Source organism: Aedes albopictus, chromosome 3 (assembly GCF_035046485.1).
Source record: "Aedes albopictus strain Foshan chromosome 3, AalbF5, whole genome shotgun sequence".
In the NCBI taxonomy this organism is placed as follows: Eukaryota; Metazoa; Arthropoda; class Insecta; order Diptera; family Culicidae; genus Aedes; species Aedes albopictus.
The window spans coordinates 275,058-419,236 of record NC_085138.1 but is presented as its reverse complement, the minus strand read 5'-3'; the positions used below and the strand labels follow the sequence as shown (position 1 = coordinate 419,236).

The window sequence follows — 144,179 nt, the reverse complement described above, 5'->3', positions numbered from 1 at the left end:
GCTGGTCCGATCCAAATCGATTCACAAAAAATCGATGTCTCAGTCAAACTTGCCCAATGCTATTGTAAACATAACCCAAAGTTGCCGAATTTTCCAAAAAAAAATAATATAAACTTACGGCAGTGTTGCTGGAAATTTGGTCGACCAAATTTTAAGATTTTTTTTTCCTGTTGGGTACATTTTCCACTGCGAACAGTTTTTTTATCTTTATTTTAATTTTAAGATAAGAGCGGTAATGTAGCCTGTTTTCTGTTAGCTACTGCTTTTTGCCAAACTTGGCTAAAAAATCTTGGAAAAAGTAATTAAGTAAATTAAATCTTGATGTCATCGACCAACAGTTTGGGGTCACTTTCGTGAAACATGGAAAAGTGATTTGATGATATTTTCGTCATCTTTAGTTAAATTTTAATTCTTTTTGGCTCAATTCAATTATAATTAAATAAATTTACGTTTGATGTCTTTAATTTAAGATATTCAACGATTTTTTATGTATAAAAATGTTATGTAAAGTTAACACATTTCAAAAAATGAGGCAATTTCACGTTAAGTTCATAGTATGTAAATTTTAACAAATATGTCTGGTTCAGTGTCTATACAGTACAGTACAGTACTATTCATTATGTTTCAAATAAGCCAAAACGAATTGAAATTGAACGAAAGATGACAAAGATATCAACAAATCATATTTCAATGTTTTACGATAGTGACCCCAAACTTTTGGTTGATGACATCAAGAGTTAATTTACTTAATAACTTTTTTTTTTGTTTTTTTAGCCAAGTTCGGCAAAAAGCAGTTGAAAGCTTATAGAAAATAGGATATATTACCGTTCATATCTTAAAATTTGGTCGACCCAATTTCAAGCGATACTGTCGTGAGTTAATATTCATTTTTTTAGAAAATTTTGCAAATTTAGCTTAAGTTTACATACAAACATTTTTGAAAAAGTTTCATTTAAATCATCTTCAAAGTTTCTTTGACTTATTATCTTTTGAATGAGATCTAAGGTTTTGAAATCGCACGCGAATTGGCGGAGATATGGGCCTAAGAAAATGACATGTTGTTGAGGGGGTGACCCCAAACTCTCGATCGGGAGTGTATCTCCTGCGATTCGTTCGGAAATTCTTTCAGATATTTCTACAACGATTCCACAGAAGTATTTTATGAAAATACATTAAAAACACTGGAAGGGTTCTTAAAGGGTTACCTAAAGATATTTCTAAAGGAAGCCTTGGGGATACATCTGGAGATTCCTTTTTAACTTTCCGAAGGAATCCGTGAAAAAGCACTGTAGAAATTTTTCAATACATCTTTCCTCAAATTTCTAAGGTGATTCCTGGAGAATGTTCTGTAGTAAACCCTAAAAGAACCTTTGGAAGAATTTCTTGAGATATTCCTGGAGAAATGCCAAAAAATAAATCTTTTTTTTTTATTATTGTATATTTTAACTTAAGCTAATTCTCCACTTAAATAAATCCTAAAGTAGTTTCTGAAAGAATTCCTATAAGGTTCCCGAAATAGTTTCTGAAAGAATCTCAATAAATTTGAAGGATCGCTTATGGTGCAATCTCAGGAGGAGTACTTGAGGATTTCCTGGGCAACTTCCTGGCAGGAAGTTATAGAAGAATCTCCTGAGAAATCCCGGATAAATTCCTGAAAGAACCCTGGAGGAATTTATGGAGACATTCCCCAAGCAATCTCTCAAGGAACTCCAGCAAAAATATCAGAAAGCCTTCTAGAAAAAAATAAAAAGAATTTATGAAGCAATCGGTAGAAGATTTTTGAGATGGATACCGTAGCTAACTTTGGAGAAATTACTGTAAGAGTATCTTGAAGAATTACTGAAAAAATAACTGGAGGAATCTTTGATGAAACTTATTAAGTAATCGCTATAGCAACTCCTTTTCTATCTGTTTAATGATTTCTCCTGAGATTCCTTCTGAAACTCTTCCAGGATTTATTTCAGATATTTCTCCAAGGATGATTTCCTGAGAAGAAATTTATGAAAATACATGAAAAACACTGGAACTATTCTTAAAGTGTTCCCTGAAGGAATTTCTAAAGGAAGCCTTGGAGATACATCTTTTTTTAATTTTCTGAAGGAATCCGTGAAAATGTGCTGTAGAAATTCATCAATAAATCTCTCCATAAAACTCTAATAGAATTCCTGGAGGATGTTCTCTAGGAAACCCTGGGAGAACTTCTAGAGATACTTCCGCAGGAATTTTTGAAAAAATATCTTGCAAAATTTGCTGAAAGGTTTCTGTGGACAAAAATCCCTGGAGAAATTTCTTGAAGTAACTCCTAAAGTTCGGAAAAAAAATTTCGAGAAAAAAAAAATAGCAACACAATTTTTTAACAAATCTGGAAGAACTCTTGAAGAAATTACCAAAACAAATTGTTTTTTTTTTTCAAGTAATGTTTGGAAAACTGAAAAAAAATCCAGAAGAAATTGCGGAAAACTGTCTGAAAAAATCCCGCATGAATTCCCGAAAAGAATCCTTCAGGAAATTCCTGAAGCAATCTCTCGTAGAACTCCATCAAAAATATCAGAAAGCCTTTTTGCAAAAAAAAAATAGGAATTTCGAGATGAATACCCGTAGCAAACTCTGGATAATTTGCTGTAAGAGTATCTTGAGGAATTACTGAAATTATAACTGGATGAATGTTTAATGAAACATCTGAAGTAATCACTGGAAGAACTCGTTTTGAATCTGTTTGGCAATTTCTTTTTTCTTTTTTCTCAATGAATACCCGAGGAATATCTGAAAAAACGCCAAGTGGAATATGTTGAAGAATTTATTGATATATTAGTAGACGAATTCTTGGAAAAATTAAAAAATTCTTGAAGTATGTTCTTGAGAAACTACTGAAGGTATCTTTGGAGAACTCTTGCTGAACTCAAAAAAGGAGTTCCCGTAATAAATTAAGAAAAAAATCGTCAAAAAATTTCACCCGGAAATTTCATTCGGTTTACTTTTTGTAAAGTGTTCTTTGAAAAATTATTTGAAAAATATCAGAATCAATTTCCAAGCAACTCCTAAGTCCAAGGTTCATAAATTTTAAGAATGTTTGATGCTGTTTCGATCATTATTCTAACGGCGGCAGCAATAAATTTTCGTTAGTGGCATTCTGAGTATCTCTTTACATAATAAACGTAACCAACAATGCCATCAGATTTAATTTCATATTCATTGCAAATCATAGATCCGGGTACCTACGGTATACCGGATCAATTGATTACATATGCCAACCAGATGCAACTGTAGTCTTACAGAATGTCAATTATTGCGTAACCAGTACTTACAAAGTGGCAAAATGTCTTTCCAGTTTTCAGTGAAGGAGAGTCCAACTGATTAATTAAGATGAGGTGGCATCTGTTGCAGAAGCTTTCCGTATGCAGGCTTCAAAGCGTCAGATGTTTTCTTCCGAACTCAGAATATAAATTCCTTTCGATGCTACAAGTGCACCAAACAGAAGCAAATGCAGTTACTTAAATTGGCTACAGGAGGTACATAAGCAATAAAATCTAACGACTTCCGGTTTTCATTTGGAACACGAGACCTGTGTGTGTACCGGTCAGGGGCACAGGATGAAAAAGCTTTGTACAACCGACCGACACAAGTGAAAATACTCGAAATGAATTGAACGAGTGGGCATACCACTACCATCTGGGTGAAATTTTAAATGCTGCTACATTTGTTTTGAAAGCTGCCTTAAATCAGTGAAACAGTTCATTTTATTGATCCCAGCTCAAATCAAATTTTGCATTCAGATATACATTTCTACTTTCCCTTCTCTTCTTTCATTTTGAAAAAGTAAACCTTAGACTAGACTAGTTCTTCACTGAATAAAAATATTTATGTTCGACGATGATAGCAATCTACACCGTTCAACACGTTCAACACTAAATTTTGTTATGGGACCCTAGAAGTGTCATAGTGAAAGATTTTTTTGAAAAATATTGAACCGGGCCTTCACAGTTCAAAACCGAAGTTTGTATGGAGAACTTGGGGTGTTCAATTGGTATGTGCATTAGAACGTGCCGTGCATATTTTTAGGTGTTAGAAAATAACGAAACTAACCAAAATACCGAAAACGCCTAAAAATATGCACGGCACGTTCTAATGCACATATTAATTGAACACCCATACAAACTTCGGTTTTAAACTGTGAAGGCCCGGTCCAATATTTTTCAAAAATTCTTTCACTATGACACTTCTAGGGTCCCAAACCCCTGTTATTTTTTTCTTATCCCATAATACCAAATTTTGTAAAATTTTGTCGAGCAGTGCTATCAATTCTATCCGATGGCAAACAGGCCTACGCTCAAAGGCATAAGTTTTCCAGTCTACTGATTTGCACCCAAAGAATGCAAATTCGTTATAGTAGCTTTTATGAAGACGCTTTAATTCTTTTTAGGAGTGTGTGCTGATGAGATAATCAGGTATGTACTATCAATATGGATTGAATCCTGCACGTAGATTTTAAACACTTCAGATAAAAAAGTAATGAATTATTCATTAAAACGGGACACATGTATGTATGTATTTAGAGATCAAGGTTTGAAAACACTGTATCAAAAGTAAAAACCGTAAACTTATACTGAATAGGTTTGTTTTTTTGTGGATTGAAAATCTAAGCTAATTCTACACTTAAATGCTGAATATGTAATACAGCGTCTTTTGTCACAGGTCAAACAAACAATCTTTAAATAATTAAACAACCTCGTAACAAATCTCGTTTATCTTACATTTGCGACACACGACGTTTTAAAAAACTTGACTAGACCTGTATAATCCATCACATCACACATAAATTTCATGGATCAGCATCTTCACTTGGAGGCATATCCGTTCCGCTTTCTGCACCCGTATAAAAACAGCATCAGCCAGATCGCAAAGCCCGCCATGAGACCGCACCGCCGCCGGCACAAAGCTAAGTAGCAGGATGATATGCAGATCAACTTCCATACAACAACACACGAAAAGCCAAATGGGAGTTCAGCAGAAAAAGAGGAGCAAAAATACCTATACAGCACCACGCACTGCAGGTTGAGAAGGTGACGCAAAACTTGGTTGGCATTCGGTTCCTCCCGCGGTGTGATCCCAAACACCAACATCACGCAAAAAAAGGAGGAGGCGAACAAGCCTGTTATTATCTCACCGTTTTTTTTCACACCCGGGACACAACCACAGAACTTTCTGCCTACGAATCACGCTTCTTTGCAAAGATGTACCACGAAATTCTGGGTCGTGCGTGTGTGTTACCGAAACGGTAATTAATCCACCTGTCGATGATTTCCATCATCTGGGTCGTTAATATCATCAATGCAAAAATTATGATGGTATGAGGGGTCTTAAATTGGGAAATTTTGCGTTACGTAATATGTGGCTTCTCTACCGATGTTGAGATAATTTCATATTCTGAATCTGCAAACTGAGCCGAAATCCAAATTTTCATCAATTTTGGAGCCTGGGAACCTATTTAAAAATACTTTGAAGTTTGTATAGGAGCGATTTGTTGAAGCAACCCTCGGTGGATTTTGCACTGGGCGGAGCTGTCAAGCAGTTGTCCAGCTGTCAAAAGGTGGTTACGAAAAATATCTTAATTTTTTTTTCGTTATCACCGAAAAATAACTTTGAAATTGAGAGACGAACCAACCAAGGGCTGAAAATCTCTTTAATAAAGATATTAATTGAAGGTCTAAAAATCTGAAAAAAAATCATGAAAAAGAGCAGCTTTTCGTGTAAAATTGAAACATCAATAAATTTTCCAAAATTTAAAAACTCAATTGATCTGTCTCAAAAGAAAACATATGTGTCTCTGACAGATTGTATTTGTTCCAGCACTTCACAGTTTTAAACTAGGAATAGCACGATTTATACACAAAAACCCCCTTTTTTGCATGTAATTTTTATGCACTTATATTTAATGCACCTTTTTATGCCCTGCATAAAAAGAGGGAAAGCTACTCAGAACCAATATTGTGCATTAGAAAATTTAATAATGACGATAACTATTGCAACGGTGGCCAAAGAGTGTTTAAAGCGAAGAGCAAAGGGACTCAAATATAAAAAAGTCTTATTTGAAGATCTATAGGATGCTTAAGTGGAGGCCATATGCGTACATGCTCCCATTTATCCGCGTGTAAAGTGTACGTACCGTGGGTACACAGTTATGGATCAATTCGATGTTTACGGTCAAATGTCGCCACACTGCACAGCAGGACATAACATAGCATAGTCTTCATAGCATAAACACTATACTATGTCACGCCATGCCATGCTATTCTGCAACATACGACCGTAAACATCGAATTGATCCGTAACCGTGTGTGATCCATAACTGTGTATCCACGGTATACCGCCTCCAGTTTGGAACATCATATACTATTGTATGTTTGCTGGAGAGGTTGCAGGAGTGTTTCAGGGGGTTCCAAGGGGTTTCAGCGCGATACCAGGAGATGCCAGGGGGGTTTTCGGGGGTTTTCGAAAGCATTGCAGAAAGTTTCAGAAGCGCAATCTCCTCATGTTATATGGGAATCCTTATCTACATAGGACAATTATGCGTATATCGGCAGTTTTGGAGGTACGTTTTCAGGAGTTTCCAAAGGTTTCACGTGCCTTGGGGTCCGGAGGGTATTGAAGGCGTTTTAGGAAGTCTCAGAGCATTGTAGGCTGGTTGCAGAGGCGTTGCGGAGGAGTTTTTGGGGGTTTCGAAGAGTTCAAGATGCGTTACATAGGGTCCGAGGGGGTTTTAGGGGGATTTCGGAGGCATTTCATTAAGATTCAGAGGATTTTCAGAGATCTTTTGAAATGCCTCTGAAATGTTCTCTGAATTAAGGTTTTTTTACTCCCTGATACGACCCTGACCTGAAATGCCTCGAAACGCCCCTGAAACCTCCGTAATCCTTTTGAAATCAATGATAATCATAGTCCTTGAAATCATCATAATCAATTTGAAATGCCTCTGAGACCCCTTTAGACGCCTTTGATAGGCTCCAGAAACCCCGCACCTGGACACTCCTTTAAACGTCCCTGAAATACTATCAAACGCCCCTAAACCTCTAGGAACGACCTTGAAATGTACCTGAAACTCCTGAAACTTCACTCAAGAGTTCACTTTCGCGCTTGATTGAGAATTATTCCGGAAAAACCTCTCCATGCATTATTTTACACGAAATGTTTATAGAACTATCGCGGAAAGGGAAATTCTTGCAGGAATTCTTTTCAAGTGTTTTGCAAGAATTCTTCTCCCACTCACCACAAAGATTCTCTCAACAATTCTTACAGAAATTACTCCCTATTATATATACACTCCCGTTGAAAAGTTTGGGGTCACCCCCTCAAAAACATGTCATTTTTTTAGGCCCATATCTCCGCCAATTTGCGTCCGATTTCAAAACCCTAGGTTTCATTCAAAAGATAATAAGTCAAAGAAACTTTGAACATGATTTAAAAGAAACTTTTTCAAAAAAATGTGTATGTAAACTTAACCCAAAGTTGCCAAATTTTTTAAAAAATGAATATAAACTTACGGCAGTGCCGCTGGAAGTTGGGTCGACCAAATTTTAAGATGAGAGCGGTAATATGACCCATTTTTTATTAGCTTTCAACTGCTTTTTACAGAACTTAGCTAAAAAATCTAAAAAAAAAAGTTATTAAGTAAATTAATCCTTGATGTCATCGACCAAAAGTTTGGGGTCACCCCTCAATATGATGTATCGGCCAAAAGTTTGGGGTCACTTTCGTAAAACATGGAAAAGTGATTTGGTTATATCTTCGTCATCTATAGTTCAATTTTAATTCTTTTTGGCTCATTTCAAAGAAAATTAACTAAATTTACGTTTGATGTCTTTAACTTAACGTATTTAACGATTTTTGTATATAAAAATGTTATGTAAAGTTAGCACATTTTACCACGCTTCAAAAAATGAAGCAACTTTACGTGAAGTTTTAGTATGTAAATTTCAACAAATATGTGTGGTTCAATGTCTATGCTGTAAGTATCATTTATTTTGTTTCAAATAAGCCAAGAAGAATTAAAATTGAATGAAAGATGACAAAGATATCAACAAATCACTTTTCCATGTTTTACGATAGTGACCCCAAACTTTTGGCCGATACATCATATTGAGGGGTGACCCCAAACTTTTGGTCGATGACATCAAGGATTAATTTACTTAATAACTTTTTTTTTAGATTTTTTAGCTAAGTTCTGTAAAAAGCAGTTGAAAGCTAATAAAAAATGGGTCATATTACCGCTCTCATCTTAAAATTTGGTCGACCCAACTTCCAGCGGCACTGCCGTAAGTTTATATTCATTTTTTAGAAAATTTGGCAACTTTGGGTTAAGTTTACATACACAATTTTTTGAAAAAGTTTCTTTTAAATCATGTTCAAAGTTTCTTTGACTTATTATCTTTTGAATGAAACCTAGGGTTTTGAAATCGGACGCAAATTGGCGGAGATATGGGCCTAAAAAAATGACATGTTTTCGAGGGGGTGACCCCAAACTTTTGAACGGGAGTGTATATATATATATATATATAGCTATATAGCTATTCTATATAGCTATATAACTATATAGCTATTCCTAAGAATCTTTAAAGAAATTATTTGAGGATTTTTTCTATGCTTATTTGCAGAAGGTTATCCAGTTCGTCACGTTATTATTTCCAAGATATCTTCAGATAAATAATTCGTAATATTTTGCAGTAGTTTGTTTTATGTCCTTCAAAAGAGGAATAATAAAGATGTGGATAAGTTTAAGGCCTGTCCTTGCTCTGTCCTATGGCCCAGTAACCATCGGTATTTATACTATCGAAAATCTAAACATTTGGTATCTAGACAAGTATTTAAAAGTAATACGTTACTACTGCTGAGTAGACATTGTAAACCTTCTATCTCTCTAGGTAAACCCTGCAGTTTTCTAAAAAAAAAATCCTCCAGTATTCTCTTCAGGTACTAATTAAGGGATTATTATCCAGGATCGTCAGGAGTTCATCCAAGCATTCATTCAGAAAATCCTCCATGGTTGCCTCAGAAATTTACCATTACCATTTGTCATCGATTCCTACAAGTGCAATGAAAAGATTCCTTCAGGAATCTCTCTACGGATTTTTTCAGGAATCCCTCCAGAAGTCATTCAGGCAATCTTGGTATTTCTTGTAGAATTCTTCCATAAATCTCTTATGATATTTTTTTCTAAGAATGAAGGGGGTATCTTAAGGGGCAAATTAAGTAAACTGCTGCATATCTATAAAAGAAAAATTCAGTTTTCTCGTTCATGTTCAACTCAAAATAACATAAAACGTACAGACAATTCCATAGGCCTTTAAAACGATGACCGTTTTTCAGACCCGAATAATATAATTTGGACGTGAAAACCAAGGTGAAAACTGCTTTTTAGTTTTCGCCAAATGCATCATATTGAGTTACACGGTGAGGTGTTTTTCCAGATATTCTCTTAGGTATTATACAAAACATTCATCCAGGAATTGCACTAGAGATAACTTCAGAAAATGCTTCAGGGATTTTTATTCAGGAATTCCTACAATAAAATCAAGAATTCCCTCTAGGAATTACTAAAGGTACCTCCAGAAGTTTTTAAGAGATTTCCTGACAAAAGTTTTGAGGGATTTATTGAGACTTTCAGCCAAGGATTTTTCAGAAATTCCTCAAGGAATTCTTAAGTATTTTTTGTGCAATTTCTGGAAGAATTTTTGAAAACTCCTAGGATCTCTAAAGACATCTGAAGATAATCTGATTAAACCGCAAAAAAAACTCGTATTCATTCAAGCAAAAATCACTCCAGCAGTTTCACAGAGAATTCTTGGAGAAACGCTTGGAAGAATTTCCGAAGCAATCCCTGTAGGATTTGTAAAGAAATTTTTATGAGAATAGGGTAAAAGCTCCCTTAGTGGAGGTAGTACCAATAGTGGTGGTTTTGGCAATTTAGTACTATTTCGACCAGAAAGCTCGTAAAAGCCATTTTTAAAAGATGTGTTTTACTTAATTATTAACATTAATTCAGTTTTGTGCTTAGGATTTGTTGAAATCCCTATTTTAAACGAATATTTTTCTTAAATTGTTTGCTCCTTTGCCTCTATAGTGGTGGTAGTGTTTCTATAGTGGTGGGTCCCATAAGAATTCAATGGAATGCGCCACTACAGGACCCAATGTTAAATTTTACCTCCATAATAGGAACCGTGTACCTATAGTTGGCGCAAGTGATTAATGTTTTCAGAATTTTTATTTAGTAGTATTATCAATTTGTTTCGATTATTTTACTACAAGGAGCAACTACTTGCACCACTTGTTGACGCCGGTGCGGGTGGTCGAGCTCAGGCCGGGGAGAAGGTACAATTTGGAGCGTTCATGTCACATATGACACACTTTAACCGTAGAACTAAAGTAATTCTTCTACTTGTTTAATCTAAAAGGCAGTCTCTTTACAATAGTTCAATCTTTATTAACTTTTACGGGCTATGTACACTAGTTTACAAATCTTGCACCACTCCCGATCTGTGGGTCTACATCGGGTTGGTGAGCGAGCGCGCGGGGGCGGCTCTGGCTGAGTCGCAGGACCGTAATAGTCGGCGGTCAACTAACGTACTGATGAAATTTCGATACGACAGCTAGATGTGCACACCATATACACATCTCTTTACTACCGTAGAGCCAGATCTATTGTATGGATCAGCATCTAGATTGTTTAGAAGCAGTGTAGAAACGGCTCGGACTGCAAAAGTATTGTCACACAGGTACGGATGTACTCAACTATCTTCCAGCATATGTGATCGCCTCAGCGACTGTAGAAACAGCAGAAAATGACAATCTGTGCACCATGGGTGCATGGTAGGTAGGTATTGGTCAAAATACAGGAAGCTGTGTTCACGTACGTTTACCCTATCTGTAAAAATTCTTGAGTGAATTTTTGAAGAAACCCCATGGTAAATTTCCTGAAGAAATCTCTAAAATTTCACTAGCAATCCTAGCAGGATTTTCTGGAAGATACTCTGATGGAATTTCTGAGGAAATTTTCAGAACAGTTCATTCAGAAATCTTAGGCAGCACTTTTAAATGATCCTCTGGAGGAATATTTAAAAAAATCCCAAAGAAATTTCTGAAGGAATGCTTTCTTAAGGAATTTCCTAAAAACTTCCTAAAAAATACGTGCAGAAGCTTCTATTTCCAAAGTGGGAATGCGTTCAATGTTGGTCAGCAGGAGTAGAATCATTTTATTTTGTATGGCGAAAGCATATAAACTCAAATTTCTCGAAAAGAAAAGCTTCTGATGGAATTTTTATTGGAATCCCTACAGCAATTCCTCAACTAATCTCTGGAAGAATTTCAATAAAAATATCGAATTTTTGAAGGATAATCTGCAAAAATCTGTAGAATCCACGGGTTATTCCTGGTGGAATTTCAGAAAGAACCCACAGAAATGTACCTAAAATATTTTTTGGAAAAATTTATGAGGCAATATCTGAAATTTTTGTAAGAATTTCTGAAAGAGTCTGCGGAAGATTATCTAAAGAATTTCTTGGAAAAAACTGGAGGAACCTTTGATTTTCTCAAAAAATTGCTGAAAGCATTTCTGATAGAATGATTTCCTGGAAGAATTCTCGCACAGATTAAGAAAATCTATGGAGGATTTTTTAAAGAAAACCATGAGATCTTTAAATTTTTGGAGAAATTTGAAAAAATCTGGGATAATCTCTAGGAAAATCTGGAGAAATTTCAAAAAGAAACTAAGAATTTTCTACAGAATTCAATGAAAAAAATTCTGAGAGATTTCTCAGAGAAATCTTTAATGGCATTTATGACAGATTTTCTTAAAAATTCCCTGAAAAACTTTTAGAAAGATTCGCTGGAGGAATTTCCGAAGAAATACTCCGGAGCTTTTTTACAAATTTCTGAAGATATCTAGGAAAAACTAAGAAAAATCTGGTACACACTAATATTCCTTCCCTCTTTCAACCTGACTGCAAGGACGTGGCCAGCGCCGTAATTGTATTGTTAAGGGTAGTCTCTGAAGCGTGCACAGTGAAAATGGTTGACCGACCACTCCCAGGCAATTATTCAGTGATTCATTGTGCAACTGTCCTTCATTCGGGGCAACCGCGGAGTAGCAACTAAGTAGATATGTGCACTCAGTCTAAGCTTAGCTAAGTCAAGCCAAGATATGTACTATTTAGACGATCTTTTTAATTTTGGTGTGAGAATTCGTAAGTGCATTTTTCTAGATCTCAAGACTTTCTTAAAATTCTTGTGCTGAGAAAGATACACAGGCATAATTGTTGGGTCCCCGTCAGGGACGTGCAATTTCGAAAGGAAAACATGACGCACGAAAGGTGTAGCAAATCGTATCCCATGCGACGGGACTGCTGTGATGCTTCATCTCTCACCCAGCAACACACTCGTTCGTTGCTGCTACAGAAACAAGTGTGTATGAAACATGGAATGATACACTTGGATTTTCGTTTCATTTATGAGTCATTGAAATACTTCAACATGCTAAAAACACTATTTAAACCACATTTTTAAATAGTGGTGCACGCCAATAGAATGATAATTATGTTTTATGAAAGAGGATAACAAATTCCACCACTTAAATCCAATTAACCGGCGCCCGTAACCATTGAGAGACTAGCGCGCACCAGTGAGACACTAATGCTCTGACGGGTGAAGCACAAGCAATGCGACTGGGTGGGAGACTACCGAGTGCTACGATGAGTGGAAAAGTTTTTTTTAACGACTGAGTCATTAGAAAAATGTATGAAACACTTGAAGTGACTCATTCAAATGTTGCATGAAAGTGTATCATTGAAACGAAATTGTACGCCCCTGGTCCCCGTATAATTATCGCAAGTTTCGTGATCTTGTGTTGGGGGCGATTTCGGGTTGTAAGCTTCCTTGCGGTTTGATCCGTACTACAGATCAGTAGGTACGTTATAATTATGTCGGTTCCGACACGACATCTTATCGGCATTTCATTAGAGGCTCATTTATGAGAGAGCATGTATATTAGACGAGTGCCGAAAGTATAGAAAAACATTTATTAAGATTTTACAAAATACTATTATACTACTTAAAATTAACATTTTGTAAACCGATTAAGTGCGCCGAGTATTATGTTACGTTAATCACGTTCTGAATTAAATATCACCTGGTGGTTAAATGGCGCAAATTTAATTCAATTAATGGTCAGGAACGGTCACCGTGGGAACAACCGCACAGGACGAGGTGAACTGTTTCGCCTGTCTTTGAATAATGTGTGCGCTAAACTTTCAATATTCCTCCAGGAGTGTAAACATGGTCAACACGGAAGGCAATAGCAGAACACACCTACATTGTGGATGCAGCATGGCAGACTATTAAGCAGTGAAGAGAGAAAAGCTTCTTGAATATTTATTCCTCTTGTAAGGTTGAAGAAGAATGCAAACTACACGAATAATTTATTTGCCATAGTTTGCTGTGTATTGGTGCTATGCCATGTAAGAGTGTAACTTTCCAAACCGAACTTTCTTGCTAAAGTGGAAAATGCTTTCTGTATTGAAACAGTCCTATGTAAGAGTACGCCACGAAGTTTCACTACATGTAGATTGCGTATCCTCTGCTCTGTCCTCTTCTTCTCGGTGGGTTTACGCACCAAATTATTACTTGATGTGTGCAACTTGCATGCCTTGCTACTGAATGGGAAAACCTGAACCAATTAATTCAGCAAATGCTCCCGGCACGTCCGGGAATCGAACCCATCACCAAACGTTCGGAAGCAGGCCTATGCTCACAAGATGAACTGGCTGCATTACTTACTGCACTCTGCCTTTCCGCAAATAGTTCGTGGTGCATGTACGCTTCGCATCGTGTATGTGTGTTTATGCGTTTGTAAAGTTTGAGGGAATAGTTTCGAAATAGTTTTACCGATCTAGTGTCAAGAGAAATTGCAAAGTTGGCGAAATACACAACTCATCGTAGTGCGGCTTTTGCTGCAGCTGCAGGGAGTTCGGTTGATTTGGCAGAGAGAGGAATTCAGCGTAGTGCAAGGGTTATTGTGGCCACCGTCTTGTGTTTGCGTTGTTTGCTACACGCTGCCATTAGTGCCACGTGTAGCGGATTGAAAGAAAATTTTAATTAGTTCTTCGTTAAAGAGCTCAGGCAAAATTAACAACTTGCAGGCGTGTTTTGTACTAATTGGCTACCTAGCCAACTTTCATTATAGGTGAGGCTACAAAATGTTTAATGATCTCTCGAACAGCAAAACGTAGAAAAAATGTTCCGTAAAACGGGGTATCATTGATCAGCGGGGTAACATTGATCGGCTTCACTGACCTCATGAAATGTTCAAACAAGTATTTTATATTGAACCAGTTTCTGCTATCGAATGGTATATCTTAATCTGCTATTATTTAGCTATTAAATGACATGCAATTCATAAAAATTGAAGTTCATAAACATTGAAATAAATCCATTTTTCCATAACTGTGTTTCGTAACGCAATGAGATACATTGTCAAACATTCATTCTTGGTGCGAATACTAGATACAATATGAGGTTCGAAATTACTGTATTTCTTCAATATGATATCCTAGAGTTGGATTTAATGAACGAAACTTTTATGAGAATGCTCTTTTTCAATGAAATATACGATTTATTAAGAGTCGACTATTAATTCCTTATGCTATTGCCTACCTTTAGGCGTTATTGGTGGTTTGGAAGATTTTCATTCTAAAATAACTCAAAAAGTACATTATTTGTAACAAACAGGACAACATATTCGAAATCAGCGACCTCGAATTTAGTAAGTAAGGGTATTTTCAACACAAAAGAACATTGATCACTGACATGATCAATGTTACCCCAAACCAACAAAATCAAAAATTAGATTTGAAAACCTATTTAAACATGTTTTCAAGTTTTACAATACTTTTTCGAGTAGCTTAACACATACTAAAAGGGCCAGCACTTGTTTTAAAAAAGTAAAACTTGTAACGTTTGCTTTAACAAAATAATTATTCAAGAAAGATCGAAAATTATGATCAATGTTACCCCGGATTACGGTAATCCAAAAAATCAAACAGAACGTCGATCTTTGAACCAATTTCGATAAATTTAGTAACAGTAGCGAGTCGTAACGACTGTTATCTATTAAAGATCGTCTGATGGAAAAAGGAACTATCGCCATCAGGTAGAATAATTGGGGGTTTTAAAGCTGCGATTGCAGAACTCTATCAAGCGAAGCAGAAAGAAAATCTTCGCCTGATTCTCTCTCGCAAACATTAGCACGAAACGAACCGAACACTCAAATGGCAATAACCTTAGCAATAACTTAATTTATTGGTGCACTACCTCTCCGCTCCCATCGTCGAACGCTCGCTATAGACTGGTTGGCGTTTCGTACTTAAGATCCTAATCGATATCATGAAAATAATATTCCGACCACGTTTCGTCGTTCATTGTCGTCTGAATGGCCGGTTCCTCGTCGGTGCCTAAGAACCTCGAAGGGCGCGGTGGAGCGCGAAGAAATGGAACCCAACTTTCACAATTACCATTCTTGTAGGATCAACCGTGTTGTCGGCTGGGAAAGGACTAAATCTTGCGTCATCATCGGCACCGTCAAAACAACTATGGAAAGGCCCGTGTCGCGTTTATTGCCCGGACTGGCTCTACCAAAACGACCCAAATTGCGGCCTATGAAGTTGGTAGTATAAAACGTTCTACTGCGGAGTACCTCTGGCTCGGACGTGCGGTGTGGTCGAGGAACGGGAGTACGATTATTGATTGTAATTCGTTTGTTGTTCTTGGCCACTTGTACCTATCCCACACCCCGTGACAAACATTCATCAGCATTTGCTGGAGCGTTGTTGAATGGATCGAGCGGCATACGTGTTTGGCGAAAGCCGATAAAGAGAAAATATTTGCAGTCATTTGTCATCCCATTAGGAGGGATTCGTGAAGGTTGGTGGCAGGGCAGCAGACACTGAGGGAAGCGACAGCGTAGGGTGTGAAAATGATGACAAAGACCACACCGAACAGCCAACCGGAGCGTCAAACGGGTGGCTTTGTGTGGGAATGCAGTGGATGACTTTATCTGGCTTTGGCGATCTTTCATTGACTGGTTCGAATTTGTAAGTTATGTTTATTATGTTTGTGTTTTGCATAAAAATCAATCGAATTATCGTTTATCATCTATCTGCATTTAACTCAATGAAATTTCAGTATTGACAAATCTTTGACAATCGAAGTTTCCGCTTCTTGACTAATACGATAAGTGGTTAACGAAAGTTGCATCCAGTTAACATGTACTAAAAGGTTATAAAATATGTGAAGTGTCGGTTACGTTCTCTATGGAAAATAATACATAAGAGACCCGATTTTGTCAGCCCCTTTTTCGGAATACTTTTTTTGCTCTCAATTTTTCCAACTTTTTATCCCTCTATGTTCTGCCCTTTAGCTGTAGTTTGGTGATAAATATGGATGAATTTGTTAAAGTTTGACCATAAGATAACGAGAGCAACAAGTTGGTTGCAAAATGGGGTTGAAAAAAATCGGGTCCTTACTGTACATCCAATATCAATGTTCCATGTCCTAGAAATTACACAATAAAAACTAATTATAAGAACATTATTCTATCAGAAGCTCAACGCATCCAGCAATGGCTTCGTGCGGCAAGCCGAAATATGCAGAGATAAGGACTGAGGCCTCTAGACGGACGGACGTGAGGTGATCGAAAGGTGGAAGCAGCACTTCGATCATCACCTGAATGGTGTGGAGAACTTCAGGGCGATCACTATTTTGAATGCTGCCTACAAAGTGCTATCCCAGATTATCTTCCGTCGTCTGTCACCTAAAACAAGTGAGTTCGTGGGAAGTTATCAAGCCGGCTACATCAACGTCCCGGCCGACAACGGACCAGATCTTCACCGTACGGCAAATCCTTCAGAAATGCCGTGAATACCAGGTCCCAACGCATCACCTGTTCATCGACTGCAAAGCGGCATACGACAGTATCGACCGCACAGAGCTATGGAGAATCATGGACGAGAACGGCTTTCCTGGGAAGCTCACTAGACTGATAAAAGCAACGATGAACGGTGTGCAAAACTGCGTCAGGGTTTCGGGTGAACTATCCAGTTCATTCGAATCACGCCGGGGACTGAGACAAGGTGATGGACTCTCATGCCTACTCTTCAACATCGCTCTGGAAGGTGTGATGCGACGAGCCGAGCACAACAGCCGGGGAACGATTTCCACAAAATCCGGTCAATTTGTATGCTTTGCGGACGACATGGACATTATCGCCAGAACATTTGGAACGGTGGCCGCCTGAAACGCGAAGCAGCAAAGTCGGACTGGTGGTGAATGCCTCAAAAACAAAGTACATGCTGGTAGGCGGAACCGAACTCGACCGGATCCGTCTGTGTAGTAATGTTACGATAGACGGGGATACCTTCGAGGTGGGGGAGGAATTCGTCTACCTCGGATCCTTACTGACGGCTGACAACAACGTGAGTCGCGAAATTCGGAGGCGTATCATCAGCGAAAGTCGAGCCTACTGCAGGCTCCAGAAGAATCTGCGGTCGAAAAAGATCCACCCACGCACCAAATGCACCATGTTCAAAACGCTAATAGGACCGGTGGTCCTCTACGGGCACGACACATGGACCATGCTCGAGGAGGACCTGCAAGCACTCGGAGTTTTCCAGCGACGCGTGCTAAGGTGCCCACTAAATCGATTATATAGCTGCTGCTGCAATACTCGGAGTGGATGCTAGAGATTCGTAACTATATAATAAAACTGTTTTATACGAAGATATTTTGATCTTCATCAGATCAGAATTCCATTCGAATCTTACAGACCGCAGAAGACAAGTTGTTCGCCATCCGCCAGGTATTGCAGAAATGCTGCGAATACAACGTGCCCACACATCACTTGCTCATCGATTTTAAATCGGCGTATGATACAATCGATCGAGAACAGCTATGGCAGATTATGCACGAACACGGATTCCCGGAAAAATGATACGATTGATCAAGGCGACGATGGATCGAGTGATGTATGTAGTTCGAGTATCAGGGACACTCTCGAGTGCCTTCGAATCTCGCAGAGGGTTACGGAAAGGTGATGGTCTTTCATGCTTGCTATTCAACATTGCTTTAATGAGTAGAGCGGGGATAAACACGAGTGGGACGATTTTCGCGAAGTCCGTTCAGTTGCTTGGTTTCGCTGATGAAATTGATATTACAGCTCGGAAATTTGAGACGATGGTGGAAACGTACATCCGACTAGAGAATGAAGTTAGGCGAATCGGTTGATATAATTTTCTAGTCAAGAAATATATAGAGGAATTCATTTAAAAATCTCTGAAACAATTTCTGGAAGAAGTCCCGGAGAAATTCCTGATGGAACACCAGCAGAAATTTATAGAGGATACGTAACACGAACTTCTGAAGGCACCCTTACAGGAACTGGTGAAGCTCCTGAAAATATATACAATGAAATTTCTGGAGGTATCACAGCAGGGATGTCTGGAAAAATTCTTAGGGAAATATCGGAAGTGATTCTGATAAAAATCCCCTGAAAAATTCCTGGAAAAAGTCCCGGAAGAATTCCTGGAGGAATATCACCAGAAATAATCCCGGCAAAAATTCCATGGAGGAATCGTAGCAACAATTGATGGAGGAATCCAATCACGAATTCCAGAAAAAAAAATCCATTAGAAATGCTTGGAGGGTTCCTTAAAGAAATTTATGGTGCAATCTGTGTGTGAAAAATCAGTACTAAGTAAAAATGCATGAATACAAAGAAATTAAAAACAATTGTGGAATCTGCAGCGAAAACCATTTTTTTAAGAAATTTGAAGAAATCCAGATCTTCAAATCCAGAGATTTGAAGAAATCGGAATCTCCTTCCAAAAATTAGTCGAAGTCCAAAATTGTTGCCGGGAACTATTTTTAAAAAGCATTTAAAGTTTGTATGGGGAAAATTTTTTGTTCGGGGCGAACTGTCACTTTATCGATGGAACTGTCATTCTATCCACGGAAATTAAAAATGTTTTGTTCATTTGACCACCAGGAATTGGTACGCAATAAAATCACCTTAAACTCAGAAAAATGAGCTCTTTCGATTAGGCTAAAGAATATGGCAATATTTAATTCGCTAAACAACCCAATTGCTGAAGCAATGCCAGCATGAAATCTACAGGTTAAATATCATCATAAAACCTTAGAAAAATCCTTGGAGCAAGGATGGAAACACTCACTTGCAAAGAGTGACACTCACTTGCTGTTTTCTCAGCTCAGAAGCGTAGGGGAGACTTGATCCCTGGGGAGACTTGTTCCCCCCATATTTGCTCGGAATCAAAAACATTTTTCTTCTAGCATAATTTTTCCAAAACTGCTCCTGGACAAACGACTATGTTTTGGCTACAAGTGATTTCGATTGTACATTGCATTATTTTTTAACGGCTGATGGTGTGAAAGTGTAGAATTAGCATAAGTTAAAATACACGTAAATACAAACAAAAAAAAAAAAAAAAAAACGGCTGATGGTTTGTTTTCAGTCCTTAAGGAGAAACTTCAGCGAATACCAATATGGCTGCCACAATGGCCGATTTGGACCCCTACTCACGATTTCAAGAGCACCAATCTTGAAAATTCGTTAACAAATGCGCTCGATTTGGAAAAGCTGCCTCTTTTTGCAAGTGAGCAAAGCCAGGATAAACAAGTGCGGCTTGGTTTGAGGCCTCGTTCGTGAGATTTGTGCCTCTAAAGTTTGTATGCAAATTGCAATGGGATTTGTTGATGTTTCACCTTAAGAAATCTTTTAGGCGATTCCGAAAAATCTCAATAACTTTGTGAAAATTAAACCAAATCATGTCAAAATTTCACAGCACATAATTTAAACAGAATACTTTCAAACTTATTTATCTAAATAAGGCTGTTGTTAACATATTTTAACGCTGAGATGAACCAGCCTCGGGCTGAAAATCTCATTAATAAAGACATAAAAAAAAACATATTTTAATTAATTCAACTTAGTATACACAACAGTGAGATGGGGAGACTTGATCCCTCTAAGATTACACACACATTCTACATGTGGAAAATAAAATTCTATTCGGAAGCCTCTATTTACTTGGAATTCTAGTCTATTCAACGATAAAATGTGTCAGATAATTATAACTTTAGTACAAACCAAGAAAAGGGGGCTCAAGTCTCCCCATTTCGAAAATACGGCATATTCTTAATAATTTAAGGAAATCTTACAATTTCAAACACTCCAAATTCATCGAAAATACAAGAAAACTCGGAAAGAAAATGAATAGGAAGACTCTGGAATTATTTTCCCTTTAAATAAACCATGTGCTCAAATCCCCCATGTGCAAATAAGTGTCACCCATTTTAAAAAAATACATCATAAGACATGCCTGCATAAAAACACAGTTTTGAAAACTTTAACAATAATTTAAAGGCCTTCTTTTTTTGTGTTTTTATTAATGTGTAGTTTAAAGGCCTCCTGTTGTGCATTGATTTGTAATAGATGTTTACCTGCCGTTTTGTACGAAAATCGGATCTAGTTTTGTGTTTTTCTTAAAGTTTCAGGTAAATTAAGAAAAAGGGATCAAGGCTCCCCAGTCTCCCCTACAATCAAATAAACAATGCACAGTGGGAAAAATCGACCCAAAAAACGGATCTTTCAACGCCGCTGGTTTCGGTGCGTGAAGTTGACCATTTCTGATGTAAAAAAGTACGAGAAATCGATTTGTACTAAATTCGTTCACCGCAGGGCACGGGAAGTGGTCCATTTTGCCCCATTTTGCCCTTTTTCCATACAAGAAGAGAATCTAAATGAACTTTCAAACAACAAGCACGACTGTAAATCGTTGAAAATAGCTGCAGGTGTAATTAGAGGTTCATAACACTCATAAAAATACATGAAAGATCCTTTCAAATGCTTATTTTGCCCAATATTCCCCAACAACTGCTGAAAATTCACACTTTTACCTAATCATGACCGGATTTTAAATGTCTTTTTAGTTACAGGTATTCCACTAACATGCCCAGGTTCATCATAATCAAAAATGATTATCAGTTCACTATTTATGCGTTGTGTCCTTGAACGTTGAATATTTTTCAAAAAAAAAATCATCAGTGTTATGATTTGTTTTATACATTTTTTTTAGGGACACCACAAGCTCCTCTTGTAACGGTGTTGTTTTGGGGTTGTGCTTTCAGTTGAGTCGTATGGTTGAGTGGTAATATGGTAACATACTTTTACAAAAATTCAAACATTTCCTTATTTTCACGCACCTCAACATATACAACCCCCTAAAGATGTTAAAGAATTACCCCATTACCTTATGTTTGAAGATGTCTTACTTATAGTCACATCAACAAGAAACATTTGACGTAAAGCCTGTACCCGCAATAATCGGGACACAGAAATACAGCTGTAACTCTGTAATAGATACATTAAAGTTGCTCAAATTCGGCCTCATAACATCTTAAGATGTGTTGATTTCACCTACAAAATTTCATGTGAATCGGTGCAGTACTTTTTGTTGTAGCAATGAAAGAGTAGACTGTGCGCCATTGAATTTTGTACAGCCCCTAGTTCGGCACCAACATTTCAAAACGGCGTAACTGCTTTTGCAACCAATGCCTTCTCACAGAGCTGTGGGTCGTATTTCATTCATCTCACGCAATTCACATCCTTTAATCGAAAGAGGAGGATTTTATCTTTCTATTTGTGCTAGTGGATTGCTCGAGAGGGATGGGATACGCTCCACAGCTTTGTGAGAAGGCATTGGTTGTAAATGCAGTTACGCCCTTTTGAAATGTTTGTGCCGAGTTTTGCTTGTCAGCGCTGTAACTTTTGAATTTGGCAAAGGAAATGGCTGAAATTTTGAACACAAACCTCTTAAGCTAAATTCGTTGCATAGGCAAAATTTCAAATAAATCGATGCACTATCAACAATTTTATAGTCGAAACATGTATTGAGACTAAACGTGATTTTAGCCCCTCAGACAGCAATTAGTCAGCACCCTTTATTGTTTTGATTGTACTATTGAAAGTACTACACCAATAATCATCAAATTTTGCAGACATAATACACACATAATTAACTACCTTCTGTGAAAATTTCATGAAAATTGGCAGAGAAATACAAAAGTTATGAAAAGGCAAACATCGCACATGAAAAACACGAAAAAAAAAATCACTAACACTCACTTCTATCAACACCAGTAGCTTTCAAACCAATTGATAAAAGTGGATGAAATTTTGCAAGAAAGTGTCTCTATAAGTATCATAACTGCTAACAAAATTTCATAATTATCATCACAGAATTTTTAACTGTAGCGTAAAAGAACCAACTACTACGCGAATGGAAACTGGCCATGATTGTACAAAATGCTTTCAACTCGTCTGTTTGTTTTTTATCCACAATTAAAAGTAATGCATTGATTTTTATGAAATTTGTCACAGATAATAAACATACACCAAAGAGTTCCCAATCAATTATTTGGCCAATTTTACCGACTCATTACAGAGCTACAGCCGTACTTCTGTGTCCCGATTATTGCGGATACAGGCTTTATTATTCTGTTCCAGAGGAAAAAGAAGAGTCTTTCAGCAATTTGAAAAAAAAAATCTTTCAAGTTGCATAGGGTTAGGCGTTAGAAGAGAAAAGTTGCATTGATTTGCAAAATTATTGAGTCATTTTCAAAAGTTACGCGAGGTTCGTTCGCAACGTTAATTATATATGGCGCCAAAAGACATCAACTGTAAGAATATTCATCATAAAAATGATAGTGCTGATTTTCATTTTAAATTTCTTTGCGCAAAAAAGGCACTGCATTCTATTTTTAAAAGAAAATTAGTTCGTCTCATTTTATTCTCTTCTACTTCTGACCCCTCCATTACAGACGCTTCATACACTAGGCGCCTCTCCGCCTTTTGCCGGCCCTGACTTGCAGTTATTTCTAATAGAGCTGTAAATTAGGTTGAGCGGCTAAAAAAAATGCTACAGATGAAAATGTTTCAACTTTTAAAATGTTTCTTACCCTTTGTTTAACATATTGTGGCGTATTTTGTAAAATCTAAAATCGGCCATTTCAGACCGCCCCCCCCTCTATAACGCTTTTTGTATGAAAACCCAAAAAAAATTTGTATGGATCGTAACGCAACACTACACCCAAAACAGAGCCATAAGCGCGTTTTAGCTCACAGCATAATGTGCACGGAATGCGCATGAGACAAGCGCAAAACGCTCATGCCCGCTGGCGCACAAACGCTCACGGACGGTAAACCCAATACATGCGCCGAGGAAACTGTGTAACGATACATGAACTGCTCGACTGTTGTACTCGAAGAAACTGCGATTGACAAGGCACGCATACAAATGATGTATGGTAAATAAACAAATTACGGAATACACGCACAAACACAGTGTACAGAAAGCAGTCGCATTCGCGCACGATTCATGTGTGCGCATATGAGGTAGCTTTTTCAGTTTTTCGGTCATCTTTCGCTAGTCCGGTCGTCCGTCGTTGTCGCGCTGGTAATAATTTTTTGTTCGTCGTGCGTGTGTTCCCCGTAAAAAAATCATCGAACCATAAAACGTGTCCGAAATTGTACGTTCCTGATCCGCCTGCGTGTGGTTTAAGTTCTTTTGGTGCAAATGAATCCAGAAGCAAAGCGCAAATCAGAACTTGTTAAAAAAGCAACTTGTTCTGCCTTTTTTGCGCTTTTTTATCCGGCCGATTACGTAAGTGTTAGCAGTCGTGGTTTTTTTTTTCATGCAGTGCAACCTTTGGAAAAATAATGAAAATGTTGGTGTCGATCGATAGTGAAAATCAATGAAATAAAATACGAAGCAAAATCCTTGGCCATAAAGGAAAAGTTCCGATGGGCTCCTCGTTTATTTTATTCGGGAAGTGATACAGTGATTCTAGTGAAAAAGCAAGTAGAAGCAATCAGTGAATATTTCCTCGGAGCATTGAAAACACAAAAATGTGACAAGCTCTCACGGAAGTAATAAATCGCCTTGATTACGAATACTTCTTTGGTGATGGCGTGATATACGTAGTCTACGGAAGTGGGTAATGGATTACCCGCTTTGGCGGAAATTGCAACAGATGGCGCTAGTGTGCAGGAGTTTTTCACTTTTAAAATGTATGAAGAAAGTTGCAAAAAATGGTATTTTGACTTAATAAACGTTTTATCAGAAAAAATATTTGGTACAGGTTGTAGCTAATAATGATAGCTAACTGCGTTACCAAATATTTTTTGCCAAAATGTCGAAATATTTGAAAAAATTGAAAAAATGTTCAAATGTCCATACATTTTTTCGATTGAAAACTTCTGCCTCGAATCTGATTGATCTTCTTTTGCCTATACATGGACATCATGAATATACATGGATTCATGGTTATCAATCTGTCAAATGGAAACAAAACAAAGTTTCTCCCAAAACAAACATGGATCGGCCGGGTCGGCAGGAAAGGTAAAAAACAAGTTTTTAAGCATTAATTAGCATACATTGAATTAATTATCTGCATTTCAGGAGTGTGAAAAGTGTTAAACGGTGCGTTCCGGAACACCATGTCTTCACCACGCCACGTAATCATCGTTGAATGCGGAAAAAAGTTCGCCCTGACGGTGGCGATGCTTGGTGGCGTGGATGATGTTGTTTTCACTAGAGCTGCAATCTCAGGTTAGTATTCACATTTACGGTGGATTCTTGGAAAATTCAGAGCGATATGGATTTCCATAGGAATTTTGGATGATGTTAAACCTACACTTGTTTGTTTTTTTTTTTTTTTTTTTTGTAGAAATGCGAAAGGACGGTCTTCTGAAGAGTTACCGAAAGGTCAGCACTATCAATGCTAACGTCTAGTCGAGCCGGAAGTGTTCCTGGGTCCGTTTATCGAAACCACCCGCCCGGTGTCCAAGAACACCCTCTCTGCAACTCATTCGATCACCCCCTGCCGATGGGTGCGCTTCCCGTGAGTGATGTTTAGGCCAAGACGGGTGAGAAGTCGATTTTTATCAGCGTCGATTGGGTTAGCTGGAGCCGGAACAGAACGGTAGAAACAACAAAACAAAGGTAGTGATAAGGTAAGAAAGAAGGGCGGGTGCATGTGCGTATCTGGCCCCCAGCTTCAATGTCGGGCTCCTAAGGAGCCGCTCCTTCCTTCTCTAAAATTGTGCTCGCTGGCGTAGTGCATGCCAGGCGCACACGACATTGGAGTAGGGAGGACCAAGGTACGCGTATGGGTGAAAAACTTTTGAGTACACTGGGGCTGTCCATCAATTACGTGAGGGAATTTTAGTGATTTTTCGATACCCCCTCCCCCCCTTGTAAGATTTTTTGTATGAGAACCCAAAAATTTTTGTATGGCGCGTAAGATTTTCCAAACCCCCCCCCCCTCCCCCCATAAACCCTTACGTAATTAATGGGTAGCCTCTGAATCAGCTATGATGAGGTTTAGTGCTAGTAATGGACCCTTTTGCCTATAGTGGACTTTCTGCAGGATAACCAAAACATAAATGCTCAATGTTCTCAACTGATTCACCGGGGGAACATCAGTTACCTTTCTACACAACAGCTGTTGACAAACGAATTTCCCAGTGGCCACAAAAATTGGCTATTTTGTCTTTGTTTATGTTAATGTAAACACTCAAAAAGGGTTTACTACTACATTTGGGAGGGTTCACTGGCAGCGTCGGCAGCAGGGGGGGGGGGGTCCACTACAGGCTCCAAGATATATGTGGACAATTCTATAATGGGGGACAACGTCGATGCATATTTTGAAATACATATTTTACTGGAATAATTTATTGATTTTGTATGTTTTACGTTCTTAACATAAAGAGGGGATATGAAACTTGTTATAAAATTTCACTTAGAGACAATCCATTAAGGTAGCATTGCTAAAAGGCCGTAGAAGTGAACTTCGGTTGCTTAGAGGGTCCATAACTAGCACCCAAACCGAAGACGCATAAAATGATTTGATACCTGTTCCTCCAGCGATTCGTCGAGGAGTTTCCTCCAGGATTCCTCCAGAGTTCATTAAGAGATTTTCAAGGTGTTCATTCAGGGATTCCTCCATGAAATACTCAAAGGATTTTTTAAAAAGTTCCTTCAAGAATTTCTCCGGGAGTTCCTTCAAGAATTCTTCTAGGAATTTTTCCCGAAACTCCTTAAACATTCCTCCAAGAATTTCTTCATAAGTTCTTCAAGGATGCATGCTGGATTTCCTGCAATGATACCTTTAGGAGTCAGGGATTTTCCTTGAGTTCCTTCTAGGAGTTACTTCAGGGATTGCTCCAGGAATTCCTCCAGGAAATACTCAAAGGATTTTCCAAGAAGTTCCTTCAGGGTTTCTTCAAGAATTCTTCCAGGAGATCCTACAAAAATTCCTCCCAGAAATTCTTTCCGAAATTCCTCCAGGAGTTCTTACAGGATTTTTTACAGGATTCCTTCCAGAATTATTCAAGAATTTTCAGGGATTCTTTCAGAAGTTTTTTTTCAGGTATTCAAGGAGTTTCTACAGGGATTTTTCCGAAAGGAGTTCCTCCTCCTGGAGGAACTTTGGATTTCTTTATAAGTTCTCTCAGGAATACCTGCACGACTTCCTTAAAGGATTTCTTTGGAAGTTCCTTCAGAGATTCTTCCAAGAGTTTCTTGAGGAATTCCTCCAGAGTTCCTTCGAAGATTTCCTAAAGTATTCATCTGGCATCCATCCAGGAAACAATGCAAGGATTTCTCAAAAAGTTCATTCAGGAATTCCTTTAAGAATTCCTACAGGAATTTTTCCAGAAGTTCCTTCACAGATTCCTTCAGATTTTTTTTTTGGTATTCCTCCAGGAGTTCTTTCAGGGATCTCCCCGGAGTTCCTACAGAGATTCCTTCAGCATTCCTCCAGGAGTTGTTTCACAAATACATGCAGGACGTCTTTCGAGGATACCAGTCCAAGTTTCTTCAGGGAAACCTCTAGGAGTTCTTTCGGGAATTCCTGTAGGAGTTCCTACAGGAAATTCTCCAGGAGTTCCTTCAGAAATTCCTTCAGCATTTTTTTAGAAGTTTCTTCAGGAGTTCTTTCAGAAATACCTGCTGGATTTCCTTCAAGGATACCCTTGGGATTTCCTTCACGAATTCTTCCAATACTTAGTTCAGGGTTTCCTCCAGAGTTCCTTAAGAAATTGTATGGTGTCCTTTCTGAGATTCCTTTAGGAAAAATATTTTCTTAGGAGTTTATTTAGGATGTTTTTCATGAGTTCCTATAGGAATTTCTTCAGAATTCCTTTATAAGTTTCTTCAGTAGTTTTTTCAGCGATACCTTCAGAACTTTCTTCAGGGCCTTGCAGGAGTTCTTTAAGATATTCCTCCAGGAGTTCCTGCAGAGACTTCCTAAAGAAAGCCTCAGTAGATTCCTTCAGTTTCTTCAGGGATTTCTCAAGAAGTTCTTGCAGGGATTCCTTCAAGAATTCATCCGGAGGTTTCTACAGGAATTGCTCCTGGAGCATTCCTCCAGGAGTTTTTTTTTTGCAGAAGTTCTCGAGGGAGTTTTTTAAGAGATTTTCTCCAGCAGTTCCGTCAGGAATAGTTTTAGGGATACCTGCTGGATTTCCATCAAGAACACATTAGGGAGTTCCTTTAGGGATTCTTCCAAGAGTTTCTCAAGGGATTCCTTCAAAGTTCTTTAAGAAATTTCCTAAGGCGTTTCTTAAGGGATTCCTCCAGGAGCTTATGTAGATTTTCTACAGGAGTTCTTTCAGGGATACCTACAGGAATTCCTTTAGGGATACTTTTAAGAGTTTCTTCGGCGATTCCTCTGGGAGTTTTTTTAGGGTTTCCTCCAAGAGTTCCTTCCGGAATATCTCCAGGTGATCCTACAGGGATTCCTCCAAGAGTTCCTTTAGAGATCCTTCAGCTTTACTTTAGAAGTTCTGTCACGGATTGCTTTGTGATTTTCCTCAGAGATTCCTTCAGCATTTCTTCAGAGTTTCTACAAAAGTTTTTTCAGGAATACTTGCTGGATTTCCTTCAAGGATACCTTTAGCAGTGCCTTTACGGATTTCTCCAAGAGTTCTTCCAGAGAACTCCTTAGAAGTATTCATGGTTTTTCTTCCAGGAAATACTTCAAGGATTTTCCATATAGTTCCTTTAGAGATTTCTTCAAAAGTCCTCTAGAAATTCCTCTAGAAATTCTTCATGCGTTCCTCCTGGAGCTCTTTCAGGGATTTCTTCAGGAGTTCATTCGGGACAGCCTTCTCAAACGAACACCGAATTCGCTGAGTGCTGCTGGTTTTTTTCCGCCTGTACTCCGACTTCGTGTTGAATCCGCAACATACGAATTAGTAGACAAATATGTACATACTTATATTTGAAGTTCATTTTAAACACAAGTTCGAACATATGTACATCACACTTGTACCGCAAAAAATGGTGTGGAAAGCGATCGTCCAATAAAAAACTTCCTCAATCAACGAGTGACAGTTCAGTACCACCAATCCAAATGCCACCTAAAATCCCAGTGCACAGGGTCAAATATTTGCCCAAAAAAAATGCTGAAACATCTTGTTTGACTCGATCGAATTTTCATTAGTGTCAAACAGATGTTTGACAAACTCTCGGTTTTCACTGGGTTAGAATTTCGTTTCGAATCGCCGAGTTTTTTTTTTCATGGATTTCTCCAGGAGTTTCTAAAGAAATTATTTCAAAAATTTCTCCCCAAGTTCCTACCGGTATTTCTCTTCAGAAGTTTTTTTAGGGAAACCTTCTGGACTTTTTTTTACAGATTTCTGAAGGAGACCGAATTATGTTTAGCTAAAGGGAAGTTGGATTTTCGTTCGCGTTTTAATATTTATTCCCTTTTATATTTCTTGCAGTTTCTTCTGGCAATCACGGCTGTTCAAAAAATATCATCCCGGTTACCACATGGCGAGCACCATTACAGACACCTCAGTTCTGCCCACCATCAGCATTACAAAGTGTTAATGATTTTTATTTTACTAATTCTCTTTGTATTTGTTTCTTAGTATTAAAAAGCATGTTAAGGGGGGTGGGGATGTTGGTTGGTTTTGCTGGGATAAAAAAAATATCCGAAAATCCAAGGGTAGATTCCGCATCTTTTCCAAAGTTCATAGTTCATATGCGAGTCGACGAATTCCAAGTAAAACTTTTCAATCACATTGTTTTTTTTTGTATAAAACTTTGAAATAATTATGCGTACTCTTCCTCCTAAATTCTTGGAATATTATATAATCGATTTAAGCATTTAAATAGAAACAACCATAACTAGTTCACCAAGTTCTCCAAACTTGCGAGGTGACGCATAACATGTCTATTTTTGAAATCATATTGGTTTTCTTAAAAGTTTGAAATACTTCCATAATGATTTTTGCATTTTAACGAAAATAACCGAAACTGGTTCACCAAGTTCTCCAAACTTGCGAGGTGACGCATTACATGTCTATTTCAATTCAATTTTTCAATTTATTATCAATAATCGCTTAAAACAAAATGAATATACAATTACAAACCCTAATGAACCTTTGTTCTTTGAAAGGGTTGCTCGGGATTACTAGCTAATAGTTAACTAATTATGGAATTTAGATATACATACACTAAATGTTTACCTGATTTTCAAAATTCAAGAAATCTACATCACTAACGTATAATGTAACTGTCAATACTACTCTTCATATGGTCTACCAGACTACGCTTGAGACTATTAATGGATTGGGCATTTTTAATGTTTTCAGGGAGTTGATTAAATCATATTGGTTTTCTTAAAAGTTTGAAATACTTCCATAATGATTTTTGCATTTTAACGAAAATAACCGAAACTGGTTCACCAAGTTCTCCAAACTTGCGAGGTGACGCATAACATGTCTATTTATTAAATCATATTGGTTTTCTTAAAAGTTTGAAATACTTCCATAATGTTTTTTGTATCTTAACGAAAATAACCGAAACTGGTTCACTAAGTTCTCCAAACTTGCGAGGTGACGCATAACATTTATTAAATCATATTGGTTTTCTTAAAAGTTTGAAATACTTCCATAATGATTTTTGCATTTTAACGAAAATAACCGAAACTGGTTCACCAAGTTCTCCAAACTTGCGAGGTGACGCATAACATGTCTATTTATTAAATCATATTGGTTTTCTTAAAAGTTTGAAATACTTCTATAATGATTTTTGCATTTTAACGAAAATAACCGAAACTGGTTCACTAAGTTCTCCAAACTTGCGAGGTGACGCATAACATTTATTAAATCATATTGGTTTTCTTAAAAGTTTGAAATACTTCCATAATGATTTTTGCATTTTAACGAAAATAACCGAAACTGGTTCACCAAGTTCTCCAAACTTGCGAGGTGACGCATAACATGTCTATTTATTAAATCATATTGGTTTTCTTAAAAGTTTGAAATACTTCCATAATGATTTTAGCATTTTAACGAAAATAACCGAAACTGGTTCACCAAGTTCTCCAAACTTGCGAGGTGACGCATAACATGTCTATTTATTAAATCATATTGGTTTTCTTAAAAGTTTGAAATACTTCTATAATGATTTTTGCATTTTAACGAAAATAACCGAAACTGGTTCACTAAGTTCTCCAAACTTGCGAGGTGACGCATAACATTTATTAAATCATATTGGTTTTCTTAAAAGTTTGAAATATGTACTTCCATAATGATTTTTGCATTTTAACGAAAATAACCGAAACTGGTTCACCAAGTTCTCCAAACTTGCGAGGTGACGCATTACATGTCTATTTATTAAATCATATTGGTTTTCTTAAAAGTTTGAAATACTTCCATAATGATTTTTGCATTTTAACGAAAATAACCGAAACTGGTTCACCAAGTTCTCCAAACTTGCGAGGTGACGCATAACATGTCTATTTATTAAATCATATTGGTTTTCTTAAAAGTTTGAAATACTTCCATAATGATTTTTGCATTTTAACGAAAATAACCGAAACTGGTTCACCAAGTTCTCCAAACTTGCGAGGTGACGCATAACATGTCTATTTATTAAATCATATTGGTTTTCTTAAAAGTTTGAAATACTTCCATAATGTTTTTTGTATCTTAACGAAAATAACCGAAACTGGTTCACCAAGTTCTCCAAACTTGCGAGGTGACGCATAACATTTATTAAATCATATTGGTTTTCTTAAAAGTTTGAAATACTTCCATAATGTTTTTTGTATCTTAACCCTTTATAAGGCAGTGGCAACTATATTGCCACCTACTGTTCTTATTTTTTTTCTGTTTTATAACAATTTATTTCGAACTTCTTTTTTGGTTTACGCAAAATTAGGATTACTAACAACGCCTGGTATTTTTTGGTACTAAACAAAGCTTAAACAATAATTTGGGAGCCATTTGTAGTCTTAAAAATGGCTAAATTTGACCGCGTGAAGAAAATTAGCTCAAACTTATTGTAAAACTATAGATTTAGTAAATATTTTAAGAAATAATCAAATTATGGGTTGATATGAGCTGAAATACACAGTTTAAATTATGGGTTAAGCCCTAATCCACTCTAAGATCTCTTTTCCGGCTTTTTGTCGAAGTCAAAAGAAGAAAAGTACCCTAAACGGGCAGTGGCAAGAATATTGCCACCATCGCTGGTGGCCTAAACGGGCAGTGGCAACTATATTGCCACCTCAAAAGCTCGTTTTTGGGGTAAACGGGCAGTGGCAACTATATTGCCACCAGCGTTTTTGGACTGAACGGGCAGTGGCAACTATATTGCCACCTAGATTTTTGAGAGTTTATTTCAAACAAAAATTGTTTTGTACATATAATCATTAGTATAATCATTGCCACAATAGTATGCGTTGATTACTCTTCTTGTTTTCTCGGCCTTATAAAGGGTTAACGAAAATAACCGAAACTGGTTCACTAAGTTCTCCAAACTTGCGAGGTGACGCATAACATTTATTAAATCATATTGGTTTTCTTAAAAGTTTGAAATACTTCCATAATGATTTTTGCATTTTAACGAAAATAACCGAAACTGGTTCACCAAGTTCTCCAAACTTGCGAGGTGACGCATAACATTTATTAAATCATATTGGTTTTCTTAAAAGTTTGAAATACTTCCATAATGATTTTTGCATTTTAACGAAAATAACCGAAACTGGTTCACCAAGTTCTCCAAACTTGCGAGGTGACGCATAACATTTATTAAATCATATTGGTTTTCTTAAAAGTTTGAAATACTTCCATAATGATTTTTGCATTTTAACGAAAATAACCGAAACTGGTTCACCAAGTTCTCCAAACTTGCGAGGTGACGCATAACATGTCTATTTATTAAATCATATTGGTTTTCTTAAAAGTTTGAAATACTTCCATAATGTTTTTTGTATCTTAACGAAAATAACCGAAACTGGTTCACCAAGTTCTCCAAACTTGCGAGGTGACGCATTACATGTCTATTTATTAAATCATATTGGTTTTCTTAAAAGTTTGAAATACTTCCATAATGATTTTTGCATTTTAACGAAAATAACCGAAACTGGTTCACCAAGTTCTCCAAACTTGCGAGGTGACGCATAACATTTATTAAATCATATTGGTTTTCTTAAAAGTTTGAAATACTTCCATAATGATTTTTGCATTTTAACGAAAATAACCGAAACTGGTTCACCAAATTCTCCAAACTTGCGAGGTGACGCATAACATGTCTATTTATTAAATCATATTGGTTTTCTTAAAAGTTTGAAATACTTCTATAATGATTTTTGCATTTTAACGAAAATAACCGAAACTGGTTCACTAAGTTCTCCAAACTTGCGAGGTGACGCATAACATTTATTAAATCATATTGGTTTTCTTAAAAGTTTGAAATACTTCCATAATGATTTTTGCATTTTAACGAAAATAACCGAAACTGGTTCACCAAGTTCTCCAAACTTGCGAGGTGACGCATTACATGTCTATTTATTAAATCATATTGGTTTTCTTAAAAGTTTGAAATACTTCCATAATGATTTTTGCATTTTAACGAAAATAACCGAAACTGGTTCACCAAGTTCTCCAAACTTGCGAGGTGACGCATAACATTTATTAAATCATATTGGTTTTCTTAAAAGTTTGAAATACTTCCATAATGATTTTTGCATTTTAACGAAAATAACCGAAACTGGTTCACCAAGTTCTCCAAACTTGCGAGGTGACGCATAACATGTCTATTTATTAAATCATATTGGTTTTCTTAAAAGTTTGAAATACTTCTATAATGATTTTTGCATTTTAACGAAAATAACCGAAACTGGTTCACTAAGTTCTCCAAACTTGCGAGGTGACGCATAACATTTATTAAATCATATTGGTTTTCTTAAAAGTTTGAAATACTTCCATAATGATTTTTGCATTTTAACGAAAATAACCGAAACTGGTTCACCAAGTTCTCCAAACTTGCGAGGTGACGCATTACATGTCTATTTATTAAATCATATTGGTTTTCTTAAAAGTTTGAAATACTTCCATAATGATTTTTGCATTTTAACGAAAATAACCGAAACTGGTTCACCAAGTTCTCCAAACTTGCGAGGTGACGCATAACATGTCTATTTATTAAATCATATTGGTTTTCTTAAAAGTTTGAAATACTTCCATAATGATTTTTGCATTTTAACGAAAATAATCGAAACTGGTTCACCAAGTTCTCCAAACTTGCGAGGTGACGCATAACATGTCTATTTATTAAATCATATTGGTTTTCTTAAAAGTTTGAAATACTTCCATAATGTTTTTTGTATCTTAACGAAAATAACCGAAACTGGTTCACCAAGTTCTCCAAACTTGCGAGGTGACGCATTACATGTCTATTTATTAAATCATATTGGTTTTCTTAAAAGTTTGAAATACTTCCATAATGATTTTTGCATTTTAACGAAAATAACCGAAACTGGTTCACCAAGTTCTCCAAACTTGCGAGGTGACGCATAACATGTCTATTTATTAAATCATATTGGTTTTCTTAAAAGTTTGAAATACTTCCATAATGATTTTTGCATTTTAACGAAAATAACCGAAACTGGTTCACCAAGTTCTCCAAACTTGCGAGGTGACGCATTACATGTCTATTTATTAAATCATATTGGTTTTCTTAAAAGTTTGAAATACTTCCATAATGATTTTTGCATTTTAACGAAAATAACCGAAACTGGTTCACCAAGTTCTCCAAACTTGCGAGGTGACGCATAACATGTCTATTTATTAAATCATATTGGTTTTCTTAAAAGTTTGAAATACTTCCATAATGATTTTTGCATTTTAACGAAAATAACCGAAACTGGTTCACCAAGTTCTCCAAACTTGCGAGGTGACGCATAACATGTCTATTTATTAAATCATATTGGTTTTCTTAAAAGTTTGAAATACTTCCATAATGTTTTTTGTATCTTAACGAAAATAACCGAAACTGGTTCACCAAGTTCTCCAAACTTGCGAGGTGACGCATAACATTTATTAAATCATATTGGTTTTCTTAAAAGTTTGAAATACTTCCATAATGATTTTTGCATTTTAACGAAAATAACCGAAACTGGTTCACCAAGTTCTCCAAACTTGCGAGGTGACGCATTACATGTCTATTTATTAAATCATATTGGTTTTCTTAAAAGTTTGAAATACTTCCATAATGATTTTTGCATTTTAACGAAAATAACCGAAACTGGTTCACCAAGTTCTCCAAACTTGCGAGGTGACGCATAACATGTCTATTTATTAAATCATATTGGTTTTCTTAAAAGTTTGAAATACTTCCATAATGATTTTTGCATTTTAACGAAAATAACCGAAACTGGTTCACCAAGTTCTCCAAACTTGCGAGGTGACGCATAACATGTCTATTTATTAAATCATATTGGTTTTCTTAAAAGTTTGAAATACTTCCATAATGTTTTTTGTATCTTAACGAAAATAACCGAAACTGGTTCACCAAGTTCTCCAAACTTGCGAGGTGACGCATAACATTTATTAAATCATATTGGTTTTCTTAAAAGTTTGAAATACTTCCATAATGTTTTTTGTATCTTAACGAAAATAACCGAAACTGGTTCACCAAGTTCTCCAAACTTGCGAGGTGACGCATAACATTTATTAAATCATATTGGTTTTCTTAAAAGTTTGAAATACTTCCATAATGATTTTTGCATTTTAACGAAAATAACCGAAACTGGTTCACCAAGTTCTCCAAACTTGCGAGGTGACGCATAACATGTCTATTTATTAAATCATATTTGTGCTCATTCTGCGAATGGAGTGACGTGAGAAAAGTCGGAGTCGTATATCGAGGTGAGGAATCCCGTCTCGAATGAAGTGACTCTCCGTGTAAATCAAATGGAGAGTCACCTCATTCGAGTCGAGATTTCTCACCTCGATATACGACTCCGACTTTTCTCACGTCACTCCATTCGCAGAATGAGCACAATTGGTTTTCTTAAAAGTTTGAAATACTTCCATAATGATTTTTGCATTTTAACGAAAATAACCGAAACTGGTTCACCAAGTTCTCCAAACTTGCGAGGTGACGCATAACATGTCTATTTATTAAATCATATTGGTTTTCTTAAAAGTTTGAAATACTTCCATAATGTTTTTTGTATCTTAACGAAAATAACCGAAACTGGTTCACCAAGTTCTCCAAACTTGCGAGGTGACGCATTACATGTCTATTTATTAAATCATATTGGTTTTCTTAAAAGTTTGAAATACTTCCATAATGATTTTTGCATTTTAACGAAAATAACCGAAACTGGTTCACCAAGTTCTCCAAACTTGCGAGGTGACGCATAACATTTATTAAATCATATTGGTTTTCTTAATAGTTTGAAATACTTCCATAATGATTTTTGCATTTTAACGAAAATAACCGAAACTGGTTCACCAAATTCTCCAAACTTGCGAGGTGACGCATAACATGTCTATTTATTAAATCATATTGGTTTTCTTAAAAGTTTGAAATACTTCCATAATGATTTTTGCATTTTAACGAAAATAACCGAAACTGGTTCACCAAGTTCTCCAAACTTGCGAGGTGACGCATAACATTTATTAAATCATATTGGTTTTCTTAAAAGTTTGAAATACTTCCATAATGATTTTTGCATTTTAACGAAAATAACCGAAACTGGTTCACCAAGTTCTCCAAACTTGCGAGGTGACGCATAACATGTCTATTTATTAAATCATATTGGTTTTCTTAAAAGTTTGAAATACTTCCATAATGATTTTTGCATTTTAACGAAAATAACCGAAACTGGTTCACCAAGTTCTCCAAACTTGCGAGGTGACGCATAACATGTCTATTTATTAAATCATATTGGTTTTCTTAAAAGTTTGAAATACTTCCATAATGATTTTTGCATTTTAACGAAAATAACCGAAACTGGTTCACCAAGTTCTCCAAACTTGCGAGGTGACGCATAACATGTCTATTTATTAAATCATATTGGTTTTCTTAAAAGTTTGAAATACTTCCATAATGATTTTTGCATTTTAACGAAAATAACCGAAACTGGTTCACCAAGTTCTCCAAACTTGCGAGGTGACGCATTACATGTCTATTTATTAAATCATATTGGTTTTCTTAAAAGTTTGAAATACTTCTATAATGATTTTTGCATTTTAACTACATTTAACGTAAATGAAATTTCCTTAAGTAGGTATCGTTGTGCCCGCCACACGGTATACACATGTATAATAAATGATCATTGGACGAGGAAGCTCTCACTTTATAACTGTGGCAGTGCTCATGGAACGGTAAGCTGAGAGGCAGGCTTTGTCCCAGTTGAGATTGTTACACCAAGAAGAAGAAAGGAGTTGATCTAATCGCCACCAGAAACTGGAACCGAAAAATGAGGAGGTCCCCGATGGAAAGCGAACATTTTGAAACGATAGCTGAATGATTGCGGAATGGATTGTGATTAGTCGGCTTGTGGTATTGTGCAATAAATTTTACTTATATTGACTGTTTTTATACAACAATGATCAAAAAGTTTAAGTCTCTGCTCGCTTGCGCTAGTTGTCGGACCAGTAGCAGCTGCCGACGCAAGCAGAACCTTGAATGTTGCATCTCATTTCGCAGAATCTTCGGCGAGGGTCCGATTGATGGCCTTTGGATTTGGCCTCTACGAAGTCACTGTCCGCTGTATCCATTTGAAAGCGGAGAAGGCTGCTCTCCATTCGCTACAGCAGATATGGCCATCGAGCAGGATAAGTGTCCCTTTTGTCCAATGGAGTGTATGGGTGTTTCAGATAGCCTGCGATTTCTGTGTCGCACTTGTGTTCCCCTGCCATAAATTCCACTGGTGAACCGGGTGCATTAAATCCGGATAATAATTCTGAATCACGTAGGCAAATGTCTTCTCCACAACCATTCGGAGCAACGTCGGCGAAAACGCACTTGAGGGAAATTTCTTCAAGACCAGTTAGCGCTTGGAACTTGAACTCTCCGGGTCAATTTTTGCAGCACTTTGAGCCGTTGCCCTACATCGACTTCGTCCAATTTGAATCTTGTTCACCAATCTAAAAAAAAACTTTGTTTAGGCATGGATAAAGACTGTACAAACCGATACACTTACCTGTTTTCATCCTGCGGAAGTTTCAGATTTTCGAGCCCGATATTTTTCCTCAAACCATTCATTGGGAATCGCGATAAAATACTCCAAACCACCCGTAGGTAAATATGTAATTCCATTATTTACATGAGCCTCTGTACGAATATGCCCTGTCCTGCTCACTCCCACAGAAAATTTGAAAACAGCGCGCAAAATGTTTTCAAATTTTCTGTGGGAGTGAGCAGTACACCAGATTCGTGCGACTCCGGTGATGGTGCTGGTGCTGATCTGCCCACACAAAAGAGCTGTCAAAATGTTACTGCAGCGGCTTTACCGTACTATACCGTTTTAGGCCCGCAATGAAAATTTATATCGTTTTAAAGAAATATTTTTTTGCATATTTTTTTGCATGTACCTTGTTTTATAAGAATAAAACATAATTTGAAAACAATGCGCTGATGGGTGTTTTAAATCGTTTCCTCATAGTTCAATTACAGGCAAAATTTTATGAAATACAATCTTCCCCTATTTGGGACATCCACTGTAAATTTGTTTACGCTCTAGAGGCACCACCTGTTGGAGTTTGATGGAACTTTCAATAGTTTCCACCAGTTTCCGTCAGGGTTAAAGCGAAGCTTGAAGCGCCTCTCGCGGTGGAATGTGACGGATACCGATGCAGGTAGTTCATTCCTGGCGGACCACCTTGGGAGGCATCAAAGCTTTAGCTACATGAAGAAAGGTAATTATCAACATTTGAAATTAAATCTGTATTCAGCAAGAGCAAGCTGAGAGCGATCCGATCAATTCTCGGTTGGTCCAAAAACATTCCGTAGTGGAAATTTTCTCGACTTTAATTCTTTCATAAATACCTAAGAAAATATCTGTGTAAATTTATTCGGTACTTGTAAAGTAACTTCTTTCGGCATTTATTTTTTTGAATGCAATTCACATTTTTTTTTGTTTGTGAACATTTCTTCAGTTTTTAAATATTTGGGTGCTTTTGGAAATTTCAGAAAATCCATAGAGAAAATCTTCGACGATTCAACTAAAAATTACTTCGGGTTTTATTTTGATCATTTTTTGGGTAATTTCTCAGGAAAATCCTTTGGAAATTTTTTCGGCAAATCTTCTTCAGTAACTTAAGAAATCGATTTGATAATTTCTTAGGCATATTTTTAAAAACAACTAATGAAATTCATGAAACAATGTGTTCAATAACTTCTTTGGATTTTTTTCCGGTTTCTTCCGCTTTTATTTCATTTTCTTGAAAACTCCTCAGGTTTTTTTTTATAATTTCTATTGAAATTCTTTTGGCAATGCCTGGATGAATACCTTTCCAAATTTAGTTGAAATTTATTTAGTCTAAATTTATTTCGTCAGAAACTTTTAGATTCTTTTAGATTCTTTGGAATATTCCTTAGCAAATTATTTGAAAATTATATCGAAAATCTTTTTCGGAATATCCACCACAATTTATAAGAAAACTGCTTGTGCAATAAATTTATAAATTGCTTGAAAAACTTATTTGATGTTGCTTTGGATTATTCCATCTGAATTTCATTTTTTTAAAATGAATTACAGGAATTAAAGGAATTACAGGATCCTTTTGGGATTCCAATGAATTTTCTCTCCAGAAAATTAATATGGGAGTTCCCCTGCGACTTCCTTCGGTAGAATAATTTGATATTTTGTCGGGACTTGGGTGCATTATTTTTGGTAGTTCTGATGATAATTTATTCGGAAATACAGTTAAAATTAACTACGGCAATTCCTAAGGAAACATCTTTAATAATTTCTTCTGGATGCTTAATTGGAAATTCAACTTTAGTTTGGTTTAAATTAATTAATTTAATTTGGTTATTCATGGTTTTGTTATGCAAATTATTTAGGGATTCCATCGGTAAATTTCTTAGTTTTTTTCCAAAATTCTTTGAATAATTGCTTCATCCATCTCGTTGGTAATTCAATTGACCTTGATTCCGGCAAATTATTTGGTAGCTTCATCTTTATTGCTATGCAAATTATTTGAGTGCGTTCTTCTGATAATTTATTTGTCATTTTCGTTTGGAATTAAGTTTAAATTTACTTCGCAAATTTATTCGGCAATTCCTTCGAAGTTTCCAATAAAAATTGATCAGATTTTTTTCCTTTGCGATTTATTTAGGTTTCCGTGCAGCAATTTATTTAAGCTTCCTTTGATTTATCACTAGGAAAATAAATCTTGAATTTCGTGGAAAACTTAAGAGATTTTTTTTCGGTAATTCTTTTGTTACTTTCTTTGGAAATTTTGTTGTAAATTTAGTTGAAATTGACTTCGACAATTAATTCGGAGGATTCATTAACCGTAGTGTGGCCAGCAAAAAAAAAACACCCGTAGAATGCCGGCAGGGTACCCGGGTACCCTACCCACGAAACTAAAATGATCATATCTCCGTCAATTTTCCACTGATTTTATTTTTTTTTGGCTCATTCAACTCACAAACTCATCTTTCGATATAATATTTGGTTAGACCGGTCCGATGACCGTGGGTGCTGGGAAATCCGGATTTCCGTGCTTATGTTTTTATACAAAACAATGCTCGGAATTTTCGGTAGGTTAGTGGCAATATTGGTATCAATCATCCTAAAATTGCTTCAGCATAAGTATCTGACCAGCCTGGGATCATCAAACGTGACTTTGCAGCTGCGATTTCGGATCAGGCTTCCCGTAAACTACAGTCATCAGATCGGCGCAACCACATATTTTCTAGATAGATAATGAGTTTCTGAGTTAAATAAGCCAACCATTTTTAAAGACGAGCTTGGTGGTCTAGTGGCTACCGCTTCTGATTGATATGCAGAAGGTCCTGGGTTCAATCCCTGGCTCGTTCCCTTTCCTCCTACTTTGTATCTTTCTATCTACTTTCTCTCTCACTCTCTCTCTCCTACATATACATCTCATGTATATTCGTATGTTCGTAGCGATCGCTAGAACCAGAAACGGATTGAAAAAAAAAGCCGTTTCCCTTCCTTCCAACTTTCATCACAGCACAGTGTCAATCTATCATATAACGCCTGCAAGTTATGCAACCAAGCGGACTGTGCCGCTTCACAGTAATCTTCACACAATCTAACGCTTTACTCTTCTGGCACCCTTGCACCAATGCATGATCCATGTGCCAAAAATAAACATTTCCCACCAACACACCAACATCCGCATGACCTTGTGCAGGCGCAGAGGATTCAACGGCCTGATGTGGGCAAGCGATTGCAATCATTACTTCCCTCCCCTTCCCCATTGACCTGCATCCTGACGCAGCAGGCGCCATTGTCGCCTATAAATACAAGATCACCAACGCTCACACACTGAAGATGCCTGTTAGTCCCAAGCAGCTATCTCATTGGTTCCTTGTGTGAGTGTAGTTGATCTGGCGATACTGGAGTTGCAACTGCGGGCGGTCAATCAAGCTCAAGCTCAAGCTCAAGCTAAATAAGCCAACCATTTTTAAAATCGATGAAAAATTGACGGAAATATGATCATTTCAGTTTCCGGCATTCCACGTAAAAAAAAATCAGCGGCCCCTCCCCCTGACCCGCCTTACTTGGAAATTCTGTCAATCCCGTTAATAGATATATGTTCACGAGTTCTAAGATCTGGCAGAGTTTCAACTTCATACTCTCAATAATCATATAAAAATCGAAATTTGAAATCGAAAAAGGTATCTAAACAGCGTAAATCGCTGCGTTAAATATTTTCTTGCGTGAACGTCATGATCACCAAGGCAATTATTGAATATTTCATTCGCAACTGCGTGAAACTTTTCAAAGAGCAGAAAATCGTGACTGCGGCAATTTAGTAGAGAATTCAATTGAAATTGACTTCGGCAATTGATTCGGAAAACAAATTGAGATTTCCGTATGAAAATACGTACGAATACCTATGACATTTTTTATCCGGTATTTCTTTTGATAATTTCTTCAGCAATGCCTTTGGAAATTATGATCAAATCGAATTCGATAATTAATTCCTTCGAGATTTCCTTCGGAAAACTGTTTAGGAATTTCTTTGGATTTTTTTTCAGAAATGCTTTGTCCTTATTTTGTTTTTTATTTCTTGTTAAGAGATTTCGTTGGCAATTCAATTCAAATTCATTTGAGTTTTACTTCGGCCATTTTTAGCAAACTTGCAAGCATTATTTTTTTTAATGATTTTTGTGATAATCCCTCTCACAATGTCTACGGAAATTCAGTTAAAATTGATATTGACAATTATGTCAAGATTTGTTTCAGCAATTTTTTTTTTTAATTTTCGGCAAATTAAGTTGGCTTTTCTTTGGAAACGAATGAGATTCTTTTCAAGGTAGTTGTTTTGGAAATTTTTTCGGCGATTTCGCCGAAAACTAATCTCAAATTGACTTTGGCAATTTATTTGAAAATTTCTTTGAGATTTTCATTAGCAAATAATTTGGGAATTCCTTTGGAAGTTTGTGAGCATTTTTTTTATTTCGGTTATATTTTGGTAACTTCGGTAATTTTTCGAGAGTTCTATTAAAATTAACTTCGGAAATGAATTCCTTGGAAACTTGTTTAAATTTGTTTCGCAATTCTTCCGATAATTCCGTTGGTGATTTCGTTGGAATTTCAGGTGAAGTTCACTTTGGCCATTAATCCGGAAATTTTATGCAGATTTCCTTCAGCAACTTTTCGAGAAGTTTCTTCGAAATTTCCTTCGGAAATTTGATTTAGATTTTATTTTTAACTTGTGAGCAATTATGATTTCGTAATTCTATTGATAATTTCTTGGCAATTTAGTTGAAAAAAAGTTGAATTCCACTTCGGTAATTTATAAGGATATTCCTTAGAGAATTCCTTCCTATTTTTTAGAAGTAACTAAGACTTTGGCAAATTATTACGAAGTTCCTTTCGTTGGAAACTCAGTTAAAATTTCCTTCCATTGAATATCTTGAATAATATGTGTGGTCAGAAATTGTGCTCGAATTTTTGTGCACGCGGGCGCACCATCAAATAAGCGCGGAAAAGTGCTTCTACCGCCGATAAAGCACTTTTGCGCTTGCAGCGTGCGCGTTTTCTCACAGAATATGCGCGCTTTGTTTTGGGTATACCTATTACCCATTACACATAACCCATAGAGAAATTACCATGAAAGTTCACAGAGAGTTTTAAATATTTTCCAAACTAAATACTATATAAATTGCCGAAAAATTTCCCGTTAGTAAACGCCTAAGGGATTCTCGAAGAAATTGTTGAAAGCTTTAGAATTTAAAGTACATCACTGAAAAATTTCACAAATAATTTTCCCAAGCAATTGCCAACAGGATCTATAAAAAACTAACCGAAGGAATTTCCAAAGAAATTGACGAACAAATTGATAAAATAAGTAATACCATCGAAATTCTAAAAAAAACTTAAAAAATAAATTTATTGCTGAATAAATTTACCATGTAATTGCTTATAGAAATTACCAAAAAAACGCCAAATTTTCTAATGAATGAAAAAAAAAAAATTACTCCCAAATGAATTATTGAACAAATTTTCTAACAAATTACCAGGAATAAAAAATATATTGCTGAAGCAATTCACAACAACGTTGCTGAAATAATAATCAAATGATCTGCAAAAAAAATTTGCAAAAAAATGTCGAACGAATTTAAGAAACAATTTTCGCAGAAATTGTTAGAAAAGAGTTTTCTAATATGCAAAAAAGATCCCCAAATTGAATTGCCGAAGATATTCTTAAATGGAATAGACGCATGTTTTACAAATAAACTGTACAAAAACATCCAAAGAAATTACTTCTGAATTTCCAGAATGTATCCACGGAATCGATGAGACTTTCATATAGGAGGTATTTTTTAGGAATACCTGAAGGAATCCTTGGAGGATTTCTTGAAGGAAGCCCTGGAGGAGTTTCTGGAATAATCCCTGGAGATATTTCTGGAGGATTTCCTGGAGAAATTCTTGGAATAATACCTGGAGGAATTCTTAGGGGAAACCCTGAAGAAATCTCTGGAGAAATTCCTAGAGAAATTCCTGGAGAGATTTGTAGAGAAATTCCTGGAGGAATCCCGTGAGAAATTTCTGGAGGAACCCTTGAGAAGTTCCTGGCGGAATTCCTGGAGGAATCCGCAGAGGAATTTCTAGAGCAATCCCTGGAAAAATTGCTGTAGAAATTCCTGGAGGAATTCCTAGGGAAATCCATGGAGGAATTTTTGAAGGAATTCCTGTAGGAATCCTTGGAGGAATTACTGGAGGTAGCCCTGGAAGAATTCCAGGAGGGATCTCTGGAGTTATATCTGCAGGAATATCTAAACCCAGCTAACACAAAGTCTTATACGATGTTGAATAGGATGCTAAAGTGGAGGCCATATGCGTACATGCTTCCATTTCACCGTGTGTAAAGTGTACGCATATCGCCTCCACTTTTGCATCCTATTCAACATCATATGCGATCGTGTGTTGACTGGGAAGATATTCCTGGAAGAATCCCTGAAAGAATCTTTGGAAAAAATATTGGTTGAACCCTGGAAAAATTTCTAAAGGAATGCGTGGAGAAATTTCTGGAGGAATCTCTGGACAAATTCTTGATGGAGTCCCTTGGGAAATACCTGGAGGAATTCCTAGAAGAATTCTTGGAGGAATCCCTGGAGAAATCCCAGAAGAAATTACCGGATGAATTCCTGGAGGAATCCCTAAAGTAGTTACTTGAGGTAGCCTTGGATGAATTCAGGGGATATTCATTGAAGATTCTCTGGATAATTTCCTGGAGAAATCCCAAGAGGAATTCCTGGAGGTATCCATGGAGAAATTTCTGGAGCAATCTCTGGAGGAATTTTTGAAGGAATCCCTGGAGAAATTCCTGAAGGAGTCTCTTGGGCAATACCTGGAGGAATCTAGATGAATTTCTGGTGGAATCCCTGGAGGAATACTTAGATAAATTTCTGAAGAATTCCTTGGAGGAATCCCTGGAGGAATCCCTGGGAATTCTTGGGGAAATCCCTGGGGGATACCTTGGGGAATTCTTGTGAGAATCCTTCGAGGAATCCCTAGAGGAATTCCTGGAGGAATCCCTGGAGAAATTTCTGGAGGAATCTCTGCAAAAATAACTGGAGGAACCCCTGGAGAAATTCCTGTCGGAATCCCTGGAAGTAGCCCTTAAGGAACCCATGGAGAAATTTCTGGAGCAATCTCTGGAAGCATTTTTGGAGGAATTCCTGAAGAAGTCCCTTGGGCAATACCTGGAGGAATCTAGATAAATTCTTGGTAGAATCCAAGGAGGAATTCTCAGAGGAATTTCTGGAGAAATCCCTGGAGGAATGCCTGGAGCAATCCTTGGAGAAATTCCTGGAGGAATGCCTTAAAAAAATCTGAAGAATTCCCGTGAGAAATTCCAAGAGAAATTCTTGGAGGAATCCCTGGGAGGATACCTGGAGGAATTCTTGGAGCAATTCCTCGGGTAATTCCTAAAGGAATTCCTGGTAGAATTCCTGAAGGAATCCCTGGAGGAATTTCTGGAGAAATTCTTGCAGGAATCCCTGAAGAAATTACTTGAGGAATCCGTGAAAAAATTCCTGGAGGATCCCCTGAAGAAATTTCCGGAAAAATCCCTAAAAAAATTCCTGGAGGAATCCCGAGAGACAATCCTGGAGGAATTCCTTGAGGCAGCCTTGAGAAATTTCTGGAGGAATCCTTGGAGGATTTCTTGAGGAATCCCTGGAAAAATTGCTGTAGAAATTCCTGGAGGAATTTCTGGAGGAATCCTTGGAGGAATTATTCCTGGAGGAATTTCTGGAGGAATTCCTTGGAAAATCAGTGCACTGGAGGTATTTCTGGAGAAATTCCTGTAGGAATCCTGGAGGAAGCTCGGGAGGAATTCAAGGAGGGATCCCTGGAGTTATCCCTGCAGGAATATCTGGAAGTATTTCTGGAAGAATCGCTGCACGCAGAAAAATATTGCTTAGTAGAACTTAAAAATCCGATGTTTTGAATCAACCTTTTTAGTACACTTTGAATTAACCCACCCATATGTTTGCTTCAATGCAGCTTTATTGTTGAAATAACAAAATTTCGAATACCGTCAAAGCACCATTCACCGTGTGCCTTCGAATATTTTTTCCATTATTTCCATATTATGATTGAATGATATGATAATTTCCCTTCAATTTCACCAATACAACACTAATGTATTGTTACCATGTCAAAACGCTCATTAGAAACATTTAAAAGTATCATTTTGACACTAAAGTAAGTTTACATGAAGCGAGTTTCTGCTCGTTCACTGCATTCATAGTGAAAAAACGAAAACTGCGCTAAGGTGATTTAAGCGATAAACTAAATGTAGTAACGTTTTTAATCCACCAAGAAGCAATTAAATTCACATATCAGGTATGTATTTTTCATTACCGAAGTAAGTTTAACAAGAAAGTACGATTACTCGTACTTTTTAATTGAAACAAAAAGGCACGGTAAATGGGTACCCTAAAAATCAATGGTCTCCATTCACCGTGCCCCATATTGTCCCATTTATCTAGAAAAAAATCGAAAATTTAAACATTTGTTTTTCTAATAAAATCTTGCAAGTTATTACTTGAAATGAATTTAAACGAAGAAAATTCCCTTGGCTGGGTTGTTTTGATCATTTTTAAACAAAGTAGAATAAAATTTCTCATACACGGTGAATGGGTCCCTACTACCACGGTGAATGGTGACTTACCACGGAATTAGGCGACCCTACTACCCTTTACTGATTGTACTATATCACCAAATTTTGTGAAAAATTTTCTACTTCTGTGGATATTGCTATAATTTTAACCTATAATGAAGGCAATTAAAAGCGGCACCAACAATGTTTATAAGGCTGGTGTCAAATGACAGCCCTTATTTGCCCAGAATCCTCTTAGATCCACGGTGAATGGTGCCTTGACGGTAGAATAAAACATTGCATCTCCGACCGAGTTTCAACTGATTAAATTTGTTGTTTCAATAATGCAGTTCTAATAGATTCAACAATGTTGAATAGTTTAACTACAACTGTCATCAATTTGTTTACAAGACAAGTCAATATTAATAATGTGAAGTCCGGAGCTTTTGGGAGCATATTCTTTTAGATCTTGTGATTCTTATCAAAATATCAGAACTTTTTAGGGTAAGTTTATCATGCTTTTCTAATGAAGTACAATTTACATTAATGAATATTTTTGCAAAACATTTAGGCATCAATAAAAGCTGGTGAAACTACATATCTGCTATCCTGGGTGGAACGAACCAATTTTACCATCATGACTGAAGCAGCAGGTAATTCATGAACATCTAATGCGAATGTACAAAATCTTAACTTTATTTTTTTTCTAGGTTGCTTCCAATCCAGAATAAATCGAAATGGTAAAGATCAAATAAACTGGTTCCTCGTCAAGTTTATTGGAACGGATCTCATCGCCTTCAAAATTACGTTTTACATATTAGCGAATATAAAATAAATCGTAAACATGAAAGTTTTTATGCGTTGATTCAATAAATAAAGTAATAATAAATCTCAAGTTCAACAACAAAAATTTTTTGTTTCAAATTCCTACACTATTCACATCAATATATGATTTTTGTTGATTCGAAAAAAGTCATTTTTAGTTTCAACAATATTTCCTATTTGTCTTTGACAGATGTCCTTCCCATGCATTTTTAGAAACAACAAAATTAGTTTTTGGAATGAATGAACGCATTTGTTGAAATAAAAAATATTGCTGGTAAGCCCTGAGTCTACAATAATATTTGTTGATTCTATGCGGAACTCTTTAGACTTTACAATATTTTTTTCTGCGTGTGGAGAAATTCCTGGATGATCACTGGAGAAATTTCTAAAGGAATGCGTGGAAATATTTCTGGAAGAATCCGTAGGGGATACTTGGAGAAATTCTTGGAGGAATCCCCCGGGAAATCCCTAGAGAAATTCCTGGAGGTATTCCTGGAGGAATTCCTGATGGAATTCCCTAAGCAATTTCTGATGGAATTCCAGGAGGAATTCCTGATGGAATGCCAGGAGGAATTCATAGAGGAATTTCTGGAAAAAATCCTGGAGGAATCCCTGGAGAAAAACCTAGAGAATCCTAGAAATCCCTGAAGAAATTTCTGTAGAAATCCCTAATGAAATTCTCGATGAATGAACGAATCCCGTGAGATAATCCTGGAGGATTTCCTGAAGAAATTCCTGGAGGAACCCTAAAGAAATTCCTGAAGGAATCCTCAGAGGAATTTCTTGAGGAATCCCTGGAAAAATTGCTGTAGAAATGCGTGGAGGAATCTCTGGAGGAATTCCTAGGGAAATCGCTTGAGGTATTTTTAGAGAAATTCCTGTAGGAATCCTTGGAGGAATTTCTGCAGAAAGACCTGGAAAAATTTCTAAAGGAATGCGTGCAGATATTTCTGGAGGATTCCCGGGAGGAATTCATGGAGTAGTGCTTTGGGAAGTACCTGAAGGGATTTCTAGGGAAATTCCTGGAGAAATCTCTGGAGAAATCCCTGGAGATATTACTGGAGGAATCCCTGGGTAAATTCCTGGAGGAATCCCTTGAGAAATTTTTGGAGGAATCCCTGAAGGAATCCCTGGAGGAATTCCTGGAGGAATCTCAGAGGATTCCCTGGAGAAATGCCGCCCAGGACGAATCCAGGACAAATTCCTTTAGGAATCCCTGGATAAATTCCTGGAGGTATCCCTGGAAATATTTTTGGAGGAATCTCTGGAGGAATTTTTGGCGGAATCCCTGGAGAAAATGCTAAAGGAGTCCCCCATGGGGACTACCTGGATGAATCCCTGAAGAAATTCCTGGAAGCATCCCTGTAGAAATTTCGGGAGTAATCCTTAGAAAAATTACTGGAGGAACCCCTGGAGAAATTCCTGGCGGAATCCCTGAGGAAATTCCTGGAGGAATTCCTGGAGAAATTACTGCAGGAATCCCTGGAGAAATTCCTGGACGAATCCCTGGAGAAATTCCTGGAGGAATCACTGGAGACATTCCTGGAGGGATTCCTGAAGAAATACTGGAGGAATCCCTGGAGAAATTACAAGAGGAACCCCTGGAGAAATTCCTGGCGGAATCGCTGAGGAAATTCCTGGAGGAATTCCTGGAGAAATACTTAAGTAATCCCTGGAGAAATTCCTGGAGGATTATTATTATTATTTATTTAAAAATTCCATGAGGATCCCTGGAGAAATTCCTGGAGGAATCCCTGAAGAAATTCCTGGAAGAATCCCTGTAGAAATTTCGGGAGGAATCCTTGGAGAAATTACTGGAGGAACCCCTGGAGAAATTCCCGGCGGAATCCCTGAGGAAATTCCTGGAGGAATTCCTGGAGAAATTACTGCAGGAATCCCTGGAGAAATTCCTGGACGAATCCCTGGAGAAGATCCTGGAGGAATCCCTGGAGAAATTCCTGGAGGAATCCCAGTCAAAATTTCTGGAGGAATCCCTGGAGAAATTCCTGGAGGAACCTCTGGAGAAATTCCTCGAGGAACCTCTGGAGAAATTCCTGGCGAAATCCCTGAGGAAATTCCTGGAGGAATTCCTGGAGAAATACTGGAGGAACCCCTGGAGAAATTACTGGAGGAACCACTGGAGAAATTCCTTTTGGAATCCCTGACGAAATTCCTGGAGGAATTCTTGGAGAAAAACTGGAGGAATCCCTGGAGAAATTCATGGAGAAATCCCTGGAGAAATTACTGGAGGAACCCCTGGAGAAATTACTAGAGGAACCCCTGGAGAAATTCCTGGCGGAATCCCTGATGAAATTCCTGGAGGAATTCCTGGAGAAATACTGGAGCAATCCCTGGATAAATTCCTAGAGGAATCCCTGGAGAAATTTCTGGAGGAATCCCTGGAGAAATTTCTGGAGGAATCCCTGGAGAAATTTCTGGAGGAACCCCTGGAGAAATTCCTGGCGGAATCCCTGAGGAAATTCCTGGAGGAATTCCTGGAGAAATACTGGAGGAATCCCTGGAGAAATTCCTTGAGGAATCCCTGGAGAAATTCCTGGAGGAATCCCTGTAGAAATTTCTGGAGCAATCCCTGGAGAAATACTGAAGGAACCCCTGGAGAAATTCCTGGCGGAATTCCTGAGGAAATTCCTGGAGGAATTCCTGGAGAAAGACTGGCGGAATCCCTGAAGAAATTGCTGGAGGAATTCCTGGAGAAATACTGGAGGAATCCCTGGAGAAATTCCTTAAGGAATTCCTGGAGAATTTCCTGGAGGAATCCCTGGAGAAATTCCTGAAGGAATCCCTAGAGAAATTCCTGGAGGATTCCCTGGAAAAATTACTGGAGGAACCCCTGGAGAAATTACTAGAGGAACCCCTGGAGAAATTCCTGGCGGAATCCTTGAGGAAATTCCTGGAGGAATTCCTGGAGAAATACTGGAGGAATCCCTGGAGAAATTCCTGGAGGAATCCCTTGAGAAGTTCAAATTTCTGGAGGAATCCCTGGAGAAATTCCTGGAGGAATCCCTGGAGAAATTCCTGGAGGAATCCCTGTAGAAATTTCTGGAGCAATCCCTGGAGAAATTACTGGAGGAACCCCTGGAGAAATTCCTAGCGGAATCCCTGAGGAAATTCCCGGAGGAATTCCTGGAGAAATACTGGAGGAATCCCTGAAGAAATTCCTGGAGGAATCCCTGTTGAAATTTCTGGAGGAATCCCTGGAGAAATTACTGGAGGAACCCCTGGAGAAATTCCTGGCGGAATCCCTGAAAAAAATTCCTGGAGGAATTCCTGGAGAAATACTGTAGGAATCCCTGGGGAAATTACTGGAAGAACTACTGCAGAAATTCCTGGCGGAATCCCTGAAGAAATTCCTGGAGGAATTCCTGGAGAAATACTGGAGGAATCCCTGGAGAAATTTCTGCAGGAATCCCTGGAGAAATTCCTGGAGGAATCCCTGGAGAAATTCCTGGAGGACTCCCTGGAGTAATACTGGAGGAACCCCTCGAGGAATTCCTGGAGAAATTCCTGGAGGAATCCCTGGAGAAATTACTGGAGGAATCCCTGGAGAAATTCCTGGAGGATTCCCTGCAGAAATTCCTGGAGGTATCCCTGAAGAAATTTCTGGAGGAATCCCTGAAGAAATTCCTGGAGGAATCCCTGAAGCAATTCCTGGAGGAATCCCTGAAGAAATTCCTGGAGGAATCCCTGAAGAAATTCCTGAAGGAATCCCTGAAGAAATTCCTGGAGGAATCCCTGGAGAAATTCCTAGAGGAAACCCTGGAGAAATTCCTGGAGGAATCCCTGAAGAAATTCCTGAAGGAAACCCTGGAGAAATTCCTGGAGGAATCTCTGGAAGTAGCCCTGGAGAAAGCCCAGGAGAAATCCCTGGAAGGAATCCCTGAAGAAATTCCTGGAGGAATCCCTGAAGAAATTCCTGGAGGAATCCCTGAAGAAATTCCTGGAGGAATCCCTGAAGAATTTCCTGGAGGAATCCCTGAAGAAATTCCTGGAGGAATCCCTGAAGAAATTCCTGGAGGAATCCCTAAAGAAATTCCTGGAGGAACCCCTGGAGAAATTTTTGGAGGAACCCCTGGAGAAATTCCTGGCGGAATCCCTGAGGATATTCCTGGAGAAATTCCTGGAGGAATCCCTGGAGAAATACTGGAGAAATTCCTGGCTACATCCCTGAAAAAATTCTCGGAGGAATTCCCGGCGAAATACTGGAGGAATCTCTGGAGAAATTCCTGGAGGAATCCCTGGATAAATTTCTGAAGGAATCCCTGGATAAATTCCTGAAGGAATCCCTTGATAAATTTCTGGAGAAATCCCTGGAGAAATTACTGGAGGAACCCCTGAAGAAATTCCTGGCGGAATCCCTGAGAAAATTCCTATAGGAATTCCTGGAGAAAGTTTGGCGGAATCCCTGAAGAAATTGCTGGAGGAATTCCTGGAGAAATACTGGAGGAATCCCTGGAGAAATTCCTGGAGGAATTCCTGGAGAAATTCCTGGAGGAATCCCTGGAGAAATTCCTGGAGGAATCCCTGGAGAAATTCCTGGAGGAATCCCTGCAGAAATTCCTGGAGGAACCCCTGAAGAAATTCCTGGAGGAATCCCTGAAGAAATTCCTGGAGGAATCCCCGAAGAAATTCCTGGAGGAATCCCTGAAGAAATTCCTAGAGGAAACCCTGGAGAAATTCCTAAAGGAATCCCTGAAGAAATTCCTGGAGGAATCCCTGAAGAAATTCCTGAAGGAAACCCTGGAGAAATTCCTGGAGGAATCTCTGGAAGTAGCCCTGGAGAAAGCCCAGGAGAAATCCCTGGAAGGAATCCCTGAAGAAATTCCTGGAGGAATCCCTGAAGAAATTCCTGGAGGAATCCCTGAAGAATTTCCTGGAGGAATCCCTGAAGAAATTCCTGGAGGAATCCCTGAAGAAATTCCTGGAGGAATCCCTGAAGAAATTCCTGGAGGAATCCCTGAAGAAATTCCTGAAGGAATCCCTGAAGAAATTCCTGGAGATATCCCTGAAGATATTTCTGGAGGAATCCTTGGAGTGATTCCAGGAGGAATCCCGTGAGAAATTTCTAGAGGAATCCCTGGAGAAATTCCTGGAGGAAACCCTGGAGAATTTCCTGGAGAAATCCCTGAAGAAATTCCTGGAGGAATTCCTGAAGAAACTCCTAGAGGAAAAGTTGGATAAATTCCTGGAGGAATCCCTGACGAAATTCCTGGAGGTATCCCTGAAGAAATTGCTGGTGGAATCCCTGATGAAATTCCTGGTGGAATCCCTGGAAGTAGCCCTGGTGAAAGCCCACAAGAAATTCCTGGAGAAATTCCAGGAGGAATCTCTGGAGAAATTCCTAGAGAAAACCCTGGGAAATTCCTGGAGGAATTCCTGAAGAAACCCCTGGAGGAAAAGCTGGAGAAATTCCTGGAGGAATCCCTGAAAAAATTCCTGGAGGAATCCCTGAAGAAATTCCTAAAGGAATCCCTGGAGAAATTCCTGGAGCAATCCCTGGAAGTAGCCCTGGAGAAAGCCCAGGAGAAATCCCTGGAGGAATCCCTGGAAGTAGCCCTGGGGAAAGCCTTGAAGAAATTCCTGGAGAAATTCCAGGAGGAATCTCTGGAGAAATTTCTAAAGGAAACCCTGGGGAAATTCCTGGAGGAATTCCTGAAGAAATTCCTGGAGGAATCCCTGAAGAAATTCCTGGAGGAATCCCTGAAGAAATTCCTAAAGGAATCCCTGGAGAAATTCCTGGCTGAATCCCTGGAAGTAGCCCTGGAGAAAGCCCAGGAGAAATTCCAGGATGAATCCCTGGAGAAATTCCTAGAGGAATCCCTGCAGAAATTCCTGGAGGAATCCCTGAAGAAATTCCTGGAGGAATCCCTGAAGAAATTCCTGGAGGAATCCCTGAAGAAATTCCTGGAGGAATCCCTGAAGAAATTCCTGGAGGAATCCCTGAAGAAATTCCTGGAGGAATCCCTGAAGAAATTCCTGGAGGAATCCCTGAAGAAATTCCTAAAGGAATCCCTGCAGAAATTCCTGGAGGAATCCCTGGAAGTAGCCCTGGAGAAAGCCCAGGAGAAATTCCAGGATTAATCCCTGGAGAAATTCCTAGAGGAATCCCTGAAGAAATTCCTGGTGGAATCCCTGAAGAAATTCCTGGAGGAATCCCTGAAGAAATTCCTGGAGGAATCCCTGAAGAAATTCCTGGAGGAATCCCTGAAGAAATTCCTGGAGGAATCCCTGAAGAAATTCCTGGAGGAATCCCTGAAGAAATTCCTGGAGGAATCCCTGAAGAAATTCCTGGAGGAATCCCTGAAGAAATTCCTGGAGGAATCCCTGAAGAAATTCCTGGAGGAATCCCTGAAGAAATTCCTGGAGGAATCCCTGAAGAAATTCCTGGAGGAATCCCTGAAGAAATTCCTGGAGGAATCTTTGAAGAAATTCCTGGAGGAATCCCTGGAGAAATTCCTGGAGGAATCCCTGAAGAAATTCCTAAAGGAATCCCTGGAGAAATTCCTGGCTGAATCCCTGGAAGTAGCCCTGGAGAAAGCCCAGGAGAAATTCCAGGATGAATCCCTGGAGAAATTCCTAGAGGAATCCCTGAAGAAATTCCTGGAGGAATCCCTGAAGAAATTCCTGGAGGAATCCCTGAAGAAATTCCTGGAGAAATTCCTGGAGGAATCCCTGAAGAAATTCCTGGAGGAATCCCTGAAGAAGTTTCTGGAGGAATCCCTGGAGAAATTCCTGGAGGAATCCCTGGAAGTAGCCCCGGAGAAAGCCCAGGAGGAACCCCTGGAGAAATTCCTAGAGGAAGCCCTGGAGAAATTTCTGGAGGAATACCTGAAGAAATTCCTGGAGGAAACCGTGGATGAATTCCTGGAGGAATTCCTGGAGAAATTCCAGGAGGAATCGCTAGAGGAATTTTTGGAGGAATCCTTGGAGAAATTCCTGAAGGAGTCCTTTGAGGAGTACCTGGAGGAATTTAGATGAATTCCTGGCGGAATCCCTGGAGAAATTTCTGGAGAAATCCCTGGAGGAATTATTGGAGGAATCCCTGGGCGGATACCTGGAGGAATTCTTGTAGGAATCCCTCGGCGAATCCCTAAAGGATTTGCTGGAGGAATTCCTGAAGGAACCCTTGAGAAACGCTTACGAAATTGCTGGAAAATTGCTGCAGAAATAATCAAATGATTTGCCAAAGAAACTTATAAAAGAAACTAAGAATAATTCCTCAAAACACTACTGTATACGGAAATTTCCGATGCTATTTCTTACTCAAATACATTAGATTTGTTCTTCATCATGCTTATTTTTTCCTCCGCTCTGCATAATTGGGTTCTTTAGGGGTATCCGGATTATTTCATAATCGGATTCTCCACCCAAAAATTAGTCGAAATCCAAAATTTCATAATTTTTGGAGTCCAGGAACTATTTTTAAAATGCATTTAAAGTTTGTATGGGGAAAATTTTTCGTTCGGGTCGAACTGTCATTTTATCGATTGAACTGTCATTCTATCCACGAAAATTAAAACTGTTTTGTTAATTTAACCATCAAAACAAAGGTATTGGAATCCAATAAAATCACGTTCAACTCAGAAAAATGAGCTCTTTCGATTAGGATATAGAAAATAGCAATATTTTATTCACTAAACAACCCAATTGCCGATGAAGGATCGGCGCTAGAGGTTTGCTGCTGCAGATTAGTCAAAACTGCGGCCTTTCCCAACCAATCGCACACTCGCGTACTGCATACGGGCATTCATACTCGACGCGCACGACGGGCCGTGTTCCGGTACGGGTCACAAATGGATTTGCACAGCGGAAAATCACAAGCAATAAAAAACCCAAAACGCCCTTGCCGGACGACGGCGGTCGTCCAATTTGCAATCACAACAAATCGCTGTCATTCCGCTCGATCTCGGACCGGGAGACACTCACACATTTTCAATTTTATACTGTGCATGTTTTGTATGTATTGGTGACCCAAAAGCTATTGCACACTAATACATTCACAACAGCATAGCAACTGATGGCACCCACACATTGCAGTTTGTCAATGTGTGGTTAAAAATTGTGCTCGAATTTTTGTGCGCGCGGGCGCACCATCAAATAAGCGCGGAAAAGTGCTTCTACCGCCGACAAGCCACTTTTGCGCTTGCAGCGTGAGCGCTTTCCTCCTAAAATATGCGCGCTTTGTTTTGGGTGTAGACTCACCCCCTCCCCCTATAGCGTTACGTAATTTGTGTACGATGCCACACAGCTGAAGCTCAGAAAGGCAAGTAAAATTTATAAGTAATAACATGTTTTAAGGGAAGAGCAGATTATAAAAGTAATGTGTAAATCTAATGCAGCTGAATTGCACAATCGTGCTGGTACGTCCCGAAAGGGATAAGGGACAGACAGACAGAAATTCATTTCTACAAACATAGATTTAAAGATTTTCAATGGTCGAGGGTGTTCGATAAGAAATGAGTATAAACAGATTGTGACATTGGCTATATAGGTCCCTCTTAGAAATAGTATGCATCATGGGGTACCTACTTAATTGGCATTTTACCGTAACATTTGCTCAAATATTTAAATACAGTTATTTCCTTGGTGTTAATTGGTGTCTACTCAAGTGTGGATCAGCAACAATTAAAATACCCATTAATAAAAAAACGGACTAAAAATGGCACCTACACTGTCAAGCCACCAACTACTGAAACAGTTCAGCAACGATTTCACAGTGAACAGTACAATGAAATTTAATCTCGATAATTTTTATTGAAAGTTTAATAATTCGATAGTGAAATGCATTTTAAAGTATTTTCGAACCCATTACCTTTTCAAATAAAATTTACAATTAATGCAGCCAAATTTATCACGTTCCTAGGGAATTTAACTGCTGAAATTGGCTTTTCAGAGATAAAGAGAATCCTCCAAACGATGCAGTATTGTCAGTAAAATAGCTTATTTGGGTTCAATTACACCGTGCGATATGTAGCAGCTACAACCAGCCAGTCAACCCCCGACAAAACAGGGAACTTTCCTTGTTACAGGCAATAAGGGCGACGTTGAAAGGCAGCAGCATGTCTAAAATCCCTGGGTTGGTATCCTGTTTCGGCCGATGTTTATATTTGTTTCATGAAACATGGAGCCTAAAATAATACTTTAGCCTAAAGTTGAGACACTGGCTATGTTCCACTAGATAAGCGGTAGAAGGAGAAAGAAAACACTTTACAGAATCCGCCACTCCCGCAGGAAGCCGGGCCAATTTGTGAACGAATTCACCCCAGCAAAAGATCAACCAGTCAACCCAGGGGCCATTATCTGCGTAATGAATGCGTTATGGCGGAATTGATTGCAATATCGACAGTCGACCCGCTCCTATAGAGTAGGGACTCCCTAGGGAGGCACTTAATGCGGACGCCCGTCGTTCGTTCGTGGTTTGGCGTTCGGTTTCGTTCCGTTCCGACGCGACAATAAACAACTATGAACGTGCCGTACTTCCAGGTGAATTATGTATGGCTTGCGAGCTTATCAGCGGAGATTCCAGGAAAAAGGGATGCGATAATCGTCTCTGGCTTTTGATTAATTCCCATGGCTACGGATAACGATTTACCTTTCCATCGTCGGACTTTGAACCACAACTTATATTTATGATAGTTGAAGAAGACAATAGAAGCAATCTACCACTGGAAACTGGATGAAGAATAAAGGTTTTTAAACACGTTGCATTGTAAAGTGGGAGGGACCACCGAGAGCGAGCTTACACCATAAATTCTACAAGTTGGCTCAATTTAAATTGGAATTATTTTGCTTCCATTTTCTGCTGTCTGGCGAGAGGCTGTAGAATGTAGATGGTAACCCCCTGGTGGGGGCTACCGATGCGAGCCCTTGATGGAAACTGCATGACGTACTTTTCTTATTCCACAGTAGACTAAATAGGTCCAACGTCCGCCAAAGAGAATAAGTGACTAATAATGAGCGAATAATTAATGATGTCGCCACGTGATACTTTGTGCGGGCGATGAATACGGTTCTGAGAAATGGTGTTACAAAAATTTATTAGCGTGATGTAATGATATATGGTCATAAAATTTATACAGTATCATTACTTTGAGATTTGGGAAAACCAAATATGACCAATTTACACAAAAAAAACGAAAACTGGACGAATGAGTGTAATCAGTTTCGTACCTTTTAATTCCGCCCTATTTTGCTTATTCTTTGACAGATACACGTATTTCGACTACCACTTGTAATCTTCCTCAGTGTCAGTTATCCACTGGATCTGGTCATACGATATTTAAAATAGGGCGGAATTGCAAGGTGCGAAACTGATTACACTCATTTGAAGAGGGTATTCTGCTTAGGGTTCGAAAAGACTGTACAAAGATCAAAAACTGGAGTTAAAAGAACTTTTAGGAAGACTTAAATTTTGAACACTAAAGAAATAAAAAAATAAAAGCTCTTTAATATTTTTCATTGGCTTGTTTTGATAATCAAAGAATGACAAAATTTAATACAAGCTTAATTTAGTTGTGAATGGTTCCAAAGCAAATTCCCAAAAAACGGATCCCATGCTTCAAATTTTTTAATGTCAGATAACCCGTTTAGATCATTTTTTGTAATCTCAAGTTTTAAAAACATAAAGAGCTGAGGAATAATAAAAAAAACATGGTATTTTTTATCATACCAACAAACTTTTACGAAAAGTTACAAACTGAATCAAATTATAGGTGTTTGGCAAGGAAAATTGCTTTTCAACCAAAAAGATGTAATTAAATCTAAATTTGATTTGTTACACAATCCATTCAACTCAAATATCTGAACACTCCAAACCAAAGGATACTTTCAATCATTCAACTCGTAAGATTCAATCAGTTGCCTTCCTCCTTGAACCCGGATTTAATTAACAACCAACGCGTCCTGTCAGGCATCAACACCATATTCCTCAAAAACTGGGTGTGATGAATGCTCCAAAATTAGCTTCTAATTACAGCCCCTTTTTCGAGCATTTAATTTTCCCCATTCTGCGCCCTTTCCAGCTCAGTTGAGTCACCCAAAGCAGAAAAAAAGAAGCCTTTCGTGCGCTAACAAGATTCGATTTTTCTTCACCCAACCAACGGCCCCGGGAGGAATCAATCCTTCGTCAAACAATTTGTTTAAATCTCACTCGCTCATCCGCACGCCCATTCATCCTCACCCTCGAAATCATCGAAGGCAGTCAGTGGCTGGCAAGCGAGTGAGACACCATAAGGCGAGTAAATTGCCTCGATAATCAGCTCTCATTATAAAATTCCTTGTAAACAAATTACAGACCATCGAATCGAAAAATATATATATACCTATTCTCTGTCCGTTGCGGGTTCCTTACCATTCGAGCCTTCAACCGGTTTTCAAGAGGCTCCCGAACGACGAGAATTGTAACACTTGTTTTTTCATCCGATCGAAGAACGGGCGCGCGGCACATTTCTCCTTTGTCGGCTATCATCACATGATTTGGATAGTTATAATTTTATTTTGACGTTTTTGGGATTCTCCTTATGCTTTCGGTTTTTTTTTCATTCGTCGTTCGAAATCACCCGATCAATCGTTCGTCGGCTCGTTATAGGGCGGTGCTGTAACCCTTACGGAGCTGGATATCAGTCATCATGCAACATAGCAATCGTTGAATGTCGGCTAGGCCGACATTCCATTTCCAGTAGGGTCTACTCCGTTTGCGTTGTGGCTGGGCTGTTACAGCACCATCATAGCAAGCCGGGAGCATGACCTACCTGGAATCGCCTTCTGGTTTCACAACAACAGAAATCACAGATGAAAAAAGTCGTTTATTTATCAAATAAATGATCGTCATTCAGATGGGCCCTTTCAGCGAGTCAGTGTAACGTACAACAAACGATATAATTTTGAATCATCGTTGAACGTCGCCGCACCACCGGTGTGCTTTTTCGGGCCGTAGTTGATATGTATCGAAGAATGGTGTGGACCACTCGCACCGGCAGAACGTCACTTACAATCAAGAACATCATCATCATCGCTCAATTTCAACATTCTTGCGGAATGGGCCATTGTTATTCGATACGAGAGAGTTCGATGGAACTGGTTGAAGAATAGCGACTACCATCAATAGGGAGTCATTCATACATTACGTCGTTACTATTTTCGGGAAAATAAATTTTAATTCAGTTCACGTAATAGTCCCATTTAAATAATTTTAACATATACACATATTATATTTTGTACTCACACTTTGTATTAACACTCGACACAAACTAATAATATTTAAGGAAGTTAAAGAAAAACCTATGTGAAGTAGGTAACTGAAGAACTTTTTCAGATATAAGGGCTGTTTGCAGATCAGAAGGAATTTCTCAGCCTATCTTGATGCATGGGAAATTCCTTGCCTGAATTGCCCAAGAAACCGTTTTTTCTTCGATCGCAGTACGCAGTTGCGAAGAAATGACAGTTCAAATGGCAGTCACCGTAGAAAGTTTCCGCCAGAAATCGGTCAAGAAGTTTCTTGAGCGATTCCTGTTGAACTCGAAACTGTGCTATATAAAAAAAAGTATTCACTAAACAGATTAAGCAACGGAGTAAGCCATGACACTCTCGATAGTACGTACCCTCGATAGTATGCACCTTTAGCCTAGATTGTTCGTACATCAAAATTAGGTTATTTTTGAATTTTCAAAAATATGTGTGAATCATCAGTAGAAGTATAGCAGAGTCTCTGATTCTTCCTTTGATTTCCTTCAGGAGTTATTTCTGGGATACATCTAGGAATTCTTTTCAGGATTGCTCTTGAGATTGCTTCCGGGATTTCTGCAGGAGCTCCGAGATTCTTCCAGGAATTCTTTCTGGGATTCCTTGGGGAGATATATCTGAGATTCTTCCAAGAAACTCTTCTGCGATTCATAATAAGGTTCCGGGATCTCCTTCCGAGATTTCTTTCGAAATTTCTCCAAAAAATCCTTATAAAATACTTCCGGGAGTTCCAGGATTAAAAAAAAGCCCTCCCTGCATTCCTTTCGATATTAATCCATAGAACTCTTCAAAAAATCCTCCAGGAATTCCTTTCAGAAAGTCTTTCACGGATATCTTTTGAAAATTCTTAAAAAATTTCATTGCTACCATGAATCGCTTTAGAACTTGCAATAGAATTTCCACCAGAATTTACGTTAGAGGATCCTCTAGAAATTTCTCCAAAAATGCATTTTCTTTATAAATTATTATTTACGTGTATATTAACTTAGGCTTATTCTGCACTTCCAAAAATGCATATGAATACATCTTACATAAGTTTTCTTAAAAAATCATCAAATATCCGTACGAGATTTTTTTCTGAGAATTGTCCTCGAATTCCTGCAGAAATACATTCAGCGATATTTTTAAGAAAATCAAAGGATCCTCCATAAATTTCTCCAAGAATTTCTTAAGAAAATCTTTCACGAGCTCACCCAGAAGTTCATACAAAGATAAATAACTTCAGATAACTAATCATTTTATGGCTATATCGGTCTTTTTCTACTCAGAGTATAAGGGAGTAGAGATCAAAGTGGATAATGAAATGATAGATATGATAGTTATTCGCTAGGTTGCGAATAAGTATGGACATTTTTATAGAAGGTGAAATTAGGCAAGTAGGCCATGTATTGAACGAATACATCGAATGCGTGAAACTTCTGCCGTACGACCTATGCTTTTAAACAGACCGGCTTGGTTGGCGAAATTAGGAAGGTGAAATTAGGCAAGTAGGCCATGTATTGAACGATCGATAGAACTTGTGATGAAAACAGAACAATACATAGGCAGTCGGGTTCCTGAAACTTTTGCCAGTCTTGGTAAGGTGGTATGAACTACCAACCAAGCCGATCTGTTTAAAGCACAGGTCGTGCGGCAGAAGTTTCACGCATTCAATGTATTCGTTCAAAACATGGCCTACTTGCCTAATTTCACCTTCTATAAAAAAAATTCGTAGGGTATGTGTTCCATCATTAATCTCACGCTCCCATATTCATCCTATTCGAAAACAAGCGATTACGGCACCGATTGATTCCGTTCTTTTTGTTTTCATAGGTACTCACTTCTAACAAAAAAAAATACAAAAATAAGAAACAAAACAAACAGCGCTTCAATCCTTTGTTTTTCGTAGGATGAAAATGGGGGCCACATGCTTAAGAAGGGAACCAATACCCTACTTGTTCGCAACCTAGCGAATACTATCATATCTATCATTTCATTATCCACTTTGATCTCTACTCCCTTATACTCTGAGTAGAAAAAGACCGATATAGCCATAAAATGATTAGTTATAAATAGAATGCGGTCGATAAATCAGAATATGAAATAACTTCAGATATTCTTCCAGTGATTCGTAAAAATTTTTCTCGAAAATTGCTAATGAGATTCCTGCATAAATTTGCCCAAGGATTCCAAGTCTATGGAAAACTTCTATGGGTTTCTTCCAATCACCCCCGGCTATTTTTTTGAGAAATATTTTCAGAAATTCTTCAAGAAATTTCTCCAAAGCTTCCTTTAATAATTGTTTTAGGTAGATTTATATTTGTTCCTTCTAAAATGTCACAGGGAAGAGAAAGATTCGCTTAAAAATATCGGAAATTACACCAACGATTTCTTTAGAGTTTTCTACAGGGATTAGAAATTATTCCAATGGTTTTGTAGTAAATTTTCCATTGGTTTCTTCGAAAATTTTCCAGATGATCCTTCAGAAACTTCAACAGGTTTGTTCAGGAATTGTTCTGGAGATTCCATTGAAATTCCCCACAAAAATGTGTCCAGAAACTTCTGAAGAGATTCCTACAAAAACCCTGCAAAAATTCCTCCAGAAACATTTTGGTTTTATTTCCTTTAGTGATTCAGGCAAGAGTTCCTATAGGTCTAATAGGTGGAGGACGATCTGCGGACCCTACGCAGAGTGCGGAACTGGAGACAAACAGCCATGGACCGAGTGGAATGGAGGCGGCTACTATGTACAGCAGAGGCCACCCCGGCCTTAGCCTGACCGGTAAGGTAAGTAAGTCCTATAGGTCTAGAGATTCCTGCAGAAGTTTAAATAAAGATTCCTTCAAAATTTTTGTCAAATATTTCTCGATGTATTACCCCAGAAATTTATTCAGCATTTCCTGTAAGAGTAACTCCAATAATTTCTCCACGGATTTTTAAAGAAAGGTTTCTGCAAGAATTTTGTTAAATGATTTCTTTATGAATTTTCCTATAAATTCTTATTTTTTCTAGGAATTCAGCCAAGGGTAGTGTACGCAGAATATGGCACCGCAAGCGAAATATAGGCAACAAAGAAGGCACGGCAACAACGCTTTGTTTTTTCGTTAGCAGATAATGACAAAATCGCTCCCGAGTTTGTTCACAACAAAAACGGTAGGAATATTTGTCTGCTTCCATTCGTTTCTTGTTTTTCGCATTGTTTTACAACTGAAACTCGATTTCGAGGTTTGCAAGAGTCTTAATTCGTCCGAATGCTTGTGAATTCGATGAAGTGGGTTGAAAATTTCAGCAGAAAACTGGAATATCGGCACACGCACGGCAAGTGATGTTTGTTTTATTGCTTTCATCGTCTGCCCGAGCAGAAGGGAATAGCAGCAGCATAATAAAATGTGTTATTTTGGAAAAATAACTGAGTAACGGAAAGTGTTATTTTCATGTTATTTACATAACATATCCTGTTATAAACTTGTCTGTCATAAGCGGCAAAATAACAAAAATTATAACAAAAAAATGTTCCTGGAAGACCTGTTCAATAACATGTTTTGTTAGTTTCAAAAACAACTTAATAACAGCGAATTTTCAGAATATTTCAATAACAAATTTTGATATGATTAAGTTATTGATAACAATCTGAAAACAAAATTTGCTTTTTTTTCTGTTGCGAATAGGAACTCCTCCAAAGTCCCATATGAATTCAATGGGATACGCAACAATATGATCTATTGTTAAATGTTTCATTCATAATTGGGACGCTATTGTTGTCGCAAGCGATTTATTTATCGAAAACAGAGAGAAACAATAGTTTTCGTTTATTTTCCAAACAACTTAAGATGAAAAACTACCGACGTTTTGAAGCCCTTTATTAGGTGGTTCATTGTTCATAAGATTAATTTACATTATTACCTCATTGATTGACACATTTAATCAAATGAATCTAAGTGGGCTCGATGCAATGAAATCAATAAAAATAAAATGTCTTAAAATAATCAATGGAGTTCTTCTTCTTGATGACTTATTTTTTTACAGTTTTGTAAAAAATGTGTTGTTCGTCCTTGAATTCCACCAGTTGATCCAAAATGTTTCATAAAATGGCTAAATGCTTATAAAACAAAAGGCTGATAAGTTGGCTCTGTCACAGTTAAAACGTAATGCCAGAGGAACTGATGACAAAATAATATTTTCTGTTACAGTTCCTCACGGAATGCTGTGAACAACGGAAATCTCGAATGGTGTAGTTTTGATTGCAAAGCTAGTTATGTTGTAATATTAATGATCAAATATTTGTACAGTCTCAATGACACAATTATAACTGAACTTTTGCTACAACAAAACATGTTATTGAAATGTAATTTAAAGAAAATATACCAAGAGCACGATCATAACAAAATAAGACTGCCCAACAGAATATGTTATGGAACGGTGATGATTTAATAAGTTAATAATAACAAACCGAGATATAAAAACAGGTTTTGTGATTCCGTTGTTATTATTTTGATATTTTCCTCTGCTCGGGTGACATACGTTTGTTGCGGAGCGCCTTTGTTACCAACATACACCGCTCAGGACAAAGCGTTTGTTTTTTTTTTGGCGTGATCCGTTTTTCGTACCCTGGCCAAGGGTTAACCGAGAAATTTCTTCAGGAAGTTTTAAGGACATTCCTTCTTGGATTCCTTCAAGAGTTTCCCAGGGATTTTTTTCGGATATTTCTCCAGAGATTCAAAAGTACTTCCTATGATTTATACAGGTATTTTATTACCTACCAAAAATACAAGCATTTTACTTCACTACCAAAAAAAACAAGCCCCATTGGTAGAGTTTTGCTGAAGTGTACTCATCCGTTCATGGAATAATAGGTTCAAGCTGACACTTCAGGGGAGAGTCCGCCTTCCTGATCACAGAACTCCACAGGGTTTCTTTCAGATATTCCTGCTGGGATTCCTTCTGAACTTCCTTTGTGGAGATATTTTTATCTCAAGAAAATTCTTCAGAATTTCAGAGATTTCTTTAGAAATTTCAGCAAGCGATTTCTTCTTAACTTCTCTGAAGGAGCTTCCCAAAGTTTACACAAGTATTGTCTGAAAAAATCGTTCGGTGTTTTTTAGAAATTATTCTAGCGGTTCCATCAGAAATATCTCCTGGGAAGTCTTGAGAAAACCCTGCACAATTTGTTCGGATATTTCTCCAGGGTTTTTCAGAAGCTCTTCTAAAAATTCCACCAAATTACACCAAACAATTCTTGAAGTAATCCATGAAAGAATTTATAAGAAATCCCTGGATGATTGACTCAAGAAATCTATAAAAAAAAACTACTGGAGATACCTTTGAAAAATTTCTTGAAGGAATCTTTGGAAAAACTCCAGGAGATAACTCTGATTGAATTTCTTATACAATTTCTGAAGGGATTTGTACACAAAAATCTCTAAACTACTTTCTGGAGAAATTTCTGTCGAAAATCCTGCAGAAATTTAACAAAAAATGGAGGACTCCTTAAGAGATACACATAAAAAATAATGATTGAGATTAAAGGAATCTTTGAAAAATACCTGGAAGAACTGAAGAACCCTCTGCAAGTATACATAGAGAAATTTCTTTGGAATATCATGAAAAATTCCAAGGAATAGATTTTGGAGTAATTTCTGCAGGAATTGTTGGGAGTATCTTTGGAAAAAATCTGAGAGAATTCCAGAAGGAAGGTCTGAATAAATCCAATGCAATGCCTGGGGAATACTTAATATTGGAGTAGCCCTTAGAGGACCTTTCAAAGAATCTATTGAGAATTTGTTACACGCTCAGAAAACCGTTCTGATAAACGTGAACAAACAAACGCAAATATGAGAACAAGCAAATATACACCGTGAACTGGAACTAATTCCAGCTTTCAATATGTGCGCTCTAGAAAACGTGAAATCTAGTTCACGGTGTATATTTCTTATTGTTGCTATCGTTGCTATGCATAGTTCCCGTTTTTTCCCGTTGCCGTGATTGGGAATGCACGTATATCGGAACGGATTTTTTTTTGCGTTTAGATAAACTCTCAAATAGGTACATGCCCAAGAAAAACTCTGAACAAATGTATTAACACTGGTAGGGACCTGGGGTGCAATTCAAGCAATAATGTCTAAAAAAGTTTCTGGAATAAAAATTTGAATTTCTAAAAACCCTAGAGAAATTTTGAAAGAATATCAGAATCTATGCATTTTTTTCCTAGAACTGCATCTTTTTAAGAAACGTGTGGAGGAGTTCCTGCAGAACTTGTTGAAAAATATCGGAGAAATCTCAAAGAAAATCTCGTAGTAAAATCCTGGAAATATTTCTGGAAGAATTCCTTTAGAAATGTTTGAATAAATACAAGAAAGAAGACAAGCATGTACTAATGCAGCAATCATTTAACAACTTTCCTATAGAATCATCGAGTCCCAAGCGGAATTTCGGAATAAAATTCTATAGAAACCCGTCTCAAAAAAAAAAAAAAATAATAATAATAATAATTTGGGAACTAGTCGAAACTTAACTTTTAAGATTTTTTCAAACTCATGAAGGAGTGCAAAACAAAATTTCTGTGGGAATTTCAAAAAGAATAGCCTTGAGGATTTATCAAGGAATCCCCAATGGAATTTTTGGTGGTTTCTCTGGAAGTAATCCTCGAGAGTTTTCTTGTAGTTTTAAGAAGAATTCTTGCGAAACTCATAAAAGGAATTCCAGCGAGAATGTCCCTTTTGCGATAATTACAGGAAAATTTTGTGAAATAGGAATGCACAGTTGTCCCGCAATAATTCTTAATAAGGCGCAATAGTAAAGTCATTTTCTTGTAGGCATACCAGTATAGGGGGCTTAAATTTGAAAACCAGCTCTGATTTTACCATGACAGCACTGATCTCATCACTTTCGTACTTCATGGTTGAACCCTGGCCAAATTTCGCAGCATGCTGAACTCGAATTGGCAGACCACTGACTGGAACTCGGGGCTATATGTGGCACAAAATCTGGCCTGGCTGCTGCTGTTTCGGTATACATTTTGGTCGTTCGGAAGAAGAGGCGGTGAAATACTACCTGCTGGTCATAATTTTGAGTTAACTTGAAGGATTTGCGAGCGCCGTTGGTGTTGATATGGAGCGGCGCGTCCGTCGACTAACAGCGCAGCTAGCGGCCTGGGCCTGACACTTTGTGGTCGTTTCTGCGTGCCGATATTGCGAGCTTGTAAAATATTATCCCAGTTCTGTATTCTCCGACAGATAGTGTGAGCAATGGTCATGATGCGGGTGCACTTAGAAAAAATCTTTTTCTGTATAAAATTATAAAAGTTGGATTTCACAAATGGATTGTGGTGGGAAAACGGTACCACTTCAAATAAAAAAATCTTTGAAAAACTAGGTTTACTATACTTAAATTAATATTCACAAAGTGTTGACAAATATTTTCGAACTGCGAAACAAGAATGCAAGAAAAGAAACTCTAGTCTAAAATAAAATTGCCTGTTATTACAAAATTAATATTGTTAAAAATAAACAGAAAATGAAACATGTTTCACAAAACAGTTAGTGCATGGATTGTGAATAGTTTAAATACTGTTAGGAAGGCTAGAAATTTCAAAACCACCTGTTGTGAAAGATTACCGAAAACAAACGTCCATCCCAAATTCCTCCAGGCATTCCGTCAAAACGGACACAGCTTTGCGGCTGGCTGGAACCCTTTTCACTGTAGGTGTACCTTTTCATCCGTCAGTCGTTTGTTCTTTCGGTAAAACGAAAATTTCAGAGCTCTTGTTACTCACTATTCCGCTGCGAAACAACGCAACAAGGTGCCACCGTGGTCGCTGAGGCGATGACGACGAAGACGACGGTGATGATGATGATAGGTTATCGAATGATTTTCACGTATCCAATCAAATCCAGCGCGATAAAGTTCAATTAATTGTGTGTGCTTCTGTAGATTATACTGTTTTGGTTCGAACACGGGAAAGTTTTATTTGAACAATGAAGAATGAAAAAAAAAACGTTTCCAATGACTGATAAAGTTTAATAGTTGTTGTACGAAATCATGCAATCAGGATAAAAATTCATAGAGTTTCCTTTTTTTTACATGTTTATTGGGTGTATGGAAAGACGCCATTACTGGTCGACATCTCGCTAAACTTTAAAGAAGGACCTATTTAACTAAGAAAGTTTTTCTTTGTTTACTTTTCTCTTTCGTTGATAACCTAGCCGCATTTACGTATTTCGTTATGCTTTTTGCATGAATATAACTTGTTCCTAAAAAGTTGACTTTTGATCCCCATTTTTCAAATGTGAAGGTAGAATTAACAATAAAATCTATCAACAGAAATGGATTGAACTCATTGAAACTATAATTTCATTTGCACCTGGATCAGATAATAAATTAAAACGATCACAACGACAATAGCCTTAGGTATATCGGAGAAATCTAAATTCAATACTTCAATTTCCAATGTCATCTTCCGTCGCCACATAAATCATATCTCCACTGAGCGTACAATTTTTGAAAAGAAAAGAATTTCATCTTTTTCTATCACTCTTCCCACTGTCTCAAGTGACGAATAAATATGCCATCCGTTTACGAAAAAAAGAAACGACCAATCGAGATGATATACAACTGTTGACAGAAATACCGAAAAAAAGCTGTAGTCCGATACGAGCGATCTTCTCCATTCATTCACTATTATATAAGGACGATGCCAGTCCCGGTAAGCCAACTGTGCCATAGATTGATGCACATTCATCATCATCGGTGACAGCCTCTACCCATGCCCGCACTCTAAAGATAAATCACGCAAATTCTGGCTCTCTTATATTCGTCCGGTTCAGTGAAAATCCTCATGGTGCATACTTGTACGCAACACATGTATGTGGTCAACATCTTCAATAATGATTGGTACTTTCTCAACATAACAAGCCGGTTTAGAATGATTATATGATGTTCAGCGTGCATGACAGCCTAAGCCTCGCTTGAAATGCTGATCCACAGTTGGTATACGTATGTGAATAACGTGTCGCTCAAATGGATTAAGAAAAGTTTTGAATTTTTCTTCCCTTTTCGATATTCTCCATTCTTTGTTTAGCAACATCATTCTCAGCTGGTCAAACTGGACCGTTGTCGGTATGCATCAGGCAGGAATGAAAGATTCGGTTCCGCCCTAATTATTATTCAATTGAACCTGTCCAAATATTACTCCAATAGTTCTTAAGAGGCGTGACGTATCAAAGGAGAATCGATTTTTAACTATGACGATGGTGACTCAGCAAAGTTTTGTGATCATGAATATTCATTTTTTTTTCTCTTCTCTAGTTCTCTGCTCTTGCACGTTCAATCACTTGATCCACTGAGATCTAAATTGCGTTCTCCTCAGCTTGAAAGAGAATGGCATGAATTTCCATGTTTGTTGGCAATATAGTTTTCGTAAAGGAAATTGTCTTAACATACTTGTACATAGAATGTCTTCATGCCTGCCACACGATATGTCTATGCAAAATGATCATTGGCAGAGGAAGCTCTCTGTTAATAACTGTGGAAATGCTCATAGAATACTAGTCTGAGAAGCAGCTTTTGTCCCAGTTGGGACGTAAGGTCCCAAAGAAGAATAAGATAACCGTGCTAATGGAGCAAGAGGAGGGCTTCTAGTTCTGTCAGATATTCCCGTTAAGCCGACGATTTAGATAAGATGCTGAAAATTCCATGTGGACGCGGTCATTACACCGTTCAACACTAAATTGTGTTATGGGATGAGAAAAAAAAGAACAGGAGTTTGTGACCCTAGAAGTGTCATAGTGAAAGAATTTTTGAAAAATATTGGACCGGGCCTTCACAGTTAAAACCCGAAGTTTGTATGGAGAACTTGAAGTGTTCAATTGATATGTGCATTAGACACATTCCAGCGTAACGGGACACCGCGAGGAACTAACTTTCGTGAACAAATGATGTCTGCAATCAATTATAATGTTCATGATCATATGGTTTAACAGGTTTTATAACAAGCTTATTAGATGTACTTTCTGATGCAATACTTGTTCTATGGGGTTTTGGTTCCAATTTACTTTATATAACATGTTACATTTCGTAACGGGACACCATCGCAGAAATCTTCTTTTTAAAATTTTCATTCTGAAATGCGTATATTAGCTCTGTTATGAAGTTTTGAATAATAGAGTCTTCTAGACATTTCTTCTTTGGATTGATGTGAACAAGATTGCCGAAGTGAGTTTTACTGAGAAATGTATAGATTTGGAAATATTCTTGATTTAGTTTTGGGAGCGCAGCGTTACGCTCGCGTGAAAACAGTGTTTTGCAAATGGTGTCCCGTTACGGCTAAAGTCATCTAGTTGAAGATTGAACGCTTTGCTAGATAGAATATTGGTGTCTTCGGCAATATTTTTCAGACAGATAGTAGCTGTCCGGCAGGACACCAATAGTCCTTCAAACCCACTCTGGCCCTATGGTGGCCATCGGAATGGGCCCTGGGGAACCTGCTTAGAGTTTTATTTAACCTTCACGTATCCGACCCTCTACAACTCATTTTCAAAATGCTGGCATTTCGCCAATTTTCATCCGATTTTTTTGAAGTCGCCCTCAATTAATCATAAATTGGAGCTAGTTCATTATACACAAGTGGCCATGCAATATCCGGAACCATTCCGGAGATATTCCGGATTGTGCTAGGGTCAGGGAGTTGTCAAAATGGCTCAAAGTGATTATTTCGTATGTTGTTGTGTTTGAACCATCGATTTTCAACGAAATTTTTGTTGCGAATAGTGAAACACAACTGCTATAACAAGATTTGAATCAGTTGGCCCATCCGGAATCCCGTAACAGGTTCCGCGGGGCCTCATTGGGGACACTTCTGGCTTTCAACCTAAACATGCCGTGCGACATATCAATCTTCATGATTTCAAATAACTGAGTCAGAAACGATAGACCACAGACAAACAGACGTAACACTGGCGAAATTTCTATCGACCATGCTTTTAACGATCATTTTATATCTTCATAGTTGTCGCTTTCACAACCAAAGGCGGGCACATTGTTTTTATTTGCTTTTGACGTTCAACACTAGCGCCTTCTGTTGACGATATTGCACAACGCAGTGTTTCGTGAAACATTTCCACCAGGTGATTTTAGTGTGAACTGGGCGATGATTTTCACGAAAATTGTTCTAGGTGTTACGTCTGTTTGTCTGTGGATAGACTTAAGTATGTATCAACTAAATGGCCACTATTCGGATCAGTTGAAAACTATTTTTGTAGCAGGGTGCGGTTCACAACAGCTCAAAACTAAAATATGTATATTTTTTGTAGTTCAGCATAATAAAGTAAATTATTTTATCTTACATGGATAGTTTCCCTCGCAACTAAAGTTCAGTGTCTGCTAGGGTCCACTGCAATCTATTTTTGGCCTACAACATTTAGCAGTTAGTATTCAATTTAAGTTAATTGCAATCCATATTACCTGGTACAAATTATCCCCTTCTTCAATTTGCCCGATTTTATTTTAAGCTTCAAACAAGATTTAATCACTTATTTTCAATAATCTTCTCTTTAACTCCAACGCTATAGCTTGCTATTGTTACGGTTCTGTTTACAATTTTCTATCATACCCACACGTGATTTCATTGCCATTGCTCAATGATATCTAATATAGGTGAGGCCAGTCTCGCGCGCATGTGTCGGTGACCGTTAGGCACGGTCCGACGTCATCGGTGCCTCTACAGCCCCTCCCCGTAACACTGGAGTAGGTTCTCCACCGTAGCCAGATTTACGCCATCGTATCTCAGGCATCGCAAGCTTTGCCACAGGGCGTCTGTAGGTTCCCTTGGTCGTTCGGACTAGTGCTTGTCTGATCCTTCCGTCGGTTCCTGGTTTCACTTCTTCAACGATTGCTCGTACCCAGCACTTCCTGTTGTCATCATCGGCAACATACACAATCTCGCCAACTTCCAACGTCGGTTGTTCTTCGTGCCACTTTGTACGTCGGTTGATATGCGGTAGATATTCGACCAGCCATCGCTTCCATAACCGATCTGCAAGCATCTGTGCTCTTTTGTGGCTGTCTCGTAAGGCCTCAGCTTCACTGGTTGGTGGTATTCCGCATTCAGTCTCTCCTATTGGAAGCCCTTTCAGGAAATTATTTGGCGTAATGGATCCGCTGTTACCTGGCTCTTGAGGGACGTACGTTAGTGGTCGAGAATTAACTAAATCCTCTGCCTCAGCCAATGTAGTTAACAATACTTCGTCAGTCAGCTTACGTCCATCGTCCAAAACCTCCATAGCCTTCTTTACCGACCGAACTAGCCGTTCCCATACGCCGCCGAAGTGCGGTGCCGAGGGAGGATTAAAGTTCCACCGCGTCCGCGAGCTCGTCAACGCCTCCGAACAATCGGCTTCTATCTTCTTTACCACTATCTTGCTTGCTCCGACGAAATTAGTTCCATTGTCGGAAAAGAACTCTACTGGAACTCCTCGCCGACAGACAAATCTTCGTATAGCCATCAGACACGCTGGTGTGGATAAGCTGTGAACTATTTCCAGATGTATGGCTCTTGTTCCGAAGCACGTAAACAACGCGCACCAACGCTTTTCCTTATGCCGCCCAACGACGACATTGATCGGACCAAAAAAGTCCACTCCGGTGTAGCTGAATGGGCGCATAAACGGCGTTGTTCTTTGCACTGGGAGTGGCGCCATGCGAGGAACCACTGGCTTACACTTGTGCACCCTGCACCAAACACATTCTCGAGCAATTCTTTCTACCTCTCTGCGAACGGCAGGGATATAGAAACGCTGTCTTAGCTGATTGACTACCGTCTCCCTATTGGCATGCCCAAACATCTGGTGGTAATATTCGATCAATTTGGTCGTTATAGGGTGCTTTCTCGGCAAAATCACTGGAAACTGCAGCTCAAATGGAACAAATTCACCTTCTTGCACCCTACCGTCCATCCGCAGCACGTTATCTTCATCTAATACCGGAGACAACTTCAACAGCATGCTAGACCTCTCAATCTTGCCCTGCTTTCCTTCTCTGCATCTTCGTAGAATCTTCACCTCGTCAGGATATGATTCCTCTTGTGCCATTCTCCACAGATGGCGCTCCGCATGTTGGTATTCTTCTCGTGAAAACGACCGCTCGACCACGGCCGACCTTCGCACCTTCCGAACTGCTAAGTCCACTGGTAGCAGCTCGATCGACAATCCTTGCTGTTTCCGGCGGATGTTGGAGATGAACCGTAGGACACAAGCCATCGTTCGGACTAATACATTCCACTTGGAGATTCTAGTGCAATCGATCAACGCTTCTGCGCTCTCCGTGTTGTGGAATAGACAGCTTGCTCGAAGCTCTTCACCAACGTTTGGTCGGGGGGGCTCTGGTCTAGGCCACTTATCTTCACTCTCGTACAGGTATTTAGGCCCGGTGAACCATTGCCCATCGGATTCGATTTTCGTTCCATCCTTCCACTTCGTCAGGTCATCTGCTATGTTTAGTTTTGTGCGCACCCATCGCCAATCCGATGGACTTGTCTTGCTCAGGATTTCGCCGATTCTGTATGCTACGAACACCTTGTATCGGCGGTGATCTGACACGATCCAGGAATACACTGTACTCGAATCGGTCCAAAATTGCACACGTTTCACTCGAAGACTATGGTTCTCTCGTATTGTTTCTGCCATCTTTGCACCCAATACCGCTGCCATCAGCTCCAACCGAGGTGTTGAATACTGTCTAAGCGGTGCCACCTTCGACCTAGCTTGTACCAGAGAACACCGAGGAAGTCCATCCACCAGCATACGGAAATATGCTACACAGCCATACGCTCCTTCACTGGCATCTACAAAGACGTGTAGCTCCAACGAATCGTAGTCCAGCGTTATGCCTCCACTGAAATAGTGACGAGGAATTCTTATCTTCTCAACATCTGACAACAGTGCAGTCCATTTTTGCCACTTAGCGAAACAGCCGTCGTCTATTGCCTCATCCCAATCGCACCCCGTACGCCACAAGTCCTGGATTATGATTTTCCCTTGTATAGTGAAAAGCGTCAGCAGTCCCAGAGGGTCGAAAAAACTCATTACTATGCTGAGGACAATTCGCTTGGTTGGCCGTTGATTGCTCGACAAATACGGCTGAAGATTTTCCGGCAGCTTCATCGCAAATGTGAATACATCAGCCTGAGAGTCCCAGACGATGCCCAGAACCCGCTCATTCCCGGTGGATTTGTCAGTATTGAAGTGGACAATTTGGTTCGTTTTCGACTCACCTAGCTGTTGAAGGACTTCGGTGGAGTTCGAAACCCAATTCCGGATTTCGAAGCCTCCCTTCGAATGGATGAATCGAACTTCGCTGGCCTTTTGCACCGCTTCTTCGACGGTTTCTGTACTGTCGAAGTAATCGTCCACATAATGTCTTTTTACGATCGCATCGACTGCAGCCGGGTAACGATTCACAAATTCACTGGCATTTCGGTCCTTCACGTACAATGCCTGGCTTGGTGAACAGGTCGCTCCAAAAATCGCGCAGTCCATCACGTAGATTTTTCCGCCATACATGAACCGTAGAGCTTGCTTGTCTTCCTGGCGGATTTGCAACTGGTGGAACATCTCTCGGATATCTCCACCGAATCCGATACGATGTTCCCGGAACTTACACACCACCGATGGCAACGATGTTAGGAAGTCTGGACCTTTCAAGAGCTTCGAATTCAGCGAGACGCCTCCTACAGCAGCCGCGGCGTCCCAAACCAGACGAACTTTGTTCGGCTTCTTCGGGTTGATGACAACATTTAGAGGCAAGTACCAGATCTTCTTCTGGCTAGTATTCCTCAACTCGTCGACCGTTGCTTCGTGGCAGTATCCTTTTGTTTGGTACTCGATCAGCTGATTCTGGACGTTTTGCTTTAGTACTGGCATTTGGGACAAGCGTTTCTCCAAAGTCCTCATGCGGCGTGCCGCCATCGGGTAGCTATCCGGTAGCGACGGATCTTCCTCTTTCCATAACAATCCCGTGATGAATCTGTCTCCTACTCTCTTTGTTGTTCTCTCTAGTATTTCACGGGCTCGTCGATTTTCCGCTGACTCCGGAAGCACTTCTACCGAAACTCCAGCCTCTTCTAATACGTAGTGCGACTTTAGAAGATCATGCAATCCCTGGTTCGATATACCAGTGCATGAATGATGGCCAACGTATGCTGTACGCAGACTACCTCCTTCTTGTGGACCGTACACCGTCCATCCAAGCTTAGACCTGATTGCAATCGGCTCTCCGCTTTGTCCAACACGCGATTCAATAGGAGCGAACAGATCTAGGTGCTTCAAACCTATCAAGATCTTCGGTGAATCACTCGGGTATTCAATCAACGGAAGATGTCGAAGATGGCCATATCGTTCGGCTAGTTCACGGTAGTTTAACGACTGCTTGGGCAACTTGAGTTGTTCGACGGTGTGGACATTGTTCATCGGAAACGTTTCCTGTGATCCGACGGCGGAAATGTCCAGATTCAGCAGCACCGAATCTCGTTCCAGTCTACTCATTCCTGCTGTCCAAGTTACTCGTAGCGGTTGCGGCTTTCCAACCGCTTTCAATTGATTTGCAACGGAATGTTCAATCAACGAGTAAGAGCTACCTTCGTCGAGAAATGCCATAGTAGTGACTGATCTTTTCCCGAAGCTCAGCGTTACCGGAATCATTCTAAAGATGATTGGCAACTGCACAGTCGCACTGTGGGCGTTGCAATCCGAACGCATTTCCGACACCGTACGATGCAGCATTGTGTTGTGTTGGCCTTGGCACCTCTCAAATTTGCACCGGATATTCGCCTTGCATCGGCTTTTCCCGTGAGCATTCAAGCAGGACGGGCACAGCTCGAATCGATCCACGACTTGCAGACGTTGATGAACGTTCATCTTACGAAACTCATCACAGTTCCTCAGTCTATGATCAGTGCGACGACACACCGGACAGGGCGTTCTTGGCTGTTCTGGTCTCTTCGAAGAATCATCGATGTGCGTGTTGGTATGACTCTCGTACTCTCTTTGCTTCCCTCCTTTGGACTTCCCGGGACGATTTACTGGATTCTGCGGTACATCAACTATCCCAGTCGCCTCACTTGCCGTAGACACCAGATCCGACAGGAAATCAGACAGCGTACGCAGGGTGATCTTGGTGTGCTGCCGCTTCACTCGGACCCAATCCATTTTCGTCGACGGTGGTAGCTTCTCGACCAGTTCTTGTATCAACAGTGGGTTCACTAGGTGATCATTCAGTTGCGTCGCTTCGAGGTGATCACACAACTGTTGAACCACCATCCCAAAGCTGATGAACGATTCTAACCGGTCTGCCTTCGGAGGTTCCGCTTTCCGTACCTTCGCTAGTAGTGTGTTGAGCAGTTGTTCCGGCCGCCCGTATAACATCCGCAGCGTGTCAATGATTTGAGGGACCGCTTCTGGCAACAACATCCTACTGCACACCGCCTCTCTCGCAGGGCCTTTCAAGCTCTCCTGCAATCGTGCCAGGTTTTCAAGGTTTGAAAACCCGCAAGCTCTGGTCGTCGTATTAAAGCTGCTAATAAATATAGGCCATTCGTCTGGCCGGCCGGTGAATATTGGCAGCTTTCGCGATAGAAACTGCCTCGCTGATATTTGTGCTTTCGTTGGGACCATTTTTTCCTTCCGATGTCGCTTCTTCTTGTCCTTCTGTTCTTCCTCTTCGTCGGTCGTTGTTTCGCTAGACGATCCGCTCTGATTCGCGCTCAGCGAATCCGCTTGTGAGCTCTCTTCACAACTCTCACTTTCTTCTTTGGACACATTTTCTTCTTTTTTCGCATTTCCACAGAACTTCTTCTTCTCAACTGGTACTACCAAGTCCTGTCGATCGACGATCTTCTTCTTCGCCCCAGCTGTGGACGTACTTGCTTCTGGATGCACTATCGGAGTGGAACTCACCGGCCTTGTCGGTATTTCTTCCGGTTTAGTTCTCGTTCCCTTCTTATCCGCTACCGATCGTTTCGCTTCTTCCTTTTGCTTCTCCAGCTTCCGGATCTCAGATTCCATCCGCACTTCGCCGTTACACAATTCCTGAAGCTGATTCTGCAACTTCTTCTTTTCCATCTCCCTCTTCTTCTGGAAAGCCGCCTTCGATGCAATCTTCATCTCCATGATTTGCTTCTCCAAGGCCCACTCCATCTCAAGCTTCTCGTTCTCGAGTTCCATTTGGGCCTTAGCCAGCGCCAGCTTCTGCTCCATCCGTCTCTTCATACGCTCCTTCTCCATCTTCATCCTCTTTATTGCCGCGGCAACCTCTTCGTCTTCCGAGACAGTTTGGGGGTTTGGGGCACTGCTTTTTCTAGCTCCATCAATCGTATCATCCACTGAGATAGCACCTTCAGCATCGCTTTCCTCGTCACTCGACTTAGTCGGGTCAAATTCACGGCACGAAGAGCATCGCCAGTTTTCGTCGTACTCGACCTCTGATCCTACACCGGCACAGCTGAAATGTAGCCATACCTTGCAACCCTCGCAGAACACCATATGATCCTCGTCGTGATCCGGACGACTACATATCGCACAGTTGTACGCCGTCTTGTCATCGGTGAGGTTAGATCCGTCCCCTGGCAATTGTTTATCCATTTTTGAGGATATTCGGATCAGTTGAAAACTATTTTTGTAGCAGGGTGCGGTTCACAACAGCTCAAAACTAAAATATGTATATTTTTTGTAGTTCAGCATAATAAAGTAAATTATTTTATCTTACATGGATAGTTTCCCTCGCAACTAAAGTTCAGTGTCTGCTAGGGTCCACTGCAATCTATTTTTGGCCTACAACATTTAGCAGTTAGTATTCAATTTAAGTTAATTGCAATCCATATTACCTGGTACAAATTATCCCCTTCTTCAATTTGCCCGATTTTATTTTAAGCTTCAAACAAGATTTAATCACTTATTTTCAATAATCTTCTCTTTAACTCCAACGCTATAGCTTGCTATTGTTACGGTTCTGTTTACAATTTTCTATCATACCCACACGTGATTTCATTGCCATTGCTCAATGATATCTAATATAGGTGAGGCCAGTCTCGCGCGCATGTGTCGGTGACCGTTAGGCACGGTCCGACGTCATCGGTGCCTCTACAGCCACCTCGGAACATTTAGCACAGGTTCCACGGGGGTGTCATCGGAAACATTTCTGGTTTGTAACCAAAACATGCCGAGCGACGTATCAATCTTCATTTCGAAAGAATGGGATAGAAAAAATTGACTTAAGTATGTATCAACTGATATGGCCAATGATATCTATAGTACATTCTTCCAACACAGTCTTTTCAAGCATATGTCGCATGTTGCTTTAATCCTTTATTGGAAAGCTCATGCGCCTTGGGAATGAAGGAACCAATTTTCGTTGAAATAAATTTTACATTTTAAAGGGGATTTTTCTTTTATTCTATGTTAGTTTTGGGGAACTGTTGAACTTGTCGTTTGGTCGAGGTTAGAGAGAACAAAGTTTTTTTTGGAGGGGATGAGATTATGGGGGCTTTCCGTTGATATTTAGCTAAGGACAACCAGTAACGATACAAACAAACGGATTTCGAGAAGAAAAAAAAAGTTGTCAACCAAAACGACAAGAGGGAGGTCGCTAGACTTTCAATCAACGGTTACTAAATTATGTTATCACAAAAAGTAATGCTACGCTATTTTCGTGATGCATTTTACACTTTTTTTAATAAGAACATAAGCTTCAAAATATGTTTGTCGTCATAAAAGTAAATTATTCGGTGATGAATGGGGTAAAGAAGGAATGCCAACCATCACTTCGGGATCTTCAAGTTTTGAACGCTTTGTGATTCTATAAACCATTTTATACATCATGGTGGTAATTCATAGGACACGTTAAAAAGTTTATAGCTTTTAAAGAGTATGCTATCATCACAAAACTTAATAAAACATCACTTTTCCACTGATCCACCAGAATACCTGCCCTTTGTTTACGTAGTTTCCGTGGAGAGCTGAGAAGTGGACTTTGTTTCAGTAGGGGCGTTACACCAAGAAGGATAATGAAAATATATACACCCTATAATATCATTTCATCACGGTTACAGATTTTTGGTTAAATATTTGATCAAACCACACTTATTTATCCACTTATGAATGTCTTTAAAATTTTCGTAACGGGACACCAAATCTACGCACCCATAGTAACGCCTAAGATAACGCGTCGATCAAGGTAACCCAATATGTTGGAAGAAAGGTCTCCACGAGTACTAAGAGAATCCTGAAAATCATTTTTCTAAAGCTAGTGATAAATTCGCTATTACAACAAATATACTATTTTCGTAACGGGACACCATTAAATTGCGGCTATTGCAAAAAGTGCTTAAAACATATCAAAACCTATTTTTATGAAAAGTGTCCTTTGGGTGTATAAAATATACGTTATTATACTACATTAATAAAAAAATAGTTTAAATGTTTTCGAACATTACCGTGCCAGCAGGCATATTTGAAAATTATCAATGAAAAATTTCATTTTTCTTACATAAAATGCTATTACTTCACCTAGCTATTTAAATACGTAACCAGTCAAATTTTAAGTGAAACAAATGGTTTTCCTAAGATTGAATCTACCCTTTTTCATATGCTGGAAAGCTTGGGGCGAAACAATCACTTTGATATTTCACACCCTTGGCGTAGAGGTGCGTGGAATGTGTCTTAATATTTTTACTTAATTAATCCAGGATATTTCAGTATAGTTTTCTAAAGTATATAAATTGAAAAAAAAATTGGATTAGTTTTGAATTATAAACATCCAAAATTCCACCACCAGGCAGGGGTGGGGGACCCCCTGGGGGTGGAAATAAAAACTCAAAAACTTGGGAAGTTTTATTTTCTCTTATGAATAAACACCCTGAATCACATCTAACCCAGGTAAATCGAATCTCAATCACTTTCAGATATGAGCACGAGCCTTGGCAGGAGCTCCTTATTTCCAGGGCAAGTTTTAAGAATTGATATAAGCCAAAATCAGCGGCATCTCCGATTTTTTCGTAGGTATTTGTAAAATAATAGGGTAAGTTTTCCAATTATGGTTATAGTATCAATCATTCACCATAGTTGATTTTTACCCTTTAACGGTGTAAACCAACAAAAAAAATTGTGAACAACAGATCACGTTCACAAAAGATGGGTGCACTCATTTAAACTCCACATTTTGCTCAAATTATGGTAGAAATAAATAATTTTCCTTAAAACTTCGGCTCCCTTGCACCCTTTTTTGCCATAGTGTACCAGTTATGGCTAATCTCATAAGGAATGCATGCAAATAGTGCGAAAAGGAACCGAAGTGAAAAAATGTAACCATAATTGGTACAGGGTTCCGATCATTGGCACACGCTGTAATAAATACTAAAAGTAGTTTTGGCTCCATTTCTATATTTTTCCTGTAAAGTGTAGAAACTTAGCTATCTTTTAATATATTGATGACATTCGTTGGTCTTCTCGTTATTTTTGTACAAGTAGTTTTCCTTAGTAGTGCCATAATTGGTACATCCACCCTATTCCTTTTTTTATGTTTATTATGCTAGTTGGAAACCAAAGCGGGAAAAGCGGATGTATTGTATAGGATCGTTCATCATTGACAGTAAATATGATCAACGTTTGTTTATCTGTGATGTCATATTACTGATTTAACACCTAAAGCATTAGTATCCACATGGTGAACATTATGGATTGATGAGCCATTGTTTCTAATATTGAACTATTTTGTATGAATTTCAATGTTTGGATCCTTCTAGGGCGTGAAAGTTAGGCCAATTTAAATATGTAATATCATCTCAAAAATATATTTTAGAAAATTCATATCCATAGTAGTCTTAAATTATGTACATTAGAGTGGGTCATCGTTTATATGGAAAAATGGAAAATTCAATGGTATCCCATCAGATCAAAGCTTTTTTGATCCCATTTCAGGACCCAAATAAGTATGCAAAATTTGGGCACGATCGGTTGCGTCTACGTTTTGCGCATCGCGTTTAAAGTTTGTATGAGATTTTACATGGGAAAACACACTTTTTTGCATTTTTTTCATAACAAGCTCGAATTTTTCAAAAACCGTGTAACCGAAAAAGTGAAAACATAGCCTAGGGTGTCCTGAAAAACTTTGTCGAAGACCTCGAAGTGATCTGATGCTTATGGACAAAGTTATAGCGTTGGCATTGCTTGGCGAAACAGCATGATTTTGTTGCTATTGTTATTCCTTTACATGTTAAAACATAAACACATGCATGCGGTTCATTGGTTATAACTATTTTCACAAGCATCGGATCACTTTGCAGTCTTTAACAAAGTTTTTCAGAACATCCTAGGCTATCATTTTACAGTATCGGTTAAAAAGTTTTAGACAAACTTTTTCAACTTATGGCTAAAATGCAAAAAAGTATGCTTTCCCATACAAAATCCCATACAAATTTAAATTGCAATGCGCAAAGTGTAGACGTAACCGATCGTGCTCAAATTTTGCACAGATACTCAGGACCCGAAACGGAACCAAAAAAGCTTTGATCTGAGAAAACGGTTCCGATGACCCATACTAATGTACATGAAAATGAACAAGTATGCCAATTTTTTCAATTCATTTAGAACTAAAAATTGGTGTCATGACTTACAAAGGGCAGCGCTACGTAATTTTGGCCCAATGAATCCCTACTGACGGTACACAATGAGATGCCTACAGTGTCTAGCCGTCTATGTCTATTTGTGTAAAATTTACTGAGTAATAACGGAAAGTGCCCGAAATAGTACCTCCTACCCAAATGGTTCCACGTCTTACTACGATCATTTATCATACTAACACCCCATAATGCAATCAAATCCCATTATGTAATTACTGTCCTTTAGTTGCACTTTATCGAGTGGATCAATTCTATCGTCCTACAACAATATTTTTTACAATAACAAATAGTACACCGACCTCACACACTATCATTAATCACCGTCGCGTCGCATATTGTTGAATCGCCATGAAATTTCTTCTTTTCTTCACTATCAATCACAGTTTTCCACAGAGCAAAACGAGTGGCGAACGCCCTTTAAAAAAGGTAACCCACTTCGAGCGTGACAAACGGTATATTCTCCGTTCCATTCTCGCGAGTAAATCAATATTTTACTTAATTACCCGATGTACGGTGCTATATGGAAAAGCTTTCTCTCGTCGCTCGTCTTCTGAGTGGCTTTTTTGTATACAATCATCGAATTCAACCCAACCATCCGTTAATCGATAAGGTTGTTGCTGTACATTTCACCTGTTGCCAAAGGCATTATGTACACCCAAAGGAACTCAATTAAAATACTTGAAATTCAACACGATTTTTGCTCCTCGCTTTTCGTTCCTTTCGCGCTCGATTGAACAGTCAGTGACAAAAGGTATCATCATCGTTCATCTTTCGCTTCGTCTCCTCGCTTCGTCGTCCTTGGCCTGATGAGTAGGACCCAACCCAATCAACCTCTCATTATCACCTCCTCCTTGCGACAGAACCTGTCCCGGGTTTCCAAACAACCTTGTTCTTAGGATGCATTTCGTTGTTCGCAAGTGCAACACTTTCTCACGTTTTTGTTTTTTTTTTCTGATTCTGCCTTCCTTGCCACCCGTACCATCCCTGTTTTCTTTTGTGGTGCAGTGCAGTGTCAATGCATTCTTGTTGACCCTTGGAGGACCATCCCGTGAAGCGGAACAACTTTATGCTCTTGATTTAGGTTAAGAGAATGTATCAAGCAATACTAAGGACCTGTCCATAAACTACGTAGGCGGGGAGGGGTGTTTATGGCCAAAGTCTACGCTCCATACATTTTATAAAAGTTTTGTATGGACAAAAGCCTACAAGTCTACGTAGTTTATGGACAGCGCCTAATGAAGTAATCTAAACTCAAATAATATTAAATCAGCTGCAATGCACCTTAGTTGAGCTACATCAGCTGGCTCAAAAGCAGAAACAATTACTACACAGGACAAGCATTGTTCAGGAAAGCTCAAATGGATGCCAATAAAAATCAGTTATGTGGAGCGGATCTGGTGCGATGGTTAGAACACTTGACTTTCACGCCGAGGACCTGGGATCGAATCCAACTCCCGACAAACTCGCAAAATGTGAGTTCTTCCTTCGGAAGGGAAGTAAAGTGTGGGTCCCGAGATGAACTAGCCTAGGGCTAAAAATCTCGTTAATACAGATAAAAAAAAAAAAAATCAGTTAGGGTAATTCGCCAATTGTTGAACGGTTAGTACTGGCATTTTTGTTTTCGTTTATTTTTCCGCGCATAATTCCACTTTACTTGAAAAATAACCAGTGAAAGTCTAGCTCCACTCATTCCTTATACTCCCCATTGAATTTAAATTCCCTTAATTTCCATTTTCTAAGAGAAAATAGAACATTTGTATGGGAAGCCTGTAACCCAAATGTTGAACGCTTCCTTAAGCTAGCTCATCCTAATGTTGGACGATTCTCGCTAATTGTTGAACGGTTCAAGCTTTGTTCGTAGTATAACCCGACATCAACCTATCATTGACCTGTTTTTATTTTGGCTACCAAACCCAACATAGACCCTACAGTTATCCGATGTGGGTCCAACAGTGGTCCAACATTTGATAAAATTTGATCCGACTTTGACCCGACATCCGATAATTTTTCACTCTGGCGGAATTTTCCGGATTTTTCGTGTTTTGTGGCCAGTAAGTCATTTGAGTGGCAATTTATTCAAATGACAGGGAATCGCTTCTCTTTTGAAAAGAGCTCTAGTGAACTGAAATCGTTTTAAACATGCCTAGATGTAAAAAATGACTGAAAAGATTTGACTAGAAACGAAAACGATTGAAGAAAAGAACGCCTTAGAAAGCCCCTGAAACACTCCTGGATACCCATGGGACCCACTCAACCCCCTAGAACACCCCTGCAATGACTCTGAAATCCATTGCAAACTCGTGGATCGTTCCTAAACCCCTCTGGAACGCCCTGAAATATTTCTGGGTCCACCTTAACACTCTGAATCCCTATGGAACACATCTGGAACGCCCTTGAAACCCATTGAAAACCCCTAGAACCATCCTGAAGCCCTCTGCAACACCCCTGGAACATCCACAGAACGTCCTTGGAACCCCATGACATGCAAGATTAAGTAAAATGCAATAAAAAAATCTGGCAGTCATGCTAACATCGTAAGGGCCCATATAGCCGAGGCGGTAAACGCACGGGTATTCAGCATGACCATGCTGAGGGTGACGGGTTCGATTCCCGGTCGGTCCAGGATCTTTTCGTAAAGGAAATTTCCTTGACTTCCTTGGGCATAGAGTATCTTCGTGCCTGCCACACGATATACACATGCAAAATGGTCATTGGCAGAGGAAGCTCTCAGTTAATAACTGTGGAAGTGCTCATAGAACACTAAGCTGAGAAGCAGGCTTTGTCCCAGGAGGACGTTACGCCAAGAAGAGAGAGAGAGAGAGAGCTAACATCGTAGCTTATGTCAGTGTTCAACAATTGGATCCCAGATACATAATGATGGTGTGATAAGAAAAATATTTTTTACAAATGAAATTACAATGAAAATGTGATTTTAAACAATGTTAAACAGTTAAGGACATCCTTCAAGGTCTTGTAACTATGGTGTGGCTTTGATATTTGTGGCCGATTTGCCAGCAAAGCTTATTTCGTAAGAGCAATTTCTTAAAATTAATCTTAAGAATTGTGCAGTTTTCGTGTCATCAGCGGTACAAAATGTGCAATCAATGTTTCTGACGTAAAATAAGTATAATTTTGTAACTTAATTGGATCAATATCGTGACACACATGTATACGCATCTACATCATCCGTTTACGATGAGAGAAAATAACTTAAGTTAGATTTATAATAAAATTTTCAGAAACTGTTCAACATTTGGGTGGTGTTCAACAATTAGCGAATTACCCTATAAGTTATAACTTATAACAAGTGCCTGTGCATTATTGAGTCCTACACCAGCATATGGATTTTCTTCAAATTCCATTAATGGATTTCAAAAGAAATCAACATCATACCTACTTCCGTAAAACAAACCCAGAGTGTACACTGAAAAAGAAAAATTAACTTGGTTTGTACCTTACCCTACGATGGTGTCTTTGTTTGTTCTACCCATTATCCAAGCAACCACTTGTTTCCTTTCCCTACTCCGTCAGTGACGATTCACCATCTTGCATCATAGCAACCACCGCCGCACACACTTCCACCTCCACGCTGCCAAGCCTGCTTTGTCACAGACGGAAAGTTGAAATAAAATGATGTTGTTATGGTTGGGAAAATTAGGTTTTTCATCTTCTTCGTTGTCGTTGTTGCTTCTTTGTTGTACGTACCTACCTATGAAGCAGACTGTTGAAACGAAATACAACGGTGCTGATGGTAGCCCATTCCGCCGACATCGGTTCGGGTGTTCTTGCACAAGCTTTATTTTTATTTTGTTTAGACTCCAAATTGATGTGATTACTTTCGCCGCTCGGATGACATGCAATTTAAAGTTTAAAACAACTCTTGCTACTTTGTAACCACAGATGCCACCTTGGTCGCAGCCCTGCCCCCTGCATTGCTCTGATCCAAATGGGTGGAATCAAATCATAATTCAATTCTCTTTGCATTTACTTGTGACCAAAGCTTTTTTTTGAATGAGAGAAAGAAAACTGTCTGGATCTAGTAGGTCTGGATAGACTTCAGCACATATGACTTCTTAGTTTTACTTATTTCAGTTCAGTTTTGCTAAACATAATCACTAATAAGAAAAGAAAGGATGGTTCCACTTTCAATCCTAAAACTACATGACAAATGGGAGCGTGTATGCTGAGTGTATGCTGAGATACCCTATTTATTTTTTTTGGAAATCCGAGTCATCATGCCATCGGAGATCGCAGCAAGCCGTGCGCGCGGACGGTTGTGTTTTCAAAACAATGTCTGTAATATTTTTTCCTCAGTTAAGGTAAATGTTCCGTTCATGGCGGTGTTAAGCACTGGGTTTATGTTTAATCCACAATTTTATCGCCCCAAGCAAACTTTTTACATGGATGGTATTTTAAATAATAAAATCGATCTTTTATCTACGGGAAACTAACGAAATATTGCCAATTTAAGGTTGTTATGAGTATTTTATTCGTTTTTATCTGAAAGAACATTCTGTTCCCAATGTTGCGGTATTTGTTCCAATTTTTGCGGTATCCCATTGAAATCATATGGGATACCGCAACATTAGGAACACTACCGCAACAATAGGAACACAGCAGCAAACATATTAAGGAAAATATTTTTTAATATGTTTTTGGGCCAATCTTAAGCACACAATCTCACAAGCAGTACAATCTCATAATTTAAGCATAATACATCTATTAAAAATATCTGTCGGTAACATTTCAGTTGAAAAAGTGCTCAATTGGCATTACCGCAACATTAGGTACTACCACAACGAAGGGAACAATTACCCTAAAGGTACGTTCGGTGGAGTTCTTCATTGCACGACGAAAATTTTTGGCAGATCTCAGGTCATTTTGACAGATGATGAACGTAAAAAGGACAAAACCAAGGCCGTTTTTGTCTTACTTATACAGAACTGTCAGAATGACCTGAGAATTGAGAATTGAAAATGCGTGTAGCTAATGAAGAATTGTGAATCTGCTATGGCAGCATCCATTTATTACGTAACGCTAAAATCTACATTTTTCGGATGGCTTGAGTAACGGCGGGACTTGCCGGAACTTTCCAAGGAGGGTAGGGAATCGTTCAAGAATCGAAGCGAAGGTATTGTTCATGCAGTTGAAAATCGGAATTTTTGACACGCGAAAATCGATTTTTCTCCTAAACCGTGTGTCGGACGTACGTCGGGCACAGTGCGCTGGATAGAGGGCCAGGTCCGCTGTCCAGCGCACTACGTCCGACGTTAGGTTTTACGTATGGATTTTGAGAAAATTCGATTGTCGGGTGTGGGGAAACTTCGGGTTTCAACCGCGATGACAATATGCTGTGCTTCACTCACTTAATTTTTCCTTCTTCATCTGTAACACTTTATATGCGGGCACAACCTTCCGCACGATAACTTACTACAAGCTTGCAGGTTGGCAGTTCTTCTGCCATTCTCAAGGAAGTCCAAATGATTTCTAGTTAGAAATTATCTCACTAGATGATGCTCATTTATATTGATTTCATTTGAAAATCTCTCAGGGCGAGATTCTTACCCCAACCAAAAGATACAGTGTTGGTGTCTCAAACGCCACTGTCTCAGAATTTCTCCTGATAATTCTACGGGAATTCCACTCACCATTCTTCATGGCATAACTTCAAATATTATATTAAAGATTCCTCCAGTTCGCCTAGTGGTTAAGGCTATGGATCGCCAATCCGGAGACGGCGGGTTCGATTCCCGTTCCGGTCGGGAAAATTTTCTCGACTCCCTGGACATAGTGTATCATTGTACTTGCCTCACAATATACAAATTCATGCAATGGCAGGCAAAGGAAGCCCTTCAATTAATAACTGTGGAAGTGCTCAAAGAACACTAAGTTGAAGCGAGGCAGGCCAAGTCCCAGTGAGTACGTAGAGCCAAAAAGAAGAAGAAGAAGAAGAAGAAGAAGAAGCAGATTAAAGATTCCTCATGGAATTCCTCCTGATTTTTTTTTTCAGAAGTTTGTCCAGATATCCCCTAAGGGATTTCTCTTCATATTCTTTCAGGGGTTCCTCCAGAATTCTTTCAAAGGATTTAACCCGGAATTCTTTCGGTTATTTTCTCAAGGGATTTCTTAACAAATGCTTCCTCGGTTTTCATCAAACAATCCTCCAGGGATTCCATCAGGGATTTCTTCCGCAATTTTTCCTGGGATTTTTTCCGCGATTTTACCCGGGTACCTTTCCGAATTCGTTACAGGATCCTCCCTTGGTCCTCCCTGAGTTTTCTTTGGGAATTTTTCTTGAAATTCCTTCAGACATTCCATTCATTCAGATATTCTTTCAAGGATTCTTGTCGGGACCCAAACAGCGCATATACCGAAAAAGAGTCATGAAATGCGAGTCTGAAAAGTCACCTGAAGCAAGAATTGACCCTCCTTCATTTGTGTCAAGTATGTAAAGTATCTCTCAAGAAACCTTGTTGGTCACCTTGGGTGAAACGAAAGGTGCCACCAGCGTGATTGTCAACTAATTGTACTAATTCATTAGTACGATGTGCTTTCTGAAGATGTCGCATGCAGCACAATAAGAGCATCCTCGAGAATATGATGCATAAAATTTTCATCTTTTTCAACGACAAGTTCATACGAACATGTTTTATGCAATTTCTCTTGTTGGACTCTAACACGACACCTCGTTAATCTTGAATCTCGGACGAAGAAAGAACGAAAGCGTAGCACCTATCGTGTGTTCACCAGGGCACCAACTGCAGTACTTCCACGCTATGCTTCTCCCAGCTTGTGACATGCTTTACAACACATCCGCTAATTAACATAATTGCAGACTGAGTGAGTGAGTGAGCCTTCTTGGTCGGTGATGTGACAGATAGTTTCTTCTCCGTGGTGGTGGTGCCATTTGTAACCCGGAGGGCAAGTTTGTAAAAATCCTCACTCAAGCTGAGGTGCGTGACCTATATTTCCCGGCGCACACAAATTTCATTCCTGGCCTTTTTTTTACTCTCTGCGTTGTACAGCAGCCGCCGTAGGCTCTCCTTCAGAGCATGTCTACTTATCAACGTAATCAAATTTCTCGGATGCCTCCAACATGTGCTACATCATCACACTGCACTGAATCGCTATGCTGTGATACTGAATGTGCATAGGGTGATACAGTTTTTTCGATAGGGTACCCAACGTAAAATCATTATACTATCCCACTTAATCACATGTAATTTTGTTTACGATTTTTTAATATTAGTTTTGTAATGTTTTATGATGTTGATTAAAGATCCATGCAAACGGGATACGAAAGTTTCGTATTATTTTATCTTAAGTTTTATCCCGGTGTAACACGTGTGCAATGTTTTGGCAAAATCAAAAGTTTGTTTAGTGTTTTTTTTTATAGAAAGCTATCTTGACAGTGAACGTCACCCTAGTCACCCAACTCTGCAGTTGAACATACGTGTTGAAAAGCGCAAAAGTAATACTAATTTGCATATTTCATCACCCAAGTAAAGGAACGACCGTTAAAGGGCTATTCCCATTACACCGGGCCGGGACCGTGCCGGGCCCCGGCCGTGCCCCGGTCATCGATTTCTTACATGCGATTACTATGGCGTGTTTCAAATCACACCGTGCCGGGGCTCGGTCGGGCCCCGGCCGGGCTAGTGAGAAGCACGCCATAGATATCGTTAGAAAGAAATTGGTGACCGGGGCACGGCCGGGGCCCGGCACGGTCCCGGCCCGGTAAAGTGAGAAGACCGCTTAAAGCGCATCTCTTTGCGACTCCAAAGCGTATCATATGTTGCATATAGAATTAACATGCATGGCTAGGGTAGGAATCTTTTATATGCAGCTAGAATAAAAATTATAGAATAAATCAAAAGTAAGACTGAGTCAACACTTAACAGTTGGTACGCTACAGTAATATTGTCAAGTTAAGCGAAACCTGGTATTCTACGTTTAATTTGTGATTGATTTGCCATATTGCATCGTACAGCCTTCAATCACGTTATTCTGAAAGTGTGGAAATATTCTGTTTCTACCGCCAAAGCATTTAACAGTTTCAAGTAACCACTCAGCAAATGGCAATCTTGTTTGGAAAAACCTCGTGACCCTTCACACTCGTGGCCTGTCGTTACTTTTTGTAAATTTGGTTGAACATCGAAAACACTTGAGATAAATCTTGCGCATATAACCGAAAGAACCACTCCAATGCACGACTGCGGCATTGCCGACGATTGCCGCAAAATTTCGATAACTCAGAAGCCAACCACTTCAACGCGTCTGGCTGCCACCTTTTTTTCGCACGCCTTCCAGCTCGCTCGCTCATTAACCTAAACTCACTTATTCATGTTCGGCGAGTGCAAGAATTGCCACTTATGAACACCATCCAGACCGCCAATTTTTGGGTTGGTTTAAATACTCTGCGATCTCGAAAGAAAACAGAAGTAGCAGCGTTTAAGTGCTGCCAATCGCACTTTTCAAGAGGATGTGTATTTGTTTGCTCAACGTTTAGGAGGGGTATGGCGAGCATACTTTTTATACTTACCCCTCAACAGAATATTTTATTTCAATTTGGAGGTGATGGACGTCAAAAAAACATTTGAGTTTCATTATAGAAATCCTGTTAGAAGAACAACAATGTGTTTGACAATCAACATAAGAAATATCAAGCTAAGAACTGGACTATTTTGGGTATGGAGTGGCACGGCAATGAGTGAAGAGAGTGTCGCAAAGGGAAGAAATGGCCACCTTATAACTTTCATACTCTCTCATATTTCTCTTACTGCTTAAAATTTACTCTTTATCAAACTTACTGCCGTTGTTTAAGTCACGTTGTTAAACCTTGTTTAACTTTGTGCTTAAACGCGAAAGCTTGTTACTTGGTCACAGGAGATGTAATCGCGGCATTTTCAAATTTGAACTGGTTGGGTTTTTTGTTCAATACCAGGTGCGCCTAACTGTAGACTATACCCTAACATATAGGTCGTAAAATGACTCGGCAGCAAACGATTACATGAAAATTATCTACAAATTGATATCATACTTCATTTTGCGGCATTAAATTTCATAAAAAAAAATATATTTATTTTTTTAATTTATTAATTTATTTATTGATTATCTTAAATTGAAATATTATGATTCATCATAATAAACTATATTGACTATAATATAAACATTATGGGGTTGGGCGGGTGCATCAGGGCATCATTGAAGTTGTAACAGTACGACGGAGTAATTGCCAACCGGAGTGAGGTGAGAAATGACTGTAACATCCTTGTAGATGTTCTTCTATCCCAACAGTTGCAATGGATTTGGCGCGCCCGTATAAAACTTGACAAGTAATTTGAAGTTCATTATTTACCTTGTTGGATCGTACTGTTGGAAGGAGATTCTCTTAAACCCTCGGATTTCACGTAAGTGTCTCTACTTACGGGTCCGCCACACCCCGTTTTGGCCCTTCATATAACGGTATGTTGGATTCAGAGTTGTAATGAAATTTAATCTTTACTATTAAGTGAAACTGCATGCAGAGCAAGACTGAATCTAGGATGGTGGCTACCTACATACATACAAACATACATACATACATACCAGGCGCGCCTTACTGTAGACTGTTCAGAGGCGTTCCAAAGCGTTTTAGGGCGTTCCAGGAGGTTTCAGAAAAATTTTAGCGGGCTTCAAAGGCTTTCAGATGTGTTTCACATGGATTTCATTTGTGTTTCAGAGGTATTTCAAGGCGTTTAGGAGGTTTTGTGGGGCTTCAGAAACTCTCAGGTGAGTTTCATGCAGTGGTTCAGAGACGTTTCAAAGCGTTTCATGGAGGTTTCAGGAGGTTGAGGGGGCCTTCAAAGGGCAGTTGAATTTGACGGAGGTTAAATAGGAGTTTTAAAGGCGTTTCAAAGTATTTCAAAGGGCATTTCAGTAGGTTTCCGATGAATTTGAGAGACTCGCAGGTGAATTTCATGGAGGATTCATGAGGGTTTCAAAGCCGTTTTAAAGCGTTTCAAGGTGTTTCAATGCGTTTGAGGATGTTTCACAGGGGTTCTAGCGTTTATATGCGTTTCAGGACATAGGGAGTTTTAGGGGGCCTTAAGGGGACTTCAGAGGCTCAGAGGCTGGTGATTTTCACGGAGGCTTCAAAGGCGTTTCAAAGCGTTTCTAGGCATTTCAATGCGTTTAAGGGCGTTCTGGGCATTTCAGGAGGTTTCAGAGGCGTTTCAGGGCGTTTTATTGCGTTTCAGGGCTTCCCAGGAGGTTCCAGGAGGGTTTTAGGGGCTTCAGAGGCTCGCAGGTGAATTTCTCGTAGATTTCATAAGGGTTTCAAAAGCGCTTCAAAGCGTTTCAAAGCGTTTTGGGAGATTTCACAGGAGTTTTAGGGGGCTTCAGAGGCTATCAGGTAAATTTTCCGGAGGTTTTATAGCAACTTTATAGACGTTTCAAGGCGTTTCAAAGCGTTTTGGGAGATTTCACAGGAGTTTCAGGGGGCTTCAGAGGCTATCAGGTAAATTTTACGGAGGTTTTATAGCGATTTTATAGACGTTTCAGAGCGTTTCAAAGCGTTCCAATGCGTTTCAGTGCGTTTCAGGATATTTCACAGGGGTTTTATGGGCTGCAGAGGCTCTCAGGTGAATTTCATGGAGGTTTTGTATGGGATTTTAGAGGCATTTTAACCCGTTTCAAAGCATTTCAAGACGTTTCAAGGGTTTTCAATGCGTTGCAGGGTGTCCCAGCAGGTTTTAAGAGGGTTTAGGGGGCTTCAGAGGCTCGCAAGTGAATTTCTCGCAGGTTTTATAGGGGTTTCAGAAGTGTTTCCAAGTGTTTCAAGGCGTTTCAAAGCGTTTCAAGGCGTTTCAAAGCGTTTCAGGGCGTTTCAGGAGATTTCAGAGTGGTTTCAGAGGGGTTCAGAGGTTCTCAGGTAAATTTTCTGACGATTTGATGAGGGATCTAGAAGCGTTTCAAAGCGTTTCAAGGCATCTCAATGGTCTTCAGAGCGGTTTTAGGGGAATTTAGAAGCCCATTTAACTTTTCATCTATTGCGTAAATCTCTTAGAAACCACCAAATACGTTAGAATATCTGATGACCTAGGAACTCCAGAAAGTTCTTGGAGATCCTCAAACTAACAATGAACTCATAACTCAATAGCACATAGCTACATGAGGCCTTGTAAGCATAAATTTCATTCATAATGCTCCAATAGATCACAGTTGTAGATCAGATGGCCTTAACTCCAGGGAGCTCTCGGATACTCTTATACAATCATAGAACCCACCACTTGATGCCTGGGGCTGTGTGAGTATGGGCCTCAATCTTAATGTTCTTAGATACAACTAGTAAACTTCGTAGATTCGATGACCTATACTCAATGGAGCTCTTGGAGCACTTTACAGAATCATCGGTAGATCCGAAGACCTATTTTTTTTTTTTGTAAAAGAAGTTTTATTTGTCGTGAATGTACAAAAATATTGTCTACATAATTGTTTTAACTTTCACTGTCTAAATGGAATTGAAGCTCTGATACATCAATTCTATTATTACTCGTGTTAATAAAGGAGATGTATACTGAAAATAGTTTTAGAATTCTATGCCTTGTTACAATATTCATATTTTGCAAAACTGGAATTGAGAAGTCATCAAAGTTCAATCGTCTCCATCCGTTGAGAATCACTGTTGCTCTTCGCTGTAGTGTTGGCCACGCAGGTAGAACTCTAGTACATTCACTGAATTTGTGCTTCAGTGTTTCAATCGCTGCGTTGCAGTGATTGCATACTGCTGTGTCCACTCGTCTTATCCGCTGGTACAATTGTCCGTGTTCATATTTCTATTCGCAAAGAATGACAACGAACTCGCCACTTGACAACACATAGCAGCATGAGGCTTCGTAAGCATAAATTTCATTAATAAAGCTTTAATAGATTACTGATTACGCTTGTAGAACAGATGGCCTAAACTCCAGGGAGTACTCGGATACTCTTAAACTTTTAACCCTTTAACACTCTGTAAACGTCCCTTAACACTTAATTCTGCTTTTTTCCCGCAAACCAACTTTATCTGTAATCTTGAGTACTCCGACTGAACACAATCAAATTTCATTTGGGTAACGTTACCTAAATGGAGGAACCTAAATAGATTTTATCTAAATGGATCCTACCTAAATGGAGGGTTCTGTGTATTCCAAAATATTTGAGAATAACAACTACCAATATCAAACGAATATTCTGGAATGCTTAACCACTTGCTGTGTATAGGGAAAAAGTTCTTGGATATTCTATATCCTGAAATTGGAATGTTCTCGAGCGACCCTTATTCCTGTTGGGAGCACATGTTCGCGAATAGTAATCCAATTTATAAGCAGCGTTAAAATAAGCAAATTATTCTAGTCTATTCATTCCATTACATATTGAGCGCTTATTGAAAGTTCATTGTATCATTTACTGATGAACATACATAGATCTGTAAATTTCCCTGTGGTGCGTCGAGAATAAAAGATAAACAAAACAATGTATGGAAAACATCGTAATTTGTTGCCATCAAAGTACAGCTTATTGAATTACGGTAAGTTTGCTCTTATTCGTTTGTCTGAGTGCCTCTGACCACTTGGGTCCGAGTTTTCCAAGTGCCTACGTGACAAGTTCTGATCCATATGAATCAATCGATTTTGCTTGCACTATGTAGTAAAAGTCACTTCACTCGGCAAGTTTTTTTTTGTGTCGGCTGAAGATGGATGGTATATGTCCCAGTCCCATGGTGGACTAGCATGGTTATGACAAGTTGTTTGGTGCAACAGGAAAGTTTGCACGTCAATCGAGATGTTGTGTAGAAGGTACCTTGTATCAATGCTCTATTCATGTTGTTGATTATGCGAAATATGTAAAAAAATGGATAAGGAAGGAAATGAATATGGCAGATGAAATTGCATTAGTAATAATCTCAGTAGCTAAGCACCAGCACATCTGGAAGTAAAACTATCAAAGCTCGAAAATAGAGTGACGAGAGATGGGGAAATACTGAACTCAGTCAAATCAAATAATCATCTGGAACATTAGAATCTAATTGTGTACGGATAAAAACTCCGAAAATTCGGACAGTTATAAACTTAAATGATTATATTGACATAGACTAATCCTGAGAAATGTTAGCTTTCGTTTCACAAATTTGATAGCTGAGAAACCCAAGCTCCGCAATTCAAAATTCGTAACATGCTCGAAAGGTGTGTGGAGTGATCACACCAGGGCACTCCGGTTTGGTATCCGAATATGGAACTGAAACTCTCTAATGAGACACACCGGCGACGAATAAACATTCGCAAATAAATGTAGCCACATTTCCAGGATTCAATTAGGCACCGCATTTGTAACCGTGTGCGCAAGGGTGGGTCGAATTAGAGTTGATGATGTTTTCGTTTTCTACGAACGGAAGTTACAGTATACTCTGTAATCGTTGATATCGAGTACCTATACAGTTTCGCAGGTTTTTGAATGCCAAATTTACTGAGAAGTAATGGCTTGATAAATTTAAACCCACCCTAGTGTTAGCGGTTGCGGCTGTTTATTTCAGGTAGGTTGTTTATACCGAATTCAACACCAGAACCCACAACAATGGAGCTTGCCCACAGCAGCGCACACTTCCATTCCGACCACTCGGGACATGTCGTTGACACAAGAGACACGATGTGCGTTTCCGATTCCGGCTTTGCTCTACTAGTTGCGGTGCTACATCAGAAACCAATTCGAATGGGAATCCAACCAAATGTGTAACCCTTGTCCGATATGCGGCGGCGACGTTCACGCTTGGCGAGGAAAGAGAACGGCGTGCTGCAGGATTCAGCGCTTTCCAGGTAATCCCGGGAGCGCACAGCTAACCGGCGACCGTTCGTGGTCACAAATGATGGTATTAAATGCGCGCTTTATCTATACAAAGGATTTTCACGGCCGATGTCATACAATTGTTGCGGGTAATGCCTACAACGTTCGATTTTCGGGATTGCACATAAGTATCCACCTCTTGTAGCGAACCAGAGCAATCGGATGGTGGGTTGTTTGCGATAATGTCCCATCGATGTTAATATTAAAAATTAAACATCGTAAATTGTGGTGTGGTTGGTATTTGATAGTGGTATTTAATCGTTGGAGGAGCCCGATCAGAAGAAAATACCACAATAATACCAAAACCATGTTATAAATAACTAAAATTTACATACAACTTGAGAGTAAAATATGAGCATGAGCATGAGCATAAATGACCAGTTTAGACTTGAGAGTAAAACAAGAGGTAAAATAACTCAAACGGATATCAAAATCAGTTAAAAAAAGTGTCAAATCAGTAACAAACTTCATAACGAACTTGTTTCTGTGGTAACTATAGTTTTTTTGCGCTAATAATTCAAAATACAATGTTTTGGTATTTTACCTTATATAACTACCAAGTTTGTGACAGTTCTTGTATGCAAGTATTAACTTCTAATCGGGAATCAAGAGGACATGGAAAGTTGTATTTCACCACAATTTAGTGAACAGTTGGCGATGCGGAGTTAGGCTCGATTTACGCAGAATGTCCATTCATATACACATTCAATCCGACTCCGGGATTACAGAGATTTGAAGAGTGGTTAAATTGATTTGAACAACATAAAGCATTCGACAATGTGGATCTTAAGGGATAAAATTGGGTAAAAAATCCTTTTCATTTGACAAAGAATTAATTATAACATCATGGATGTTTAGAAATAAAAACACACTATGGTGGAAAATTTATTATTACTAGGCTGAGCCAAACCTAATCGAAAAACATGTTCGATGCAGTAATTGAGGTGTAGATTGTGAAAAGAAGTTTACGTGCTCCGGTGGAATTTGAACCCACAACTATGCTTCTTTACTTCCAAACTACGATGCCATTTTAAGACTCATGCATTCGTCATCATTTTTCGGAAAATAAAAAGCAGTTTTCTCACTGTAAACCAAAATATCGACCATGAAAATATATTCACTGCATTCTATTCCTCATGTGGAGTACAATGAATATATTTTCATAGCAAAGACTTTTGTTTTGAACGAAAAAACTGCTTTCAAATATTTGATGATGACAATTCGTTAATGACGAATTGTTCAACGTTAATACCTTCTTTGTCTTTTCTTTGCACGTCTTATATGCCCTTACAAATTCCATAAAAATCTTTAAATTGAAAATCAGACTGAAACGCCTAGAATACTTTTGGCCGTTTTTCTTGGAAAGAGAGGCGCCGAGGCGTTGTTGACAGTCGAACTTAAAAATGTTTCCCACATCAGCACTGGCTTACCAATAAAGACCCAACTGCCCTTTATCTTTCACACTCAGTCTCGATAAACATAAATTATGGCATCCCCCGTCCCCCTTGAAACCATGCCCACCGACGCAGATCAGTTAAACCGAAACCTCCTTCGATTCCATTTGTATCTTTTTTTTTTTCGCGACGCCGACCACTTCCTAATTTATTGGATTCTGTGGGTTCATTCGGCAAACGGCAGAGTTGAAATTTGCTTAGCCACTCTTCACTGAAAGGTTCGCTGACTGGGGCACCCAAGCGCGGCAGTGGTCAAGTTTGTCAATGTTTTAATGGAAAACCGAGAATTCCAATAAATCAGACCCTTTTTTTGTTGCTATTCAGGGTCTTCCCGTGTTCGCTGGCACGCAGACTGTTTGCAGAGAGGGAACCGATAGACATCGCAAAAGATTTAATTGACAGCGATAGAGCTGTAGTGATTCGCAAATAAAATTAACTTCCTCGTGAGATTTCAATTTTAGAGAACGTTCATTGCGAAATTCCAGTCCTTGCCGCTACACAGTTCGAAGAGTGAACATGAATATAATTTGAACGGGACTTGGTTTAAAGAGCGTAGTAGGCGTTGTCGCGTACAGTTGTGTTTTGAACTGCTTTTCACATTTCTTTAGAGTTTGATAACCTTTTTTGCGATTCCGCTGATAATTCGGCCGGTGCTACGCCATCCACATGACACTGACCAGAGTGTCTGGTCAGCATTCTATCGAAGGTGAGAAAGTGAACTATGGGAGCTTGCACAGTGACGTCACTTTTTATCTCCTTCTCTTTCTCTCCTACGACGTCGACCCATATCCGAGTAAACATTGCCCTCAAAATTTTGAGGGCAATGTTTACTTTTTGTATGAGAATTTGCGAGCTTATGTTTTAGTGCAAGCCTCTATCGAAGGCCTACGCCATTTGATTTAAAAAAAAAAAAAAGACACGGACACGTTCAATGCTTCCAGTGAGCTTTTCGCTCTTTGAAGGAAGCACGACACTAGACAACGGACTAGCATGCAACGCCCAGTGGCACGATGCGACTAAGAGCTTGGTGACCCTAGCCGCACGACCACGGAGCCGCAGATTCCCGGAATGTGTGATAAAAATGTTTTGAATCTGTAATTAGCTTGACGTTAAAGTAGTTTTCCGACCAGAAGTGCGTGGATGTTCTAGCATGTAATATACGCTGCATGAAAGTGGGGTTCGGTTCCCTCGCGTGACACCTTGTGGAATATTGATCAAATATAGGGCACTGCATTGTTTTGATTTTGTATTGGATTTTGAAGTCTCTTAGCCTTGTTTACAAAATTTCTGCAAGAGTGAAAGAGAACGAGAGAATTTCATGCAGTGCCCTATTGACGAGTTCTGCTAGGGTAAAAATGTTTGAGAATGACTTAATAAAATTTTCAAAACGGAAGTTAAACATGATGTTGATGATATGGAGAATATGAATGTGAATATGAAGAGTAAATACCGGAGAAGTGGAAGACAGAGATGATTTGTCCCATTTCAAAGAAAGGTGACAATTTGGAACGTGACCTATTCAAAGTGATAACCATTTTAAATAGGGCATTGGTTCCTATGTGACCCCTATTTTCATCCTACGAAAAATATAAGGATTGAAGCGCTGCTTATTTTGTACGCTAAAAAAAACAAAAAGAACGGAATCAATCAGTGCCGTAATCGCTTGTTTTCGAATAGAATGAATTTTGGGAGCGTGAGATTACTTATGGCACTCAGACCCTATGACAGTATCGGGCGATCAGAGCTATGGAAAATGCTGGAGCGAAGAACGGCTTTCCTTGGAAGCTGACCGGACCAGGGATGGCAAAAATACTTTTTTCTCTTTTCCGTTCATCGATACTGGCAGTAAAATAAAAACAAAACAACGGCAGCACCAATACCATCAGACGCTGCGCCGACGGCAGTCAAGCAGACGCTTGATGGTTTTCGCTTCCCCACGAAAATATTTATGAGCAGTCATGCTGAGGCGGGTGATTGCGAAAAATGTCAAATATTTTCAACTGCTAATAACTCACTTGTTTTAACAAATAATTTAACTCGATTTGCACAAATAGCTAGAGCACACTCCTAGCTTTGTAATGCATGTAAAGAAGTTTGTCTAGAAGCGGTTTGAAACGCAGAAAAATGCGAAAACGGGAGAGACAGAAATTTTTGTCGTCGTTGTGCTCGAGTACTGGCGCTCTCGCGCTTGAAAACCGTTTCGAGGAGGAAGGCTGCAGGAAAAAAAATGTTATGACATTTATTTTTCGAACAGTTTTAGTTTGGCTGGGCCTATGATGTTCGTGTGGAAAAATGTCAAATGTACAGCCGGTAACCGTTTTTTCCAGTACATTTCTCATCCCTGGACCGGACTGATCAAAGCAACGATGGAAGATGTAGGGGAGCTGGGGGTAAGACGCCCACGTTAAGGAAAAGGCCAAAAAAAAAGAAAAGGCCAACTTTAACCACAAAACACCTCAGAATACACACTTTTTTACACAAATATGAAGCACCAACATGTTTCCTTCCAAGTGGGAGAAACCACCAACCAGTTTTATGTTTTACTACTCAAATCTTCAAATTTGAAAAAAAGTTTGATTTTTTGTATTTTAGATTTATTGCGGGGTAAAACGCGCTACCTATGGATCACCTGTAATTATGGGTCAATTCCATTGTGAGTTGTTTTATTAATAGTCACGACAAATGACCCGCGGATGTGTGATAAGGGAACTTATTTATAGTAAAAATGCGGTATAGCATAGTTGTAATTTGTGTTCTACATAATTTCTGCTAAAATTTGGATCTAAATGGGGATCAGGAATTCCTGATGTCGTACCTCCAGTAATGCCTAATGGGATTTATGTAAGAAATTTCCTGGGATTAGCTCTAGACATTAATATTGGCTTTTTCTTCTTTATGGCTTGACGTCCCCATTGGGACTTGGTCTGCCTCGTTTCAACTTAGTGTTGTTTGAGCACTAGAGTGGGTCATCGTTTATATGGAAAAATGGAAAATTCAATGGTATCCCATCAGATCAAAGCTTTTTGATCCCATTTCAGGACCCAAAGAAGTGTGCAAAATTTGGGCACGATCGGTTATGTCTACGTTTTGCGCATCGCGTTTGAAGTTTGCATGGGGTTTTACATGGGAAAACACACTTTTTTGCATTTCTCTCATAACAAGCTCAAATTTTTCTAAAACCATGTAACCGATAAAGTGAAAACATAGCCTAGGGTGTCCTGAAACACTTTGTCGAAGACCACAAAGTGATCTGATGCTTATGAAAAAAGTTATAGCGTTGGCAATGCCTGGCGAAACAGCATGATTTTGTTGCTATTGTTATTCCTTTACATGTTAAAACATAAACACATGCATGCGGTTCGTTGGTTGTTATAACTATTTTCACAAGCATCGGATTGCTTTGCGGTCTTCAACAAAGTTTTTCAGAACATCCTAGGCTATCATTTAATATAATGTTTCCAGTTCAAAACCGAATTAGCGACATTTTTTCTTTTACTTCCGATGCTTTTGCCTTGCGTTAAACACTATGTCGGAAGTGGGGCGCTGTATAGAGTACCAGGTGTACAATACAGCGCCCCACTTCCGACATTGTGTTTAACGTAAGGCAAAAGCAGCGGAAGTAAAAGAAAAAATGTCGCTAATTCGGTTTTGAACTGGAAACATAATAGTATCGGTTAAAAAGTTTCAGACAAACTTTTTCAACTTATGACAAAAATGCAAAAAGTATGTTTTCTCATACAAAATCCCATACAAATTTCAATTGCAATGCGCAAAGTGTAGACGCAACCGATCGTGCTCAAATTTTCCACAGATACTCAGGACCAGAAACGGAACCAAAAAAGCTTTGATCTGAGAAAACGGTTCCGATGACCCACACTATTGAGCACTTCCACAGTTTTTAATTGAAGGGCTTTCTTTGTCTGCCATTGCATGAATTTGTACATTATGTGGCAAGTACAATAATACACTATGCCCAGGGAGTCGAGAAAATTTTCCCGACTGGAACGGGAATCGAACCCGCCGTTTCCGAATTGGCGATCCATAGCCTTAACCATTAGTCTAACTGGAGACTTGGCATTCCTCGAATTATTCTTGGTAGGATTCATCCTGTAACTGCTGTAACTTCCTATAGGTTCCTCCGGAAACTAGATTAGATATTTTTTACAGAAATTTCTTCAGAATTTCACTAGAGATTCTTCCAAGAATGCCTGAAGGGATTCTTCCAGGAATTCATTTTTTCCCTACTGGAAATCTTCTTCAGAATCCTTTGAGAATTTATGTTGAAATTGCTCTCCTGAAATGCTGATGGGATTACTCGAGGAATTCGGGGTGGGAAGTTTTGCTGGGATTCCTCAAGCAATTCATGACGGAAATTATACCGCAATTCTTGGAGAATTCCTGAGGATTCCAATAACTGCATCACAATAGATCTATCAACAGGTCGCAGTGAGTTAGTAGTTATCCAACAAGGAATAAAAAAAAACTGCAAAAATACCATTTGGAAATGCTTGTGAAATTCCAGCAAGAATGATTAAAGAAATTCTGGTGGAAGTTCCTGAAAGAATCCCTGCAATAGTTCTTGGAGGTTTTCCGAGAAGAATTTCTAGAGAAATCAATGAAGAAATCCCTAAAGAATTCATCGGAGCAATTGCTGGAGGAATCATTGAATTAATGAATAGAAGAATCCCAGCATAAATTTCTACCAGAATTTCATGACGTATTTCTAAGGAATGCGATGATTCTAAGAGGATTTCTCAAAATATTTCTCCAGAAATTCCATTAGTGTTGATTGCTGGGGTTCCTCGGATAAATCTTCTTAGAATGCCTCCAGGATTTCTTCCTGGGATTCTTCTTCAAAGATTTTTATCGGAATTTCTCTTGCATTACATCCAGTGAACAGCAGTGATTTCTTCAAAAATTCCTTCCAGAATTTTTTCGGGAATTTTCGCTGAGATTTTCGAGCATTTTCAGCAGGAATTTCTCTAAATATTGCTCTTTAGAGTCCTCCAGGCCTGTTGGATTCTCTGCAGATATTGCATGGGAAACCCAGAAAAAATCTCATAGATCTCTATTCAAAATGTCCCAAACTGTGGGTCGCGACTTGCCAGAGGGGTCGTCGGCCTTTACCAGGAGGTCGCGAGGGACAGTCGAATATTTTACTGTAACAGCCAACAAATGTGGAAATTTCTATGGTGGATCGCAAAACGTAAGTCTGCTGGCAAAAAGGGGTCGCTCACCTGAAGGTTTGGGAACTTATGGTCTAGAGAAACCCCAGTAGCAGTCCTGCGGCAATTCCAGGGATAGTTTTTAAACCTAAGTAGGAGAAACCCATGAATATTTGAATTACGTCAGAATTACTGGAGGAATACAAGCAAGAAATTCCTAGTAATAATAGTCATAATACCAGAAAAATTGTGGAGGAAATCCAAGAGGAATTTCTACAGCAATCCTTGTTAAAAAAAGAACCACAGGATGGATTTCTGGGAGTCTGGGGAGATGAGAATTTCTGGAGGAATCCCAGCAGGCATTCTTGGAGGATTTTTGACAGCAAAATCTGAATGTATCCTTGGAGAAATTGCTGGAGGAATTATATTGTAGATTTTTTTTTGGAAACAGCCCTAAAGTAATTCATGAAGAAACTATTGCTAAATAAATTTACTCAATATGTTTCAATACGCAATTTTGGTGGCACAACTGGTGTTGTTGTTCGTTGACATTTTTCGGCATTACAGTCAAAGAAACCTTGTGTTGATTCTTTTAAATCTTCGCCAACGTTTCGGCCTTTGTTGGGACCTTCTTCAGCGCCTAAAGTTTTATTCGTTATTAATTTGGGAACATTTTAAAAGATACTTTTACAGGTACACCAACAAACGGATGGTGAACCAAGTTCAACTCTCAGATAAATAGCAGAGAAGGTCAACCGACACCTGTAGCTATCATCGAGCATCATTCTGAGATTTCCTGGTGCCTCGCTGAAGCACCTTTTTGATCCCCTTTGAACGTTCCCATAAACGTCCCCTGGCCGCCGTTGCCATATAGTTACCATCATTATAACATTTTTATGTACAATATTATAGGACATACAAAAGGTGCTTAAATGGAAAGTGCATGAAAAATAATCTGCATAAAAAACGTAAGTATTCAGAACAGCATTTCAACTAATTCAAAGTGGATCATATATTTTATATGATGAACCATTTTTTGTGATGAATGATTAAAGATTGATTAAATTTGTTTTCTTATGATTATGATTACTCATTAATGATTAAATTGCGTCAGCTGTGTGATTAAGATTAATGATTAATGATTAAGCGATATTTTTTAGTGATTATGATTAATGATTTTTGATTAATCTTAAGCATTAATCATGATTAAATTTATGATTAATCATTAACGCTCTAAGTTGGCATGACCAAGCAGTATGAACTGTGCTTCTAAAGCATGGTAACTATACAAATTGAGGCAATAATGATGAATAAAAGGATGCCCATCAATTTTGTTTGCTCCAACTCCATGCATGTTCTCAAATGTGGTAAAAAGGGAGGAAGTATCAACTACTCTCGTTAGTAGATACGGTGTATATTAAAAACGACGCACAGAATAATGAAAAATGTGGAGTGCAGCAAGAAGGTCATTTAAAAGTAGAATGTCATTCGATACTATTTAATTTGCAAAACTAGGCTACCCGCCAATTCAAACTAACTGTTGCGTGCTGTGCTACTGAAGCTGCTAGCCATTAACAGACACTAGAACGATAAACTCTTAAGTGAAGAGAGAATGATGTGTCAGCATTCTAGAATTAAACGAAATGATGTGTCAGCCTTGAGGTCGGCATTAAATTTATATTCAAATTAGTTTTAGGTGCTATGTACTAGTTACGAGTCATAACACATTAGTCCAGAAGTAAATACCACAGACAAACAGACGTAACACTTGCGAAATTTCCATCAACCACGCTTTAAACGATCATTTTAAATTTTCATAGTTGTGACTTTCACAACCAGAGGCGCGCGCATCGTTTTTCTATGCGTTTGACGTTTCACACTAGCGCCTTCTGTTGACGATATTGCACAACACAGTAATTCGTGCAACTTTTCCACCAGGTGATGGTAGTGTGAACTGGGTGATGGATTTCCATGAAAATCGTTCAAGGTGTTACGTCTGTTTGTCTGTGTAAATACTGTCTTCAGATGTCTAAGTTTCAATTAACAGTATCTTTCAAATACCGGTCCTGTTAAAATTCTCAGAGAAATTCGCTCAGCTTTAGCCAACCGCAAAATTTGTAATTTCCATTTGCTTTCGTTCTAATTTAAATTCGCTTTAATGTGCGGCGCCTTTAGGGTGCAGCGAAGCAGAGCAAATAATATGCTGCTCGACTAATAAGCTCTGAATATGTCCCGGAGAAAGTGAGTGAAAAAACCTCGAATATGACCGTACGGTGTTGCCCATTGCAACGATTCGAGATAAGGTCAGTGTTTCCGGTTCACTATTCGTTCCGTTTAATAACGGAGATCATGTTTGTTTGAGATCCGATACTGTTGCCTGTGGCTCGATAGATTTATTTTTTTAAACTAACTAGAACGGAATGGATAGTACTCATCTAGCGGTATATTAACGTATTTGTGATAAACTGAATGTTTGGAGTTTTTTTTCGTAGTCTTCCATTCGTAATACGTTTCAGTGAAACTAAGACCGTTTCATCAGTACACCAAGTCCCAAACCATGCAAACACATCAATCCATAAAACAAAGTAATAAATTTAGAAATGGAAATTAGCCTCGAACAATAATTGCTCTTCTACACCGGTAGCTGTGGTTATGATGGCGCCAAGAACAAACACAACCTGCTTGTCATTCGACTTCTTACTATAGGCGAACCGAAATCATTTGCCTTTGATGGATTACTTGAGAACTGAGCGGGCGCCATCGTAAATCAAATGTCACACATTTTTACGACTCTTTTGCGTCAGCCTTGAGTCAAATTTTAGGCACAGACAAACAGACGTACCAGACTAGAACAATTTTTGTGAAAATCCATCGCCCACTTCATACTGCCATTGCTTGGTGGAAATATTTCACGAAACACTGCGTTGTGCAATATCGTCAACAGAAGGCGCTAGTGTGAAACGTCAAACGCAAAGAATAACGATGCGCGCGCCTCTGGTTGTGAAAGCCAAAACTATGAAGGTTCAAAATAATCGTTAAAAGCGTGGTCGATGGAAATTTCGCAAGTGTTGCGTCTGTTTGTCTGTGTTTTTGGTATCGTGTACATCGCGAACGAATCTTGAATGATGAGTTTATTTAGGAGCAATTTTATGGATGATTAGTATGAATACCGACGAATCACCAACAGGTTAAAGACCTGCAAACAAGCACAGTTGGATTATTCGGGCAAACTATCGTATCATATTATTCTGTGCAATTTCCGCGATTTGAAGATAGGGTACGTGTGCCATCCGTAATCTCACGCTCCTATATTCATCCTATTCGAAAACAAGCGACTATGGCACCGATTGATTCCGTTCTTTTTGTTTTCAAGGGTGCTCACTTCTAACAAAAAATACAAAAATAAGAAACAAAGCAAACACCGCCTCAATCCTTTGTTTTTCGTAGGATGAAAATGGGAGCCACATGCTTAATAAGGGAACCAATACCCTATCTTCACTTGTACGAGAAAAAATGTTCCAATCATAGCCCTTCCATTTGCACAACGAAAACTTTTCTGAAACTTAGTTTTCTCTAGTAGTCGTCATAATGACAGGATTGCTTTCAATGTGACTGCTTCGCACCATCACGAGGATTCAAACAATGAATGCCAAACGCGGAGAAACCGGAGGAGTGTCCCTGGTGAAAAATTTAACAAACTTGTTGCAGTGAAGGGCTTTGTGGTTCTGTGAATGAAATCTCGTCTCTCGTCGTAGGTATCATTGTCAGAAAAAGTGGGAAATTTTTCAGCAGCACCAAACCAGAGACCACCCGAGTAGGATAGCGAGAGAGGAAATAAGAATACAAGCTCTTAAAAATTTATAGAGAAACTTGAGCAGTTTCTGGCCAAGTGCTTTCAGCTGGAGAAGGGAGAACGAAAAGTTTTAATTAAAAATCAACTGCTGCTGCCATAATATGCCATCATAATTGGTTCATTATTCGCCCGAAGTTTTCCAAGAGGTTCGATGATCTCAATTGTTCGTCACATGTGTGGAGGGTTTCTATCGCCAAGTAGTCGTTGAATGGATTATAATGTCTAACTCGAATTCTAGACGATACTGCAACTGAAGCAAAAGCGTAAATAATAAACATGAATTTTCAGTTGTTTTTAATGTTTATGAATGGATCAAGTATATTATTATAAATAATAATGATCCACCCTATGAAGGCATATAAGACATTTTTCTGTAAGGAAATACGGTAATAGGGCCAAATGTGGTTATTTCCCCCCAAGGAGTGCTCTTTCTATACATTTTGATAATGTGCATCATGAAAAAATTGCCTTGCATATAAAAAAAACATGCTCTCATTTCCTTTGAAGTGTAGTAGAAGTTAATTAATTTGCGGAAAAGTCGAGGTTTTAGGAATCATAGCCTCGCTGAGGTAGACGGATTCGATTCCCGTTTGATCCAGAAACTTTTCGTAATGGGGGTTTCTTTTACTTCCTTGGACAGATGGGCCTGTCACACTATGTACACATGCAAAATATGTAGTTCCTTCAAGTTACTTAGCTGCAGGTAACTAACTCTACGGCATTAGTTGTAGTTGTAGTTCGGCAACACACAGTATTCGACCGCATAGTCACAGACAAGCTAACAGACGTAACCTAGAACAATTTTCTTGAAAGTTCATCGCCCGGTTTACACTGTCACCACCTGCCTGGTGAAAATGTTTCACGACACATTGCGTTGTGCAACATCTCCAGCATAAGACACTAGTGTGAAACGTCAAACGTGAAGAAAAAAGATGCGTGCGCCTCTACTTGTGAATATTACAACTTACACGATTCAAAATGATCGTTGAAAGCGTGGTCGGTGGAAATACTGCCAGTCTGTTTGTCTGTGAAATTGCGTTCGACCAAATAAGTCGAAAGTTTGCTATAATCCTTGGAAAATCACGAAATTTATTGGAAGCTTTTCTATTGCCTATGTTACCAAAAAAAAAACCCGGAATAATCCACCTAGTGGTGATAGTGCCTTTCTCGTGAATAACTACTCATGATCTTTCCGTCGATGTAAGCATCCTGAATCATGTGAATACTTTATTCATAAAAGCAAGAATTTGATCCAAGCCACCGTCGAGTTGGGAAGCTTACTGATGGCACATATTTCCGGTGTTATGTTAAATTTATAGGCAGAGCTGAAAAATATCAGACCTCTTAGTTCACTGCGTGACCACCTTTACTATTACTGGAGACCCATCAATACCAAGACGATAATAACAAGCTTAAAAATATAATTTATTTCACAGCCAAAAATCACTTTACACATATTTATCGCTTGCATCGATTATTTTAACTGTTATTACCACTTCCTGTGAGATACCCGGAACTGGTTTCAAGACTGTACCTATTGTCTCAAATATGGTCTGAGACTAGTTTCTTGCTTACTGTTCAACAGGTTTTCTGAAAAGCCGAAAATTGATGTGCATGCATGTATTTGTTTCATTTTACATTTTGGTCATTCTGGTGGGACATACAAAATGGGTTCTACCGGTAGTCTCTAATGTGATCTGAGTCTATTTTTTTGTAAACTATCCTGTTAATCGAAAAAGCCGTGGTTTGATATGTCGCATGCATGGGTTTGGCTCCTATATGCATTTGACCACTTCCAGCAAGACACCTAGAACCGGTTCCGGAATACTACTGGTTGTCTCAAATATAGTCTGAAACCATTTTCTTGCTAACCGTTCATTAGGTTATCTAAAGAGCCGCGATTTGATGTGATGCATGCATGGATTTGGTTCACTTTTACATTTGACCACTTCCGTCTGGACATCCGGAACTGTTTCTAGAGCACTACCGGTAGTCTCTGCTGTAATCTTAGCCTATTTTTCTGCTTACTGTTCACCAGGTTATTGAAAAAGCCGCTATTTGATGTGTCGCATGCATGGATTTTGTCAAGGGTTTGGTCACTTTCATATTTGGCCACTTCTGGCGGGGCATCCGGAGCCGGTTCCGGAACACTACCGGTAGTTTCTGCTGTGGTTTAAGGCTATTTTCCTGCTTACCGTTCTTCATGTTTTCGAAAAAGCTGCTATTTAATGTGTCGTATGCATGGGTTTGTTTCCTATCTACATTTGACCACTTCCGGTGGGACACACGGAACCGGTTTCGGAATACTACTGGTTTTCCTAAATACAGTCTGATTCCATTTTATTGCTAACCGTTCACCAGGTTATCGAAAAAGCCGCTATTTGATGTGTCGCATGCATGGGTTTGGGTCACTTTTATATTTGGCCACTTCCGGCAGGACATCCGGAGCCGGTTCCGGAACACTACCGGTAGTCTCTGCTGTGATCTAAAGCTATTTTCCTGCTTACCGTTCTTCAGGTTATCGTAAAAGCTGCTATTTAATGTGTCGCATGCATGGGTTTGGTTCCCATCTACATTTGACCACTTCCGGCAGGACACACGGAACCGGTTCTGGAATACTACTGGTTTTCCTAAATATAGTCTGATTCCATTTTATTGCTAACCGTTCATCAGGTTATCTATAGAGACGCGATTTGATGTGTCGCATGCATGGGTTTGGTTCAATTTTATATTTGGCCACCTCCGGCGGGGCACCCGGAACCGGTTCCGGAACACTACCGGTAGTCTCTTCTGGGTCAAAGGCTATTTTCCTGCTCACTGTTCATCAGGTTATCGAAATAGCCGCTATTTGATGTGTCGCATGCATGGATTCGGCTCACTTTTATATTTTGCCACTTCCGGCGGGACATCCGGAACCGATTCCGGAATACTACTGGTTCAGATATGGACTGAGAGTATTTTCCTGCTAACCGTTCGTCAGGTTATCGAAATAGCCGTGGTCTGATATGTCGCATGCATGGTTTTGTAGCATTTTCATATCTAGCCTCTCCCTGGGGTACCGATCCGGAACACCTAAATGGCCATAACTCCGGAACGGCTGGACCAATCCAAACCATTTTCAATAGGAAACAATGGGGCCAGATTCCGCGTCGAATGAACCGTCGGTCATTAAAATCGGTTGAGGTTTACTGCCAAAAAGTGATGTGAGTTTATTTTGTACACACACATACACACACACACACATACATACACACAGACATCACCTCAATTCGTCGAGCTGAGTTGATTGGTATATGTGACTCGACCCTCCGGGCCTTCTATCAAAAAGTCATTTTTGGAGTGAACATATAGCCTTTCCAGTACACTTAGTGTACGAGAAACGCAAAAAGAAAAAAAATCTTATAAAAATTAAAATTGAATGTACAAACGACAAGAGAACTGATTTGGGCTTCGGAATCAGAAGGCCAGCTTCAGAAGTATATTATTCTTCAATTGCCAAATTTATGCAAGCAGCAACTCGCAAGTTAATGCTGACAAACAATCGAAAGGAGCTTTTTTCCTCCGGATAATTTATTCGTCAGAATTCATCAGCAGAAGAACGGCTGAATGATTGCTGCTGCTGCTGCTGCTGCTGGTGCTGATGGCAACGAACGACGTATGTAAATAAATGTGGTTTCTTGGGAATTTAATGCTGCTCAGTGCTCATGATGTGTCGGTAATGGTTGTGTGAGCCGTGAGATTTTAAAACCAGAGGCGCTTCCGCTGTTGCTGATACAGGAGAAAATTACAGGTTATGGGGTCGCGGTGTATCGGTGATGAAGCATACTCTGATTGGCACGTTGTTGAAATAAATCATTTTGCATCATGCCAACGACGTTGAAAAGGATTGCCTTTGAGCCATTTGGCGGATCAATGTTTGGTGGTTATAAGTAAAGGAACGACAATATTGTATCTGATGTGTAATCAATAATCCCTTTTTCACGATACGTAAATTCTTGATTGACTTCCAGCAACTGAACGCAACTGGATTATGTATTACTCAAACGATGCATAAATCACAAAACGTAGGACGTGTTAAAAATAAAGTGCTTCGTAGTTTCTATTCGTACCGTTACTGATATGTATCTTTCAAGGTAATAAAATGTTATCGTTTCAGAAAACATCCTTAAATCTTTCTTGAAAAGCATGTGACCGAAATGAAATTTCGTCTCTGTAAACTTAACCTAAACTTGTTGAATAGGATAAAAATTTACTTCGTCATATGCGCTAATTCCCATCATAATATCATATGGAAAATAGCGAATAACTACAGATAATCCAACGTACTTTTGCTAATGGTTCATCAGATCAAAGTAAAAAGATGAAGCAATCATCCACTGAAAATCGATTAATAACGCAAAATTTCACGTTTCAATTTTACTCCACTTACGAGTTGGCAATTTTTCTTGCTTTGCGTACGACGAAGACAACCGTAACAAAGCAGCCGCTTGCCAAAAGGATCACCCGCATGGGGCACGTTTACAATTGTCAGCAGGAGTAAAATCATTTTATTTTGTACTAGCTGACCCGGCAAACCTTGTATTGCCTCTTTGTTGTGTGGTGGTGTGGGCTTTTTTGACAATAATTGTCCAGTTATTACACTAACGCACTTGAGGGTCTACTGGCTACCGCATCTGACTCGTATACATATGGTCCTAGGTTCAATCTCTGATGGACCGTACCTTTCCTCCTACTTTGTGTCCACCACGATTTTTCGGCTACCTTACATCCGATGATCTCATTTGTTGTGTGTAGTTGCAGCATACCGTAAGCTAGTTACCTTCCAAAAATGAACTGAATTGGTTGAAAGACAACAGAGAATTTACGGTGGGCGTAAAGTGGGTGGCTTTGTGTTTAACAAATCCTGACTCTATTTACTTTCTCTCTTTATTTTCTCTACATATACAACTCATGTATATCCAAAAGTTTATAGCCATCGCTAGAACAGAAGTTCAGAGTAATCAGAACGCAATCTATCATCTAAATATATCCCCGATCCATGGTTAGCATCACCGACCAAAGGAGACTCCCAGATCTTACATCCTACTTTACTAACGAATATCCCATCTGTACTAGTTATGGGGACACAGAGTGCTCTCGGTCTCTAGTAGCATCAATCATCACACTCTAATATTCCTTTCTGTTGTCAACTAACTGTAAGGACTTGGCCGGCGCCGGTATTCCATAATCCAAAATGTATGAACTGCTTAAATTGCTCTTTGATAATTATTGAATTGAGGCTCTTATTCAATCATTCAATTCTAAAGATCAATCACGGAGGAGCACTCATTTACATGTAACAGTCAGTCTAAACTCCTGGTCTCCAGTTAGCCTAGTGGTTAAGGCTATGGATCGCCAATCTGGAGACGGCGGGTTCGATTCCCATTCCAGTCGGGAAACTTTTTTCGACTCCCTGGGCATAGTGTATCATTGTCCTTGCCTCACAATATACAAATTCATGCGATGGCATGCAAAGAAAGCCCTTCAATTAATAACTGTGGAAGTGCTCAAAGAACACTAAGCTGAAGCGAGGCAGGCCATGTCCCAGTGGGGACGTAGAGTCATAAAGAAGAAGTAAAAGAAGAAGTAGAAGTAAAAGAAGAAGAAGAAGAAGAAGAAGAAGAAGAAGAAGAAGAAGAAGAAGAAGCTTTCAGGAATTCCTTCAGCAATTTCCACAGAAATACCTCTAGGAATTCCTGCAGGCATTCCTCCAGTAATTTCTGTAGGAACTCCTCCAGAAATTACCCCAGGAATTTCTTCAAGAATTCCTCCACGAATTTTGCAGGAATCGTTCCTGAACATCTTCCAGAAATTATGTCAACAATTTCTTCAAGAATTTCTCCAGGAAATCCTCTACGAATTTCTTCAGAGTATTTTTTTTTAGGGATTCCTCCTTGCATTCTTCCATGAATTCCTCCAAGGATTCTTCCAGAGATTTCTCCAAGAATTTCTCCAGGGATTTTCCCAGAGATTCCTCCAGGAAATTCTTCGAAAATTCCTCCAAGAAATCCTCCAAAAATTCCTCCAAGGATTTTTTCCAGAAAATCCACCTGGAACTACTCAAGGTATTTTTCAGAAATCTAATTTCTACCAGAATTCCTTTGGAGATATCTCCAGGAAATTCTCCTGGAATTTCTGCTGGTGCTCATCCAGGAATTCCTCCCGGGATTACACCAGCAATTTGTTCAGAAATTCATCCAGGAATTCCTTCAGGATTCTCTCTAGATACTTTTCCAGGAATTGCTTCAGGAATTTCTCTAAAAATTCCTTCAAGGATTTCGTCAGAAATTTTTCTAGGGATTCCTTCCTGATTTTTTACAGAAATTTCTCCAGGAGTTTCTCTTAGAATTCCTCTGGAGAATTCTCCAGGAATTCTTCCAGGGATTGCTCCAAGAATTTCTCCAGGAATTTTCCAGGAATTCCTGCTGATTCTCATACAAGAAATAATCCAAGAATTCCAACAGGTATATTTTCAGAAATTCCTCCATGGATTGCTCCGGGAATTCTTCCAGGGATTGCTCCAAGAATACCTAAAGTGGTTTCTTCAGAAATTCCTCTCAGTTTCTCTTCAAAAATTCATTGTGAAGTTCCTTCAGAAATTTCAAAAAACCTTTAATCATCTTTTTCAGGGATGTACCCAAGAATGTTTCCAGGTTTACCTGATGATTTTTATTTTAATTACTTCAAGAATTTCTGGAGGAATTCCTCCAGTGACTAGTATTGGAAGATAATTAAAAAAAAAAAAGATGCATACAGGATCCACGAAATTAGCCAGGGATTCTTTCAGGAACCCCTCCAGCAGTTTCTTCAGAAGCATACGCGCCAACTTGTGACGTAGGTGGGGGGGGGGGGGGGGGGGGCGGGGTGTTGGCAAAGCTCTTCAAAATTGAACAAATGGCAACTTTTTTCGACTAAATGCGCTAATTTTCACGTGAGTATGCCTAATTTGGATAAACTGCATCGATTTTGATAGTATTTCTTTGATTTTGAGAGGCCTTGCCCTCCCAACTACATCACAAGTTGGCGCGGATGTTCAGAAGTTTACTCAGGGATTCCTATAGAAATTATTTAAAAAAAACAGACAATAAGTCCTCCAGTGATTATTCCAAGCCACATACATGCCACAAAAGAGTCACTTATGTACGGCACCACAGGTTCTGGTTGCGTAGAAGTCATTGTGACTTACTTTAAACACATAAGAACTTACATGCCAAAAGTGATTTCAGATATTTCTCCAGGGAACCCTTCAGGAATTTTTCCAGGAATTTCTCCCGGAATTTCTCTAGGAAATGCACCAAGTATTTTTCTAGGAATCCTTTCTTAAATTTCTCCAGACTTTTTTTTTTTTGAATGAATTCCAGGATCTTTATAAAATTCCATTATTTGATAGTTCTCCGAAAATACATGCAACAAAATTCTTCAAGAATTTCTCTAGGCATTTCTTTCAGGAATTCTCACAGGAATAACTCGAGGGTTTCCTCCAGTGATAATTTCAAGGCTTTTATTAGAATTCTTTATAAATTCATTTCTATAGGATTATGCTCTAAGATAAGTATATGCAGTATTGCTGCAGTACATGAGTATATAAAGCAATCTTTAGGGAGATTTCGACAAGCATGTACTTGGAACAATTCAACTGAAAGTTTCTTCTTAGAGGAACAGAGGTCCAGGACATTCCAAGATTGATAATAAGCAGAAAGAACTCCAATTAGTCACGGAAGCCATTATGTAGACATTTTGAAAAAAAAAAGTCATCGGACGGGTTTTCATTATGTTCTCTTGGAATACATTGTTTAAGGAAATCATAAAGAAAACTCTGGGTTAGTCCTCAAAAGAGTTGGTAATTCCCAAAAGAGTTTGCCTATAATTTCTTATGATTGTTTTGAAGATATCATAAAAAAATCTGAACTCCAGAAGAAACAATGCCCGAGTAATCCTAAAATCCTTAATCTTCCAGAAATTGGTCACCGCTAACAGCACCACGTTGATTTGTGTAGAACAGGCGAGCTTTATTCAAAGTATTGTACAAAGTGACTGATGAAGGGTTAAATACTGCCTTTAGAATGTAATGTTATTATATTCAATTTCATCGTGTTGCGTTTAGTTAGAAAAGCCAGTAGGTTCAAATTTGCAAAGGATGCTTGCCCCCCTGACCGAAAAGCTGGCTACGCCCTTGAAAAATGGAATTTGTGTGAAGGGGGCGAAGTCTAGTGCTTTTACCCTACTAAATTGGCCATGAGGCGTTAGGTGAGGTGCAATAAGAAATTCGATCATTATTGCTCGGTACTTCGATAGACGGGAATTAGATAAAAACCCTCAAAAAACGACCTATTTTTGACTTTAGACCACCATCACAGTCGAAATCAAAAACTAATGCACCATCACATAGACTACTATTTACACATCATTGCGTTGCAAAAGCATCATTACTATAGTATGTACAACACAGTACACGCAGGAACATCTACGGCCGCAAAACCATTGAATCGATTACCTCGTAGATGAACAATAAAAATCTTACTCTTCAAGCCATAAAATTAAATTAACTTCGGATCGACCGCTAAATTTCTTCCTTTTTCCTTTCTTTTTTTCCGCTCTAACAGACTCCCTTTCAATCTCTTGCGCATCGGTAGACTCCAAATTTTCCATTGTTACCGGCACGTTTTTCTCTGCTAATCAAATGTTAAATAGCGTATCGACATCAACGTACAATAATGGCGAGACTGCGTGGGTGGAAGAAAAAAGCAAAAATTAACATAAAATTTAATTTTCATCTGTGCCACCAGCCACACCATCTGGAGGCGGAAGCAGAACTCCAGGATGCTGGAATATAAAGCGACGCTTTTTTTTACTTTTTATAATAGCAGCTCTAAGTTCTAAATTTATTTCAAAAAAATGTATTATTGATAACGCAGTGGACTTTTTGAGCATTAGATGTAATGCTGCTTTTTTTTTTGGTGAAATTTGGGGTTGTAATTGTACAACTATCACTTCTGAACTTGGTTTTCAGAATATTTATGACTTCAATCCAGAAGGCAAAGTAATTCCGGATAATATGAGGGAAGCACCCTTCCCATCGGTACAGTGATTTAACTGAATTTAACTAAGACAAGCTGCAATCGTGGAACGGTTCCGATAACTTCTCCACTTTCCAGAAAGATCATAAAATTTTGATGTGTTTTCGTTTGCGATAGAAGGTTTGTCGGACACCCTTCTTTTGCTTGTGCTGTTTTCATCTTTTCGGCTCTACTTCTTCACAAGAGCTTAGCCAGCCTTTCATATATTCTTGCGAGATATCCCCCCCCACCCCAGTTATTATTTACTTAAATTTGATTGATTGATTGATTTGTCTTTATTAGAGAGACTTTCAGCCCTTGGCTGGTTCGTCTCTTACTTAAATTTGAATTTTTTTCGCGAAAAGCTCAATTCGACCAAAGATTAAACTCATTGATTGAACCCGCCGTCTGCAGAGCGCTTTGTCCACAAGGCTAATATACTACACCCAATTGCCACACGTAAATCCAAAGTGCTTTTCCCAAGTCAGAAAGGTATGAATGAATATGTTTGGGATGCAGGGTGTTAACACATACTGAAAATATCCCAAACGAATAACACAGCAAATAATTTTGTAATATCCAGGCGCGTAACTTCTGGCGATGTATCCATTTTTGGATGTAATTTCTGCCGATTACATCGTTTTCCAACAATTATCACACTTACCATGTACACCCTGGTTGGCAACGGAAAGCGTCGATAAACCCGTTTCAGCAGATACCTAGAAGCAGTATCATATTTATCACCTTCCTTCTAACTCGGTGAAATTGCTGAGAGGTAAGGGATATGCCTCACAATCAACGGATCAGTGCACGAATCCATGTCAATATTTTACTTATATATGATTCATCTATAGATCCGGTTCTAGCGATTGCTAGACCCTCTCTCAAGCTGCGGCGGCTAATTTGTTGCGTGAAAATGATGTAATTGTTTACATCACTTTTACGACGCGACTGATGTGCAGCGAAAATGATGTGATATCACAAGATTTTTTTTTTGCTGTGAACTAATTTTATCGCGACAGGCTTTAGTGTTGTGGGGGATTTTCAAGTAGGATGCTTGTTGAGAATTTTTTGCTTGAATCGAACTTTCTTGAACAAATAAAACATTCAAGTAAAGCTTATATACAATTTAAGGTAAGTTTTATTTAGCAACTTTATATAGAAATTAATATGTAACTCAAACACGTAAATTATACCTACCAAGTCAAAGCAAATATACCCCTACCAAAACAAACTGCTTTTAAATCGCTCTTCGTTGGATGGGAAGTTAGAGTCAAGTGGTGCATCAATTGATCAAATGGTTCATTCCCATCTTTCGAGAAGGAAATTTGTGACCAAAATCAGAGGAAAATATGCTGAGACCATAAAGCGTGAACCATTCCCAACCGAAATTGTTGTCGGAAATCACTGAATTTAATATCAATTTCAGTGGTTAACTGACGGCAGAAGCACATTTCTCCCAATGTGAGTGACGCGTGTGGCATAAAAAAAGCGATTCGTCACCGTAGAAGTATTTTCGAACAACGGTATTTATGATCCCACAAAAGAAGCATCGTTCTCGTCATAACCATTGGCCGAGCTTTGTAATGTTGAAAAGGTTGAAATGCAGTCGACTTTTTTTTCTGAAATGGGCGATAAAGTTTATTCTAGAGCGTACCAAGCACGTTCTGTGATTTACATGTTACCGATCATCATCATCGACTTCGTCGTCGTGTTCATCATTGTAGGAAATTTCACACTGGTCATAAATTCCACCATCGCCAGACTATAAACCGAACCGAAACCCAACGCTGATGACTCTCCGGCGCTGTGAATGATGTTTCCAACTGTGACGATAGGTCCCAACATAAACCTGGTTTCCGGAACGCCACCGGCCATGCCGCCGATGATGATGGTGCTTATGAAGAGCCATCCAGGCCGCAACATTCAATTAAGGACCCATCCAACATTACGACCGCCATCAACATCATCGGCATCAACCAACATCCATCGAGTAGTGTGTGAAACAAGGTTGCTCGTGTTGTGTCAGCAAAACACCTCAAGCCATCATTAATTGATTCGCAGTTACTCGAATGCACACGGTGAACCTGGATTTGAGTGCTTTACATACCAATCGGATAACAATCTACGTACTTGTGCTAGAATTTGTCATGAAACAAGCAGAAACATATGCCTTATATTCAATTAATGACTGGACTCTTGTGAACTACTAAGTATAGTACACCAAAACCTCCATTTAGGTAACGAGTCGGGACCAAGGATGGGAGCACTCACTTGCAGAGAGTTACACTCACTTGATGTTTTCTCAGCTCAGAAGCGTGCAATCAAGAAATGGTGTATGGACGACTTTTGCCTTGTGATTTTGTCTCAAAGTTTGCCGAGTAGAGTAGGGGTCGCATACGCATACCGAAGTCGTGAAGGAGCTGCGAAGGCAACTCTCCACGAGGTGAATGTAAATTACACTCACCTCGTGGAGAGTCGCTTTCGCAACTCTGTCACGACTTTGATATGCATGTGCGACACCTACTCTATTCGGCAAACTTTAAGACAAAACCACAAGGCAAAAGTCGACCATACACCATTTCTTGATTGCACACTTCTGAGCTGAGAAAACATCAAGTGAGTGTAACTCTCTGCAAGTGAGTGTTCCCATCCCTGGTCGGGACTGTCTAAATCAGTGTTTCCCAAACTTTTACGAAGTATCGCCTCCTTGGAGCTGAAGAAAAATATTTTTCGTTCCCCTACGTACGATTTTTATAAGTAAAATGCTGAAAATATGCTTAGCTGTAGCCCTTAAAAGCCCAGGATTTTACAATACCCTGACATGCCATGCTGCTGTATAGGTGTCGCTCACATTTTGAAACGCGTTGATTTCCCACAAATTATATTAATTTTAGCTTTATTAATGAGGCCTACAATTATCAAATTATTGTTTGCGTGAGAATTAAAAATACATCGATGTATTTTCAAATGTTGCCTACTCTGACAGCTTTTTCTAATGATTGAGAATTCAGAGATAGTCGCTATTTCTGGAAAGTTTTCAAATAAACACCTAGTAATAAGCAAAATATAGAATTCTTTCGGAAAGCTTCTTTAAAATATTTTCAATCATTCGAATAACCTTAAAACAGAGTACAAAGCAAACTTGTGATTGTGAAAACACGCGACTTTCAGTCCAAGGATCGCATCTCGCACCCGGCAAACTAAAAAATATGAGTTCTTCCTTCAAAAGTTAAGTAAGAAGAATTAGCTTAAGTTAAAATTCACGAATCAAAAAACGTGAAGTAAAGCTGTGGGTCTCAGGATAAACTAGGGCCGTTTCTTCAACTACAGCATCGAGGCCTGATGACGAGAAAGAAGCGTTCTACGCGCAGTTAGAGCAAACATACGCTGGTTGCTCGCCGCGTGACGTGAAAATCGTTGTCGGCGACATGAACGCGCAGGTAGCAAGGGAGGAAATGTACAGACCGGTAATCGGGCGAAACAGCCCGCACGCCGTATCAAATAATAACGGCCAGCGATGCGTAAACTTTGCAGCCTCCCGTGGTATGGTAGTCCGAAGGACCTTCTGCCCCCGCAAATATATCCACAAAGCCACCTGGAGATCACCCGACCATCAAACAAAAAACCAAATCGACCATGTTCTAATCGACGGTAAATTCTTCTCGGATATAACCAATGTCCGCACATACCGCAGTGCGAATATAGATTCGAAGTCTAAGTCGAACGCCGCGGCTCAACATCGAGCAGCTGCGTAACGTAGAAGTGCCTCAAGACTACGCGCAGCAGTTGTAACCGTTCGTAAACTGTTCACGAGGAATTTTAAAAGCGCGGTAGCTTAAACGCCACTCTCAAAGAGAGACCACCGGACGTGTTTAATTTTGCCCGACTTTGATAGAGACTTTCTCACTCAGGGACGGTTTTGAACGGTTCATGGAAATATCGGCAGAATTTCTTCGAAAGCGCAAACTAAACTTTAACTCTTTCACAGGCTAGAAGAACTTATGGAAAACCGGAAGGGATGCTTACTCATACGAGCGAAACGGAATCAAAACGTAACGGACTGTAGTGAGTATGCTTATTAAAAAGCAATGTGAAACGTAACGGAACTGAACTATTTTTCAAAACTTTAACTATTTATTTTAGCAACTGCATTCGTATTGGACGGGATAATTACGTACGGAATGGAAAAAGAGCAAACATGGCCATGTAACTAAAAGCTCTTCACATACCTGCGCAGGTTTTGGTGTTGCGATGCTCGATGATGGAGTGGCGTAGCTCGACGACTCGACGATGGTGACCACCTCGATGTTCGACAATGGCGACAGCAGAATGGCGGCTGCCGAAGAGTCCGTGCTGCGATTTGGCGCGCAGCGCCAACAATGGGACCCGTGTGCGGTATGGCCGAACTACCAGCGTGTCAAAATTCCGCTGCCGCAGATGAAAAACAAGCAACAAAATAGGCTCCGCAACAAAGCTTTGTTACGACGGTGGCGAGATATAATAAAGATCACGTTCGTTTTGTCAGCAACAAAATCCATAGCAATATTATTTACGCATTTTTTATTTCGTGATTTTTCAGCTGTTTTCAACTGAAATTTCGATTTGAGCGATTGTACGTTCTTATTTTGTTGGAAAGTAACTGAATCCATAAGAGCAGTCGAAAAATCTAACGAGAAGACCGAAATGTTACTACACGCTTGGATGTTGATATTTGTTTTGTTGCGCGCATCGAGTAATCACCGTTTGTTGCAGGAAGGGTTTGTTGGTAACAAAGAGCGAGAGCAACAAAGCGTTTATTATTTCGTGCTGCTGGAGATTGACACACTGCGAACTACCGGTGCGGAGGGAGTGGCGACTAGACGGAAGCTTCCGATTGTTGGACGAACGAGAGGGCTTCGGCGGATGCCGAGCGATTCCCGGGATGGTCTTTCTCCGGTCAATAAAGGAGCAAACAGAGCCCAGCGACCCGGCTTCGCGTACTATGCTTCCAACTATGACCGAGCGGGGAATGCCGCGACCTCTATCTTCCTGGATACGGACCGGGTTCGTGACGTGCGATTGGCGACACGCTGCTACGAACCGACTCTCGTTAATTCCGGCCCACGGGGTATGACGTAAAAGGGCCTTACCGTCGGTGATTGGCGGCCGACGGAAATACTTCGCTACGGAGATGGTTGAGCGACTTCACTCGCGCCTCCGTTTGACAGCCTTCTGAAAGGCGGGCCTTTGCTGGGCACACGGGTCGGAAATGATGATTCACGGACGAAACTGGCGGCTCAATCCGCCAACGAAACCCCGATTCGGCGAGGGATACCGCCGAACGACGACAAAAAAAAAACCAGCCGTACGAAAAAAGCGCTAGGCGCTACACGTCCAAAAGCAATTTATGTTACTTTTAAGCACTTTAGATTTAATTAGAACTAATTACCTTTTTTCGTAGTTCAATTCCAATAAATATACTGCAGAAATCGCGAATTTGCGGACCACGGTCCGTCCTCTAAATAGAAAAGAAATCACCTAGAAATACGTTTAACATCACTTATAACTTTTTTAAACTCACTCACTACTTTAACCTCCGAAACTCGAGAATAAATTTCACCAAAAACTCAACTAGACTTCAATTCACTTTAAACTGACTTAAACTCAACTCAAACTCAAATCAAACTTGGTAGATACTTCGAATTAAGTTCGCGCACTTCTGTCTTCCAGCCGATCTTGTAGTGAAATGATCGATTTGAAGCAATCGTTGCGCTAAGAAACTGTGTCGCTTTTCAAGAGTCCCACTATTGAATTAGATGACTATTATTCCAAATCGCGCCAACATTTTCTGCATGGCGATTTTCATGCATAGCGACAAATTTGCAGTATGACTGTAATTCGCCAGAAAGAAGATACGCGCAATTCGCATTAGGGGGCGTCCATAAATGACGTAGCTTTTTTTAAGCGATTTTTGATACCCCCCTCCCCCCTCGTAGCATTTCGTCACAAATTCAAATACCCCCCTCTATAAATGACGACGTAGCTTGTTAAACACCCCCCCCCCCCCCCCTCAACAAAATTTTCATATAAAAAAACTCGAACTAAGTTCTGATTTCAATTTTAACTTGAATGTTAATAGAATATTATGAAAATAGCAAGAAAACATTACCGTCTGCCAGGTTCAGATCGCCGACGTTAAGACCATAGGTGCAACCAGTGGAGATTATCAACAAAGCTAATGACACAATAAACCGACCATCGCTCTGCTTGATGCTGAAGAACCAGAAATTGATGCTCTCAATATACCATAGAAGCTCTTCCGGAGATATTAGTTTGCTCACTAATAAATCTATTAAGAATATCAAATTGGTTTCATTTGAATAAAATGCACCACGACATTCGATGGACCCTGCCGGAGTTTCTTCTAAAATTCTTACAGCAGTTTATTTTGGAATTCCTCGAGAAGTTTCTTTTGAAATTCCCATTTTTGAGAATGTCTCCCTTTTTAATTCCTCCAGCATTTCCTTCTGGGATTTATCTATGAATTTTCTTTGGGATTCCATTAGAGAATTCCTCCTTATTGTATTCCTTCAGGGGTTTCTTCAAAGATCCCTTCAATAGTTCATCCCGGAGTTCCTTCTTAGATTCTCCCAAAAGCTCCTTCTAAGATTTCTTCAGGAGTTTTTCTAAAAGTTTATTCATGGTTTCCTTCAGGAGTTTTTTCAAGGTTTTCTTCTCCTCTCTTCCACCAGCAGTTTATTTGGACATCTTTACAGGGATTTTAACCGGGATTTCTTTTGAGATTCCATCAGAACTTCTTTCTGTCTTTCCTAAAGAAGTTCCTTTCGGGATTCCTCCAGGAGTTCCTTCTTGGTTTCCTTCAGGAATTCACTCAGATATTCATTCCAAGACCTCGGCAGGTAACCCCTCCGGCATTCTTTCAAAACCCTTTCAGGAGTTGCTTCTGGGTTTCCTCCAGGTGTTCTTTTTTGGATTCCGTCAGGAATTTTTCCCTGGATTCTTCTGGGATTCCTCGAGGACTTCCTTCTATGATTTGTCCAGGATGGTTTTTTTTTGGGACTCCTCCAGTTTTTATTTCGGCATCCCTCATTTCACTTCATTCAGGATTCCTCCAGGATATCTTAGAATTCTACGAGGAATCCCTTTACGGATTCCTCCCATAGTTGCTTCTGGAATTGCTCCAGGATTTTCTTTCTTAGATTTCATCAGGAGTTAAGATAATCTTCCGTGATTCCCCAAAAGTTATTTCTGGGATTTTTTCAGGAATTCTTCACGGGATTCTTTCAATTTTTTTCTTTTGTGCTTTCTTCAGAAATTTCAGGAGTTTCTTTTGACAATCAACAAATATCTCCTTCTAAGATTCTTCCAGAAGTTTATTCAAGATTTCTCCGAAAGCTTCATCTAGAATTGCTCCAGATACTTCTCACTCCTCATCTTTTGAAATTTATCTATTTCCTTTCAAGATTGTTCCAGGAATTCCTTCTGAAATTCTTCTGGAAGTTCCTTCAGGGATTCCTTCTGAAATTCCTCCAGATTCTTTTGGAATGTTTTCAGAAGTTTTTTTTCTGGGATTCCCAGTAGGAATTCCTGTGGAAATGTTATCCTTCCCCTGTTGGGGAAACCTATGAAGAACACAATGAGAAATTCCTTACAAAGTTGCTAGAGGAGCTCCTTAAGAAATTATTGGATGAATTCTTCGAGGAAGTCCTGTAGTAACTATATAAGGAATTCCTGGAATAATGCCGTAATGCCAAAAACTTAGAAAAAAAATCCTTTGCAACCTTAGCGGCGTGCAGTGCCCTATAGCAAGCAGCAAACTATTGGTCTTGAGAAGTATTTAAGCGTAATTGATTTTTGTCTGCAAACACAATACATTATTCTTTACGCAGGATTTCAAAACCACTTTCATAGATACAGTGGTTGCCTCCGATAGCTGCCTGCCTTATGAAATGAAGCCGGCATTTATTTTTTGTTTATCCATTATTTGTTATTTACATTACTGTGAATGGAAAAAAAATCATGCAATATTTTTTTTAGTTGGATAATGATACTTAATGCAAGTAAAAGTTATATTAATTATGAAATATTTTTTTCAATAGGCCTAGTAGAAAGCTACGTAGCATATCATAAACCCCTACCCCCCCTATCGTCACACTTCGTCACAAAATCACGAACACCCCCTCCCCCCCAAAAAGCTACGTCATTTATGGACGACCCCTTATGCTATGAAAGTTCAAATCACGTAAGCTTTTACAAACGCTACGACATACATGAGCATAAACAACAGGCATGGACCAATTTTACGAACAAATAAAGTTTTTCTTCATCGTCAACATTAATACAACACAAACTGAAATTAATTTTATTCCATTTATTTGTTTTATTCCATTAAATTTAACTAAAAAACGCAAAACGTTACACAGTAAGCAGTGGCCCTACCAACAACGGAAGAGCAGCTTGGCGCAGCTACACTTGAAGATGGCTGGAGGGACATCCGATCCGTCATAGGTAGTATCTCGGTTATAGCACTAGGCTTCGCGACTCCGAATCACAGAAACGACTGGTACGACGGCGAATGTGAACAGTTGAAAAACGAGAAGAATGCAGCATGGGCGAGAATGCTGCAACACCGCACGAGAGCGAATGAGGCACGTTACAGACAGGCACGGAACAGGCAGAACTCAGTCTTCCGGATGGAGAAGCGCCAGCAGGAAGAACGAGATCGCGAAGCGATGGAAGAGTTGTACCGTGCTAAGGACACACGAAAGCTATAACGAGTTGTGTTTGTAAGATATTCTGAAAGAACAAAACGGCAGGAAACGCCAGGCTTCACGCTGGTTTCAACATGAGCAGGCTTTATGATGATGAACTTAATAGAAAATAAAACAGCTTAGGCATTATATCGATTAAATTTCGTAATTGAAAAAGCCATCTTTTTCAATCTTCAAGCTTGACTTCCCTCTGCGTCCACTATAGTGTTTGCTCGATCGCACAGCAGCATTTTATTTGAATGTCACAATAAATTCAGGTCAAATGTCCATCGTCGTCGGTTTACATTAGCAAGCCTCACAGTGATCACCATAAAAGTCAAACTGGACACCATGAGATGATATATGGCATATCGTCCGCTCGCTCGACGACGTTGGCAGAAGTTGGAAGTTTGGATTTGCTTTATTGTGAACATCAAGAGTCACACGCTGGGGTTAATCGAATTCGCCGACTTCGCGGCCGGAGATCGTTGGGTGATGCTCATCGCTGCCATGCCAGACGGAGAGAACAAACGAGAGAAACTAAACACTATTAACCATTTAATTACCGGTATATTGTATGGCGAGGATATGGCGGCCATTAATTGTAACGGCGTGGCTTTTGATTAGCATCGTAAAATTTCTTCTGGCTTTTACGGGTATCGGGTGTCATTTCGGAATCGGAAAGATTGCACGGGGAAGCTAATACGGGTATGTAAGCTGTTGACGCCGGATATCACTGGCCGTACTCGTGGTCCGGGATGCAGATAGCAGAAGAGTAATACTTGGACCATAGTGTAGTTTAGGCACTAAGTCTTCCACTAGCAACGAAAACACGTACAAATTGATTGAACAGTGAACTAACTATATTTTGGTGGAATTATTAGTCCATTTATTATATACACTATATACAATTCATGTTTAATGCTAACTGCACCCTTCCCGTTCCGTGGGACAAGGTTATATCTTGCGTTGACGTAATGAAGATGTTACAGGTCGGCGGTCAACTATAGTACTGCCTTCAAATGCTGATGCAGATCGATTGGATCGGCAGAGAAAAGAGGAGGGGGGGTGCGATGTGAAGTGTACAATGTGTATCCTCACACGACCGATCGGCGCTTCTGCGTTATCATCTCTTTGCTGATTTATTTGTTTTCCAAACGATGTGCAACTGCTCGGAATCCAAAACGTTTTCTATTGTGTCGGTGATACGTTTAGACCAGTGGTTTTCAACCTTTTTCAGTCCGTGCACCCCTTTTGGATTTCCCAAAATCTCATTCCCCCCTGCATCTAACAGTATCAAAACAATCAATTATGCAGCAAGATCATAAAACTTTGTTGAGAAATGATCTCATTTTTAGTCACCAACAAGAAGAAAAAAACAGTTTTCTTATTTGAAAATCAATGCAAAACTTGCACCTGTACAATCTCAGTTAGTAATTTAATCCTTGGAGCTGCATTTACAAAGCAAACTTCATTTTATCTTCGATGCCCAGTCTATTCCAATGATTTTTTTTTATCAGCAGCATATATGACAATCCTAATTCGCGAAGATAAATGGTCACGTATGTTAATAAAACTCGCAAAACCATAGCCAAATGTTGGGGTGTGTGCCGCTTTTGTGAACCCAGAACTCACATTGGAACTTTTTTTTCGGGCCTTTATTCAACATTCTTAGGAATGTTTCTTTGTGTTTTTGTCAATGAGTGATAACAGCCTTACAAGCATTGTTAATTATAAGATTGAGATTTTCGTGTGCAGTTTACTTGGAAACGCATTGAGAGAGTCTATAAATGATGTTAATTGCTCGAAAATGTCAGCACTGCTGAATCCAATGAGGATTGTCCAAAAGTCCGCGTTCGCCTTGGAGTTCAAGAAAAACCTTGACTTCATATTTGAGTTCAAAGAAACGATCCGTCACATTTCTTTTTGACAAGCAACGCACATTGGTGAGTTAAAAAACTTTTGAAGATCGGAACCAATATTGGCAAAGTCTTGAATTCACAGCATTGTCTTTATCCAAGTTAACAATTCTAAGCATTTGATCTAAAGCTCAAATTTGATTTAATGCTCAAAGATGTCAGTTACGTCTTGGAAGCGAGTTCTTGACGATGAATCATGATATACTGAACAATTTCAGGGTGAAAATTGATAAAAGTAAAATAGTTTTCTTGGGTGGACAATTCCCCCCTTAGGAGGACGAAATTCCCCCCTAGGGGGGAATTCCCCCCCGGTTGAAAACCACTGGTTTAGACTCTGTGCTACGATCAGCCGTATAGATATAAGCACAGTTGAATGGGGAACAGAAGACATCGTTTGGGATGATTGTTGCTATCTGTAGTGCAGATTTCAGCCAAATTTACTACGGCATGGAATGTGTGTACGTTGAAAGGAAAATCGGTCAAAATAATGAATGACCGTTCACGTTTGGCGTGAACATACTCCCCGCCTTGAATCATTGGGGATTCAACTTAAACGTTCCATATGAGAAGCACGCCCGTACCGGTGATCCTTGTATTTGTTGTTGGTTTGATGGCCATCGCATGACACGACCGTCTGTCACGCAAGTGTGCCAGTCGAAAGACCGTTCGTCAGGTGGATTTATGTGGTAGAATGTGCACTAGAAGCGACTCTTCGATACGGTTCAGCGAAAATGATCACGCCTAAACGCATCGGTCCGGATCGCATTCCGGAGTGGTGATCATTTCGAAGAAAAGGCACACAGCTTTAGAAGGATGCTGAAGAATCCGGAAGCTGAACGAGGCTGAAAGGTTGAAACGGATAAAGACTGTCTGCAAAAGGAACTTAAGGGTACTTGCCTGCGGTCAAGTCCCATCCGTTGGGTCCGTAGCCCAACGGAGAGCCTTGTTCCTCTTTACAGTTGCTCCTCGAACACGCTCGATTCCCCCGAGCTTGGGCCAGGAATCCTTTCGACTGGCGGTATGGTTGTAGGCTTGGATGTTGGTGATGATGACGTGTTGTAGTGTTGCATTTTCGGTGAAAGTTGCCAATCTTGTGGTGCATTCCTAGATGGTTTGCACGCAATGGTGAATCCCTCCGGTCCGAGCACGAATGTGTCGAGGAACAGGATTCCGAGCGGAAGATTGGCAAGCGTGCCGTGGTGTGATGACGTAGCTGATCCTATGGTACAGTTTGACTGCACGCAAACATATCTCCCAGCCCAATCACGTTGAGTGCATTGCGGGAGAAAACGAACGGAGGATAGCTGCAGCGGTGTGTTCGCGATTCGTCAACCCTATGGTACAACTTTGAAAGCAGCACGCAATAACGAACGGAGGGTTGGCGAACCAGATGTGTTCTATGGGTATGGTACTTGGGATGTAATTACTTTCGGGAACTTGTATGTCACATGTCGGGATACACTTGAACCTTCCGGAGGCTGTCACTGCTCAGGTGCGTAATCCCGCGTAGACGATGGTAAAATTGGCGTTTTCAATGATGGCTTCAGGACAATTGGAGTCCCACAGACTAACTTGCAATGGCGTCCGCTGAATTGTCGCAATGGTGATTACGTTCGATGCATATAAGCTTCTGTCCTCAGAAGCGATGGGACGTCCAGGGCCCGAGCGTCTATCTGGCTCGAAGGACCAATGGATTCATGGCGGGGAGTATGTTCACGCCTAACGTGAACAAAGTTTCGCATTTTGTCCACTCGTCCGCACAGTTCGCACCCATAGTGAAAAACATATTAATCTAGCCACGGGTACATACGTTTGAGTGATAGCCAGTATCGCACACAGCTGATCATACTTCAGTTAATATTCCACATAGGTTGTGTGTAGAGCCACACATCTACTATTTTGTAGTCCGGGTCAATTCCACAGTGATTCGTAACTAGCAATAAGTTAAAATTCACAAATACAAAGAAATTAAAAAAAAAAGTGATTCGTAACAATCATCTGCTTCTCTCTACGAATAGCAGATGTTGTTTAGTCTGCAACCAATAGAATGGACAAAGGAATCTATCGCGCATCTAACCGATCGTATATATTGGATACGAGGCAGAGCTACAAAATGCCTTGTAAGCAAACCCCCCCCCCCCTCTTTGTACTCCTGTCTTTCCACTGTTTCCTTCTCTATGACCAACAACAGAAAATTCCTTCAGTACAGTAGTTGACTGCCACCCAATACAGTCCTGCGGGTTCAATCAGAGCACCCTCCGCGCGCGCTCGTAAATATCATATGTGTATATATGTAAATAGAACAATAAAGATGAACTAAGTGTACCAGTTAATTAGAGTGTTTAGTGGAAGATCACTAGTTACTGTTTCGAATATGACCATTATGACCTTTCTTAAACACTTCAATTTGCTTCTAGACTGTGAATTTGGATAAACATGATAATTGTAGCATCTAATTAATGTAGCAGTTTCATGTAGTTTGAAAACTGTGTTGGGTGCGTCCTTCAAACAACCTTAATACTTTAAGGCATTTTTGGAAAAAATGACCTTAATATTTAACTTTGTTAATGTACATATTTTTCTTCTCCAGTGTCGCCTGCAACACATCCACGAAGAGGTCTGAGTTTGAATCCAAAACAGCATGTTTAGTGTTAAAGTTTCATCTCGAGAATGGTGAATGAGGTTAAGGGGAAACATTGATGAGGCAATCACACGCCCATTACTATTTGTATATACTACTATATACAATTATTTTCGGAGCATTTTTGTTTCTTGTAATTTTTACACTCGAAACCTTCAGGGAAAATCAATGTGTTTTTGTTTCTAATTTAAAATATGTCACTCAGCCTCTGTTTAAGTGAACGGGGGAACTTTACTCTGAAAATATATATAAATTACAATACTCAAATATGTGCGCCTTTCCATAATAAGCATGTTTAAAACATTATTAGGGGGATTCACTTAACAGCGTAAACTGATTAAATTGATTAAACGTCGCGATCACCAAGGCAATCTTTGATTATTTCATTTGCAAAAAATCATGGCTTACGCAGCAATTTAATCTGTTTAGTGCGTACCCCTATTATATATCGGAAAAAAAACACAGAAGCGGAAAAACTACAGAAATAAGCCACATTTCAGCTCCATTTTTCATCGATTATGCTTTCAGAAACCTTTTTAGTAAAAAAACGTTTATGAGGAATGGTGATGCGGTGGCTATAGCCAAAACACTGCCTTTCAGTTAAAAGATGAAAAATTACGACTTTAATTAAGCGGTTTGGTGGAAAGAAGGCCGTAAATGAGACCAACAACATTTAACCTTGGAACAACCCTTAAGACTAAAATAAATCTCAATTTCACCTCCTGTGATACTCGCAGAGGAATGAGTTGGCGGTTAGGCGGAATAATAACTCGGCAACTCGATGATTGATGCTTGCGAATCATCTTGGGTGGCCAGCCATCAACAACAATGAGCGCGTCCTAGCCGGAGGAAGATTTGAACCAGCCAGCGTCCATCAGTATGCAGCCGGCTTGAGTTATTGCCATGTACACAACTCAATCGTCATTACTCATTTGGTGGGTCGTGTGATGAGTCCAACTGCGTAAGATTTAATTCTTTCATGCATTTCGAAACAATTTATTGTTGACTTAGTTTCTTCATTTGTGGAGCGGACCTGGTGTGATGGTTAGAACAGTTGACTATCACGCCGAGGACCTGGGATCGAATCTCACTCCCGACAAAACTCGCAAAATGTGAGTTCTTCCTTCGGAAGGGAAGTAAAGCGTGGGTCCCGAGATGAACTAGCCTAGGGCTAAAAATCTCGTTAATACAGATAAAAAAAAAAGTTTCTTCATTTCATTAATCCAAAATCGAACCAATTTTATTGTATTTGCCAATTGTTAATAGAAAGCACCACTGTTGTCTTATAAGACGACCATAGTCTGCATTTTTAACAATGAAAAATCCTAAAAATTACAAGGAATGATATTTTAACACATAATACATAAAGCAAGTCCTGAAATACCAAAAACATCAACCTTAAGCATCCTTTGAATTAAAAGAAAATAGCTCAACCGGAAGGCATCACAGCATCGTTTTCCGTATTTGCATTCCACAACTACCTCGTGTACTGCGCAAACACCACAACCCACTCTGATCCCATCTGGATTTTTTTTTCCTAAAGCTCTATCAGAAAATTGTCGAAAGTGGCAACGTGCCTCGAATTTATTGTTGCTACGTGGTCTGATTTTTTTGTCAATCCCAATCAAAATACCACAGCCAGCGCCTCGTTGCTTGCTGCATGATTCTTTAGATATAGATGTTTTAGAATCTTTTCGAAATGTGAAAAACATTTATGTTGGCATCGGAGCAAGTGAACGGGGTTGCGAAGGATGACTTGATACGAAGCAACAATCCAATGCATTGTCGAAAATGAAGAAAAGTATCTTTCAATTTTTTTTGTCGCAGCTGTTGTTGAATTAAAGTGGAGTAGTGCCATTTGTCGCTTTCGACATTACCCCCACTTCGTTTTGTGATGATGTTCTTATCAACTCCTTTTAACGTTGTCAGTGTGTTCAAAGTGGAAATATTCCTCGGATTATGACAATGTCAAAACACTTACACTGAACCTTTATGGTTTATCGATTACCGTACACCCTGTATCGACCTTTGATAAGAGCAAGATATTTAATCTTGTACCGTCTTTTCGAACCCTCTAAGGTCTAAGCAGAATACCCTCTTCGAATTAGTGTAATCAGTTTCGTACCTTACGAAACGAAACGAACACCTTTCGTAGGTACGAAACTGATTACACTCATTCGAAGATATTTAAGTCACTTAATAAACGAACCCTCCCTATCGAATAGTACCAACTCTGAACTTTCGGAAGTAGACGCTGCAAGAGGAGCTGCTGCAAATGCGAGTATGAATACAATATTGAATAGTTTCTCATTAACACCAACATATTCCTTCAATGCTTGATTGAAAAACTGTTCTAAAAGCAAAAAATAAAATCGAGTAAAATACTGTTAATTTAAATTCTAATGTATTTGCATCCTATGACAGTGTTGTGGGATGCGGTTCGTGGGTTGAGTTTACCTTCACAATCCAGTGTCCTACGCTGTGTTCCAAATTAAAGCAATCACTTTTCCTTCCAAGTCCTTTTCAATTCAGTCCCTTTCCCAACTCCTTGTTCAAGCACTCCTTATCCACTTTTACTATTAGTTTCTAAACACCAAACTCGAACTTCCAAAACTCCCGTGTGGTTTGAACTTTCTTCCGTTCCCCAAATAACTTCAACTATTGTTGCGAGTTAAACCACTTTATTTTATGCTAGAGTAAAAAACTACACTTTATTTCAAGATGATGCGCGCGCGTTTAGTTTCGCCGTATTTATTGATGGGCTATCATTTGGCTACTAACTACTGTCCAGTCCATGTACATTCTGACCGTTTTCGTCTCACTTCGTGTGTTTTGTATGTATTGCTCGTGTAATGGTTACAATAGTATATGGAGTTCATGCTATTTAGTGTACTTGTGGTTATGTGTATAACAGTAACGTTAGGGTAGTACAATTTCTAAACTTTTGCATGCTTAGTTTAAGTAGGATTTCATATTAGAATATTAACAAATTACTAACAACTAACATAACCGGCCCCCTTGAAACTTGTTTCAACTTACTAACACCATCTCTACTAACACTTGAATTCAATCTTAATAATTAATTCCCATCCGTGCTGTCTTCTAGGGGTAATGGACAAATACGGTTAACTGGGCGCCTGTAAGTTCCTCTGGAAGTTCGTATGGTGACAACTCGTATGACTCCATCAGCTCCAGGGTGAACCTCAGTTATTCTGGCTAATGGCCAGTCCAGCGGAGGTATATTGTCTTCTCGAACTACCACGATGCTACCAGTGCGGATGGGGCTTGGTTGAATGTGCTTGGTCGCTTGCTGAAGTCCGGTGAGATATTCTTGGCTCCAGCGCTGCCAGTAGCGTTGAAACATCTGCTGTCGTTGCTGATAGTGGGTCAGGCGGTTCGAGGGTATGACTGTGAAATCGGGGTCGGGGAGGGCTTTCATTGACGTCCCGATTAAGAAATGGGCTGGTGTGAGGGCATTCAGGTCAGTGGGGTCATCTGACAAAGGGCAAAGAGGTCTTGAGTTGAGGGCAGCTGCAATTTGTACCAGAAGGGTGCAGAAGTTTTCATGAGTCAGCTGGTGTGACCCAATCTCCTTTTTCAGAGCGGTTTTGGAGGAGCGGACTGCTGCCTCCCAAAGTCCTCCAAAATTGGGAGCACGGGGAGGAATAAAATGCCACAAGATTCCTTGCTGGGACATTTCGCTTCCAATAACAGTCTGTCCTAACTTGCTGTTCAAAAGTTTGTACAGATCATGTAGCTCATGCTTCGCACCTTGAAAATTTGTCGCATTGTCGGAATGGATTTCTTTCGGGATTCCATGGTGGCCGATGAATCTACGAAGCGCAGAGATGAATCCGGCTGACGAGAGGTCCATGACAAGCTCAAGGTGAATGGCCTTTGTCGTGAAGCATATAAAAACAGAGATGTAAACTTTCGGTGGAGCGGCTCGCCGGTGGGGGGCTTCAAATAGAAGGGTCCGCAGTAGTCGACACCAGTTATGAGGAACGGTCGAGCTGGGCGTACTCGGACGGATGGGAGCTGCCCCATTGGCTGTTGGATAGGCGTTGGGTTGAAGCGAACACAACGGTGACACTTTCGAAGAACAGAAGTGACGGCTCTTTTCCCATGAATCGGCCAAAACTTCTGTCTCATGACTGCAAGAGTTGCTTGATGTCCTCCGTGAAGGGTCTGAAGATGGTAATATTCAACGAGCATTCGGGTAAATCTATGCGACTGCGGAAGTACTGCTGGATGTCTGGTAGCGTAGTCCTCAAGGGAATGACGAAGGCGACCACCAACTCTGACGATTCCTTCCCGATCAACGAAGGGACGAAGAAGTTTCAATGGTGATTTGTGGGGAACTTGGTAACGTTTCTTCAAGGTCTTGATTTCCTCCGAAAACGACTCTTCCTGTACTATACGTACTAGACACATTTTGGCGGTAGCTATTTCTGATACAGAAAGAAATGCTGTAGAAGTCCGCTGCTCAGGTCGTCGACAATTGTTCAAAAATCGTAAGCAACGTGCCACTATTCTGAGGAGAGGTAGCAGGGATGATCGAAGAGAGAATAAGCAGTTCGGCTCCACTGAGGTAGTGTTTGATTGAACGATGATACGAGGTTCCAAATCAACTTCATTCGGGAGAGGTTCGGAAGCTTCGATCATCCAGGTAGCCGGTGTTTCCTTCAACCAAATGGGTCCATTTCTCCAAAGGTCGCTCTTCAAAAAATCTTCTACAGGAACTCCTCGAGAAACTAAATCGGCCGGGTTCTCTTTCCCGGCTACATGCTGCCAAGAATGTCCAAATGTTGTAGTTTGAATACTGGAAACACGATTGGCGATGAATGTTTTCCACGTATTTGGTGGAGCTTTCAACCAGTGCAAAACAACGGTTGAGTCCGACCAGAAAAAGGATTGAACGTCGTCCAGTGCCAGAGCCTTGACAACGGTCTGATGCAGACGTGCAGCTTCTCTGGCTGCACAAAGCTCTAATCTCGGTATTGTCAGCCGCTTAAGTGGTGCAACACGAGACTTGGCTGAAAGAAGTTCTAAGTTCTATACGTACGTTCCCGTAGCTATCGGCAGAGCGAACGTATAGGCAAGCTCCGTACGCAAATTCCGAGGCGTCGGCGAAGCAGTGGAACTGTACGTCGACGTAATCCGTAATAAAGGCAAATCTTGGGATGCTGTATTTGGCCAGCTTGTCTAAACAGCGATAGAAAATTATCCATTTCTGCTCCAAATGTGATGGCACCGGAGCATCCCATCCGGTTTGCAGTAAAGCCAGCTCCTGCATGATTATCTTGGCAGTTACCACTACAGGAGCAATCAATCCAAGCGGATCAAACAGCTTGGCAATTGAAGATAAAATCTTCCTCCTAGTCCATGTTCCTTCATGATCGTCCGTGCTGAACAGGAACCGAAGTTGATCAGCTTTCGGCTCCCAAATAATCCCAAGGGTTTTGATCCTTTCGTGGGGGTGCAATTCAAAGGTTATGGAAAGATTTGTTCCCAACTGGTCTTCCGGTACTCCAGCCAAGACTTCTGGGCGATTCGAGCACCATTTCCGTATTGGGAATCCTCCTTTCGCCATCAACGACGTTAATTCTTCGCGCAGACCGATGGCTTCCTCCACGCATGTGGCACCTCCGATGTAGTCGTCCACGTAAAAATCCTTTTCCAACGCAGCGCTTGCTGGGGAGTCCTCCGAGCCGTCATCGACAGCTAACTGTTTTAGAGCACGGGTTGCCAAAAATGATGATGGTTTCAGCCCGTACGTCACGGTAAGCAGCTCGTAGCTGTCAATTGATTCGTCTATGGAGAAGCGAAAAAATATTCGAAGACGAAGAGTGTCGTTGTCGTCCTGCCGCACCTGCCTGTACATTTTCTCCACATCTCCCACAAGTGCCACTTCGTGCTTGCGAAAGCGAATAAGCAGATTCAAAAGATCGTCCTGAATTACGGGCCCCTTCAGTAGTACGTCGTTGAGAGAGTAGCCGTTGTCCGTTTGCGCCGACGCATCGAAGACGACGCGCACCTTGGTCGTTGTGCTTGCTTCTTTAAGTACCGCGTGGTGCGGCAAGTAGAAAACCTTCCGTTGACCCGTTCCCGTAGCTTCTGCTTGTAATTCCGCTTCCGATATCCTCCTCATGTGTCCCATTTCCAGGTATTCTCTCATGAATGCGTGATACTGATCCTTCATGGTAGAGTTCCTTTCCAAACGGTTTTCCAGTTTCCGGTATCTTTCCAGCGCTGAAACTTCCGAATTGCCCAACATCCGTTCGAAGCCGAAATGCTTTGGCAACTGTACGATGTATCGTCCATCCTGCGCCCTCGAATGAGTACGCTTAAAGTCCTCTTCGCAATCCTGCTCTTCCTTTGACCATGCCGGTTGATCGTCACAGCTTTCCACCTTCCAGAACCGTTCCAGCAATTCTTCCAGATTCCCGACCGTAGTTGTCGTGCAGCAACGAACTGATACTTTCTGCTGCAGACTTGCATCCCTGCCAGCCACGATCCATCCAAATACCGAATCTACGAGCACGGGTAACTCGGGACCCAGAGAAATCCGTTTCATCTCCCTCTCGTACAAAAAGTTGAAGAAGTGTTCAACGCCAAGTAATAGATCGATGCGGCCACTGACGTTGAACTGAGGATCTGCCAGTTGGAGATTATTTGGGATTTTCCAATGACAAATCGGAACTGTTGTCGAAGGTAATTCTGCAGTCACTCGTTGCAACACCAAGAAATCCAATCCAACAGTGTAGTCCGTGGTTCTGGAACTCACCGTTGCGCTGACGGCATGTTTCGCTGTAGATTCCGATTGTCCAACTCCTGTTATTGGAACACATATTGTTCGCCGCTTGAGTTTGAGCATTTGGCATAGTCTCTCACTCATCACGTTCACCTGCGATCCGCTGTCCAGCAACGCACGAGCCAGCTGGCTTCCCCCGTACTGATCGCGTACCTTTACCAGCACCGTAGACAGAAACACGCTTGAACCTACGCTTCCCTGCTTCGTTCCAATGCTATACGATCCAGTCGACCCATTTTCCTCTGCTTCCCTTTGATTATCCTCCACTGATTCCGTTACAACATGCGACCTAGTTGCATTATTCTTCCTTGTTGAGTTGCCAGCCGGAGTATTGCCCTCGGAGTCGTTGCTTCCGCTGTTGGATTGAAACCCAGGATGAATGAGGGAGTTATGCTTCTTTCCGCACGTCCTGCAGCTGAACTTCGAACTGCAATCCCGAACCCAGTGACCGGACTTGAAACAATTGCTGCACAACCGCTTGCTGTTGACAAAGTCCAATTTCTCCTTCAGCCCGAAACTCTGGAACTTCGAACACTTCACCAAATAATGCTGCTCACCGCAGCATTGACACAAAGGATCACTTCTCCCACTTTCCATTGACGCATGTACTGCTAACCGTTCACGTTTCACGAACACCTTCGGCTGCACGCTGATGGCCTTACTACAGTTTGATTGTACAGCATCCAAAACCCTCGTCCGCTTCTCCAAAAAGTCCGTCAACGCTGTGAAAGTTGGATCTCGTAGTGATGCCGCGTGGTCCTCCCATAGTTGCAAAGTGTGATTATCCAGCTTCGAGCACATCCAATGCACAATCATCGCTCCCCAGTGTTCGGTTTTTTCGCCCAGCTGCTTTAATATCTTTAGTCGTTGATCGAATTCGTCCACCAAACCGTGAATCCGCACCGCCGATTCCTTATCAATTTTTGGGAATTCCATGAGTGCCTGAAGATGCCGTTTCTTCAACAGATACTCATTTGAATACCGCTTCGTGATAGTATCCCATGCTATGGCGTAGTTGTCGTTAGTGATTGTTAACGACTCGATCAACTTGGCCGCCTCCCCTTTCAAGGCAGATTTCAAATAATGAAATTTCTGCACATCGCTGAGCTCCAGTGAGTCATGAATGAGCGAGACGAAGGTGGACTTGAATGACAGCCACCCTTTGTAATCCCCATCAAACTCAGGTAACGATATTTGTGGCAAGCGAACCCCCGTGTGCATTCCCAATGCACTTGTGTTCCGAATGGAGTTATCCAAATTTGGTACTGGTTGGGCAGGTACCAATTTCCCCAACACAGCAGCACGAATCTCGTAATACTGATTTTCGAATACTGCAAACGCATTATTCGTATCCTGCTCAAGCTCACCCTCTGTATCCAACTCGCAAATCTCTTCTTGCAACTCGTTGAATTCTTCCCAAGATTCCTCTAACTTGTCCAGCCTTGACTGAACGTGCCCATACTGTGTGTCCGGATTATAACCCTCCAGAAACTGCATATGCCGACGCAGAGCCGCCCGTGACCAAATATCGTCCACGCTGCTGATCTTGTCGTATGTGCTCAGCCAAAATTATCGAGCGAAATAGCTCCGTTGCCGACAATCAATGAAAGAAAAGAAATCTTACGCAGCACCACCAAACCCAGAATATATATGTTGGACAGCTACTAACCTGTAGCCTGTCTACAACAGGCCTTGATCAAATAAAATGTTTCGCCTCACACCGCCCAAAATAGCAAATTCTTAAAAGTGCAGCGCTAAACGCACTCCAACTCCGAATCGTCAATCCAAAATTTCGCTTACCGCCTCTCGTCTTTGCCAAACCTTCCGTGTTGCAATCGATGCCGGTCCGTATTGGTATTACTCGTATTACTATCCACCGATCCGCGCAGCGAAGCCACCTCCGATAACGAGTCAGATGTAAACAGTCCAATACACCGACGCGACGATTCAATCGATGACCACCGCCAGTAGGTACATGAAAGGGTGAAAAAGACCCAAGAAGCACCACAACGAGAGGGATAAATATTTGGACAGGCACTCACCCGAGGCCTGTCGACAATAGGCCTTGTATAATATATATCACAGGATGTAAACACCGGCGTCGATGTATACCCCTCTGCAGTAGTGGTAATCCGAACAGTCACGTGGTCCAACCGAATCCAACCGATGATATCGTACACAGATCACTGCCGATCGTCTATCACTTCGCCGTCGTCTGTATAGCGAGGAATACTACCAAGCCGTCCTCTATCTCCATACACGAGTATCCGTCCAGTGCACAACAGAAGTGTCGATCCAATTCACCGCGATAGCTGATCACAGTCGTCTATTATGCACTGTACCGTCGCGTCGTCGCAGTAAAACGTTGATTGAAGATTTCGGACCTCACAGGAAAGGAGAAAGGGAATCCCAGTAGCACCACTCAACGGTTTAAAGAAGCAGGAACGCCACTCACCTGTGGTCTAATGCAATTAGGCCTTGTATTATATTCCGCTGCAAAATGCCTGCAGTCTCCCACAGTGAGTTGTCCGCGCCAATCCGTTTGAGTGATGAGATGGTGGAAGACGTTGAAATGTTTCACCACAAAGAACAGCCAGCCAATATGGATCCGTTGCCGTCCAAAGTCCAAATTCCAAGCCACAATGACCCAATTGTCCTCAGGGCCAACGACCTTCCCAACTCAACTGCCGATCCTGGTCACGGCACCAAAAATGTTGTGGGATGCGGTTCGTGGGTTGAGTTTACCTTCACAATCCAGTGTCCTACGCTGTGTTCCAAATTAAAGCAATCACTTTTCCTTCCAAGTCCTTTTCAATTCAGTCCCTTTCCCAACTCCTTGTTCAAGCACTCCTTATCCACTTTTACTATTAGTTTCTAAACACCAAACTCGAACTTCCAAAACTCCCGTGTGGTTTGAACTTTCTTCCGTTCCCCAAATAACTTCAACTATTGTTGCGAGTTAAACCACTTTATTTTATGCTAGAGTAAAAAACTACACTTTATTTCAAGATGATGCGCGCGCGTTTAGTTTCGCCGTATTTAATGATGGGCTATCATTTGGCTACTAACTACTGTCCAGTCCATGTACATTCTGACCGTTTTCGTCTCACTTCGTGTGTTTTGTATGTATTGTTCGTGTAATGGTTACAATAGTATATGGAGTTCATGTTATTTAGTGTACTTGTGGTTATGTGTATAACAGTAACGTTAGGGTAGTACAATTTCTAAACTTTTGCATGCTTAGTTTAAGTAGGATTTCATATTAGAATATTAACAAATTACTAACAACTAACAGACAGATATGTAATTCGACCGCAACTGTAAGGTCGTCTTCAGTGCGTCGTACTTGAGTCGACGCACTAAAAGTTTTGCAGAAATTATAGTCGAAATTATTATTAATACTATATTTTATTAAACACACTTTACCAAATAAGTTGGCATTCGTTTCCAAGTCAAAATTATGAAAATTATTCTATTTTTAAGATAAGATTTGTTTGCACTTTTATTCATCAATGTTTTACGTTTACAGTTTTACAGGTTTGCTTTGCCACCCGGACTAAACATGAAAAGAGAAGTAGGGTATGAGTGCCATCAGTAATCTTACCCTTGTTTTCATGTTATTCGAAAACAAGCGATTACGGCACTGATCGATTCCGTTCTTTTTGCTCACTTCTAACAAAAAATACAAAAGTAAGAAACGAAACCAACAGCGATTGAATCCTTTGTTTTTCGTAGGAAAAAAATGGGAATCACATGCTTAATACATGCCTATACAACGCCCAACACTCAAAACCAAGATCAATCAATCAGTTTATGTAGCTTAAAATCTTTTATCCTACAACTACAATTTACTTAAAATTAGTTTCTTACTTTTGGTTTACTGAAACGATTACCGTTCGATCATCTGTATCTATCTGTACTAATTTTGTCGAAAAACTACTGACTTCGATAAAAATCAGTAAGTGTGAGAAAAGGAGTTTCTTATTATACTAATGGATATCTACTGTGCCAATATTCCATAAAGACCGCAACACTTTCTTTCTCCCAACCCTCGCTTCTTAACCAGTGAATGGTGATGGACTGTTGCTTATCTACTAGCTGTAGCTCATAATCCTTCTACTTTCATTGGGATTCGAGAGGAAATTTAGTCAGTTGGCTGGTCGTTCTTTCAAAACTGAACCATGGCAAACAATCTTCAACCGCAACCATTGGAGGAAGGCGAAAGCCACTTCAAGACCTAATAAATGCTAACAGCAGCACGTAATCATTCTTCGAGATAACAATCTCATATTTCTTTAACTTCACTCGTAATGTACTGTTGCCAGTTCTGTCTGCTCTGAGCTAAACCCTGGCTGATGCTGCGCTTTCCACTGCTGGATGACGGCGATGAGTATAACTTTCCCTAGTGTATGTGAGCAATGACTTGGAACCGCCCTGCTCCAGTAGTGTCAACGTCAACTGGGATCATTTCAGAGCGCCCCCATCCGGCAACCGCTCGTCGTAGGAAATATAAGGAGCATAAAGTCCATATGACCCCTTGCTTTGATAGATAGTTGGGTTGATTGCCAGCTTGTTTTCTCGCTGTTCTGTGGTCGCTTTTATGCATGAATCATGCAAATTTAAACAGTGAGTATACCCCTTATTCCAAAGTATCGTTGCATCTTAAAGTAGAAACAGAATTTTATCGTGAAAAGTGAAATATTGAATCGAAACGCTGGGTCAACAAAGTCGATTTTTTGGAACAAAGCTTTTTCGATTCCTTTTAGCTTTCGAAACAACTGTGCAAACTGTGCGATTGGTTGCTTCCCCGTATTCCGCATTGCGATTGAAATTTGTATGGAAATTAGTATGGGAAAACGTGCTTTTTTGAATTTTCCTCATAAATTGATTTTTTTTTTTGTCTGAAACGATCTAACTAATGACGTTGAAGTTTAGCCTAGGATTTGCCGAAAAACTTTGCCGAAGACCGCAAAGTGATCCGACATTTGTGAAAAATGTTATAATGCACAGATTGCACGGTGGTACTTAACGCTTAACATGTAAAGGAATAACACCAATAATGAAATCTAAATTTTTGGCCTAAGTTGCCAAGCAAATAACTTTTTTCACAAGCGTCGGATCACTTTGCGGTCTTCGGCAAAGCTTTTTGGCATATCCTAGGCTATACTTAAACGTCATTTGTTACATGGTATTAGACAAAATAATTCAACTGATGAGTAAAATGCAAAAAAAGTACGTTTCCTACTAACTCCCATACAAATATCAATCGCAATGCGTAATACGGGAAAGCAACCAATCGCTTCCAAATTTGGCACAGTTGTTTTGGACGCTAATATAGATTGAAGAAGCTTTGTTCCGGATTAATGCGATCAAATTGCAATTTTCTCCATACAACGTTGACCACTTGGTATGGATCATATGACCTGTCTTGTGATATTTGGCAGTTACTTGAAAAAAAATGATGATAGATCTTATCAACAGCTGCCAAGCAATACATACCAAACATACATAAGAGTGTTTGATTCTTATCATAAAATGTGCATATCATTCTGGCGGCCATTAGTGCTCGTAAATGCGGGATATAAATGTTAGCTGGAAATATGAATTCTATGGATTTTCTAAAGCGAAAACTGCTTACAATTAACAACAAAAATTACTATATTCTTATTGTAGCAACGATTTATTCGACGCAATTCAATTAATTGTATATGTATTGTAACATTAGGATATATCATTTTCTTTTGAAAAATGTTCCAAAAATGTCTCATAAAAACACAATACATTCTATTGTTTTTCGCGGAAAAGTGTATGAAAATTTTCTCAAAATTTTATGGTTAAGATGCATGACGACCACCAATTTTTATTTTTAAAAGTGCCATTTACTATTCGCCGAATGGTATTGAACAATGGGGGTGATGTTGAGTGTGCTGTGTAAATTACAATACGTTTAATGGCGAATAATTTTCGAAAAAATGGTTTAGTAACAATAAAATTTATCGTATTTTTTTGATATTTTTTATCAGGGGACCCCGGTTTAAGTCATTGCGCATACGGTCCACAGATAATTACGGTTATAAAGTGAAATACTATATTGCGCATTTAGTTCACCACTGGACTGCGCACTCAGTCTTCATAAGTGCGAAAACGTTAATAAAAGTGCGCGATTACATCCAATCCAGTGATGTCTTCGGCGCACTATTTCTTCGATTTATGCTAAATAAGTGCTCTGAACACACCGAGTTGATTTGTTGCAATCGCGCACTTTCATTTACGTTTTTGCACTTTTGCAAACTTGTGCGATAGTCCAGTGGTGAACTAAATGCACTATAAATGCATAAAAATAGAACATCTTAAAGTGAAACACTACAAATGCGCAATAAACTAAAATGTCACATATATTACACACAACACAAATGTGCCCTTTGCCCTAGTGGATAGCAATTCTAATAACAGGATGACGAGATTTCATAGATGTTGTTGGTACATCAGTCTAAGAATTTCTAATCCAACTGATACGGATTTAATAAGAGACGACTACGCTTTGATGTCCCTGTTAACGCATGCAATTTAATTAATCATTGTCCGAAATTGCCTGAAAGCTGGCAATTGTACCTACTGAGGCTATCTTGCTTGAGCCTGTATCACGCCAGAGCGCTACAAATGCATTTTTTGCTTTTTTTACCCTCCACTCACCAAACTCTTTACACAAGGTGTTACTAGAGTCCCCTGGTAGTGGACGCATCTATTCTCAGCCAGTTGGCAACACTAATAATAAATCTACATTTAATAGCTGAGAAAAAACAAGTTAATGAAATATAATAAATGAGCGAGTAACTATATACTAGTTTTTACACAAAATCCCAGTTGAGTAAAGCCTCCTTTTAAGGGATTTTTTGAAAACATAAGTTTTGACAACAGCCACAAAGCCTAATAATATTTAAGTTCTGGATTACTAAGATTTTTATCTTTTTAGATCTTATTTGAAAAATTATTTATATGTATTGCCTCAAATTTCCAAAGGTTAGATAGAATAACGAAGAAACGATTGCAGGTCGTACTATTTATTAAGAAAACAGCATATAGTATTCAAACATGGCCAGTCTTCCTGACACCCGCAAGCTGCCGGTCGAACTATCGGTATTGTATGAATCTACAAGTGTTTTTCTATCAAAGAAGCTTCAAAACCTACTTTTCGATTCTAATGAAATTCTAAACAGTACATTTGGTAATTTAATTGATACACTTATATTAAAGAAAATAATAACATTATGGAGGTTTGATAACAGCAAGACTTCAATCATTTTTTTTTTTCAAACTTTACAGCTGATTCAAAAACAAATGCTAAGCAAAGACAAATGACCAGCAAATTGATCAAGATAACAACAATGAAATAAAAAAAAAATAAAAAATAAAAAAAAAAAACAATTTAAAAGTGGTTTTGTAATGGTTTTGATATTATAGCACAAATTCATTTACTCTTGATTTTAAATACTTTTTAACGCGGTTTTTGAACAGATTTCGATTGGAAATTTGTTTAGGTTCGAGTGGTAAACTATTATATTTAAATGGGCCAATACATGAAAAACGTTTCAGCCCTAAGTTGGTCGAAGCCCCTATACGCGCTAAATGTCCAAGCTGTCTAGTGTTGTGCAAACGGTTTCCAACATTCATCACTTGATTACAATGTGCACGTTATGGAGAATATCATGAACTAGAAGAAGTGTTTGCAGATCACACAATCCTAATAAAGGAAGTATATTATAAGTTTCGTTTGAGTACAACAACTCCACAGTAGGATGTAAAAATGGTAACTTAAATATTAATTTGATGCACCTATTTTGTAGGACTTGTAGCTTCATTAATTTAGACTTACAGGCCCAACCCCATGAGGAAACTAAGTATTGTAAACAAGAATGAGGATGTCGTCAGCGTAGATGAAGAGGTATACGTTTTTAGGCAGTCGCGTGTGTAGGCCGGACATGGCGATCAGAAAAAGGGTCACAGCGAGGACGGACCCTTGGGGTACACCGGTTTGCTCAGGTTTTTCTTCCGATGGTGAGTTTCCTACCCATACTCGGAAGTAACGTTGGTCGAGGAAGTTCCTGATAAAGCCGAGGATATTCCCGGTGAAACCCCATTCCACCAGTTGCTGGAGGACTAGTGGGGTCCATGTCTGTTAAAGGCTTTCGAGATGTCGAGGGAGACTATGTCGGCGTGCCGTCCTTCCGTGTGGGCTTCTTTTAACAGGTGATCGAGCTGCGCAAAGTACGTATCCGTACCGTATCCAGGACGAAAAGCATGCTGGTGGTGCTCGAAGCGGTTTTCAGCTTCTAGCTTCTCACGAAACCGTCGGTTTACCATTCTTTCAACGACCTTCCCAACACAGCTAGTGAGGGAGATCGGTCGGTATTTAGTCGGGTCTCGAGTGTTGATCTTGGCTTTCGGAATCGGGATGACTATGCTCTTCCTCCAGTCTTGGAGGAAGGAGTTCTCCCTCCACATTTGGTTGACGAGTTCGAGGAAAGAGGTTTTGGCCGACGCGGGGAGGTGTTTCAGCATTGGGTACCCGATGTTATCGGGCCCAGACGATTTTCCGTTGCTCATCCCTGGATGAAAGCCCTGTTCCCTGAACGGAAAAGGCTGGTTTAGCGGGTCGTTATTCAGGTCAACCGGTATCGGGAAGTTGCTGATTCCCGGGAGATCACGGATTCGGTGCTGGAAACTATCGGTGTACCGGTCGAAGGCGACGAGCTCGGCGAAATATTCGGCTAGCCCTTCAGCAACCGCTGGGGGGTCTGAGAGGGTGGTCCCGTTGACATCGATGCTGATAGGGGTGGTTTTCCTCTTTCCGCTGAGGGAGTTGATTTTCCCCAGAGTTCCGCGGCAGATTGTGCAGGGTTAAGGGACTCCAAGAAGGCTTTCCATGAGTCGGCCTTGGCCTTTGCTATGGCTCGCTTACATTGAAGGTGGAGGGCTCGATAGGCTTCGAGAGCCTCCTGCTTTCCAGGGTGGTCCGCCGGTAACCGCTTAACAGCCCGAAGGGCTCTTCTTCTTCTCTTGACAGTCGCTTTGATTTCCTCACTCCACCAAGGGAGCGCTTTGCGCCCTGGCTGTTCGCTGGTTCTTGGGATCGCCACTTCGGCAGCGTCCTTAACGACTGCGGTGAAGTTTTCGATAGAGGTGTTCATTCGCTGTCGGATCTGATCCTCAAATTACTCCCAGTCGGCATTCTCGTGAATCCATCTCGGTCGTCGTGTTACTAGCTGTGCTGCGGCGTTTGCGGTTATCCGGATGGGGTAATGATCACTACCCGAAAGGTCCGTGGAAATGGTCCAGCGGAACCGTCCAGCCTGTTCTCTGCTGATGGCAGTGACGTCAATAGCCGAGGAGACATAGCCATTGAAGAAAGTACCCGAACCATCGTTCATGATCATCAGGTCAAGATTTTCACAAACCCTCATTAGGGCCGCACCACGAGCATCGGTTCTCTCGCCACCCCAGGCATTAATAACAAGCAGAGAATTTACCCCTATTGGTTTGCACAGTTCAAGACTCGATCAGGCCGGAATAAATCAATTTCGAATATGACTGTTTTCCGACTTGGTCATACTCATGCAGTGCTTTAACTGCTGGCACACCATACTAATAAGTAA

General features: G+C 39.6%; 3 protein-coding genes across 3 annotated transcripts; all 3 read right to left on the bottom strand.

Moving 5' to 3' along the window:
• Nucleotides 1–69,222: 69,222 nt before the first annotated feature.
• LOC134290088 (uncharacterized) lies at nucleotides 69,223–79,018 on the bottom strand. The gene has a single exon (XM_062857105.1). The coding sequence runs from the start codon at nucleotides 76,936–76,938 to the stop codon at nucleotides 70,996–70,998; it is 5,943 nt and encodes a 1,980-aa protein (XP_062713089.1). The 5' UTR covers nucleotides 76,939–79,018; the 3' UTR covers nucleotides 69,223–70,995.
• A 2,718-nt stretch (nucleotides 79,019–81,736) lies between these two features.
• LOC134289594 (uncharacterized) lies at nucleotides 81,737–136,023 on the bottom strand. Its single transcript, XM_062855620.1, has 6 exons — nucleotides 132,778–136,023; nucleotides 132,329–132,722; nucleotides 130,915–131,762; nucleotides 126,029–126,306; nucleotides 118,632–118,755; nucleotides 81,737–81,835 (listed from the first exon to the last, which is right to left on the bottom strand). The coding sequence occupies exons 1-6, from the start codon at nucleotides 136,021–136,023 to the stop codon at nucleotides 81,737–81,739; spliced, it is 4,989 nt and encodes a 1,662-aa protein (XP_062711604.1).
• Nucleotides 136,024–142,683: 6,660 nt separating this feature from the next.
• Nucleotides 142,684–143,714, bottom strand: LOC134289590 (uncharacterized). Its single transcript, XM_062855615.1, has 2 exons — nucleotides 143,486–143,714; nucleotides 142,684–143,321 (listed from the first exon to the last, which is right to left on the bottom strand). Exons 1-2 carry the CDS (start codon nucleotides 143,712–143,714, stop codon nucleotides 142,684–142,686), a joined length of 867 nt encoding a protein of 288 aa, XP_062711599.1.
• Nucleotides 143,715–144,179: the final 465 nt, after the last annotated feature.

What these genes read in the sequence shown, in the direction of transcription:
- LOC134290088 (XM_062857105.1), bottom strand. Translation starts at nt 76,938, where the DNA reads ATGGATAAACAATTGCCAGGGGACGGATCTAACCTCACCGATGACAAG.
- LOC134289594 (XM_062855620.1), bottom strand. Translation starts at nt 136,023, where the DNA reads ATGCAGTTTCTGGAGGGTTATAATCCGGACACACAGTATGGGCACGTT. An exon ending in TGAAGTTGATTTGGAACCTC is followed by an intron (nt 131,763 to 132,328) that starts GTATCATCGTTC and finishes CCTATCCAACAG; the next exon opens with CCAATGGGGCAGCTCCCATC. An exon ending in CAACACCAAAACCTGCGCAG is followed by an intron (nt 81,836 to 118,631) that starts GTATGTGAAGAG and finishes AACCCGGGACAG; the next exon opens with GTTCTGTCGCAAGGAGGAGG.
- LOC134289590 (XM_062855615.1), bottom strand. Translation starts at nt 143,714, where the DNA reads ATGAACACCTCTATCGAAAACTTCACCGCAGTCGTTAAGGACGCTGCC. An exon ending in TCGAGCCCTCCACCTTCAAT is followed by an intron (nt 143,322 to 143,485) that starts GTAAGCGAGCCA and finishes CCACCCTCTCAG; the next exon opens with ACCCCCCAGCGGTTGCTGAA.